This window comes from Mercenaria mercenaria, chromosome 3 (genome assembly GCF_021730395.1).
Source record: "Mercenaria mercenaria strain notata chromosome 3, MADL_Memer_1, whole genome shotgun sequence".
NCBI classification, from domain to species: domain Eukaryota; kingdom Metazoa; phylum Mollusca; class Bivalvia; order Venerida; family Veneridae; genus Mercenaria; species Mercenaria mercenaria.
The window spans coordinates 62,853,487-62,986,805 of NC_069363.1; the positions used below are offsets into that span (position 1 = coordinate 62,853,487).

The 133,319-nt window shown below is 36.8% G+C and overlaps 4 protein-coding genes across 5 annotated transcripts; 1 reads left to right on the forward strand and 3 right to left on the reverse strand.

Moving 5' to 3' along the window:
* Window positions 1–40,975: 40,975 nt before the first annotated feature.
* LOC128555920 (uncharacterized) lies at window positions 40,976–43,589 on the reverse strand. The gene is made up of 7 exons (XM_053539739.1): window positions 43,413–43,589; window positions 43,139–43,289; window positions 42,857–43,044; window positions 41,894–42,732; window positions 41,597–41,729; window positions 41,390–41,562; window positions 40,976–41,228 (listed from the first exon to the last, which is right to left on the reverse strand). Exons 1-7 carry the CDS (start codon window positions 43,587–43,589, stop codon window positions 40,976–40,978), a joined length of 1,914 nt encoding a protein of 637 aa, XP_053395714.1.
* Window positions 43,590–48,388: 4,799 nt separating this feature from the next.
* Window positions 48,389–65,709, reverse strand: LOC123524548 (kelch-like protein 21). The gene is made up of 2 exons (XM_045302827.2): window positions 65,612–65,709; window positions 48,389–60,224 (listed from the first exon to the last, which is right to left on the reverse strand). Exon 2 carries the CDS (start codon window positions 60,126–60,128, stop codon window positions 58,365–58,367), a length of 1,764 nt encoding a protein of 587 aa, XP_045158762.1. The 5' UTR covers window positions 60,129–60,224; window positions 65,612–65,709; the 3' UTR covers window positions 48,389–58,364.
* Window positions 65,710–76,208: 10,499 nt separating this feature from the next.
* LOC123524547 (geminin-like) lies at window positions 76,209–105,451 on the forward strand. Of its 2 annotated transcripts, none has more exons than XM_045302825.2 (7): window positions 76,209–76,300; window positions 86,927–87,013; window positions 94,747–94,990; window positions 95,552–95,634; window positions 99,914–100,003; window positions 102,241–102,394; window positions 104,162–105,451. In XM_045302825.2, exons 1-7 carry the CDS (start codon window positions 76,235–76,237, stop codon window positions 104,164–104,166), a joined length of 729 nt encoding a protein of 242 aa, XP_045158760.2. In that variant the 5' UTR covers window positions 76,209–76,234; the 3' UTR covers window positions 104,167–105,451. The 2 variants fall into 2 exon arrangements, with proteins under 2 accessions (XP_045158760.2, XP_045158761.2); XM_045302826.2 differs by having other exon boundaries at window positions 76,219–76,297.
* Window positions 105,452–112,538: 7,087 nt separating this feature from the next.
* On the reverse strand, window positions 112,539–115,309 carry LOC123524546 (receptor-interacting serine/threonine-protein kinase 1-like). Its single transcript, XM_045302824.2, has 3 exons — window positions 115,004–115,309; window positions 114,399–114,581; window positions 112,539–113,284 (listed from the first exon to the last, which is right to left on the reverse strand). The coding sequence occupies exons 1-3, from the start codon at window positions 115,113–115,115 to the stop codon at window positions 113,010–113,012; spliced, it is 570 nt and encodes a 189-aa protein (XP_045158759.2). The 5' UTR covers window positions 115,116–115,309; the 3' UTR covers window positions 112,539–113,009.
* Between the last annotated feature and the right edge of the window lie 18,010 nt (window positions 115,310–133,319).

A 133,319-nucleotide genomic window follows, 5' to 3' on the forward strand; every position in this document is an offset into this window, starting at 1 on the left:
ATTCCACTTCACATCTTTGCACAATAATTCAGTAAGTGGTTGTACAATTGTTGACATGTTCGGAATGAATTTGCGGTAGCAATTCACTAAACCGAGCATTGTTGAAGTTCTTTCCGATTTTGAGGCTCAGGAACCTGAAGAACTGCTTCAATTTTCCGTTCAGACGGTCTGATTCCCTCTTTTGTTACCCGGAATGCAAAATATTCAACTTCATCTTGCATGAAGTAACATTTGGCAGTGTTTAATTTTATGTTCATATCATTCAGTCTCTGTAATACGACTTCCAAATTACGCAAATGTTCATTGTCATCAACCCCGGTAATAATAATATCATCCAGAATGCAGCCTACATGCTCCAACCCATTCAAAATTTTGTCCATTGTCTCTTGGAACAATGCTGGAGCTGACGCAATGCCATATGGTAGACGGAGATACCGGAACAATCCCAGGTGAGTATTAATAGTAACGTACTTCCTTGATGATTTATCAAGCAACACCTGTTGATATGCATGAGATAAGTCCAATTTTGTGAATTTTTCACCCCCGTTTAATTTTTGGAAACATCTTCTGCGGTAGGTAAGGGATATTCTGGAACATCTAACACTGGGTTAATCGTGACTTTATAATCCCCACAGATCCTTACCGTTTTGTTAGGCTTTTGAATAGCTACTATTGGTGTAGCCCAGTCTGAATAGGATTTTTTTTCAATTATTCCTTCTTTAACAAGACGATCAATTTCAACAGCGACCTTATCACGAAGAGCATAAGGCACCGACCTAGGTTTATAAAATACAGGATTACTACCATCCTTCACTGACAACTTGACAGTGACTCCTTGCATAGTACCACATTTATTGTCAAATACACCAGGAAACTTTTTCAGTAGTTCATTGACTGCAGACAGTCCTCGATCAGTGAATGTAAATTTGACTTTTCCCCAATCTAAAGTGAGTTTTGACAGCCAGTTCCTTCCAAACAATGCTGGACCGGAACCTTTCACAACAACTAGAGGCAAGTTAGCTTTCTGACTACCATAGCACACATTAACATTAATTTCGCCCAAAATCTGAACTGTTTCATTGGTATAGGTTTTCAGAATAACCGAACTATCTTTAAGTGGTATGTTATTGAAATGTTGATTATAATCAGTCTCTGAAAGTATTGAAACTGAAGCACCAGTGTCAAGTTCCATTTTTGAAAATGGCCTTCAATGTCTACATTCACTACAATTTCTTTCTGTTTTGGAGATTTAATAGTAAATAACGGCCCATTTCGACTGTCACCGTCTACACTACTAGCATCGGATTCATATGCAACAGATTCAGCATTTTCAAAATATTGTACCTTGGATTTATTTTTCTTTGGTTTCCATGGAAATTTACCTGAACGCTGTGGCCTTGCTGTACTAGGTTTCGGATGTGCTGAATTCATACCAGTTTTTGACTGTTTTTGAGGACACCGTTTACCTAAATGACCATATTGTTTACATGTATGACACTGACTTTTTTATGAAAACACGAGTCTGAATCATGATTTGTTTTACCACAACGAATACACTCCTTTTGACCAGTCGTAAATTTATTTGCTATGTGTTTAATTTCAATTTCAGGACCAGTTTTAAGTTTTACAGTCTCTTTCGCAGCCATTTCCATAGACACGGCAATTTCGACAGCCTTTTTCAAAGTCAATTTATCTTCAGACAGTAGCTTCTTTTGAATTGATGGTGCAGCTAACCCACAAACAAATCTATCTCGAAGTGCCTCATCAAGAAACTCTTTAAATTCACAATTTTCACTCAGTTTTCTCAGTTCTGCTAAATACTGACTAACACCTTCTCCCTCTCCTTGTTTTCTCTGATGAAACGTAAATCGTTCAGCAATTATCAGAGGTTTTGGTTTCAGATGGTCTTTGATAAGTTTTTTCAGATCGTCGAAGGACTTATCACCCGGCTTTTCCGGCGAGGACAAATTCCTAATCAAACTGTAGGTCTTTGCACCTACCACCGACAACAGTATGGACCTTTTAATATCATTGTCGTCGATTTTATTGGCAATAAAATAATGCATTAATCTTTCCTCGTATTCGTCCCAGTTTTCGCCATAAAGGTTAAACTCGTCTATTTTCCCGAATACGGTCATAGTTGGTTACCCAGATTGTCAAACAGGCTGAATAATAAAATATCTGTTGTTCTCCGACTATCCTCGTCGCCACTATTATGTTGGGTTCTTTTATTTAAAAAGATTGAACAACACCAGCTGATGAAATCTGTAATACATTTATTTTTTTACGGAACTTCAGTACTGAAGAGCAACCATCAGAAGCCTAAAATAGATAGTACACTATTAATTTCAGTATGACTTCAATAGCCTAAATTAGATTCATACACCTAACAGACTCAGAACATTACACTGGCCGCAGGAAACCTTTCGACTTGTCTAGATATTGATTGTTGTACTTTGCTAAATCTTGTTATAAGAATATCCTAGACTCAGTATTTCTGAGAAACTACAGGGTTTACGCAGTTCTATAACTGTAAACGTGGACATGGCTGATCGCTTCATCATTGGCAATTATAAAGACAATCGACAATATTATAAATATTATAAAGGGAATCGAAAGCGTAGTAAACCTAAATAAATAGTTTATTTTTCGGTAAAACTGAGTTTAATTCTTGGCTGATAAATTTTTTATCTCAGTTTATCGAATGAAATGCAAGCCAGACGTGATCAAAATGCTTTGGCAACTTCCTGTTGCAAGTAAATAACTGGACAGTTTTAGATTTTGTATCACACCTGAATAGTATACTGCTTTGGAATAAATGATTTTATTCAAAGACAAATCACTGTTTCTTAAGTATTACAACGTTAAGATAACCTTTTTTCAAATAACTCGGTCAAGAAAAATATTTGTTACCTTACACTGTTTACGTGACTTATAACAAATGCCCTGAAAACATGCAAAGGTTATACGTTTGTCATTTTTTGTGTTAAATTAGCTTTGTTATTCAATAAGCAAGCTGTAACATTAAGGAAGACAAAGCCATTACCTGTATAAGTCGTCTTAAAACTCTGCTTGGCCTCTTGTTTGTTGTTGCAGACGACAGCATGAGAAATATCGGTCATTGACAGTGACGTCAATACAAGCGGAGCGTGTCAGGGACAATGTTGTTTACTCAGCAGTCTCGCCTATTATATCGATTTTACTAGAATCCCTGATAATCATGCTTCAATCAACAAAGTTTTCTCTCCAGAATCATTTCTTAAAAGGTTATGGAAAAGTTGGCAGTCATGCCTGTCAACAAAGATACGTAACACAACATAATGGCGTTTCTCTTCTTGACTTGTTTTATGCAAAGGTATTGAGTATACGCGTATTTCGTTCTGTAGGTTTATTCTTTTATTTTTACACGAATATATTCTTGTTTTACATATTGTGCCTTTAGTTACCAAAACATATGTGGGAATCAGCATTACCCAGCAAAGAGTGACTGTTTAGGCGCACAGGCGCGGCTGGCCGTTTCAAGGCATTATTCTGCTGTGTTTCTCAATTATTTTACTTTGTCCTTTTACCTTGTCTATGTTTGATATGTATATGTATATCGTTTACACATACACACATTGGAACGAGGCTTGTTCTTACTGGATCCTTAACAGAAACTGATGACATCATAAAAGTTGCACACATCCAGATTGTTGAAAAATGTTTGGAAATTAAGAAAATGCTTTCATTAGTTAGTTATTGCAATGGAGATGTTAGTATAAAGTGTTTCTGTGTATTCTAGGAAATTTTTATCTGTAACAACACTCTTTTAATTATTAAACAATCACTAAAACACATGGAATAAAATGATTTTAAAATTCATTCTAAAATATTCGAAATAGAATGAAAAAATGAAAATAAAATATTCGAAATAGAATGAAAAATGAAATACATCAATTTAAGAAAACGTATTTTTGAACAAACTAGTCCATAGACTTCTGAAAAATAACGTTTAAACAATATGTTGTACATGGAAAGGAACATATTATAGCTGAGTTTCGAGGTCAGTGATGTTTTTGAACTTTTCATATAGCCCAGTGTCGAAGTGGGCGATGTTTTTATACTTTAAATAATGGTTAGGTAATATTTATATATCATATGATTCAATATAATTTGTATGTGATAATGATTACTTTTAGCAAAACAAAAATATATCGCCTTAATAGCCATGAAAGTACTGGAAAATTTGAACGTTCTAATATTTGTATTTTGTGGGCGTGGGTTCGATATCTGATAAAGTCGCTGAATTATTTTGAGAAACTTATTCTGTATTTCTGTCTTTAACATAGCATTATGTGATTTCAGATATTCATATGAGAGATACAAATAAAATGATATGTTGCGTATTTGTTATACCTTCTTCCAAATAAGTATCAAATATTTTTTTCTACAATACGCAGTCAGTGTGCTGTAAACCTGTGTAAATAAAAACAAGTTATAATTGTATCTGCTGCTTGGCAAGTCTAGTTTTTGCTTATAATTGTAACTTTAGCTTATTTCTCCATGTACCCACTGACACCACAGGTGGCAGTAACGTACCTAGGATACAGTATGGATCCATTAGCCATATGCACTTAAATTTACTACAATTATAATGTTTTCTTAGGAAAAAAATGCCAAAAAGCCATTTTGAAAAAATTTTGCTCCTGTGACAATGAGCCATGAGAGAGGTGATCAAGAACAGTTTGACATGTTGCATTGCTTCCAGGTCCGTATTTTTTTTAAACAATATTTCCTTATCAATGGTTGGCCGCCTTTTCGGCAAAAGATTAATCTTTCAGAAAACCCTTACTTCAAAACCCAGTTCCAAACCGTTTACGCATCACGAGCGAGCAACGGCATACGAAACGATAGTGATTTCTCCACCCGAATAAATCCCACACATTTTTCGCACCGAAGTCTCCCCCGTAAAACAAATCAAGTACACCATGTCAGTTAAAAATAGCACTGCAAGCAGTCAGAATAGGCTAAATGTAAACTAACAAGACTAAAAATAAGGTTCAATTCTACTTAATTACTTACCAGTTGTTATTTATTTGAATTTGGTAAATAATCCTCGTGAGCCATCGCTGCTTGTTTATATTCGGGTACTCTTTGGATTTTATCGCTACGTTTGAAATACGTAAACTGTCTCCGCCAATGAAAACGTTCTTTACAACCACCGTCTTGTCAACGGTAATCATGGCAGGCGAAGGTAATTTCCGAAAGCGAAAATGTTAAATAGCGAATTTGTAAGTAACAAAGTAGGATTGAACCTAATTTTCGGTCTTGATAGTTTGTGTTTAGTCTGTTATGAACAGTTATAACGTTATTTTAAACTCGCACTGTGAGCTTGATGTGTTTTAGGGGGGAGACTTCGATGCGAAAAATGTGTGGGATTTATTCGGGTGGAGAAATCACTATCGTTTCGTATGCCGTTGCTCGCTCGTGATGCGTAAACGGTTTGGAACTGGGTTTTGAAGTAAGGTTTTAAGGGCATATGGCTCATGGACCCATACTGTATCCTAGGTACGTTACTGCCACCTGTGACTGACACAGCAGGCGAAACTATCGCGCTCGAAGCATTACTATTACATATTATCAATAACGGTATTTTGCATCAAATTAAATTTACTTGTACCAGACGATATTAATGAAAAATAAACGCAATTACAAAGTAACATTAAAATCATAAAAACAAAATCTAATTATACTTCGTAAGTTTTCAATGAAAAAAATGATTTCGTCTGAGTATTGAACCCCAGCCATCCATGTGGCAGACCACCAAGCAACCACTACACCACTATCTGTAGTGGTGGTTCAAACAGCAGATGATTCCCTGATCGAACTCTTGCGTAAAAAACAAACTACGTTGGGAAGGTATCTGAAGCTAAATTTAAACAAAAGTTATTTGTTATCCGCGCACCAAACCCCCACCCCGCCACCCCCCCAAAAAACGCATTTGAGGAAAATGTACGGGAAAGCATTGGATGTTCGAGGTAGGGTTGTAATACTGAAAAACGTGAAACTGCAGGATGTGTTTCATAAAAACAATTCTGTTTTGATGCAAATGTATACCCCATATATTATATTACTTCATACGTGGTACTTTATTCCGAAAGAAGATATAAATGCGTGTCTAGAAATTGTTTTTCGTATAATTGGAACACGACAAAAGTGTGTATAAAACAAAATCTCAAAACAGTAATTGGAGTTTCTGTCCAATTAGATGTTAAGAGAATGCATACGTAGAAAATGTTCTCGTATTTCTTATAATAAAGTACAATAATAAAAACGCTTGATAATAAAAAATCAGTTATTTTTGCCTCTGTCGTATTGTCAGTTACTTGCTAGATCCGAGATAATGATTGTGCTTTTGTTTTTTAGATTTTACTTTAAGTCCTATAACTGTATAATCTAAAGTGCTCGAATGATTATATCTACATGTTGTTTTCGTTCTCATTGCAACAGCACATTATAGTATCAGAAAATTCATCATTATCGTTCAGCAGATAAACTAGCATCGGTTTTCGATATGCCAGTCACAACAACACTGCGTGGGTAAATTCTTCTTGACGTCATACTAATGTTTCTTTTGTGAATGAAATTCCCCCGAAATGTTCGCCCTGGCCTGGAGAATTGCCAATTCACTTCAAGTAGATTAAACTTGAGTTTGGAGTTAAAAAGTGAATTTCTTGTTGAAAAGACGACTTTCAACTTATGATTAATAATTGTTGAGTTACAAAAAAAAAAAAAAATGCATTTAAATGAATTTCACACAAATTAGAGTATACCATAAACAAAATATCAGTCGTGTTTAAGTATAATACACGCAACTAAAATGCTATGAACAAGCATGTGTCAAAATCGCCAGGAAAAACTATCCAGGAAGGAAAAATAAAATAATAGCACATAGTGTTAAAACAATATTTTATATAAAAAGAAGTATACAATTCCATTAGAAAAAGCCACATTCAAGGAATACTGCCACCAATATACCACATCATTATACTCAGAAAACTCAATTATCAGAATAAAATACTATTAACAATTTAGGAGAAAACTAGAACATGTATACGTGACCGTATACAGCAAGCAACAAAGATGGTTGTACTGGTCATTACTGCATTCAATGCAATATGTGTCCCTTTTCCATTAACCTTTAGCCTGCTAAATTTCTGTAATGGACTGGTCCATCATTCAATATAAGCAATACCATAAATATAATTCGAAAGGGGTGTTCACTGATGATTTACTGACTGAATAGCGAGCAGTGTAGACCATGATCAGCCTGCACGGACGTGGACGTGCAGGCTGATCTTCGTCCGCACTGGTTGCAAAGGCAAAACCAGCAGGCTAAAGGTTAATTTTAACAAGCTGTTGATGCATGCTTTAAAAAATCAGTGATGGTAAACAAAGTGCAATTTTAAAACGATGATTTCAAGATGCAATTAGTATTTTTAAGATCTGTAATTAAAACGTCAATTTAATATGCAATACTGGACAAAAAAAAAACTTTATGTAGAATCTACATATCATTTTAGGTCCTGTGACATTTTAGATCCAGATCTAGATCTATATCTAGTTCTATTAGATGTAAGAGGGGCATCATTACTTCTGCAAATGTACAATATTTTCGAACGGATATTTAAATTATCAAAAGGTTGCATAGGATAGAAAGTAAAGCGGCCGCAACATTAGTATAAAGAGTCCACGTCTTAGTACATCTAGACTTAGACAATAGATCTATAACATATATTTTTTCCGGATTGTTTATTTTATCCTGTGTCTGACATTTTTCCAGAACAGTCATTAATAACATTATTCAGAATTCATCAGTAAATGCCAAGGTCGTTATCGAGAAATGTCAATCACGATTTACATCCTGGAAAAATAAATTGAACGCCTGCACACACCAATATCTATTGAAGACGTGCTTCAAAAGTTCACCATTGACGTCACAATGACGTCAGTGTTCGATATCAAAACCTTACTGAAAAGTCAAACTGATTAAGAAAAGTGTAAGGACATTGTCTTGATTTGTGCTTAAAAGGTCGCATCCTATGGGATATGCATCTCGTATCGTTTCAAGCAACATTGCTCCTAAAATTGCTAGAGACAGACCAGGGAATGTAATTACCTTCCGATAATTGCTTCGCCCAAAAATGTGAACAACGGGATAGCTATTGGAAATTTCTCTCCAATTATTTTCATGAATGAGTGTGCGTTGCATCGGAGCGCAAGCCTGATATTTCTCAATACGCTAGAGTAGCTTAGAGTTGTATTTATCAATGTCAAAACAAATCACTATTTCCGTTAATTAGTGATCTACGTGGACATTTACATGATCTTCAAGAGGGCATATTTTCATATGCTTTTTTACTTCAGTATCCACTGTCATTGGTTTTGAAGAACAACGTTTTTATCAAGTTAAATCTTGTCTAAGAGGAAGTTTTTCCAGACTGTGGTACAAAAAGCATGTTTCCTTAACTTGTTGATCTTGCCTATCGAGCCAGTACAGCCCCAGGGAAGATCAGAAAGGATAAGCCCCGTTCTAAGAATGCGCACCTGTACACGCCGGCATAATGAAACCTTGATCCGTGTATGTGTCGAAAAACAAATTAAAGAAGACCCCGAGGACAAAACAAAATGGAGGAACCCAGCGGGACACAGCCGCTTGCAAGAGCAGTGGCAAAAGGCCACTGATTAAATGTGTACAAAGCAATGTCAAAGGTATAATAGGGGTAGCTTCACTCAAAGTACGCAGTCCCCTTTAATACAAAACCTTCTAGCAGTGTATGTATGTATATGCACATAATGGTTATATCATATGGAAAAATTCTGGACAAATTAGAATATTTTCATACACTGGCGCAGAACATACTAATAGTGGAACTTGGTGGGAGATCGCCTTGGAACGGTCAGCTGTAAAACACCATTAGGGAATTTAAGCTGGTTAATTGTGCGCAAACCATTACAGATGGTCCCAAATATGTTTCAAAGTTACAGGACATTAAATCTATCCTCTCCAGATGAAAATAATCATCAAAGCACTTCATGGCTACAAAAGATACGGTATGATACCACAGAAATTATCATGACTGTAATAAACAAAACCGATAGAACCACATACGCATGTCTGAAGTGAGAGCAACAAGAAATACAAAAGCGCTGTTTCCTTATGTGCAGTTAAATATCTACTGTGAATGGGCTAAATATCAACCGTGTTGCGTGCGTGCTTGCGTGCCCGCGTGTGTGTGGTCAAAATTTTGATAAAACAATTTATTCCGAATACAAATGTGACTTTGTCATTACCCGAGTCTGTTAATATCGTTTCGTAAAAGTAATTGTATACTATATTTATATTACAGTTAAAGGCCAAACTGGATTATGTCAATAAAAGTTTATAGCATGTCTTTGCAGCTTGATAGCGGTCATCCTGCTGGCAAGAATTCGTATTACTACGTTCATTGAAGTCCTTGAGGTCGTCATGACCACCTGTTCTGGTACATTTATTGTAATAAGAAAATTGTATGTGCGCAATATTGGAGTGGTATATCCCCTTCTAATTGAGGGTACAATCTGACTAAAGTACTTGATCTTCTAAACGAAGATCTGAGAACGACCCATTCACATTCGTCTTCTGTATATTTTGGATTTCCATTATTGCTATTTTTATGTTATCCAATCAGGCGACTTGTTCGATTGTCAAAGAGTAAGAAAAATATGCAGTTATTCCAGGACTCGAACCCGGGACCCCTCGCTTACAAAGCAAGTGGCCTACCGACTGAGCTAACCGGCTTTCTGATACATTACGACATAAGAATTGTAAATATCAAAAGTCAATGCTAGAGGTAGATTTGCAAGATGTTGTAAGCTAGGCTCTGATTGGCTAGTGAAAGGGCCGTCAGAACGAGGCAATGAATAGGTCGTTTTCAGATCCTATGCGTAGCGTAATAGGAGATGTACTTTAGTCAGATTTATTGAGGGTATATCACAACACTAAAATAACAAAAGTGCCGCCTGCGGGTACCAACGCCTGTCTCTGTAAGTGTTTAACATAATGCAGTATGCAAGAAAAATTATGGTGGCTAACCTACTTATTCATATTATGTGGATGAACAAGTATAACGTTTTAAAGCTTTAGTATGGTAGCATATTTCTGCCAACCACATATCAACTTATTTATCTCGAAATTTTTCATAAAAATGTCACTTATTCAGTTATTATCTGGCCAGTGACAAAACCGCTTAAGTATCTTAACAGGACAAAACTGCCTGTTAGCGCCCACTACTGCCATCCACATTTTCACTTACATTAACTAGGTATCTTGATTTTTGTCAGTTAGTCAGTTATGATTGGCAATATATAATTCCAAATCCTATCTATAGGCACAGACCATTAGGGATGGTGGTAGGAGATAAGGTGGATGTACACTCATTCATTATGTTACAGGGTGAGAAAAATGTGAAGTCAGACCGAGACTCGAACCCGGGACCTCGGAATACCGTTCTGGTAATCTACCGACTGAGCTACCCGACCGCCTACACGTTTTCTCCCCGTTTCAATATTCAAATACTATACCGTGACATATTTCCCCACCATTTTGAAATTTGTCCTCGAATTTCAGCGGGTACTTTATATAAATCAAGCAATTACAGGCGCCGGAGACTAACCAGTATAATGCCGTCACGGTCCCACGATGGGCGTCAAATGTCACAGGATGAGAAGAATTTGCAGCCAGACCGGAACTCGAACCAGGGGCCTCGGAATACAGTTCCCATGCTTTACCGATTGAGTTACCCGGCCGTCTATACATCTTCTCCCCATTTCGATCTACTATACCGTGAATTTCGAATAGGGGACGAAAAGTCTAACCGTTAATCGCCAATTTGGGAAGGGATATTAACCGGATATCATGAAAATTTACACAATAACCATTTATGCGAATATGTGGATGGCAGAAGTGGGCACTAACAGGTAGTTTTGTCCTGTTAACAATTATCTGGATAACACGCAATTTTGCCACTTGCCAGATAATTACTGGATATGTGTTATTTTAGAGAAAACTGATTACATAAATAAGTGGATATGTGGTTGGCAGAAATATGCCACCATACTTAAGCTATTCAGGAAAAAAGCACATTAGAAAAAGAAAGCAAGAAATATCATTTTTTCTAAGTTGAAAATGGTCATATTTTTGACAAAATGTAAGAAAGGGTTTTCCTCGTGCGAATATTAACTGCCTGGAATGCTTGTTGTTGAACAAAAAGGACTTGGTTACAGGTCCACATGGTATAATTTAGTTTAAAAAGTTCTATTTAAAACAGGATAGACATGTGGGGCCTTTTCTGACAACAGTATTTTGAATTAGAGCGATTTTTATTAAAATTATGTGAGAAAATGTCATATAAAGTAAAAAAAAAATTCTTATGCCAGAATGCATATAAACCTTGATATTATTAACTTTACATTAACCTCGGATTTCGACAGAAATTTGAAACTAATGTAGTGGCTTTTGATGTGGAGTTTTATAGCAGCAAGACAAGAACATATGTGTAGGAGTGCATTAATTTAAATGTTGATGGATTCAATAAGGACGTATAAGGTATAAGGACGTTTGTACTGTTTATCATCTATACAAAAATTATTTCATAGACGTAATAGAAAGAGTTACGATCCAAGTCCTCAAATCCAACCCCCTTCGAGGGCACTTAGTCCCAAAATCTATTACCGAGTTAAAAGATAATATATTAAATTTGAACCCAGCATCACGATATTTGAAACATGTCTACAAGCATAAATTCTGCCTAAGTCTTATTGTCTATTCATATACAATATATAGATGTTATATGAATATACTTCTGACATTTTGTGTGAGAATATTCCTCACACTAGGTAAAGCACTTTCAAGTACACTGTTGCTTCTCTCAGCATTAATCAAAGTTCAAATAAGTATTACTTTCCACTATAGAAAAACCGTGCCATGTAAAGCAACTATTTTAGATTTGTCCGGACACATGTGATACAACCATTGTATGCCCACTTCCTTGCACGTAGCAATGATAAAGAGAATGGTGGTGAAATGTCAGCAATATAATTTTTGTTATGACGTGTGTTTCAATTTGTACAGTGAGAGCCGAATTACCTTTATTAGAAGTCTATTATCAAATATCTGTTTCACAAATAGAATAAAAGGATAGTATATTTGAGGGGGAAAACACTTATCTGTTAGTTGATATTAGAACAGCATTATGTTTCAGGACAATTTCACCATTTTAAGTCTCATCGTATCATGTCATAAACAGTCTGCTCTCAGAAAATAGATAAAGTGTAGACGTGACAAAGGTGAATTCGTGCGCCAGCTTTATAAATTCAATTACATCGAGACTTGATATGGACTTTAAGTTTCTTTAATATTATTTCTGTTATAAATGTTTGTCAGGAGGTTAGTAATTCCAGCAACTGTTTGAAATTCTTTCGTCAGGATTTAAAGTGATTTGGCTAAGAATTAACCACAAAACGTGGTGTAAAGGAAGACCGGTATTCTTTTTTTTCGGTAAAGGAAGTGAGAATGATTTACTTTTTTTTTGTATCAGACAGTATTTTGTAAATCTGAACATTAAAGTCCAAGGAATGCCTGACAAAAAGTAATATAATATGAAAGCCATTCTCAATTCGTTCATAATATTGAAGAATTTAAAATCGGTCCCCTGTTGAAAAAGATATGGCATATGGTTTGAAATTTAAGAAAATGGCTGATCGTGGAGGCAGCCATTTTAGTGTGTTTATGACGTTATGGTTATAACACACTAAATAGTTGTTGTTCTTTATTCTATATAAAATTGACCTATTTCCAATGACCGCAGCACACATCAGGACCCATTTTAAATTTCTGTAACTTACATTTTCTTGAAGAATATTGTCAGTGCTAACTAAAAATCAAAAGAAAAGTGGGGGTCATGTTTGATGCAAGAAAAATAATTTCAGTCAAACACACAAACTGCAAAATCAGCTAAAAATGAGACCCCAAATTATACTGGTGGTGTATGATTTAAGTTTCCATGAAAAATTTTGTCATGGTGTTATTTCATGATCAAAATGCTATCTTCATGTCAAGCATAGATCTGTCATGTGATTTTACCAAAAAAATTGCAAAGAAAATAAGGAAAATAGCTCTACACAGCGAAAAAACTGAGGACTATTTGTATCCGCCATTATGCGACTACCATTTGTTTTCGCGCCATTTTTCTATTTAGTGTCTGTATGCCTTATTTACACATTGAATTCTTTACTTAGCGAAAACCCTTTTCATGTTTCTTGAGTGTAAAGTGTAAAACATGGTAATTTCTTTGATTATAGCCGAAAAAAGTAGAGAAATTGTTTTACAGAAATAAGAAAATATAGTGCAGATATGTATTTAGAAATTTTATAAATTCGCCATTTTGTTTTTTGTTGCCATGGAAACAAAATGGCCATCATTTTGATCAAATGTGTAAGTACTCATAAAATTTTTAAGCTGATTTTGAAATTTAAATGATTTAAGAAATCCTAGCAGATGGAATAAACATAAGAACAACATTGCCTTTCTCTTTAAGTATTGTCTAAGAATGTTGTTACTCCACTCAAAAATAAGATTATAGGTAATGGTGGCGCATCTAAGACGACGGTTTGTTTGTTTGTTTGTTTGTTTGTTTTGGGTTTAACGCCGTTTTTCAACAGTATTTCAGTTATATAACGGCGGGCAGTTAACCTCACCAATGTCCCTGGATTGTGTACCAGTACAAACCTATTCTGCGCAAGTAACTGCGAACTTCCCCACATGAATCAGAGGTGGAGGAAGAATGATTTCAGACACAATGTTTTCTATCAAATCGTTACGGGGAACATACGACCCCTCGATCCCTAGATCTGCGCCCTCACTACTGAGGTAAGCGGGCGGGCTCTAAGATGAAGAAGCATGACAGTCAGAACAACAAAGACAAGTAGCACTCCTGGCTATTCAGACAATGAGTGATAGAACAGTAATCATCATTTTATCCAGTTAAAATGACTTTTTTTCGTGTTTTATGGAGGTCAGTTCCTGTTTTTATTTCATCGTGGATCTATACATGACATTTTAGAAGCATTTTATAGAAAATTACTACATGTTTAGAAAAAAGAACCAGCCTTATTTTATGTATTCATACTCATATTTCAACCTTCATATTTGAAGATGTTCCATGGTAAACAAACACATATCAGACAAACTATCTTACTAAAAGATACTTGACCCCTACTTTCTTTCTTTGTCATTTATAAACACAAGGCACACAAAGTTATTTTTTAGTTTGCCTTAGCACATTGTACTCAATGTGAGCTTTTCCCGGCGTCTGTTGTCACGTGTCCGTTGTCTAAACAACATATCCTTCTACTCTACCAAGTCAAGTTCAACCAAATTTTATAGAAATGTGCCTTTAATTGTCCTCTTTCTAACTTGTTCAATAGAATTTATTCTGTGGAGAACTCTAGTTGCTTTGGCAACGACTCTAGTTGCTCTGGCAACCAAAAGAAAACATAACAATTTTGTCAGAAAATAATTTCATGCAAGTGTTCCTCCTTGGGTGAAGCTCTCAAATTAGTCTGATTTATTCAGCATGGAAGCGTAGTCACTTTTTTCCTATAGTATACAGTTGTCATTTTAAAAATCATCTTGTCAGGAAGTGCTGGCACAGTCACACAAATGATCGTTAACCGATAAATCAAATTGTTCTGATTCGTCAAAAACATTGTACGCCAGAGGTCACGGTCACTATTCCTCATATGAACATACTGAAAACCTCCAAAAGTCTTCTTGTAAGAAACTATTGTCCTAATTTCTAAATAATTTCACACAAATACCTATGGTATTCTACAGTGTTCCTGAAGCAGATCTGAAAGATATGGACGAAACGAAAATAGGTATCCCGTGCTTGGTCTGGATTACCTGCCCGCTACTAGTACACGCTGGGAACCAGGCTAGATTTGAGGAAGTCGGCAGACCATAGCTTTCTTGCATTTGTCATTGTAGACAGATAGATCGTTCGCTAGACGTGAAAAACTGAAAACCACGTTTTGGTGAAATTTATATATAAAACATTGGAGAACTCATTTACTACATTTCTTTAAGTATCTCTTTCATAATAACAAACCAAGTCCAAGTCAAGATTTTCATTGGCAAATACTTACCAAATTTATACATAACTTATTTTCCAACCACACTGCAACGACCATCTTTTTAAGATGTTTCTTGTTTCAAATTATTCCGCTCCGTCAAAAATGTTAAAAAAATGCTTTGATAATATATTTTGATATTTTCAAATATTGCCCTACACAGAATAAACTTGTTAAATTTTGAAAATGAATTTTAAGAAAAAGGAAGTTGAGAAAGATGTTTCATAGGGTCCAGGGGTGCTCACCTGGCCTGTCCGAATTGCAAAGCGTCTCTACGACAACTCTCAGAAGTTTGTTTATTTTATAGCATGAATAGCAAATCTTCTTGTTTCATGAAGATTCTCGCAGTTATGATAGCTTTGTTTTGTTTGTTTTACGTTTAACGCCGTTTTTCAACAGTATTTCAGTTATGTAACGAAGGGCAGTTAACCTAACCAGTATTCCTGAATTCTGTACCAGTACAAACCTGTTCTCCGCAAGTAACTGCCAACTTCCCCACATGAATCAGACACAATGTCTTTTATCAAATCGTCACGGAGAACATACGCCCCGCACGGGGATCGAACTCACGACCCCGCGATCCGTAGATCTACACTCTCCCTATTGAGCTGAGCGGGCGGGTGTGGTGAAGGTATTGAACTTGTCAGGTTGCAACTCTTCAAGCTTGTTATCACTGAGTCTCGAAAATGGTTTAATTGTGGACTGTAACCCTACTGTCATCGTTGTTGGTCATAACAAACATGGAGACCAATCTCTTTTTCTTTGTGTACGTATATAATTTTGTGCTACGTGTGTTACGCCTTGTATTCTTTGTTCTCTTGCTTGTATCTGATGCGCTGAACAACTATGTTTGTTTCTTGTTTTTTGTTACAGAACGTAGGAACGTGAATCACGATGGGGAAACCACGTGATTAACTTGGGTAACGTGCACGCAAAAGTGCTAAAAATAGGCCCGCTTCAGGTATGTTTTTTCACTATAACTTTTTTGATCCGCAATTGTTTTAAACGAGATAACGTGCATAAACCCGCAATAAAAAGCTCTTTCGTCGGATATATGTAACTTGATGAAACTCCCTCCCGTTTTTACGTAATCCTTGCCCAACCGATTCGAAAGATACAAAATATGTTGGTAACGAACACGTCTGTTCACAAGTTACGCACCTAGCACATATTCTGCAGAGAATTTTCGCTGAAATTTAAGTTTAAAATAAAGCTTGTCATTGTCCAAAGTCCTGTTCCAAATATTTAAGATGGCTATTCAGGAATATTAAAGATATCGTAACACGAAGGGTGCGGTAACGTACACGTTGCGGTTTTTCAGGAGAAGACGTACACGTCATTTTTCCCCAGAGGGTAACGTACACGTCAAAGACTATTTATCATGCAATGTAGACCATCTTTGTCTGAATTGTAAACATTTTGACATTGTTAAAAAAGATGCAGATGCTGGGAATAGGCTGTTTTTCTTTCGGTAGGTTAGTATACATGTATACAGAAATGCTACAGTGAAAATGAGTAGCGTCGGTCCTCATCCTAGCTTGGAAATAATTACACGTTTACAGCTCTTGTATATCTATACATAAATAAGTAAAATGATAAAATTTTGGAATTATTTTGCTCTGAATCCATCATATGCGCAACTGACCATGTATCTTTGAGTGAAAAAGTTGACAGTTGCTTACGGGTGATGGAAGTCTAGTACTTGTTCTTTCCAGTAACGATAGTTAGTTTAGTTGTCCGCACCATATGATTCTCAGTGAAGAGACAAACAAAAAGAAGTATTAAATACGCATATAGGTATAATTGTTGCACCGAGAGTAACAGCAGTAAAACTATTATCTATTTATAGCACGGAGAATGAATATTTGCCAGGAGTGCGAAATGTCTTTTCGGAGAAAAAGTAATTTAAAGGCGCACGAGAAGAGACATAGTGTAGCGTGAACCTACCACTGTTGTGGGAAAAACTTTTTTGGACGACCCATTTTCTAAAAATAACAACAGAAAAAAACTTGTTACTTTTCTGTTTGACATGTTTATATTTTGTATATCATTGATTTTACTTGGATTCCATACAAGTTTCTTATACATACAGAGAGGTAATTAAAAATGGAGTCAGTAAGAGTTATGATTCCTTATCACTGCACTATCTTTCACTGACCTGTATTAATGTACAAAGTATCAAATCAACCCTTCATAGTTTTTGGCTTGGGCTTCAGTCAAGCTTCTTGCTTTTCCTTTTCATGCATAAAGGGAGGTGATTCAAAAATGGGGTCAGCTAAAGTAATGGTTCTTTGACACTGCACTTTGCTTCACTGACCTCTATCAATGTATTAAGTATCAAGGCAATCCTTTATATGGTTTTGACATTGGATCAAGACAAGTTTCATAGATAAAGGGAGGTTATTCAAAAATAAGATCAGTTAGAGTTATGGTTCTTTGACACTGTACTTCCTTTCATTGGACCTCTATTTATGTGCAAAGTTTCAAGTCAATCCTTTATATAATTTCGACTTGGGCTTCAGACAAGCTTTCCATATAACGATCAGGGGAGGTAGTTTAAAAATGTAACCATTACACTGCGCTTCCTCTGTCAATGTGTAAAGTATCTTCAAATTCTTCAAATAGTTTTTGCCTTGGGCTCTGGACAAGTCTTTTTTATAAGGATAAGGGGAGATAATTGAAAAATGGGACCACCTAGAGTTATGGTTCTTTGATACTGCACATCCTCTCACTGTGTTCGATCATTGTGTGAAGTAACAAATTAGCACCTTTATTACTTCTTGAGTTATGCTCCGGACAAGAAGCGTGACGGACGCCAGCCGGTCGCCAACGGACAGTCAGACGGACGACGGAAAAGTGATTCCTGTATGTCGCAGCTACTTTGTAGTAGGCGACACAAAATCTGTCTAAGTCAACTGTACTTGGTTAAAAAAAATTAATTTTTTTGTGACATTTTCTAACTTTTTTTGCGATCCAGTATAGCTTAGTTTAGTTTAATAGTTAATTGTAATCTCGTTAATGCTTATATAAGGTATTTGATTTTGTGAATGAACAGCCTAAACTTAACCGAGGCTGTTACTTCAAAGCTTTGGATGTAATTGACGACGCATTTATAGATCTATATTATCAGAATATGTCAGCATTTATAATTTAATCAACCATGGAATGACTATAGTCCTTAGATATGCAAAATTTAGGTCAATACTGATATGTTGTTTCAGTAAGAAGGTCTAAATGAATAACTAGCTGACCAACAAACTGTCACTAACCCACAGAAAGAATAACATTACTCCCGCACGGTCATTTAAACGACAACGTGTTTATATTATTGGCTGATTGTTATGGTCCCATGCATGATAGAACTCAAACAGTTTGTCAATGATTCAAATAAGGTGCATGCTGTGATATTAAACAAAATAGATTTTCTGTATTGTAACGTTTTAATAAAGAAAAATCATGGTTATCAAGCATGCTATCGTTCCAGTTATCGTTCAGAATTTATACTAATTCCAGCATCTTTTTAACAATATAAAAAATGTTTACAGTTCAACGGGTCATCAAGAAGATTTGAACATATGGATTTGATTAAACCCTGCTGACAGACAGAACTACATGGTTTATTCCCAGAAACCTAATTAACTTTTGATAGTTGGAGAAAAAAAAAGTTGACGTTTAAAATGGCAACTGCTAACAATGTCTACTTGTCAAAATAACATACACGATAAGACCATAAAATTCCAAATGCTATTCATTTTCACTGTAGTATTTCTGTATATACTAACCTACCGAAAGAAAAACAGCCTGTTCCCAGCATCTGCATCTTTTTTTTTAACAATATCAAAATGTTTACAATTCAGTCATTTAAAGACAAAGATGTTCTACATGCATGATAAATAGTTTTTGACGTGTACGTTACCCTCTGGGGAAAAATGACGTGTACGTCACCTCCTGAAAACCGCAACGTGTACGTTACCGCACCCTTTGTCTTACGATATCTTTAATATTCCTGAATAGTCATCTTAAATATTTGGTACAGGACTTTGGACAATGACAAGCTTTATTTTAAACCTACATTCCAGCGAAAATTCTCTGCAGAATCTGTGCTAGGTGCGTAACTTGTGAACAGACGTGTTCGTTACCAAAATATTTTACATCTTTCGAATCGGTTGGGCAAGGATTACGTAAAAACGGGAGGGAGTTTCATCAAATTACATATATCCGATGAAAGAGCTTTTTATTGCGGGGTTTATGCACGTTATCTCGTTTAAAACAATGGCGGATCAAAAAAGTTATAGTGAAAAAACATACCTGAAGCGGGCCTATTTTTAGCACTTTTGCGTGCACGTTATCCGATTTAGTCACGTGGTTTCCCCACCGTGTGAATTGGTTTACGGAACTGACATGCAAAACACTTGTTGCTGAAGTTTAAGCTTTGGGAAAATGAGTTCCTTAACCCTTAGCCTGCTAAATTTCTAAAATGGACTGGTCCATCATTCAATTTGGGCCATACCACTTATTATTCAAAGGGGTGTTCACTGAAAATTTACTGACTGAAAAGAGAACTGCGCGGACGTTCAGGCTGATCTTGGTCTGCACTGGTCGCAAAGGCAGAGTCACTTGCCGCCAGCAGGCTTTTAAAGGTACGCTTAAACTGGTGCTAGAGTGCATGAGAAATGTCACTGACATCTTCCAATACCTGTCGTTACCAGAGCCAGTCAAAACGAGTCTGCTATTGTTTTGCTTGGTTAAATTACATGCTTTTATTTTTATTTTTTTTTTCATCAAAAAGCAGTGTAGTCAAGACATTTGCAGCTTTTTGTACGTATCTTTGAACGCAGACGCACTGAATACTATATTGTGTAAGGTATACAACTCTTGATTTTGCTCATGCCGTGGAATTATAGCATTTATTTTCTCTTGAACTGATTGTCACGACTCACAGAATAAAACGCATCTCAAGACTGAACAAGAAATATCTTTAAAAAAGATATTCTGCGTTGGTGGGGATTTATTGTATTGAAAATGTTGGATTGCAGAATAGATAAAGCATTGTTTACACTAGAAATGCATTACTAGAACTACGCTTTACAAAAGAGTTTTACAATTTCTGTGCAATTTTAAATCAACACTGCATTTCTGGCACTTTTCGGGAGATATATCATCAAGTGGACGTCATTTTATAATTCAAAGTCATATTAAACCTCTGCATTTATCACTGCAGTGGAAATCAGTCCGTAAAAGTTCGTTACAGAGCTTAGGGAGATAGACCGTCAACTACAGTATGCATAATTAGTTACACAAATGCGGAGTTCCAAGACTCGTGTACTAAAAACAATGCAATCATCATTCAGGTAAAACTGCAAAATTGCGTGTATAAAGACCTCCTATCTACAGTATTTTTTTTGCACTTCTCTGATAAACTTCATTAGAGATCGTATCTACTGTATCTATGTAATTATCTGTTGTAATGTAACGAAACTTTTTGTAATACAGTCAATGAATTTCAGCCATGAAATTTTTCTGTCCAGACGAGCTGTTTCTATTGGTTGAAGAATTATAAATTTACAACAGTTTCTTTTATTGGTCAAGAAATATCGTTTAATCTCGTGGTAACTGTAACAGTGGCGTTATTACTCGCGATATCACAACTAAAAAGCAGAGCATACAGTGCCATAAATGGCATACAGACACTAAATAGAAAAATGGCGGACACAAATTGTCCTCAGTTTGTTTTGCTCTGTAGAGCTATTTTCCTTATTTTCTTTGCATTTTTTTTGCTAAAATCACATGACAGATCTATGATTGACATGTAGGTAGCATTTTCATAATGAAATAACAACATGACAAAATTTTTCATGGAAACTTAGATCATACACCACTAGTATAATTTGGGGTCTCATTTTTAGCTGATTTTGCAGTTTGTGTGTTTGACTGAAATTATTTTTCTTGCATCAAACATGACCCCCACTTTTCTTTTGATTTTTCTTTAGCACTAACAATATTCTTCAAGAAAATGTAGGTTACAGACATTTAAAATGGGTCCTGGTGTGTGCTGCGGCCATTGGAAATAGGTCGATTTTATATAGAATAAAGAACAAAAACTATTTAGTGTGTTATAACCAAATGGCAGTCATGTTCCTTAATATTCTCTTCTGATTGACTGGAAACCATTTCTGATTCCTTGACATTTATCATACTTACCAGGCGGATCCGAGATTTGGGGTAAGAGAAACATAACTTTTAAAGTTTATATATGAGTGATTTATAAGAAAACGTTAAACGTGACATCTGCCCTGTTCACTCTTTAGCTTTCATTTGCACCCTTAGAATAACGATTACGACACATGAGCAGTAGCTTTTTGTTTAATAATGTTTGGATTAATACCTAAGATGGCTGCAGCTTCATCATCTGGGTATGATTATAGAGCCAGTGTTATGCCTTTGAAAGCAGTATGTCACAATTATTTTGCATTTATAATGTACTATATTCAATATTCAAGGCATGTTGCATTATTTTTGATGAGGTAAAAAATTTTTGTATCTGGTATCGGCTCCCAAATGTTGACTGTACCTAGAGACACTCTGGTTCACACAATTTGCTAGCTTCATGATCTGGGTACGATAATAAAGCGAGTGTTATGCTTTTGACAGCTGTATGTCACATTTTGCATTTATACTGTTATATATTCAATATTTAATCCATTTATACTGTACTAGATTCATTATTTAATCCATGTTACGTTATTTTGGATGAGGTAAGAAACTTATGTATCTGGTTAAGGGTCCCAAATGTTGATAGAACCTCGTGTCAATCTGACTCATACATTTGCTAGCTTCATAATCTGGGTAGTATTATAAAACCCGTGTTACGCCTTTGAGAACAGTATTTCATATTTTTCATTTATAATGTACTTTATTCAATATTTAATGTATTTTAAATTATTTTTGATGAGGTAAGAAAATAATGTACCTTGCTTGGGCTTCCAAATGTTGATAGGACCTCGAGACACTCTGACTCACACATATGCCATCCTCATCATATGGGTATGCTTATAAAGCCAGCGTTACGCCTTTGACAGGAATATATCACATTTTGCATTTATACTGTGTTATATTTAATATACTAGTACTAAGTAAAATAAATGAATCCTCATGTCAATTTACTTAGCTCTTTGGAATCGGACGGGTCTAAAATATTACCCGAGGTATTTTTGAAGCTAGTTAAACCGGAAATTGTCATCTGTCTATAAATATTAAGCTGTTTTTTTTCTTTTTTCGTAAAAATAAACGTTGAAGTGACACTTTTCTTAAAATCATTATTTAGATTTAAATATCATTATTATTGTCACATATATTTATCATATCGGAGCATGTCTAGGAATTTTCAATCTCTTAAATTCTAGTCATATATTTCCTATATGCTTTATCAAAGGTGTCCTCCTTTCATGCTAACATTGTGTTAATAAATCTGGCCTGTCTGTCGCCTGTGGGTGGCCTGACTTTCACTTAGGCCTTATTATAAAATTTACAGAATTCCGAATTACATCTACTACAAGAAGATTGCAGTTATCAATTTACGGCCATGATTATGAGAGACGTATACTCATGAAACTGTCCTGTACTGTTCCTTTCCCTTAGCTCCAAATCAAAGTTGACTCAGTCTAGCTGTTCCTATGCCCTTTCTAACGAGACCTTTCAGATTAAAATGCACGTTTGCACTCGTCAGCATTGTCATATAAAATATAGCGTATTTTGGCCCAGGTACTTTTTCTGAATAAAAGAGATAGGTGTAATTTACAGGCATTTATATTCAACGCAATTTTTAAATATTTATAGATCTTAATTTTTACCTATAATAAAGTATTGCTGAGTAAAATAAATGAATGATTATGTCAATTACGTAGTTCTTTGGATCCAACGTATTAGGGCATTTCTAGGAATTTTCAAGTTTTTCATCTTTTGTCCGCCATAATTTTCAATCATAATATTTCCTATGTGTTTTATTAAAAGTTTCCTTCATACATTCTAACGTTTTTTTTTTAAAAAAAACCGGCCTGTATGTAGTTTGTCTTGGGCCTGCCTCTCATTTAGGACTTATTACATTTTGTTTTACAGCAGGCTGAATTCCATCATTTACAAAATGATTGCAGTTTTCAATATACGGCCATGATTATGAGCGACTTATTCTTATGAAACTGTACTGGACTGTTCCTTTCGCTTAGCGCAAAACCAAAGATGTCCCCGTCTAGCTGTTCCTACGCCCTCTTCAACGAGACCTTTCACATTAAAATTCACGTTTCGGTGCGTATTTTTAAAAGTAGACCAGTGCTTGGTCATCCAGGACCATCCTAGCATGAATAGCATGCAAAATGTCCGGGTCCCAAAATCACGCCAAAACTCAAATTTTCTACAGGTCCCTACTTGGAGAGAAATGCCGATTTTTAAGGGTCCAGTTTCGGACTGTTTCGGTGCATATCTTTGAAAGCAGCTCAGTGCTTGTCATGTAGGAACATCCTAGCATGAAATGCATGCAAAATATCCGGGTCCCAAAAATCACCCGAAAACTCGAATGTTTTACAGGTCCCGGCCTGGAGAAAAATGCCGATTTTTAAGGGTGCAGTTTCGAGCCGTTTCGGTGCGCATTTTTTAAAGCAGGTCAATGCTTGGTCATCTAGGACCATCCTAGCAGGAATTGCATGCAAAATATCCGGGTCTCAAATATCACCCCAAAACTCTTATTTTCCACAGGTCCCGACTAGGAGAGAAATACCGATTTTTAAGGGTCCAGTTTCGGGCCGTTTCAGTGCGTATTTTTGAAAGCAGGTCAGTGCTTGGTCATCTAGGACCATCCTAGCTTGAATTAATGCAAAATATTCGGGTCTGAAAAAACACCCCAAAACTCGACTTTTCAGTGCTGTTATATTTTCTGATCCTTTGTGATCATAGAGTCCATTCAACATATGTGTAATAGAATTCCGCTTATGCCGGTTATAGGGGGCGTGAGAGGTGTTGCACATTTCATAACCTCTCATGAACACACTCAGTCAAACCGATTCTGCTATTATTCGTGGTTGCATTCTTTTTTACAGAACTTATATTCCACAGGTCCCAATCTGTAGAGAAATGCCGATTATAAAGGGTCCAGTTTCGGGTCGTTTCGGTGCGTATTATTGAAAGCAGGTCAGTGCTTGGTCATCTAGGACCATCCTAGCTGAGTAGCAGGAATTGCATGCAAAATATCCGGGTCCCAAAAATCATCCCAAAACTCGAATTTCTCACAGGTCCCGACCTGGAGAGAAATGGCGATTTTTAAGGGTCCAGTTTCGGACCGTTTCGGTGCGTATTTTTGAAAGCAGTTCAGTGCTTGGTCATCTAGGACCATTCAAGCACGAATAGCATGCAAAATATCCGAGTCCCAAAAATCACCCCAGAACACGAATTTTCCACAGGTCCCGACCTGCAGAGAAATGCCGATTTCTAAGTGTCCAGTTTCGGGCCGTTTCAGTGCGTATTTTTGAACGCAGGTCAGTGATTGATCATCTAAGACCATCCCAGCATCAACTGCATGCAAAATATCTGGGTCCAAAAAAATGAAACAAAAAATCGAATTTTCCACAAGCCCCTGGAGAGAAAATGCCGATTTTTAAGGGTCCAGTTTCGGGCCATTTCGGTGCGAATTTTTGAATGCAAGTCAGTGCTTGGTCATCTAGGACCATTCTAGCATGAATAGCTTGCAAAATATCCGGGCTCCAAAAATCACCCCAAAACTCGAATTTTCCACAGGTCCCGACCTGGAGAGAAATGCCGATTTTAAGGGTCCAGTTTCGGGCCGTTTCGGTGCGTATTTTTGAAAGCAGGTCAGTGCTTGATCATATAGGACCATCCAATCATCAGTTGCTTGCAAAATAGCCCGGTCCCAAAAAATCACACAAAAACTCGAATTTTCCACAGGTCCTGACCTGGAGAGAAATACCGATTTTTAAGGGTCCAGTTTCGGGCCGTTTCGGTGCGTATTTTTGAATGCAGGCCTGTGCTTGGTAATCTAGGACCATTCTAGCATGAACTGCATGCAAAATATCCGGGTCGCAAAAATCACCCACACAATTTGCCATAGGTTCTGACCTGGAGAGGAATGTCAATTTTTAAGGGTCCAGTTTTGGGCCGTTTTGGTGCGTATTTTCCAAAGCATGTCAGAGCTTCGTCATCTAGAACCATCGAAGCATGAATTGCATGCGAATTATCGGGGTCCCAAAATCACCCCAAAACTCGAATTTTCCACAGGTCCCGACATGTGGGAGCACTTAACAAATGACAAAGTTCAAAAATGCACTATCTTCCGAAGGCAGAATTCTATCATTTACAAGAAGATTGCCGTTATTAATTTACGGCCATGATTATGAAATCAAAGATGTCTCCGTCTGGCTGTTCCTATGCCATTTCCAGCGAGATCTTTCACATGCACAAAACTGTCAAGCTGTAGGGCAAATAGTTATAGAATAGAAAATAAACAACAAGTATTGGGATAAAAGCCATAATCTAAACACAATGTGTTGCTGATACTAATCCTCAATGGTAACGTGATTCCCGCCGAAACGAGAGGACGAGTCCATTTTATGATAAGTGACAAGAGCTCCGCCAAGCGGGACAATATACGCCCGAAGGATTACATCATAAGATGGGAGCAAAATTTAAAGAACTTGACTGTTGTGACCAAAGGAGTGGCACAACAAAAGGAAAACTTCAAAAAACAAATCTAAGTCCACAAAAAAATATTCAAAGTCCACAAAAAAAAAAAATCCTTATCAGGTACAGGTATGTAAAAATACACCTAAAAATTAGAGGTACCATCCATGTTGTACCACAGAAAAGTGGTCTCGGTTTCTCCCTACGGCCAATAATAAAAAAGTTTTTTAAAAAGCTATTTATAGTAAAATAAAAGGGAAGTTATTAAAAAAAAAATATTGTAAGTGAACAAAAAAGAGATCTGCCAAATAAAAACAAGAGCACTGCAATGCAGAGCAATATACACAAAGCAAAGTCATATATGACCTTTGACCCCTGAAGTGTGACCTTGACCTTGAAGCAAGTCATCCGAAACATGCGCTCTGCACATCGTCTCAGTGTGATGAACATTTCTGCCAAGTTTCTTTGAAATCCTTCCGGCAGTTCAAGAGTTACAGAGCGGACACAAAACAGACTGAAATGACTTTTGACCCCTATGTGTGACCTTGACCTTGAAGCGAGTCGTCCGGAACATGTGCTCTGCACGTTGTCTTGGTGCGGTGAACATTTGTGTCAAGTTTCTTTGAAATCCTTCAAGGCGTTCAAGAGTTACAGAGCGGACACAAAACAAACTGATATGACATTTGACTCCTAAGTGTGACCTTGACCTTGAAGCAAGACATCCAGAACATGCCCTCTGCACGTCGTCTCGGTGTGGTGAACATTTGTGTCAAGTTTCCTTGAAATCCTTCAAGGGGTTCAAGAGTTACAGAGCGGAAACGAAACAAACTGATATGACCTTTGACTCCTAAGTGTGACATTGACCTTGAAGGAAGTCATCCAAAACATGCGCTCCTCACGACGTCTTGGTGTGGTGAACATTTGTGTCAAGTTTCCTTGAAATCCTTCAAGGGGTTCAAGAGTTACAGAGCGGACACGAAATTGCTAACGGACAGACGTACGGCCAGACAGACGGACACCAGCGTCATAATAAAATAACTATTTATAATGCTTGCACATTACTTGTCAAGTAAATATTAGTATTTCTTTTATTTTAACTAGCCAGTTAGTATACTGCAACATAGCTCAGTCGGGTAAAATACAGGTAACGATTGGTTATAAGCAAATTGTTTTGTGAGTTCGAATCTTCATGAGGAATTTTTTTTAGATTTTTTACATTTTTCCTATTCATTTTCATTTGTGTTCCCATATTTTCGTTTCTGTCTTTGCTGGTTTGTATGTCTTTATATAACATAATATTATGTTCGTTATTCACTTAAGAGGATGCATTGAATTAATACCATCTTTGATATGATGCTAAACTTTTCACGATATTCAATAAAATAAATGCACAAATTTACAACTGTCATTTTGAACAAGGCAATCTCTCCTCTAACCCCATCCCCCCACCACAGCAAATGTGTTTCGTATTATTTTACCTCGTCTGATTTTTGGAAAAAATTGTGAGGCAAAGTCGTCACTTGGTTGTCGGCGTCGGCGATGGTTTAAATTTTTGTTTAGATCCACCTTTTCTCAAAAACAGTAAGAGCTACAGCTTTGAAACATTTACACAAGTGGTCTTCGAGAATCTAGAGAATGGCCAGCAAACTGACAATCTAAGGAACGAGTTTCTAAATAAGTTGTTCATGGCTGTCCCTCATACATTCTACAAATGCTCACCGCAGTTCCTGAGGGTTCAGCGATAGGCCCCTGTTTCTTCCTGATTTACCTTAACCATTTTGCCGACTCCATTAAAAGTAACAGTAGATTGTTTGCATATTACACCACTGTGTGTCTTATGCGGCAATTCTAACTTGTTACACAAATTCTGCAAAATGATCTCCATTCCCTAGAAGCATAGGAGAAGGACTGGTCAATGGAGTTCAAATCGGATAAATATAGGGTACTAGAGACTACTTGAAAGAAAACAAAAACAAGTGTTTACAATTGTACAGTTATATGGCAACATTTCAGCTTTGGTGGTGGAGGAAGGCCACAGGTTCCCCTTCGAGCATTATTTCAACACGAACAGGCACCTGGGTAGAACCACCGATCCTACTTAAGCCAGCTGGATGGCTCCCTCACATAAGGAGGTCAAAGCACACAAATATCATAACTGCAAAAGTAAAATAACTCACCCAGATTCAGCAAGAGAAATGTCAAAACAACAATCATAAAAGTCACAGAAACAGCATATAACACCTTTATGTCCGACCAAAACTTGAATGCTGCACTGCATTGTTGTTTTTACATTTCTCTTGCTGATTCTGGGTGAGTTCTTTACTTTTGCAGTTATGATATTTGTGTGCTTTGACCATCTTAGATCTTTACTTAAAGCGACGCCGGTGTATTTTGTTCATTCTATCAATTTGATAATTATGCTATGAAATTACTATATAATTGTAAACACTTGTTTTTATTTTCTTCTAAGAAATGGAGATCATTTTGCAGAATTTGTATAACAAGTTAGGATTTCCGCATAAGACACATGGTGTTATATGCAAATAAGCCACGCCATGGGAAAACCAACATAGTGGGTATGCGACCAGCATGGATCCAGACCAGCCTGCGCATCCGCGCAGTCTGGTCAGGATCCATGCTGTTCGCTTTTAAAGCCTATTGGAATTGGAGAAACTATTTGGAGAAACAGATGCGCAGGCTGGTCTGGATCCATGCTGGTCGCATACCCACTATGTTGGTTTTCCCATGGCACGGCTCAAATAGTCTACTGTAACAATAAAAGCTACAGCTTTGAAACTTTGCACACTTATTAATCATCATTAGGTCACTATGTAGGCCAAGAACCATAACTCTAAGCTGCATTTTGTCAGAATTTTTGGCCCTTTTTGTACTTAGAAATTCTGGACTGTAATTCATTTCTTACATACTGTTCAGCACTTACAGACTACCGATGACACCCGTAGGCGGTGCTCTTTTTGAAATAAGTAATTGTATAAGCAGGTCCGGATCCAGAACCGATCTCAGGGGTCCTGTGCTCCACTGCCCCTCTTCCTCCCCCAACCGACTCAAATTGGTTGAGAAGTTACCTATACTCATCAAAGTTGCATCCAAATATTTTGGAAAAGGAATAATATTTTCTTATAATTCAGACCCAAAAATGCACAAGATGCCACCATTACATACCTATATTTCAAACCTTACAAGACGGACCCCTGAGCCCCATAAAATGAGTTGGGTACCCCTTCTGTACCTCAAATTTATACCAAAGAATGCACCAGAGGTCCCTATTTCATACTCGTATTTCAACAGTTACCCGCCAAAACACGAGCGGAGGGGCCCCTCCCGTACCTTGTCGATGACACCTTTGTTCCCTACTTGCTCGTGCCCAAACCCCTGCCCGTTCAAATATCTCTGGAATCGGGTCTGATAAGTTCGAGAGGAAACGAGTGTTATCAATATTTACTTTATTTAATATATATGCAAAGGTTACGGTTTATACAGATTGCAGTTCCTTAACTGTAATTTACCATGCCGGAAAAGTTTATTTAAATTCCTTTTGAAAATTCCAAGTAATTTACTAAAATGATAACTTTGCAGAAATTAAGGAAAGCAGATAAATTTCTCATGTACATTGCCTTCCTCTGAATAGCTAACGTTTCAGCAAGATCCATTCAATAATTTTGAGTTATGCTCTGGACACAGTGAAGATCCATTAGGCCTTTCGTGAGAAGAAGTTGTTGAAAGGTATTTCTATTTTAGCTCAGGTGGCACCATTTGAGCCAAATTGGGGGAGGACATATATAATGATGGTACTAATAATAATAATAAGTTTGATGTAGCTCCTTAAAAATTCATGAGAAAATGTTATTGAAAGGTATTTATCTTATAAGCTCTAACTGCCCTTAAAAAGGACCTAGTGCACGCTTTTGGACAAATTTGTGGATGGACTTACTATGATGCTACAGCCCAAACTTGATAAAGTTCCATCATGCAGTCCATGAGAAGAAGTATTTTAAAGGTACATGTATTTTAGCCTTAGTGGCCCCTTAAAGGGACGAAGCGCCACCATTTGAAAAATTAAAACTCGGCAGAGGCCCTTACAATGATACTTAAGACAAAGTTTGATAAGATAAATCAGGCGGTTCGTGAGAAGAAGTCGTTTAAAGGTGTTTCAATTCTTAGCTCCAGTGGCCCCTTTTTGGGGCCAAACGCCCATATTAGAATAAAACTATGAAAGAACCTTATAATAATATTACAGACAAAGTTGGAGGAAGATCAAACAAGCGGTTCATGAGAAGACATTGCTCTTTTCAACTATAGTGGCCCATACAGGGACCAAGTCAACGCATTCGAACAAATTTAAGAGAGGACGTTATAATGATGCTTTGTACAGATAATGTTTGATGAACATCAATTTAAACTTTCCTAAGAAGATGTTGTTTAAAGGTATTTCTATTTCTAGCTCTAGCAGCCCCTTAAAGGATCCAAGTACCAGCATTTTTTCAAAATTGGTGTTTAACCTTATAATGATGCTACAGACCAGTTTGGTGAAGATCAAAAAAGCAGATGATGAGATGAAGTCATTTAAATGTGTGTTTCTTTTCTTTTCTAGCTCTAGTAGCCCCAAAAAGGGGCTAAGTGCCCCAATTCGATCAAATATTGGTGAAGACCTTATATTGATGCTACAGACAAAGTTTGATGAAGATCCAAGTCGCTCATAAGAAGTCATTTAAATGTATCTCTATTTCTAATTCTAACGGTCTCTAAAAGAATCAAGCTAAACCATTTAAACAATCTTGATAGAGGGCCTTGGTGTAATTCTGGTCAGTAATTTCAGAAGAAAAGTGTGGCGGACGGACGGTGAGCGATAACAATAGCTCACACTCCGAGCACTTCGTGCTCAGGTGAGCTATATAACCAAAACAGGCATATGAATTATTGAACAGATGTCGTTCTGTTTGTATTATAATATGGAAGGCATGACTGAAGGGAAATGTGAAGTTTCCCACTTAAAGGTGTAGTTACTAAAGTACTAACTTATAGTTTGTTGAAAAACAAATACACAAAGGGACACCATTTCATAAAAATGATAAAAAGAAGTTCTGGAATTCATGTTATTGAGCTGGTATGATAATGGGGGGAGGCATGTATGACGTTTCATCCAGTTGCGATGAGTAATGGTCCAGATATTATCTTGTAAGGTATAGTAAACATAGCGTTGACAAACGCCGTCGACTACGACGTAAAGCAAAAGGTCCTCATACTTACGTTATATTGAGCTTATGTGTTTAACTAACACTTTTTAGTTGAGCTACAATACAGATGATAACTTTTATTTCCTTTACTTAAATTCCGACCTGTAGCCATTTGGACACTTAGCTCATCTTTAGTTTTTCATTAAAATCATCAAAGTGCTAGAATGCGAATTATTTCATAAAAATGACGACATTGATCATTCTCTTAGTAGTATCCTGGGGATGGTATGTGTTAAGTTTCATTCCATTTTGATGAGTAATGACCCAGATATGATGGTGCGGGCATTTTAAACATGCTTTTACAAACGCCTGTGACGTCGAGAGATGTTTAGCCATACCTCTCCGGAGTTACTTCACGGCTAGCTAAATTTCTATTTCAGGCAATTGAAAATTAGGTAAACTCCATTACACTGTTTACTCATTAATGCGTTACTTTTTTACGCTCCTCCATTTAGTCGTACAATTCTGAATTGTATATAATAATTGACTTACAGATGTATTACATAACACACCTGCAATTAAAGTATCATAGCTTTATCTTTCGTAGAAAATGCAAATCCGGCCTTCTCCCATAGTGTTAAACTGTTATTTTGAGATTACAGACTTTCACACACTTGGGACGTTCTGGAAATTGCCTCTTGGGAAAAAAATGATTATCTTGGAATGCTTAAGCCCTTATTATGTTTAAAAATATCGATTTGAAATATGTTTGAATTTAATTTAATCTAAAATTTAAAAAATGGTATTAAGTTTAACCGTCCGCTACTGTTGCTAACTGATAATCTGACGTTCGACTGTCTGACGGATAACCCATTTAAAACCACATTTATATGCAGTTTATACATTTATTCATAATTACATAATCATTTTACATTATATCTATACAGCACATTTAAAGACAAAATCATGTAAATTAAAATCGTTTAAGATGTATAATTAATGTATTTGTAGCCAGTATGCAAGAACAAACTAGTAAAATATTTCCTCAATTTTCGACATTTTTTGGTTTGCTGCTTTGGATAAATGTTAATTATAATAATGATTATAGAAGCATCTAACGTAATAACATGGACCATAAGTAAGCATTGTTGCAGTGCATGATTACATTTTCTTCAAATAGATGTATCTAAACATGACAAAAAAGACCTTTCTAACTGCATTTTGTTAAACAAAATTATATGCTCTTTAGTGCTTAAGCACTTGTCGATGTGTGTCTGCAATTGGCAACACTAAATGCTACAAAGGCAACATTTCAACAACAATTCTATGAGATAAATAAACTGAGCTATTTGTCTATGGATTGCCGAGCAAATATAGTCAATAATAAAAGAGAACCATTAGTTTGAAATAAAAGTCTTCTTGTATCTAACACAAGTTTTGTGGTTGTGTTACTACACGGCTAATAACGCACAAAAAGCAATGCTATCACATAGTTTCTGACTTGTCAGAGGATTACCTTTCCAAAAATAGCAATGAGCTTTATTCCCCTCGGATGGTACCGCTAGCCAAAATTACCGGGTCTGGCTCATCGACAAATATGCTTTATTAAAGGTGTTTTTTCATAATAACGGCCTGTATGTACTAGTAGTCTATCTTGGGCGTATCTTTCATTTACGCTTTATTAAATTGTTTTTTTTTTTACAGAAGGCAGAATTCCATCATTTACAAGTATATTGCAGGTATCAATTAACGGTCATGATTATGAGAAACTTATACTCATAAAACTGTATTCGACTGTTCCTTTCGCTTAGCGCAAAATCCAAGATGTCTCCATCTAGCTGTTAATATGCCCTTTCCAACGAGACCTTTCACATTAATGCACGTTTGCACTCGTCAACATTGTCATCTTAAATATAGCGTATTTTGGCCCAGTTACGTTTTCTAAATAAAAGAGGTAAGTGTCATTTGCAGGCATTTATATTCAATGCAATCTTTAAATATTTATATATCTTATCTTTTGTCTATAATAAAGTATTGCTGAGAAAATAAATGAATGCTTAGGTCAATAACATAGCTCTTTGGATCTACCATATCAGGGCATCTCTAGGAATTTTCAACTTTTTCATCATTTGTCTCCTCCATACATTCTAACGTTTTTTATAATAAAACCGGTCTGTATGTAGTCTTGGGCCTGTCTCTCATTAAGGTCTTATTATATTTTGTTTCACAGAAGGCCGAATTCCATCATTTACAAAATGATTGCAGTTTTCAAAATGCGGCCATGATTATGAAAGACTTATTCTTATGTAACTGTACTGGACTGTTCCTTTCGCTTAGCGCAAAACCAAAGATGCCTCCGTCTAGCTGTTCCTACGTCCTCTACAACGAGACCTTTCATATTAAAATGCACGTTTGCACTCGTAAGCCGTGTCATATTATACATAATGTATTTTTGCCAGGGTACGATTTCGGAAAAAAACAGATTGATGCTTTTTACAGGCATTTATATTCGATGGGTCTTTAAAATATTTATAGCTTTTAATAATTATATTTACTAATATAATACTAATATGTTACATTATTTTTTATTATGTAAAAAATTTATATATCTGGTTTGTGCTCCCAAATGTTGATGGGACATTTAGTCACCCTGACTCACACACATTTGCTAGCTCTATGATCTGGGTATGATTATAAAGCCAGCGTTACGCCTTCGTATGCCACATTTTGCGTTTATACTGTACTATCTACAATATTTAATGTAAGTCACATTTTCTGGTGAGGCAAGAAACTTATGCATCTGGTTTGTTACGTCTTGGATGCATGGAAGAACTATGATACATTTTGCGTTTATATGGCACTATATGCAGTGTTTAATGTATGATTTTTGATAAGGTAAGAAAATTAAGCATATCCCAAATATTGATAGGACCTCGTGTCATTCTGACTTGCACACATTTGCTAGCTTCATGATCAGGGTATGCTTATCAAGTCAGTGGTACGTTCTTGACAGCAGTATGTCACATTTTGCATTTATGCTGTATTATATTCAATATTTATTTATGTTACGTTATTTTTGATGAAGAAAAAAAAACATGTACTAGGTTTTGGCTCTCAAGTATTGATAAGACCATGTGTCATTTTGACTCACACACATTTGCTAGCTTCATGGTCTTGGTATGACAATAAAGCCAGTGTAACGCATTTGACAGCAGTATGTCATATTTTGCATTTATGATGTACTAAATTCAATATTTAATTATTTTAGATTATTTTTGATGAGGTAAGTCAATTATGTATCTGGTTTGGGCCACCAAATATTGATAGGACCTCGAGCCACACTGACTCGTGCAGATTTGTTAGATTCATAATCTAGATGTAATTGTAAAGCCAGTGTTACGCCTTTTACAGCAGTATGTCACATTTTGCATTTATACCGTACTTTATTCAATACTTAATGTATGTTACATTATTTTTCATCAGGTAAGAAAATTATGTATCTGGTTTCGCCCCTCAAATGGTGATAGGACCTCGAGTCACTCTGACTGAAACACATTTGCTAGCTTCATGATCTGGGTATCATTATACAGGTTGGCGAATCACGTGATCGTTGTACGTCATATCGCTATTCCGCAAAGAAGAAATTATCAACAAAAGTCGTCGATTCAAATCTTCAAATCAATGTAAGTTTTTTATTTCTCAGCCAATTTCTATGAAATATCTTGCATGCGAAGGAGAAAACAGTATTCTATCTCCAATGTTAATGGTTTCCTTCTAGACCTTCGCTAAATATACAAACACCCTGGAAAACCTGTTCTACTCGGCCCGATCGCATTGGCTTATCCACCAAGAAAATGTTATTTCTGACATGTATTTTATACAAATCCTGTTCCAGTGGTCATGTATTCGCACAGAAAACTTCCAAAGTTTTCTAATTACTCGAATGAAACATATCTAATACGAAATCAGAGTAGCAGTGAAAGGGAAAACGTGTATTTTGTGAATGTGCTAATCCACCAAGAAAACAATTTTACGCTAATCCACCAAGTCCTTTTTTCAGGAGCATAGCCGATCCAGAAACGGTTGATTTAGTTAACCTCTGTGGAACTTGTGGAAGAAGTTTTAAGTACAAAAGAAATCTATAAACCCATGAGAAAGAGCCTGCTAGTACTTTGCCGATCCATTGTCATTCGCTTCTCTTTGCCGATCCATTGTCATTCGCTTCTCGCCCAAGTCTACGACGACACAGGTAATAAACATACTAGTATTTACACTAGTACAATTTGCAGACATAATTAGTGATCAATCTGTATGGCAAATATTGGTATGCTTTGTTGCTACTGTCCTTCAGTTTGTAAACTACGAATCCGGGCTATATCTTATACATTTATAAATCGAATTTTATATAACTTTATAAAGCCTGAGAGCATACGATGTACAGCACCGCGCTGACTAAATCAAATGCCAAGTCTCACGAGGGATTCAAACCTATTATATAGAGTTAAATAACAATATTTCGTGTCTGATATATAGCTTACACATAAATGTATCAATTTTTCATAAATGTACATATCACACCATCCAACATGCAGGATGGGTCTCGGGCCTTGATAGGAATGAAATATACTTAGGAAATAAAACTATGTCTCTATATTTTATCAGGTGAATAATATATGGGCGGGACTTTGGATGCGTATTAATTGAATAACGAGTGCGTAGCACGAGTGATTTAATTACTCGCATCCAAACGACTGCCCATATATTAATCGTAGATAGAATATAGAAACATGTTTATTATTTCGACTCTAACACGACAAAATCTTTTAAAGTATCCGAACTATGTTTCACACATTGCATCAGTGCATTGTAATGTCAAAAAAAAAAAAAAAAAAAAAAAAACAAACAAACACGGACGGCAATTGGACGCGCTTGTTTATATAGGAAATGTTGCGGGACGTGTTAGAACTGTGCTTCTTTGCACGTAAAAGTATGGCTCTTGCGAAAACTGTCACGTAATAAGTATTGTAATCATGGGCTCCATAGACACAATAGTCATCCATCATCCATGTACGTAGGGGTTAAACTTTGAAAAATTTAGAGGCTTGTAACATTTTTTCAGTATCTCTCTTATAGAGCATAGGTACTCGATTGCCAAGGACAAATTATTTTATATATTATATAATAGTATATAGACAGACGGACGCCATGAATTACGGGAATGAAAATGGATGGCTGGTTTCTATCCCAATAACATTTGTTTTATGCGTAACCGAGTTCAAATGAATAAGTGGGCGCAGTTACACATACAACTGTCACATTGAGATATGAACCAGCTGCTTCCGTTCCTGAAAATGATCGCGCTCGTGTAGCCTTCTTGATGTATTTTAGAGAGAGTAGTACCAGGAAATAATTAATCCAGATAATTCAGCGTCTATGATTTTTTTACTGAGTGTCTCACATATTCTATTACAGGTGCAGCGTTCGCGGAGAAAACAAACAGTTTGCTTGTACCACATGCCACAAAGACTTTTCTACACAATCATGAGCACGAAAGAAATGAGAAAAAAAGACCAGAAATATTCAGTTGATATTCGTGGATTTAAGGCAAGCAAGTACTCTGGGCTAAAGTCTCATATGGCAACACATCCAGAAGAACAAGAGCTGTCGGAGGACAGCAACGCTCGACTTTTCAACAGCCTTTTTGCTTGAATGAATACGAGTCGAAAAGGGGCATAATATGAAAAGTAAAATAGGGTTATGCAACCTGCATAGTGCTTATCAGCTCATGACACTGGACAAGTGTATGAAGTTTCAATCCATTCCCATTAGTGGGTACTGAGATACCAGCTTACATATAAGAATTTAACCCAAAACTCCTAAGTTGAAAAAGGGGCATAATTTTGTAAAATGCAAAGTTGAGTTATTGACCCTTTGCACTGCATGTCATATCATGACAGTGAACTAATGTGTGAAGTTTCAATCCTTTCCCATTAGTGGATACTGAGATACCAGCTAACATACAAAAACTTAACCAAAAATTTCTATGTTGAAAAAGGGGCATAGTTTTGTAAAAAAGCAAAATAAAGTTATGGGACCTGCTTTGTGCATGTCAGATCATGACAGTGAACAAGTGTGTGAAGTTTCAATCCATTCCCATTAGTGAATACTGAGATACCAGCTTACATACAAAACTTTAACCAAAAAGTTCTAAGTCGAAAAAGGGGCATAATTTTGTAAAAAAGCAAAATAGAGTTATGAAACCCATGCAATGTAAGTCAGTTTATCACAGTGAATAAGTGTGTGAAGTTTCAATCCATTCCCACATGTGGTTGCTGAGATACCAGCTTACATACAAAAACTTAACCAAATCGGGACGCGGACGCGGACGCATGGGCGAGTACAATAGCTCTACTATTCTACGAATATTCGAGCTAAAAACGGAAAAGATGCTCTGTGTGTAGTGCTGCGTACAAACATTCAAGTTCCTTATCAATGTTTAACTATTACTAACTAATGTTTTATACGACGTATGTTTTAACCGAATATATATCAGTATATCCTTAAAATATCTATCCCTGCTTTTACATTTTGTATCTCTCCATTTCAAAACTCATATCTGTAAATAGCAAAACCGCTTTGCAAGTCAAACTGAACGATTATGGTAGCTGACTTGGTGGATTAGCGTAAAATTGTTTTCTTGGTGGATTAACATATTCGCAAAATACACGTTTTTTCCTTTCACAAATACTCTGATTACGTATTAAATATGTTTCATTCGAGTAATTAGAAAACTTTGGAAGTTTTCTGTGCGAATACATGACCACTAGAACAGAATTTGTATAAAATACATTTCAAAAATAACATTTTCTTGGTGGATAAGCCAATGCGATCGGGCCGAGTAGAACAGGTTTTCCAGGGTGTTTGTATATTTAGCGACGGTCTAGAAGGAAACCATTAATATTGGAGATATAATACTGTTTTCTCCTTCGCATGCAATATATTTCATAGAAATTGGTTGAGAAATAAAAAACTTACATTATATTGAAGATTTGAATCAACAACTTTTGTTGATAATTTCTTCTTTGCGGAATAGCGATATGACGTACAACGATCACGTGATTCGCCACCCTGTTATAAGGCCGCGGTTACGCCTTTGACGGAAGTGTGCCACATTTGGCATTTTCATTTTTATATTTGATATTTGATGCATGTTACGTTATTTAAGATCAGGATAGAAAACTAAGCATCTAGTTTGGGCTCCCAAATATTAATAGAACCTCGTGTCACTGACTCACAATTATTTGCTAGCTTCATGATCTGGGTATGATAATCAAGTCCGGTTTACGCTCTTGACAACAATATAGAACATTTCACACTCTTATTGTACCATATTCAATGTTTAATGTTTGTTACGTTATTTGTGATGAGGTAAGACAGTAGTGTGTCACATTGTATACATTTACTTTATCATATTCAATATTACATGTATGTTACATTATTTGAGATGTATCATATATAGGCTCCCAAATATTGATAGGACATCGAGTCATACTGGCTCACGCACATTTTCTTGCTTCATAATCTGGATATGCTTGCAAAGCCAGTGTTATGACAGTGCCTTTGACAGAAGTATGCCACATTTTGCATATATACCGTACTTTATTCAATACTTAATGTATGTTACATTTTTTCAACAGGTAAGAAAATTAAGTAACTGGTTTGAGCTCCAAAATGTTGATAAGACCTTGAGACACCCGAGTCGAACACAATTACTAGCTTCATGATCAGGGTATAATTATAACGCCACTTTTATGCCTTGGACAGTAATATGCCATATTTTGCATTTATGCTATATTCTATTCAATATTTAATGTACTTTGGAGGTATGAATTGACTAGCTCTTATAAATCATGAAAATATCGATTTTTAATCAGTAATAAGAATATTTGTCTTTTCCCTATTCCGAAAAAAATGTAATTTTATGAAAAATCACCTGTACAAGAATAGAACAATTATTTCTGCCTGTTATATTAAGATAGGTTATGTACAAATAGAAACACACAGATACATATGTAAATGTTTTAAGGAACATTTGTGATTGTTACTTTGAAAAATACACTAACTGTCCGGTTTTCAGAGTTCTTATGTATAATATTCCTTTGTGGCCATGAAAAATCGTCCGGTTTTCAGAATTCAGAGTTTCCGGTATTCAGAGTGCTTATAAGAGGAAAATTTGGGACATTGAAAATCGTCCAATTTTCAGAGGATTCTGGTTTTTGGAGGGTCCGATTTTCAGATTTTTACTGCATTAGATCTAGACAGTTATCACCTTTGTTTTACATAAAAGCTGTATTTGAGAACTTCATCATTTTTGCTTGAATTTTCTTTAGATAAGCCACACAGGTCCAGGGCATGTTCATGATAATGACAGGTATAATTATTAATTTTCCAAAAGTGGGGAGAGTATATCTCCAAATATACGTTGAAATTCACAAGAACTGTTCTGCAATTCATTTTTTTTCGTGGGAGAATGCACCCCGAACCCAGATGACACTGTGCCGGTGAAGCAAACTAAGGAAACCAAGTTGACTATCCCACATTACCCAACCCCATATGTAATTACAGACAAAAAGAGAAGCATGGTCACAGCCGAACATGCAGGCAAGAAAATAAAAAGAAAATCTTCCCGTTTCAGGGTTGTCCCAATCAAATAAGAAATTATTTCTGATGAGGAGGAAGGAGAAAGTGACACAGAAGAAATAGGTGTCAACCCTAATCCAGGTCCTGATCATGGTCCCACTTCTCTCCCTTCAGTGCCTCCTGACTCCGATCCAGGTCCCACTTTTCTTCCTTCAGTGTCTCCTTATTCTGATCCTAGTCCAGCTTCTCTCCCTTCAGTGTCTCCTGATTCTGATCCTTGTCAAACCTCTCCTTCAGTGCCACCTGATTTTGATTTTGGTCTTCTAGACTACATTCTGTTCTTGTTCCCACTTCTCTCCCTTCAGTGTCTCCTGATTCTGATACTGGTCACACTTTTCTTCCTTTAGTGTCTCCTTATTCTGATCCTAGTCCTACTTCTCTCCCTCCCGTGTCCCCTGATTCTGATCCTTGTCAAACCTCTCCTTCAGTGCCACCTGATTTTGATTTTGGTCCCACTTCTCTCCCTACAGTGCCTCCTGATTTTAATCATGTTCCAACTCCCTTCAGTGCTTTCTGATTCTGATCCTGGTCCTACTTCTCTCCCTTCAGTGTATCCTGATTCTGATCCTGGTCGCACTTCTCTCCCTTCAATGACTCCTGATTCTGATCCTGGTCGCACTTCTCTCATTTAAGTGCCTCCTGATTCAGATCCTGGTCTCACATCTCTCCCTTCAGTGTCTCCTGATTCTGATCCTGGTCCCACTTCCCTCCCTTCAGTGCCTCCTGATTCTGATCCTGGTCCTCTTCTCTCCCTTCAGTGTCTCCTGATCCTGTTCCCACTTTTCTCCTTTCTGAGCCTCTTAATCCTGATTCTGATCCCACTTCTCTCCCTTCAGTACCTCCTGATCTTTGTCCCACTTCTCTCCCTTCAGTGCCTCTTGATTCTGATCCTGGTCCTACTTCTCTCCCTTCAGTGTCTCCTGATTCTGATCGTGGTCAAACCCTTCCTTCAGTGTCTCCTGATTTTGATTTTGGTCCCACTTCTCTCCCTACAGTGCCTCTTGATTTTAATCATGTTCCAACTTCTCTCCCTTCAGTGCTTTCTGATTCTGATCCAGGTCCTACTTCTCTCCCTTCTGTGTCTCCTGATTCTGATCCTGGTCCCTCTTCTCTCCCTTCAATGACTCCTGATTCTGACCCTGGTCCCACTTCTCTCATTTAAGTGCCTCCTGATTCAGATCCAGGTCTCACATCTCTCCCTTCAGTGTCTCCTGATTCTGATCCTGGTCCCACTTCCCTCCCTTCAGTGCCTCCTGATTCTGATCCTGGTCCTCTTCTCTCCCTTCAGTGTCTCCTGATCCTGATCCTGTTCCCACTTTTCTCCTTTCTGAGCCTCTTAATCCTGATTCTGATCCCACTTCTCTCCCTTCAGTACCTCCTGATCTTTGTCCCGCTTCTCTCCCTTCAGTGCCTCTTGATTCTGATCCTGGTCCTACTTCTCTCCCTTCAGTGTCTCCTGATTCCGTTCGTGGTCAAACCCCTCCTTCAGTGTCTCCTGATTTTGATTTTGGTCCCACTTCTCTCCCTACAGTGCCTCCTGATTTTAATCATGTTCCCACTTCTCTCCCTTCAGTGCTTTCTGATTCTGATCCTGGTCCTACTTCTCTCCCTTCAGTGTCTCCTGATTCTGATCCTGGTCAAACTTCTCTACCTTTAGTGTCTCCTGATTCTGATCCTGGTCCTTCTTCTCTCCCTTCAGTGTCTCCTGATTCTGATCCTGGTCAAACCCCTCCTTCAGTGCCTCCTGATTTTGATTCTGGTCCCACTTCTCTCCCTACAATGCCTCCTGATTTTAATCATGTTCCTACTTCTCTCCCTTCAGTGCTTTCTGATTGTGATCCTGGTCCTACTTCTTTCCTTTCAATGTCTCCTGATTCTGATCCTGGTCCCACTTCTCTCCCTTCAGTGTCTCCTGATTCTGATCCTGGTTCCACTTCTCTCCTTCAATCCCTCCTAATTCTGATCCTGGTCCAACTTATCTCCCTTCAGTGCTTCCTGATTCTGATCGATCCTGGTCCCACTTCTTTCCATTCAGTGTCTCCTGATTCTGATCCTGGCCCCACTTCTTTCCCTTCAGTGTCTCCTGATTCTGATCCTGGTCCTACTTCTCTCCCTTCAGTGTCTCCTGGTTCCATTTCTTTCTCTTCAGTGTCTCCTGATACTGATCCTTGTCCCGCTTTTTTCCTTTCAGTGCCTCCTGATTCTGATCCTGGTCCCACTTCTCTCCCTTCAGTCCCTCCTGATTTTGATCCTGGTCCCACTTCTTTCCATTCAGTGTCTCTTGATTCTGATCCCACTTCTCTACTTTCAGTTCCCCTGATTCTGATCCTGACCCCACTTCTCTCCCTTCAGTGTCTGCTGATTCTGATCCTGGTCCTACTTCTCTCCCTTCAGTGTCTCCTGATTCTGATCCTGGACCCACTTCTCTTTCTTCACTGTCTCCTGTTTCTGATCCTGGTCCCACTTCTCTCTCTTCAGTGTCTTCTAGTCCCATTTCTTTCTCTTCAGTGTCTCCTGATTCTGATCCTTGTCCCACTTTCTTCCCTTCAGCGTTTCCTGATTCTGATCCTGGTCCCACTTCTCTCCCTTCAGTCCCTCCTGGTTCTGATCCTGGTCCCACTTCTTTCCATTCAATTTTTTGATTCTGATCCCACTTCTCTCTCTTCAATTCCTCCTGATTCTGATCCTGATCACACTTCTCTCCCTTCAGTGTCTCCTGATTCTGATCCTGGTCCCACTTCTCACCCTTCAGTGTCTCCCGATTCTGATCCTTGTCCCACTTCTTTCCCTTCAGTGTTCCCTGATTCTGATCCTGGTCCCACTTCTCTCCCTTCAGTGTCTCCCGATTCTGATCCTTGTCCCACTTCTTTCCCTTCAGTGTTCCCTGATTCTGATCCTGGTCCCACTTCTCTCCCTTCAGTCCCTCCTGATTCTGATCCTGGTCCTACTTCTTTCCATTCAATGTCTTTTGATTCTGATCCCACTTCTCTCTCTTCAGTTCCTGCTGATTCTGATCCTAATCACACTTCTCTCCCTTCAGTGTCCCCTGATTATGATCCTGGTCCCACTTCTCCCCCTTCAGTGTCTCCCGATTCTGATCCTTGTCCCACTTCTTTCCCTTCAGTGTTCCCTGATTCTGATCCTGGTCCCACTTCTCTCCCTTCAGTCCCTCCTGATTCTGATCCTGGTCCTACTTCTTTCCATTCAATGTCTTTTGATTCTGATCCCACTTCTCTCTCTTCAGTTCCTCCTGATTCTGATCCTGATCACACTTCTCTCCCTTCAGTGTCTCCTGATTCTGATCCTGGTCCCACTTTTCCCCCTTCAGTGTCTCCTGATTCTGATCCTGCCCCTCTTCTCGTCCCTCAGCGCCTTCTGATTCTGATCCTGGTCCCACTTCTCTCTCTTTAGTGACTCCTGATTCTGATCCTGGTCCAGCTTCTCTCCCTTTATTGACTCCTTATTCTGATCCTTGTCCCTCTTCTTTCCCGTTAGTAACTCCTGATAATGATCCTGATCCAACTTCTCTCCCTTTATTGACTTCTGATTCTGATCTTGGTCCCACTACTCTCCCTTTAGTAACTCCCGATTCTGATCCTGGTCCCACTTCTCTCCCTTCAGTGCCTCCTGATTCTGATCCTGGTCCCACTTCCCTCCCTTCAGTGCGTCCTGATTCTGATCCTGGTCCCACTGTACCTTCAGTGCCTCCAGATTGTGATCATGGTCCCACTTCAGTCCCTCCAGTGCCTCCTGATCCGGTACGTCTTGCCTGTCTCTCCAAGGAGAAAATCGATGCAGCATGACAGAGTACCAAAGGAATTTCAAGATTTTGTTTTGAATTGAAACTCATTTTGTTAAATTGTTTCGTAAAACAATGACAGTTTTCTTAAATTGTTGATTTGACATCTTTTTAGCAATTACTGTCATTTAATCTTCATGGTTTTTCAGTTGACATCAGACTACAGTTCAAATTGATCTAGTCAAAACCTTCCTAGTATAAATCTAGTTTAACCCATGCTAGTCGTTTATTTTGATTTGTTGGTTTCTTTTGTCGTTTTTGGACGGATTGTCGAAGACAATTCCATCCGGTGGAACTACAATAATACATAAATGTAATTTCGGCTTAATTGATTTTTTGATTACCACCATAGATTTCACAATCCGCTGAAAGAAAATAGTTCTCAAATGGCAGCAGATGGAACAACTGAAATTACCACGCTTCACTGCGCGCTTTAATTGAACGCAGAGGATTAATATAGTATAAACTCGAGCAGACGATGTGCCCGCTGACCAATAAACTAAGCACACTTTATATACGAGATCTTATCGCTGGATGACGGATTTTTTCATTGAAGATTTTACATCAATGGAATTCACGAATAAATTAGCTGTACTAAAAATTCAGAATTTGGGGGAAGTAAAAGCTCGGATATTTGTTATTTTTAATCACCACAAAAAAGTGAAATAGGATAATAGAACTTTGATCTATGCTTTTGATAATCAAAAGAAGTAAAAGTCTTTTCCAATGATTTATGATACTTGGAAATTTATTGAGAAATAAATCTATTACTAGTATATTGCCGAATACACTATTACTTAGCTCTCGGTAAATCTGTAAAAGTTATTACTATTCTAGAGCAAAATCAAAATATTTCATGCTCAAATGATTTGGCTATTACAGTCTATTTTAATTTGCAACACGGTAATCAATTATATGTGTATTCCTTAAGTCTGATCATCCCTGCTATAATTAGTGACCTTAAAAAAATGTGTTTCAGTTCTGTTTCCCTATGTTATTACAGTTTGATGTATATTTGCCCAGTAGTTATTACAAAATGTATGATTGTTTTGTAATTGTGTGCATGTGTCTACATGCACATCTGTGCAGTCTGATAATGATAGTCTGCATTGTTCATATTTAGTCATTAAATTCACAATGAACATAGCAATTTGGTAAGGAAATGGTTACACTGTTGTAAATAACAACCGAAAAAGACATTTACTAGTTTAACAGTCCCTACAGAAAAGGGACATTGCTGATCTAGGACCTGACAGAATCAATACATTTCAAGACAGTCCCTCCCTCTAGTATTTACAATGCTTTGATTTTAAATTTTTGATGAAACTGGGCTATATAAGTATTACTTCACAATGGATATTGTTAAAGCATTATTCAAATTGCAAGCAACTGGATATTCTTAATGTATTTTCCAAAGATCATATTTTGTAAAGTTATGTAGCCTACTTCATAGAAGGGATAATTGTCATATATGTTCTACTTTATTGCAAAATCTATTTTCAAGCACGTAAACGAGTAAAGAAACCTCCTGCAAAGTTTAAAAATATGAATAAGAATTTTGAACTTTGGAAAAATATGAAGTGTATGGACAATATATATATATGTACAATTATGTTATTATTCAATATACTGGACAATTTCTTAAAACAATTACAGATGTTTCATCAAGGGTTGGGAAGAGTGTAGTGACTATGATGGGTTCGCATAGCACCCTGTTTTATTACGTGGTTTATGCTTGTCATATTTAAGTTGTGTATTACCTTAAAAATTAGTATATCTCACGCCTGATTGATATAACTTTCGTGAAACTAAAATTTCTAACTTACTGAAAACTAAATACAATGTAGTAGTAAAGTGTGTTGAAAGATTCACCAGCTGTTTCTATTCATTCACAAAGATCAGCAACATGAAAGACTTGTCCCCTTGTTCACAAAACATTTCAGTCTTAGCTAAGTTTGATACTGGAACTTTGTCATTTACTGTGAAATCATTTAATTTCGTGGGCACGAAATTTCGTGGTTTTGGTCAAAACGGCAATTTCGTGGGGAGTTGAATTCGTGGATTTCAACTTTTGAACATAAAATGAATGGGAATTTTACTTGTTCTCTGAGATTAAATTTCGTGGATTGACTCAACCACAAAATCCACGAAAATTAGTCCCCCACGAATATTAATGATTTCACAGTATATCTGAATAGCATGTTTAAAACTAAATTTCAAGTTAAAATCTATTTTCAAATGGCTATTCAGTATTGATGGTCAGACTCGGACGTAATTTAACCATAAAGTTTAAGTAAAATTGATATCAAAATTTTCAAACTCAAACTCAGCTGAGATAGAAAAATGTTTTGTGAACACTGGGTCTGATCACAGGTACAATGAAGCTGGACGTATAGCCACCGTGTTGACTACCCTTGAACGGACCCTAATTACAATAATGCTACAATCAAGTTTAAAGAAGTTCTATCAAGCAGTTCATAAGAACAATTTATTTAAAGGTTCTTCTTTTATTTGCTCTAGTGGCCCCTAAACGGGGCCAGGCATACATTGACGCTACAAACCAAAATTGTCGAATATCCATCAAGCAGTTCATGGGGCGATGTCGTTGAAAGGTAGAAACTGGAGCATACATACTGTTTTTAACTCTAGTGGACCATAAAAGGGTTAGCTCTGGATGCAGTAATGAGGTTACTGGTGATAGTAAAGTAGGGTCTATTCTATATACTCGTGTTAAACCTAACCCTAACCTCTAGTCAATGTATTGTATGCTCCAGTTTCTACCTGTAGTCATATTCGATACTGCATTTATGAGTAGCGCCATAAAAGGGACAATTAATCCCAGTTGAACAAAACTGGAATTTGACCTTATAAATATTCTACAGATCAAGTTTGATGAAGATCCATCAAGCAGTTCTTGAAGAGAAATTGTTTAAAGGTATTTGTCTTTTTAGCTCTAGTGGCTCCTAAAAGGGGCCAAACACCCCAATTTGGACAAATTTGGAGATAAGTAATGAATACTGATGGCAGTATCCCTTTAATTGAAGTACAATGTAGTGGGCACACAATGACACTAGACAATTTCCACATCTTTACATATTCTTATTTGGCAATTTGGCATTCCTTGGATGTAAACGTAGCTCTACATGCACATGATTTCCATCCATTATTATTACTGGATAAAAGACAAGGTTAGTTTGGTATATACCTTTACATTTGTAGAAGTATATACCAATTATTATCACTTGAGGTAGCGGTGCCATTAAGACTCGTTGCAATATCCATGTAATTCATACTCGGGCGGGGCATATGTTCTCCATGACTATCTGATAAACGACATTGTGTCTGAAATCATTAGTCCTCCACCTCTGATTCATGTGGGGAAGTTGGCAATTGCTTGCTGAGAACAGGTTTGTATTAGTACAGAATCCAGGAACACTGGTTAAGTTAACTGCCCGCTGTTATATGACTGAAATACTGTTGAAAAACGGCATTAAACCCAAAACAAGGCAGTCTGAAAGACAGCTAAATCCCCAGCCACTGCTATGGATAGTGAAAGGGTAAAACCTTTGACCTTAAGCAGTGACCTTGACCTTGAACTGACATGGCTGACTCATGAATTCTGCACAACGTCTTGATGAGGTGATCATTTGACCCAAGTTTGATGAAAATCCTTCAAGGGGTTTAGGAGATACAGAGTGGACATAAAATGGAAGGCTCAAACCTTTGACCCTAAGTTGTAACCTTGACCTTGAGCCAGCATGGCTGACTCATAAGTTCTGCACATCGTTTTGATGAGGTGATCATTTGACCAAAGTTTTATAAAATTCCTTCAAAGGGTTTAGGAGAAATAGAGCGGACACAAAAAGGAAGGCTAAAACCTTTGACCTTGAGTTGTGACCTTGACCTTGAGCCGACAAGGCTGACTCATGAGTTCTGCACATTGTTGAGTTGTGACCTTCAGCCGGCATGGCTGACTCATGAGTTCTGCACATTTCTTTGACGAGGTGATCATTTGACCAAAGTTTCATATGAATCCTTCAAGGGAATTAGGAGATACAGAGCAGACACAAAATGGAATGCTCAAACCTTTGACCCTCAGCTGTGACCTTGACCTTGAGCCGGCATGGCCACTCAGAGGTTCTGCACATCGTCTTGATGAGGTGATCATTTGACTCAAGCTTTATAAAATTCCTTCAAGGGGTTTAGAAGATATAGAGCGGACACAAAATGGAAGGCTCAAACATTTGACCTTGAGTTGTGACCTTGACCTTGAGCAGACAAGGCTGACTCATGAGTTCTGCACATCGTCTTGATGAGGTGATCATTTGACCCAAGTTTCATGAAAATCCTATAAGGGGTTTAGGAGATATGGAGCGGACACAAAAGTGTTACGGAAGGAAAGACGGAGACCATTCCTATAACCCTCCACCAGTTGTGGCGGGGGATTAACAAACAAATATTCTTGTTTGGCAATTTGGCATTGGATGTAAACATAGCTCAACACACACCATTTTTCGCAAATTATTATTATTGAAGAACAGGCATGTTTTCCTTGGTATAAATTTACCTTCACATTTACGGAATAACTTTTACCAATAATAAAATGCTAACATTTCTCTGTCTACCCTTAAAGGGATATTCAGGTTACTTTCTAAGGAATGAATCCATGGAAGACTGTTGACACTGACAGTCAAACAAAATTTCTCTATCTACCCATAAAGTGATATTCAAGTTATTTTCTAAGGAATACTCCATGAAAGACTGTTTACACTGACAGTCAAACAAGAAAAAGAGGAACAAGTGGTTTATCAACTTTAATCTTGCTGCAATACCAACTATATATCTATCTATAAGTTGTGACAATTCATTTCATCAAGACTCTATTTATCTTACATTGTTCATGTACTAAGGAACATTAACAAAGGAAAGTGGAATATGATTTTACAGCCATTTTCAATTGTTAACCCAACCTGGAAAGTCTTTCGTCTAGTGAGAAATACTTATTTTACTATAGTCAAAAAAGGATTTTAAATTTTTCACTATTCCCCCTGTGTATCTCTAAACATTATACTATTGAAAGATACATATTAACCTTTAGCCTGCTGGTGGCAAGTTCTCCCTTTGCGACCATGTCCATTTTAGGAATTTTGCAGGGTAAAGGTTAGAGGATTTCTACAAGAAATCTGACAAAAAACTGATCCTGACTAAGCCTTCTTTAATGTAACAAAAACTTAGAAAGGCTGTTTTTCAGCTGTTTTTTTTTTTATACTGAATATTATCTATCTTGCACATCTTTATCAGTTCTTGAACAAAACACATTACATGATAAACAATACAACATATTATTCTTTGGTTATGGTTGGTCACAGCACAGCTTATTCTTTGTCAAAAACATATAGACAATGTTGAAATTTCAACAAATACATAGACAGCATTGTAACATTAACAACAAGAGGACCATGATGGTCCTGAATCGCTCACCTCTTCCAACATGACCCAGTTTTGAGTATGAAGTCGTTTTTTCTATTATTTGACATAGTGACCTAGTTTTTGAGCTCATGTGACCCAGTTTTGAACTTGACCTAGATATTATCAAGATAAAAATTCTGACCAATTTTCATGAAGATCCATTGAAAAATATGGTCTCTAGAGAGGTCACAAGGTTTTTCTATTATTTGACCTATTGACCTAGTTTTCGAAGGTACGTGACCCTGTTTTGAACTTTACCTAGATATCATCAAGGTGAACATTCTCACTAATTTTCATGAAGATCTCATGAAAAATATGGCCTCTAGAGAGGTCACAAGGTTTTTCTATTTTTATACCTACTGGCCTAGTTTTTGACCGCACATGACCCAGTTTCGAAACTGACCTAGATATCATCAAGGTGAACATTCAGATCAATTTTCATGAAGATCCATTGAAAAATACGGCCTCTAGAGAGGTCAAAAGATTTTAATAATTTTAGACCTACTGACCTAGTTTTTGACCGCAGTTGACCCAGTTTCAAATTTGACCTAGATATCATCAAGATGAATATTCAGACCAACTTTCATACAGATCCCATGAAAAGTGTGGCCTCTAGAGAGGTCACAAGGTTTTTTTATTATTTGACCTACTGACCTATTTTTTTATGGCACGTGACCCAGTTTCAAATTTTTCCTAGATATCATCAAGGTGAACCAATTTTTATGGAGATTCATTCACAAGTATGGCCTCTAGAGAGGTCACAAGGTTTTTCTATTTTTAGACCTACTGACCTAGTTTTTGACCACACATGACACTGTTTCGAACTTGACCTAGATATCATCAAGATGAACATTCAGATCAATTTTCATACAGATCTCATAAAAAATATGGCTTTTAGAGAGGTCACAAGGTTTTTCTATTATTTGACCTACTGACCTAGTTTTTGATGGCACGTGACCAACTTTCGAATTTGACCTAGATATCATCAAGATGAACATTCAGACAAACTTTCATACAGATCCCATGAAAAATATGGCCTCTAGAGTGGTGACCTCTAGAGTGGTCACAAGCAAAAGTTTACGGATGCACGGACGCACGCACGACGGACACCGCGCGATCACAAAAGCTCACCTTGTCACTTTGTGACAGGTGAGCTAAAAACAAAACTAGAATTGCTTCCTAGGACACTTTTGCCCCCACATGCTGCACAATTTCATATCAAGCTTCATCACCTATGCAACGTTGAACCGATTCCTTCAAAGAGTATGACAAGTTGAACACACAAAATTTCTTCACTATACCCTATATAGTGAAATTAACAAAGGGCCATAACACTGATCAAAATTGTCACAGCCCATCCTTTATTGTCATATTCAGATAAGGTTGTGCATCTGAGCAACTTCGAATCAATTCCTGCAAGAGGTGTTCGAGTTGAACACACCAAATTTCTTTACTATGGCCTATTTTGGGAAATTAAGAAAGGGCAATAATTCTAGAAAACAAGAGGGCCATGATGGCCTTATATCGTTCACCTGAGTAGAGTTGCTTGCTTGAACAAATTTCTTAATAAGCTTTAAGATCTAGGCCTTCTGGTTTATTTTTAGCAAATTTATGAAGATTTCCCTATGCACAATCAAGTAACCCTGGGGCTGGGTCAATTTGACCCTGGGGGGGTCAAGATTTGAACAAATTTTGTAGAGGTCCACTAGGCAATGCTACATGGCAAATATCTAAGCTCTAGGCCTTCTGGGGTTTTTTTTTTCAGAAAATTTTGAAGATTTTTCTATGTACAATCAAGTAACCCCATGGGGCGGAGCCAATTTGACCCCGGGAGTCATGATTTGAACAAATTTTGTAGAAGTCTACTAGGCAATGCTACATGTCAAATATCTAAGATCTAGGCCTTCTGGTTTATTTCCAGAAAATTTTTGAAGATTTTCATATGTAAAATCAAGTGACCCCTAGGGTAGGGTCAATTTTGACCCCGGGGTCATGATTTGAACAACTTTAGTAGAGGTCCACTAGGTAATGCTACATGTCAAATATCTAAGCTCTAGGGCTTCCGGTTTTTGAGAAGAAGATTTTTTTAAAGATTTTCCTATGTAAAATCAAGTGACCCCGGCGGCGGGGCCAATTTTGACCCCGAGGGTCATGATTTAAACAAATTTTGTAGAGGTCCTCTAGGCAATGCTACATGTCAAATATCTAAGCTCTATGCCTTCTGGTTTATTTTTAGAAATTTTTTGAATATTTTCATATGTAAAATCAAGTGACCCCTGGGGCGGGGGTCAAAATTGACTTCGGGGTCATGATTTGAACAACTTTAGTAGAGGTCCACTAGGCAATGCTACATGTCAAATATCTAAGCTCCAGGCTTATGCTTTTTGAGAAGAAGATTTTTTAAGATTTTCCTATGTACTATCAAGTAACCCCTGGGGTGGGGTCAATTTTGTCCCCGGGGTCATGATTTGAACAAATTTGGTAGAGGTCCACTAGGCAATACTTCACACCATATATCTAAGCTCTAGGGCTTCTGGTTTTTGAGAAGAAGATTTTTTAAGATTTTCGTATGTAAAATCAAGTGACCCCTGGGGCGGGGTCAATTTTGACCCCAGGGGTCATGATTTAAACAAATTTTATAGCGGTCCAATAGGCAATGCTACATGTCAAATATTTAAGCTCTAGGCCTTCTGGTTTATTTTTAGAAATTTTTTGAAGATTTTCATATGTAAAATCAAGTGACCCCTGGGGCGGGGTCAATTTTGACACGGAGGTCATGATTTGAACAACTTTAGTAGAGGTCCACTAGGCAATGCTACATGTCAAATATCTAAGCTCTAGGGCTTCTGTTTTTTGAGAAGATTTTTTAAGATTTTCCTTTCGGTTGCCATGGCAACAGGAGTTCTCCATGGAATTCAATTCTTTGAACAATTTTGAAAGGGGGCCACCCAAGGATCATTCCTGTGAAGTTTGGTGTAATTCTGCCCAGTGGTTTTCAAGAAGAAGATTTTTTTACAAATTGTTGACGGACGACGCACGATGGACATCAAGCGGTCACAATAGCTCACCTTGTGACAGGTGAGCTAAAAAATATAGCCACAGAAAAAAAATCCATTATTTATGGACATCTTCAAATCAAGGTCCTTCATCTGTGAAACTTTCAAGCATATCCTTTCAATAGTGTTTGAGGAGTTGGACACACAAGATTTTTCTCTATATTCTATATAGCAAAACTATCAAAGGCCGTAACTGTTGCAAAAATAGTTACAGCAAAAGTTCCACCCTTTTTGGTCATCAAGCTTGTTCATCTGTAAAGTTTGAAGCAAATCAAGCTATTAGGGTGGGAGGAGTTGGACACACAAGATTTCTGGGCATACATACAGACGGACGGACAGCAGTAACGCTATATGACCCCCACATAAATGTGGGAGCATTATAAAAATCAAATAAACAATAACACAAGTGAACACACAAAAACACAAAATATCTTTGAGACTAAAATAATGTTTTAGTCCTTCCTTAACAAGTGGACACATTAACAAGAAACAGGACAGTGATATGAATGATCAGGCAAGGAGACAGCACCCTAAACATATGACAAGAATCTTGCAAACTTTTATGCCATCATTTCACAGTTACATAAAATAGAGCTGATCATTAAAAATTCTCATTTCTCAACTACAGATCATTGACAAAAATCTACAGACTGCAGTTTTCAGTTACCAGTTTGGGTCTCAGGATAGAGCCTCTTTTTTCAGTTAGAACTGCAACTTTTGACTTTTACTCTACTTAATGAGCAGACAGGTTGTCAGTTGTTTCAATTTCAAATTAATGTATGTCCTGTTTCACAGGTTTATAAAAGTAACAATATATTTTTCACTGTTGCAATATTCCACTCACATGCAGAGAAAAATGACCAAGTAAATTCAATGAAATGATATCCCCAAGGTTTCATCATTAACAAGGGACCCATCTGGGCCTTAGCTGCTCACCTGAGGAGGACCTTGACCTTATAACCAAGTCCTCATTCACATGTAAATACTTAACAAGAGCACCGCCTACAGGTGCCATCACTCGTCTGCAAGTGCTGGTCAGTATGTAGGAAAAGTGTTATAGTTAAGAATTTCCAAGTACAAAAAGGGCCATAACTCTGATAAAATAATGGTTAGGGTTAGGGTTCTTGGCCTACATAGTAATCTAATGATGATAAACAAGTGTGCAAAGTTTCGGAGCTGTAGCTCCTATTGTGTTTGAGAAAAGATGGATCTAAACAAAAATTTTAACCAAGGAACTCAAATTTTTTTCTAAGTACAAAAAGGGCCAAGATTTTGAGAAAATGCTTATCAGAGATATGGTTCTTGGCCTACTAAGTCATCTAATGATGACAAACAAGTGTGCAAGGTTTCAAAACTGTAGCTCTTACGGTTTTTGACAAAAGGTGAACCTTAACAAACATTTTAACCAATGCCGACACCGACGATCAAGTGATGACAATACCTTGTAGATTTATTTTTTCAAAAATCAGACGAGCTAAAAAATCATTAAACATGAATCAAACTGTGATGAGTTGGAATTTATGGCAAATCAACACACAAAGGTCATATATATTGACAAATATCACAATGTCATAGATTTAGTAAAACTGGTAACCAAGTTAAACAGGAACAGGCAATCCTTATTCAATTCAATAACACAAAGCATCAGCTATTATGGGAATAAATTAATCATAATACTGACATGTGAAAAGGATTTCAAACCCTTTACATGATACAAACACATAATACAGAAAGGTTCAAAAGATATTATACCACTCTGTATTGGCTCATACTTTTGGCTTTAATGAAAATCAATATTTTGGTAACGAAAGTTCATTTGTGAGAAGGAAAAATTTGCTCACTTAAAGTCTTAATGAAATGATATTAATAAAGTAGTCTAATAAAAACATATACACAATATGTCAACACATTTTTTATCATAGTGTGTGATAGATTAAAATGTTAAATAAATAACTTTGTGGAGATAATAAGTTCAAATCAAAAACTTCTAAAAATCAAATGATAACATTTTTAGGTGATGCCAACCAAATATAAATGACTAGACGGTGCAATAATTGTCATATACAAAATGTATCAAATATATTAAATCTGTTAAAACAACAAGCTTCCAGGGACACATGTCTCTAAATCTTACAACGCAATAAAAACAATGATACAATTAAATTTCTGTACAGGTGTTTTACCCCATGATTTTTGAACATTACTCTTACCATAGCTTTGGGAATTTGAACAGTATTTTGGTCAAAACTGGAAAAAGATTTTATTCATACATTTATTATAAATATCAGCAGCCTAATGCTACCCAAGAGGTATATTTTTCTGTACAAAGATTTGCATTTTTGATGATCTTGTTCTTATACATCAAAAGATCTTTTTTACCATACTTTTTGTTGGGTACAATTAGAATTCTGGTCTCACATTAAGGAGAACAGATACTGATCCACTGAAGACTCTAAAATCAGTCAAAAACAAATAATCATTAATGAACACTAGTTTGACATTAGCTTTAAAGTAATACTCAAAGTACAATGTAGCTTCAAAATGTCTGTACTGCAATCTGCCATTTATCAACAGCTATTCAACTCGTTTCAAAATAAACTCAGTGGTTAAAATACTACCAAATATTACATCATATTTATATATTTCTTACAGCAGTGTGAGATGTAAATAAGTTCTTTAATTAAAATGATGCAAGTAAGTGCTTTTAATTCAAAAGAAAAACAAGAGCTGTCTGGTGACAGCGCGCTCGACTATTCGAAGAATTGATTGAAGAATGGGGTCAAAATATTTCCACAGATATTCAGACAAAAGAAAAAAATAGATTAGACAAACAATGTTCCTGTATTTCTTTGATTTCAATAAGTCTTGCGCTAAATGGCAATGTATGAACCAATTTCAAAGTTCAACAAGAGCTGTCTGATGACAGCGTGCTCGACTATTCGAAGAATTGATTGAAGAATGGGGTCAAAATATTTCCACAGATATTCAGACAAAAGAAATAAATAGATTAGACAAACAATGTTCCTGTATTTCTTTGATTTCGATAAGTCTTGCACTAAATGGCAATGTATGAACCAATTTCAAAGTCCAAAAAGGGCCATAATTCAGTCAAAATAGTTATGTACTCTTGCCTACAGATGGAAATCATAATGATAAACAAGTGTTCAAAGTTTAAAAGCCATATGTCAAATAGTTTTGACAAAACCTGGACTTGTATGAAAACAGAACCAATTTTGAAGTCCAGAAAGGGCCATAATTCAGCCAAAATAGATGACAGAGTTATGTACTCTTTCCTACAGATAGAGACTATTATACTTAACAAGTGATAAAAGTTTCAAAGCCATATGTCAAACACTTTACAAAAAATATGAACTGGTACGGAAAACTTAACCAAGATTTCTAAGTCAAAAGGGGCCATAATTCAGCCAAAATCCTTGATGGAGTTATGTACTCTTGCCTATAACTGGATATGGTGATGGTAAACAGGTGTTTAAAGTTTCAAAGCTTTATCTCAAAAGACTTTATCAAAATATGAACTGGTACGAAATATTAACCCAGATTTCTAAGTCAAAAAGGGCCATAATTCAGCCAAAATCCTTGATGGACTAATGTGCTCTTGCCTATAACTGGACATGGTGATGGTAAACAAGTGTTGAAAGTTTCAAAGCTTTATCTCAAAAGACTTTGTCAAAATATGAACTGGTACGAAAAACTTAACCAAGATTTCTAAGTCGAAAGGGGCCATAATTCAGCCAAAATCCTTGATGGAGTTATGTACTCTTGCCTATAACTGGCCATGGTGATGGTTAACAAGTGTTGAAAGTTTCAAAGCTTTATCTCAAAAGACTTTGTCAAAATGTGGACTGGTACGAAAAACTTAACCAAGGTGTGACGCCGACGCCGTGGTGAGTAGGATAGCTCTACTTATTCTTCAAATAGTCGAGCTAAAAAGGGCCATAATTCAGTCAAAATAGTTATGTACTCTTGCCTACAGATGGAAATCATAATGATAAACAAGTGTTCAAAGTTTAAAAGCCATATGTCAAATAGTTTTGACAAAACGTGGACCTGTATGAAAACAGAACTAATTTCAATGTACTCTTTCTGACAGATAGAGACTATTATACTAAACAAGTGATAAAAGTTTCAAAGCCATATGTCAAACACTTTACAAAAAAGAAAACTTAAACAAGATTTCTAAGTCAAAAGGGGCCATAATTCAGCCAAAATCCTTGATGGAGTTATGTGCTCTTGCCTATAACTGGACATGGTGATGGTAAATAAGTGTTGAAAGTTTCAAAGGTTTATCTCAAAAGACTTTGTCTAAATACAAACTGGTACGAAAAACTTAACCAAGATTTCTAAGTCGAAAGGGGCCATAATTCAGCCAAAATCCTTGATGGAGTTATGTAGTCTTGCCTATAACTGGCCATGGTGATGGTAAACAAGTGCTGAAAGTTTCAAACCTTTATCTCAAAAGACTTTGTCAAAATGTGAACTGGTACGAAAAACTTATCCATGATTTCTAAGTCAAAAGGGGCCATAATTCAGCCAAAATCCTTGATGGAGTTATGGGCTCTTGCCTATAACTGACCATGGTGATGGTAAACAAGTGTTGAAAGTTTCAAAGCTTTATCTCAAAAGACTTTGTCAAAATCTGGACTGGTACGAAAAACTTAACCAAGGTGTGACGCCGAAACCGTGGTGAGTAGGATAGCTCTACTTATTCTTCGAATAGTCAAGCTAAAAACTGAATACTGAAGGCATTAATAAAAGGCACACACACATTTCATGTTCAATATTTTGTCAATCCACTGTTCAAATGCATTACACACCTTTGTTTCAAGAAATAAGCTGAACTGTAAGAACTTGTCTTTTCTTGAAAAGGACTCTATGTCTAGCCTACATGTCAATTAACCTTTAATTACATATAACCATACCATTTCCCTTATTGTCCAGTGATAAAATTTTATGAAAAAAGCTTATTCTTTTCAAGTTGAAGAAACAGTCTATGAAATTTCAAATACAACAGTTTACTTATTCCTTGGGCACAACTGACAGACAAATAAAATTTACTAGGCCTACATGTACAAGCAAATTAAAATGTAATAGAAAAAAAAGCAACTAATCTGCATTAAAACTGACCACTTAAGGAATTAAGGAACTAAAACATCCTCTTCAAGCTAGACACCAGATATTATGGTCCCTTTTCTATATCCACATACATGTAAAGTATAATTGAGCCACACCATGAGAAAATCAACATAGTGCATTTGCAACCAGCATGGATCCAGACCAGCCTGTGCATCCGTGCAGTCTGGTCAGGATCCATGCTGTTCGCTAACGATTTCTTTATTGCAATAGGCTTTGAAAGCAAACAGTCTGGATCCATGCTGGTCGCAAATGCACTATGTTGGTTTTCTCTGGCGCGGCTCAATTTAATTTTAAGCCTAATGGTACTGGAGCATTGTTCAAACTTTTGTAGTGATACATGTACATATATATATAAATTAACTGCTACATCTTCATCATACATATCTTTCTATCTGATACAAGAAATGGCAATGCTGTTAACTTTCTTTTATTACCATGGCATAATATATATATATAAACTGATATAATATCTATTTTGTCTGATCTAGGTTTCAAGCCATTTCTTCAATTTTATACCAGTTACTGAAGAACTTTCAAAACTATCAATTTTCACAGAAACGTACATGTAACAGTTAGTAAGTATTCATTAAAATTAGCCGTTTCATTATTTCTGACCAATACTAGCTTGACATACTAAAGCATGTTCATGCATATATGTTGATACTGAAGTATCAAATAATAAAAGTCCAGTTTTATACTAGTTAACGCTAACAGCAAAAAGCAGGCAAGTTTTTTTTTGTTTGTTTGTTTGTTTTGAGTCTAACATTGTTTTTCAAAGTTCTGTATTTCAGTTATGTAACAGCAGAACCTTACCAGTGTTCCTGGATTCTATACCACTACAAACCTGTTCTCTGCAAGTAACTGCCAACTTCTCCACATGAACCAGAGGTGGAGGATGAATGATTTCAGACACAACGTCTTTTATCAAACTGTCATAGAGAACATGAACTTTGACGGGGGATAAAACTCACAACCCTGCAATCCATAGATCTGTGCTCTCCACATTGAGCTAAGCAGACGGGCAAGGCTAAATTTCAGCATGAAAGGCTTAGATGAAGATATAGCAATAAATCTATATATTCTCCAGAATGTCTTGCATCACATATGGACAGTAACACAAGCATGGAAGCCTCTTGCTTCCTGTAGAGGTTTCTCTATTGTCCAGGTCTTTGTTTCTGGATCAAAGCATTCAACTACCCTACTAGCATGAGAATCATGTGACCCCACTCTCAAATTGTCCGTCATACCCCCTATCACATAAATCTTGTCTCTGAGGACAGTAGCACCACTATTTTTATGGCAAAAGTTCATGTCAGGCAGTCTCTGGAATGTACGCTTCTCTGGATCTAGTGTGATCACCTTCTTCGTATCCTCCCAAAAAATGTAAAATACTCCATTAAGCACCACTATTTGAGCAAATTCAATTGCTTCTGGCAAGATAAAATGTTCACGTAAGGGTTTGATTGCTGTACTGTCAGGGGACCCTTCATAGCACTCCATTGTGTTGACTTTGGCTTCACCTTGCAGTCCCCCTACCTCCACCAACTGATTCCCGTAAGGAACAATCTTTGACAGAGTCCTTGGGAAAGAAGAATGGCCAACAACTGACCACACATTTGTGGACGGGTCAAAACATTCAATACAGCCCTGATCTACTACCTCAAAGTTAGCGGTATACGTCACTCCACCAAAAATAAACAACCTATCATGCAGCACAGCAGAAGCGTGTTTCGCTCTGGGCTGACTCATGCAGGTGATCTCGTGCCATTCTCGTCCACCTGTATCAAACTTCCACACATTTCCAATAATTCTTCCATCAAGAATACCGCCTGCGACTATAATACAGTTAACTACAGCAGACACACTGAACCAGGTCACAGGTTTAGGGAAGTCGGGCAATGAGGACCATGCATTCTTTTGAGGATCAAACATTTCAACTGTTCTCGTTACAAACCCGTTCAAACCACCTATTGCTACTATAACCTCTTTGGCAATGGTTGACGGTCTTGGGTGGAACATAGTATCTTGCATGCTTCGCCGCCTCCTACCATATTGGTCATGAATAGTTTCATGTTTAATCTCAGCTTGTCTGACTAGATCCATACATCTATCACAATTTTGTAAAAGAGGTTCATTTTCCATACTTCGTAAATTATTAATATTGATCACAGGCAATCTGACTTCTTGCAGTAACTGTAGAATATATTTTTTCCTGTCTTCAACATCGTACTTTATCCATCGTATAACAGCATTATACACAGTTTCTTCATTTCGTACTTCTATATGATCACTTGAAACAAACCACAGCAACTTCTCTAGTGGTATTTCAAGAAACTCATCGTACTGAACTAGAGCCGAGAAATTTTCTAGGGCATACTTTGTAGCACTGTCCTCTAGCTCCTTGCAGGAATGAATTTGTGAAAACAACTGAATGCCCAAACAGTTTGAGGGATGTAACTGTCGTTTCAAAAAATTGCAGCAAGCATCAACAATGGCAGGATATTGGAATTTGCAACCAGCAGTGAGCATTTCTTGAGCATTGTCTGTTGAGATCTCTAGACGGCCGGTGTAAACATAGTCTATGATACGCTTAAATGTCCAAGGAGAAATATCAGCAAAGGGTACACGTATATCTCTATTTTCTCTTAAATCATTGGTAAACATTGCATGAAAATATGGGCTACTAGCTGACAACAGGTTCTTATGGCAAGGAAACTCCTCCTGTCCTAGACACAATATTGTGTCTGTGAAAAGCCTCTTCAGCCTCATTTCATTGAGATTTTTAAGAATGCCCATTCCATAACCTACATCCATCAAAATGTACTTGTCATCCACAACGCTTCCTGCTCCAACTTCAGCCATTTTGACGTACACTACCCGAGATCCTCACTCTTCGCTGCGTGTCTCTCGATACTTCACCAAGCCAAAATGAAACTCTTCCTTGCCCACAATATTACACTGCAATTAGAAAAGACAATGTTTAGTCAAAGAATTCACGACGGCCCGAAGGCACTCACCAGACTTAAATATATATCAAGACACATTGCATCGTGAAAGGGAAGTTAAAAAACAATTGTGTTCAGTATGAAATATGACAAATATGACCCATACAAGAAACCAGGCATATAACGGGTTTTCAACTTTATACAACAGTAGCCAATATTCAGCCATTCACTACTGAAAAAAGAACATTACTTTTCTAGAGATGTCAAAGAGAGACTCCCCAAAAAAGCCAGGTAACGGTAGTATAAAATCTACAAGATCCTTTGGAATAACAAATGATAACTTACTGAGTTATTAACGTGCTGATGCAAACAGACTTTTATTGAAAAAGTACAAACAGGGGCATAATTTCATCAAACTGAAAGCAGGAGTTTCGAAACCAATGTCATCCAGATAGTTTTATCATGCAGAAGGCTGCTGTTGTACATTATCAAGTGTCATTCTGATGTGATGAGTAAACAGAGTGGTGAGTAATAACTAAGATATAATGTAGCTGAGAACTGTTAAACAAGATATCTATATATATGACGCTGCCAGTATCCTAACAGTTCTGGTGACTTTCCTCACAGCGAGCTTCAAGTAATAGCAGACTCAGTTTTATAAAGTCCGCTATGAGAAAAGTGCATTATTGCTTACGCTCCACAGCACTGGCTTACGTGGAACTCTTATTTAATATTAAACAAGAGCTGTCACTAATGGTAACAAATGCCCCTGCAGCGCCTTGACCTTTGACCTGGTGACCCCAAAGTCAAAAGGGGTCGTGTACTCAATAAGTACTATCAGCATGTGAAGTTTGAAGGTCCTGGGTGCAGTGGTTTGCGAGTAAAGTGCCTTCATGCAAAAAGTTAACATTGGCCCCTGTGACCTTCACCTTTGACCTGGTGACCCCAAATTCAGTAGGGGATGTGTACTCAATAAGTACTATCAGCATGTGAAGTTTGAAGGTCCTGGGTGCAGTGGTTCGCGAGTAAAGTGCCTTCATGCAAAAAGTTAACACTGGCCCCTGTGACCTTGACCTTTGACCTGGTGACCCCAAAGTCAGTAGGGGTCGTGTACTCAATAAGTACTATCAGCAAGTGAAGTTTGAAGGTCCTGGGTGCAGTGGTTCATGAGTAAAGTGCCTTCATGCAAAAAGTTAACGTTGTGACGAACAAACGAACCGACGGACGGACAGCAGAAAATAAAGAAGGGGGCATAAAAATATATTTAATATACGTGTATTCCATGATACTAAGTAACAATAATTTGTTAAAAGTCCCATGTTTTTTGCAATATTTTAGTTTACAGCTGCAAAACAGCAGCGGATCAATAGATTGCTTTTTGGATTATCAAATTTTATACAAGAGGACCAAGATCGCTCACCTGAGTAACACACCATAACAGTATAAATATGTTTTACCAAGTGATTTCATGGATACAAATATTCTGACCAATTTTCATCAAGACTGGACCAAAAATGTGGCCTCTTGGGTGTACACTTGTAAGCATTTTCTTTGATTTGACCTAGTGACCTAAATTTTAACCCTACATGACCAAGATTCGAACTTGTCCAAGATGTCATGAAAACAAACAATCTGACAAAGTTTCAGGAAGATTGGAGCAAGGAAGTGGCCTCTAGAGTGTATACAAGCTTTTCCTTTGATCTGACCTAGTGACCAAGCTTTTGACCCCACATCACCCATATTTGAAATCATCGAAGATAGAATAAACAAGAGCTGTCTCCATAGGATGACACATGCCCCCGATGGCACTTTGAATGAATAGTTATGGCCGATGTTAGAGTTTAGGACCTTTGACCTACAGAGCTGGGTCTTGCGCACGACACGTCGTCTTACTGTGTCACACATTCATGCATAGTTATTTTAAAATTCCATGCATGAATGACAAAGATATGGACAGGACATGCCCTTCAATGCACTATCATGAAAAATGACCTTTAACGTCTAAGTGTGACCTTGACCTTTGAGCTACAAACCTGGGTCTTGCGCGTGACACGTCGTCTTACTGTGGTACACATTCATGCCAAGTTATTTGAAAATCCATCCATGGATGACAAAGATATGGACCAGACACGCCAATCAATGCACTATCCTTAAAAGTCTAGGTGTGACCTTGACCTTTGAGTTACGGACCTGGGTCTTGCGTGCGACACGTCGTCTTACTGTGGTACACATTCATGCCAAGTTATTTGAAAATCCATCCATCGATGACAAAGATATGGACCGGACATGCCCATCAATGCACTATCCTTTAATGTCTAAGTGTGACCTTGACCTTTGAGCTACGAACCTGGGTCTTGCGCACGACACGTCGTCTTACTGTGGTTCACATTCATGCCAAGTTATTTGAAAATCCATCCATCGATGACAAAGATATGGACCGGACACGCCAATCAATGCACTATCCTTTAATTTCTAAGTGTGACCTTGACCTTTGAGCTACGGACCTGGGTCTTGCGCACGACACGTCGCCTTACTGTGGTTCACATTCACGCCAAGTTATTTGAAAATCCATCCATCGATGACAAAGATATGGACCGGACACGCCCATCAATGCACTATCCTTTAATGTCTAAGTGTGACCTTGACCTTTGAGCTACGGACCTGGGTCTTGCGCGCGACACGTTGTCTTACTGTGGTACACATTAATGCCAAGTTATTTGAAAATCCATCCATCGATGACAAAGATATGGACCGGACACGAAAATTGCGGACAGACTGACAGACCGACAGACGGTTCAAAAACTATATGCCTCCCTTCGGGGGCATAAAAATGTGCCCCCTAGAGTGTAAACAAGCTTATTCTTTGATTTCAGATCAAAGCATACATGTAAATGAAACCTCTATACAGCTTTGAAGGCCAATATAGAAATTTTTTCCCCTTTTAGGGGCAGTAATTCTAAACGCATCATGTAATCTAGCTGGTTTTTGAAAGGAACCGAGTTATTATTGTGACTTAAGTTGCAAGTGTAGTTAAAATCCAATGTAAAATGTCACTTCTATCGTGTTCACAAGGTAAAATTAACAAATTTTGGCTCTTTCTGGGGCCGTAACTCCAGAACCTATGATTGGATCTGCCCGATTCATCATGGAATCAAAGATCTATTGTTGTTAAAGATATTTTGCAAGTTTGTATCAAATCAAACCATAAATGAAGTCTCTATATGGCTGCAAAAGCCAAGTAGCAATTTTTGGCCCTTAACGGGGCCATAACTCTAGAGACTAGAACCCATGATGGGATCTGGCCAGTTTTCGAAAGGAATCGAGATATTACGCCAATACAAGTTGTGTGCAAGTTTAATTAAAATCAATTGCAAAATGTGGTCTCTATCGTGTTCACAAGTCAAAAATAGCAAATTTTGGCCTTTTAAGGGGCCATAACTCTGAAACCCATGATGAAATCTGGCCAGTTTTCTAAAGAAACCGAGATATTATGCCAATACAAGTTGTGTGCAAGTTTAATTAAAATCAATTGCAAAATGTGGTCTCTTTCGTGTTCACAAGCCAAAAATAGCAAATTTTGGCCCTTTAATGGGCCATAACTCTGGAACCCATGATGGGATCTGGCCAGTTTTCGAAAGGAAGCAAGATATTATGCCAAAACAAGTTGTGTGCAAGGTTTGTTAAAATTCATTGCAAAATGTGGTCTCTATTGTGTTCAAAAGATATTGTGGATGGACAGACGGACAAACTTCAACTGTCCTTTGTAGAAAATATTAAACTTCTTTTTCAAACACATTTTTCTCTAAATTCATTTTTGTTGTGTGTCTAACATACTTATCTAGGTACTCCGAGAAATGAAAACTACATTTGTAGTTACCGGTAACTTATATTATTTTTCAAACATGCAGTTTTTTTTTATTTTGACAGCTCTACTTTTACTTTCATTTTGCATTTTTTTAAATGTACATGGTTTGTAATACTTTCAACTCCCGGAATACCTGGAATAAGGTCAGTAATTCGGTCGAAAATGTGCTTCCGTGGTGTAGCTGAAAGAAGTCCATAATAAATAGATCCTATTCCCATTTTTTTGCGCAAATTCATGTAGACTGAGTGCTTTAGTCACACTTTTTCACTACTAGAATACATTCTGCATGAAATGAGATGGTTTTCATGTTCATACACCACACAAGGCAAATTTTGCAGATCAAAACCGGTACTAGGTGTTTACCTGAAGTTGTCGTTTTTATATGAAACAAAGAAGGATTTGAATTACTGACCTTCAACCTACAGGAGAAATATATTAGGCACATAATAATCATAAAATAAATGACAAAATACAAATGTACTTCTAAAAATGAAGCTTGATATCTTCTACAAAATAGAATGTGAACAGTCAAAGTACTTGCGATATAGAACAAAATGTGTTATCAAAAGAGAATAACCTGTCTTGAAAATTTCTTCTACTAATTTATATATATTTTGATATATTCTTTATGATAAAAAATGGCCTATGTGGCATAAAAAACTTTTAGAAAAATTCACCCAAGGGGAGGTTTCAAAAGGCTTTACAAGAACCTTAAAATTTTGAAGGTGTTTTATTTATCAGTGTCAGTCACTCTGAACAAACAACTGATTTTAGGCCTAGTTGAAGACCAGAGTCATCCTGCCAAACGTTATTTCTGCCATGAGCAGGTGCCTGTGTAAAACAAACAACCTTCCTTAAGCTTGCTGGTTGGCTTCCTTTCATGTAATAACTGAACAAACTGCATTCCACTTGGTTAGGTGAGGAGGTATTCCAAATAATTGTACTCAAGTGATGAATATAATTATAATTTTTGACTGGTCGATATCCCCCTTTAGGTAGACAAGGTGTGTGTGTGTAGGGGGGAGGTGGGGGGGGGGGGGGGGGGGGGGGGGGGGGGGTTTTGTTTGTAGTTATGAAGCAGTTCTCAAGCCAGGGGGGGTGTTTTGTTTGTAGTTATGAAGCAGTTCTCAAGCCAGGGAGGTGTGTATTTTACAGATAAATGGGAGGGGAGGGGGTGGGGTCATTTGGAGGGATACTGAGTCTGAGGAAGGGGATGGGGTACTTTGAGGTTACCGGGGTGTGGAAGTGGGGTCAAATGTCTCCGCAAGGAGTGGGGGCGCGGGGGGGGTATTTTCTTTTAAAAGAACTGCTTCCACATGGGGGTATATTTTCTGGAAAAGCCCATTGTGGCTTTGTGGCTTAGTGAAGTTAGTCTTACCACTGTCACTGGGCACTGTGAAGTCTTGTCACATGTCTGACAAAAACCTGATCAGTATATTTGCCCGAAAAATAAAGGATAGTAACGCTCAATTTAGGGAAAGTTTAAGCAATGAAATTTAATATTCAAGAACTACATTGCACCAAAAGGGGCTCACATTTAATTTACAGCGATGCAATCATTCCAATAACAGTTGTCACGGTATTTCCGTCGCCATTACTTGCCTACATGTACACATTCATGACGTCATTATAATGTTACCTCTTGATTGGTTTGTTTAATTGGTCAAATACATCTAAATCGTTAATGGTTTGAAGATACTAAATTTGTGCATTATATTAAAAGTAAAAAAATCAACACCAATTAAATGTTAAGGTGGCAGGGGAGTGCAGATTTGCGAATTCCACATTGACGTGTGGGTACCAGTGTTGAAATATCCATAGAAATCTCGTTTTTGCTTATTTTTCTTTGAAACTACTATGGACTATTGCAGATACTATAGACTACATAAAGACGACTCTCCGGTCCTATGCACCTGTCGCTTTCCATGCCAGATGTAGTGAAAATTGGCCAAATCACCCAAATTTTATAGACCAAAATTAGCCTAACCGGGCCTCACTTTGAACTCTGCCATTCATCCATTTTGTATTTTTAAATCCAATTTTGTAGCATATATGTATAGTGCGAACATAGATGCATACCCAGGTGGTGTGGAATGTGTCTCCCAACCACCACTTTATTTCCCTAATTTTCACTTGAAAAAAGTGGATGGATAACAGCCGAGCGTCTGGTCGACTTTTTGTTATGATGTTTATGTTTTAGCCTCAACCGGAAGTACGGAGCTAGGAATTTTAAAACACCCGCCATGTAGAATCATTAACCGTTCCTCATTCCCCAGATATATTAAAGAATTAATTAATGATAAATAACCAGTAAGATAGATATGCCTTTTATATCTAAACCCCGTCCTGTTTATACAGAAAATTGACCGGGGCCAAATTACGAAACCGCTCCCCTGCCACCTTAAGTTTTTAAGATGTTTTAGATAAAATAAAATGTAACCTGTCCTGAATCCTAAGACACTTATAGTGATATCAACTGAACAAAAAGTGTTGCCGTACCTTGCAAGATAGCCGGTGAATAAGCCAACAAAAGTGCCCACCCCCCCACGCAAAAATCAGCCAAAAATTTGCATTCTGAATCAAAGTAACCCCGAAAAACTATTTACTGCCTTTAAAGTTAATTTCACATGATATTTACATTTTAAAGCCTTTCAAATGTTAAAACCATGTACTTTTAACATAATTTTGGTATACAAATGCAGATTAACCGTACTTATCCTATCGGGACACCCTTTAAAGGCCACCCATCCATCCTTTGGGGCCACCCCGGCCATATATAGCTTAATGGCATTGCTAGATATAGAAACACATGTGTTGCTTTTAAACAAAATGGCATGAATAGTCATTATCTAGGCACTAATTCTTCTTTTGGCCGTTTTATGATTTCGAGTCCTACTGGCTGGGGGTCCTTAGCTTCATTATTATATGGCCACCTACTGCCATTTTGGGACTCGCTGGGCCGAATTTAGTACTCTGAAATGAATAAAAAACCACTATAGGTTACAGCTCATTCCCGTAATGGGTTTAAATACATGCAAAAAATCAATATTTGAGTGGTTTGAAAATTTGTCTATTTTCCTTAATTTAAGGTGGCAGGGGAGTGCAGATTTGCGAATTCCACATTGACGTGTGGGTACCAGTGTTGAAATATCCATAGAAATCTCGTTTTTGCTTATTTTCTTTGAAACTACTATGGACTATTGCAGATACTATAGACTACAAAAGACGACTCTCCGGTCCTATGCACCTGTCGCTTTCCATGCCAGATGTAGTGAAAATTGGCCAAATCAAACCCCAAATTTTATAGACCAAAATTAGCCTAACCGGGCCTCACTTTGAACTCTGCCATTCATCCATTTTGTATTTTTAAATCCAATTTTGTAGCATATATGTATAGTGCGAACATAGATGCATACCCAGGTGGTGTGGAATGTGTCTCCCAACCACCACTTTATTTCCCTAATTTTCACTTGAAAAAAAGTGGATGGATAACAGCCGAGCGTCTGGTCGACTTTTTGTTATGATGTTTATGTTTTAGCCTCAACCGGAAGTACGGAGCAAGGAATTTTAAAACACCCGCCATGTAGAATCATTAACCGTTCCTCATTCCCCAGATATATTAAAGAATTAATAATGATAAATAACCAGTAAGATAGATATGCCTTTATATCTACCCTGTCCTGTTTATACAGAAAATTGACCGGGGCCAAATTACGAAACCGCTCCCCTGCCACCTTTATGGTATATGGTGAACTAGGGGCTTTGCCTGTTAACGTTATTGTCAAAAGTAGAGTACTTAATTACTGATGCAAGGTTATTGAAAGTAAAACTGATAAAATCAGCCATATTCTGTATAAGTTAATGTACAAGCTTCATATTCATGTCAGATATATATTGTTGCCCTTTCATATGTCAAAGATACATTAGAACAGCTTGGATTTCAGAATATAGGATTAACCAGTCAGTTCCTTCGGCACTTTATTTTCGTAATATTATTAAGCTTATATTAAAGGATCAGTATATACAAACTTGGACTAGAATATATGGTTCAAAATCCAAGAAAATATGAGCGTTATAAAATATTTAAAACAGTCTTTAAATTGAAGACTATTTGAAATTATTACCATCAAATCTTGCATTATCCTTATGTCATTCCAGGTGCCGTAATAATAAGTTGCCTATTGAAAAGGGTATATTTTTGAATATTGTCCATGATGAGAGGACATGTCACTTGCATGTGTAATAATGCTGCCTTGGGTGATGAGGGTCTTGCCCATTTTTAATCTAGATAGACAGAAATACATTCCAATTCATTACCAGATTTTGAATAATAATAATTTTCAATGTTTGCTTCAAGGTTGTAATGAAACCCTTCTCCTGAAGTTGGCATTATTTACACAAAAATTTATGTATGTTACTCAGTGAAAATATATTCTATTAATCTGGTGCATGCTAGTCAGAAATTCTTGATTTACGTCAGATATGCATATACCTACAGTAAGATACTGTATCTTATTGTATCTGCTATGTATTTTTACACGTATACGTTTTGTTTTATGTACATGTATTTGCATGTAAATGTCGCCTTTACAAGGCTATTGCCCATATGGGCCTAGTTCATTAAAAAAATCTGAAAAACTGACATTAACACAGTCTTACCTCCTCTTATCGGTAGATGAGTAGATTGTTTGGCAATATTCCTGCGCGGCGGTTGCAATATTGATAATCTTACCAATACAGAGCTTTGATCAATTTAAAAGCCTGATTTCACACTGGAATGGCTAAGACTGCAAGTGTTCAATGTGCAAACATACCTATCAGTTTGTTCTGCAGGACCGGACGGCATCTCTCTTAACACCCTACCAGTTTACTACTATGCTTATACTTTTATTTTGGCCTTTTTTTACTTTTTTATTTGATTGGTAGTTTTTGCTTTAATTAATTGCTTTTGATTTATGCCTTGTTCTTCATATTTAGCTGCTTTAGTTGTATACCTTGCTTTCCTTGTTTAGCTGACTTAGATGTATGCCTTGTTCTCCATGTTTAGCTGCTTTAGTTGTATACCTTGCTTTCTTTGTTTAGTTGCTTTAGTTGCATACCTTGCTTTCTATTTATTTATTATGTAGTCACTTGCTTGCATAATATGCTTTGAATGTGCTATTGTCATTACTACATCTTATTATTACGCTATGTTTTATGTGATACTGTGAAGGAGCTGCTGCTCAGTTCACTTCAGATCTGATCTGAGGTGATATCCTCATTTAGCAAGTTTTTATTCAGCTTATTGCGTCTGTTTTGCCTATCAGTTATTCCTCATTATCTCAAGCGGTTCTTAGGCCTTTGGTCAAGAGCAGCAGATCTTTTACAGGTTTAACTTCATTATTTGTGCTGCTACATGCTATGTGCTATAACCTTGTCTCTTATATTACAGCTTTCTTACTATATGTTTTAACTGTTTATTCTTGTTATATATAGTCGGTTAAAAAGCGCTTGCCGCTTATGTTGTACTGTTTTTCTGTCTTGCCGACTTAAAAAAAAATCTTATCTTATCTTATCTTGAGATTTAATATTTAATAAAATTTACCAATTCATTGACTTTATCATGACATCAGGGGTTCTAACTGACCAATCAGAGACCTGCATTTTCAAGTACCTGCCAGTTTCCACTTAGGTAAAACAAAGTATTTTTACACTGAACATATACTTTAGAAATAAATATCACACTATTTCAGAAATGAAATTAGATTTTTGACTGCACATGCCCCAGACGATGCTTCAAACAACAAAAGTTCGAAGTTTTATTGAAATATTAATTGGATTTAATACTTTGAGTTTAGTTTAACACAAGGAGTCAATGATAAAGTTCGAGTAAAATTTAATCATTACCCAAGTGAAATTAGTATCATTCCGCAATATTTCGGACATGTTAAAATTATGAATTAGGCCTACAAGCGTACAGATTTCTGTACCAATACCATGATCCACCGCGCAAATGCTAATCTAAAAATAGCCAGGCTTTCCCTAAGAGAAATATAGCACAATATAAACCTTGGTATTAAATGCTCATGGAAAATTGTTTTAATCCTCAAAGGCAAAGAACTACATCTACATCTACGGTGTACTGCCAAACAATCAAATAGAGAAAAGTGGAAACTTCACAGGTCGCTCAACACGACAAAAACGAAAATGTTGCAGGCCCGGTTTGATTGAGCCTGTTCATGGACGGTAGTAGAAATGCATGCTACCGTCCACGCCCTCTAGCCCCGGGTTGAGCAGAACTCAACATTTACACATGCTAAAAGTACAAAAAGCAATTTAGAGACATCCGCAGATGTATTCAAACGGCGGTGAACATGGAACCTTCAATGATACACGTGCTGAGGCGTGCAATTCCATGAAGAGCGGCGTTTGGTCCCCAGATAAAGTAAAGGGTTTGCCCAAAACGAGAAAACAATGGGCAGAACTAAACAAACTTGAATTTTGGAAGGGGATCTGAGGTTATGGTGACTGCGTATCACAGGAACTGCCAAAAGACAAAATTAAAAAGCAGGCACCATATCCAAGGGGTGATTATACAATACCCAAGGCTATAAAAGCGGGAGTATTGGAATCACCCAGGCCGAAATGGTCATGTTGAGAAACTAAACAGTACCAATAACACGACATAAAAGTCGTGCTGAACGATTTGAGAAGATCGAAATATAACAGCCCTGATTAAATTTCTTATTATAACTGGGAGGCGCTTGTCTGGGTCAAACTGTTAAAAGATGAGCAAGCTCATTAGGTGCAAAGTTAAAAAGAACTACAATTACTAAGATTTAAAACATAGATATAGATTAGGAGGTTGCAATTGTGAGCCTCTCAATGAATAGAATCTAACTGGGGCTGGACTGTATGTGTAGGGGAAGGCCATTCCAGGATTGCATTGTTCTTGGAAAATGGAGTTAGAATGGTTACTCGTATGAAATTGTGGGATCAAGTAATTTAGGTTCCTTGTAGTGTGTGAGTAGGTTATGGTCAACTGCAATAAGACTGTACTTTATTTTAAAGAATATAATTAGGGATTTTTTGATGTGGCGTTGTTCAAGGGATTGCCAGTTGAGATCTCAAGCATTTGGGTGACACTGCTTGCTTGACCATAATTGTTACAATCGTATCGAGCTGCAGATCGTTGTACTCGTTCAATTTTTTATGTGAGGGATTTTTGCCAAGGGGTGCCATATTTGCTTTCGATGTGATGTTATCAATATGTTTTGACTAACTGTGATCTTTATTTAGTGTGACGCGCAGGTATTTAGCAGCTTCTGTAGTTTTTAGTGTTATATTATGGAGTGTATAATTGTAGATTTCGAGTAATCCTCAATGCCTCACACTTATACGGATTGAACTCCATTGTCCAGTCCTTTTCCAAGGCTTCTTGGGAATGGAAATCATTGTGTAGGGATTGGGAATCAAGGGAGGATTTAACCGTCAGATAGACAAAAGTGTCATCTGCAAAAAGTCGTGACTTACTTGCGTATCGTCAATTAACAACATAACATGTTAAGCATACAATTATGATGGTTTAAACAATACACAACTGATAAGCTCTGATAATTCCTGTCATCTATTGTTCATATCGGATTCTCGTCGGTGTAAAATTAGTATAGATCTACTGGTAACTTACTATAAATCTATCTACGCAGGTATATAGTATTGATAATAGCATGGTCATTAAGTATAACTACTTGGTGTTCTAAAGATAGTCAAGTTGTTTGTGTATTTAAAAAGACAATAAACATCAGATTCTTCATCCACAATTCATAGTGTCACATTTCCCTATTCTGACAGCACGCAGTTGAATAATTTGTTGATATAATATACATAATATAAATTTTGACTTTAGGATATTTTATAAAAGCGGATTCTAAAACTCAAGTCAAGATTACCTCGGTAGCCTAGTGGTAGATTGTTTGGCAATATTCCTGCGCGGCGGTTGCAATATTGATAATCTTATCAATACAGAGTCAGTAACAAACCACCCTTGGGAAGACATAGAGTGGTAGGCGCGGTGGGTGGGGGGTCTATAGAACTGGGTATGGTAAAAACAGTTTTAGATATGCCGCTCCGATTCTGTGGAACTCGCTTCCAGAAAACTTCAGGAAAACATCAAGCTTTGATCAATTTAAAAGCCTGATTTCACACTTCGCTTCGAGTGCGGGAGGTCGTGGGTTCGACGTAAAAAAATGGAACAAGTAGCTTCCTCGCTTGGCGCTCAGCATTAAGAGGATAGTGCTAGGACTGGTCAGCCCGGTGTCAGTATAATGTGACTGGGTGGGGTATCATGCCACGTGTCTACGGCGTGATATTCCAGTGAGGCAGCACTATAAAGTTGGGCATTGTGCTCACTGCTACAAGTAGACACCGTCGTTTATATGACTGAAAAATTGTTGAAAAGACGTTAAACCCGAACACACACACACACACACACACAAACACAAGATTACCTATACAAACCAGCGTTAAATATTGGAAAAATATGGAGGTATTAAAGTTCAAATGGGAAAGTATGTACAGATTATGTGCGGAAGTTAGAAACATTGGATTCTAAATTGAATTCATTTTACCAAATTTTCCAAGAGAAATCAAATGCACCAAAAGAATGGCACCGTTGCCATCGACAAAACATATACATATTTGGTTTTTACAGAAAACTCTAATGTTTTTTTTTAGGGGGGGGGGGTCGGAGGGGGGTGTAAATTAAATCGCATAATGAAATAAGTCTTGGGTGGTTCCAATACTCCCGCTTTAAAAGCTTTGGGCAATGTTTAATCACCCCTTGGACGTGGTGCCTACTTTCTAATTTTGTCTTTTGGCAGACTCTGTTATATCCAGGCTCCATAACCACAAATCCCGACTCTAAATTCCAGTTTGTTTAGTTCTGCCCTCTGTTTTCTCGTTTAGGGCAAAAAAAACAAAGATAAATATCAAACAGGGAATGCCACGTACCAAAAAAGCCTCCCCAAAACGAAGCCCACAGCACGCAGACGTGCACACCACAAACACACACACACACACACACACGCACACACGCACACACACACACACACATACTCGCACACAAAGCCAACACACGAGGACAAAACGAACAAACAAAGGAACACAGTGGGGCACCTTTTCATGGAATTGCACACTGTCATTAAAGGTTCCATGTGCACCGCCATATGAATGCATCTGCGGATGTCTCTAAATAAAATTCTAGTACTTATAACATGAGTAAATGTTGAGTTCTGCTCAACCCATGGCTAGAGGGCGTGGACGGTAACTTGCATTTTCACTACCGTCCACGAACAGGCTCAATAAAACCGAGCCTGCTACATTTTCATTTATGTATTGTTGGGCGACCTTTGGTTTTCCACTTTCTTATTTTGATTTATCTACTATAGCAGCCGACAAAAAAGATCTAAAAATAAAAGGAAGCTACGCGTGACGTTTACATCAATATATATACACTCAACCAATCAGCGACTGCTATCTTTCACTAATTCTATACCTGGCGCATCATAGTATTTGGGTTCTAACAATCGTTGATATATGTAGTATAAATGCGTGGAAGAGTCTACAATATTGGTTGAATCGATTGATATTGAAATTATTTAATTATAAAAGACATGTTTTTACTAAAATAAAAATAAAAATGAATTCAGCAAATAAATATTAACTTATTACCCTCCAAAATTGCCATAAAGAGCTAGAAAAAGGGAGTTGGTGTGGGATATGGAATTGGGTGTCAAGTTATCAACATCATACAAAGGAAATCTCCTAACATGTCACAATACACTACTATAGTTTGTTACCTCTGCAAAGTACCTTGGCGCGGATATTTCGAGTAATGGTCAAAAAATTCAAATGTAGATAATGTATGTAAGGTTTTTATTCAATGATAGTGAGTTGTAAAACTTTAGTTATAACACAATGGTTAACTAGAACTGTCACAGGAGTGACTTATACCCCCACCATACGGTCCTGTCACAGATGAATGGTAACCATCAACCATAAGAAATTTTAGAAATACTTATAATAATATAAAATGTAAAAAAAAGACTTAATACTTCAAAAAAGTTTTACTCGTCTTTGGAGTACTTCATCCTGGGCTTCCTCAGCACATTTAAGTAATACTAGTATATATGCCCAGTATGAGGGATGAGGTAAATATAAAAATCTCTAATATAAGAGATACACTAAAAATGAATACAAAAAATGTCTTACCGACACATGTTACCACAGAAAAAAATGTCTTTACTTTTTACATAGGACTAATACTAAAAAAAGTTAGAAAAATACCTAAAATATTGAAAATCTAAAAATAGAATTTCTAAAAATAGACTAATTCTTCGAATTTGAGGGGAAGTAACTCAGTACAAAAGTTTAAAAAAAAGTTACTTCTCTTTGGCTCTAAGCCAATCAGAATGATATATAGTGAAAATGCATCAAAATTAACCTTAAATTCTAAGTAAAAGGGGGCATAATTCATGAAAAATTGGTGTCAGAGTTATGCATCTTGTGTCACATGATGTGGGTGATGAGGTGGAACATCTATTTTAAGTTTGAATCAATTTCATTTCGTAATAACTGAGATGTAGTGAAAATGCATCAAAATTTACCTTAATGTCTAAGTAAAAGCGGGCATAATTCATGGAAAGTTGGTGTCAGAGTTATGCACCTTGTGTCATAAGATGGGGGTGATAATGTGGAACATTTATTTTAAGTTTGAATCAAATCCGTTTAGTAATAACTGAGATATAGTGAAAATGCATCAACGCGACATGATGGGACAAAACTGACTCCCATATAGCACCCCCCCCCCCCACCACCACCAACATGTTTGGTGGGGGTATAATTATCCCACCTTCAGCAGTTGAGCAGAGTACTTTTTGATAGTACTCTCACAACTAAAAAATTAATACTTCAAGCAGTTAATGGAGTGACACCTAGTTTAATTAATAAGGTGACTTTCTTTAAGTTTCTTTTTAAAATCCTCAGTCAGTTATGCTATACATTCATTATTGAATATATTATGGTTCTGTAACATCATTTATATTCATTATTCAAAAATCGGTAACACAAGTCTGTTTGAAATGTTTTATAATTATGTTTTATAATTCGAGGGTTGAACGCAATACTGTCGTAAGTCCTTCTTTATTTAATAGGAGTTACGAAAGTATTACGTTCAAGGCTCGATATGTTCTTCTAATTTTGTTTAGTGCATATACATTCTTTCCCTTTAAAGTGCATTTTTAAATAATTATTTGTATGTAAATGATCAATATTTATATGGGAACATTTTGATTTCTGATATAAAACATGGATACATTTTGACTTCTTGTGGGTACACTTTGACTTTTTATTTTAGGATACATTTTGGTTTGGGTACGTTTTGACCTGCACCCGATATTTCAACTATCATCATGGGACATCCACATAAATACGTTAACTAGAAAAGCCAGTCAACCTACTCTACCACACTCAGAGACCTGGAGAATTAAAAATTCTAATATGCTTTTCTCTGTTAAAACACTCTTACGCTAGAATTACGTCACGTTAACGTGCAGTGACGTCAATGTTTTTGTTGTGACCAAGAAAGAGCGCTACTATATTTTATCTACTGTTTTAGATTAAGGGCATATTAGAATCGGAATAATTTATACCAAAACCGTGTTTTATCACTATTTATGCACTCTGCGCCCTCGTGATATTATTACGCCCGATGTATAACCACTCATCGTGCGTAAATAGTGCCCGAGTGTATAAATAGTGTTAAAATACTGTTTTGCTATAAATTATTTCGATTCTAATATGTCCTTAATCTAAAACAGTAGATAAAATATAGTAGCGCTCTTAATTTCTTTGTCGCACCAAAAACACTAACGTCCCGCAAGTTAACCTTAGTCATTCTAGCGTAAGAGTGTTTTAACAGAGAAAAGCATATTAGAATGATAAAAAAACATATCTGGATCATACAGAATAAAAACGCGATTCACACAAAAAGAAACAACACCTAAATTACAGATTGGGCGAGTTCTCATTTCGTAAATTTAATTTATCTCCATTTCGCGATTTGAATTATTCCGCAAAATATACGATTTCCAATATTCGCGCGAAACTTGACGCCACGAAAAATGTCAACCGCAGTCTCTGAAAACAAAACCAACAAAGAAAATTCACCAGTTTACAACAAAACTGTGGTAAAGTTTATGATATAAATGTGCAATGAATTATATTACTTCTGTTAGTTGGTTTAAATTTAAAAGTCCTATTTAATATGTAATTCAAATAAATTTCTTAATGCACGGCAATTTTTCGTCCTAATTATTTTCGTACCATAATCTAGGGCATACTAATCAGGTCTAAGATTTCGTTGTTTTTGTACAAGACATTCTGTAAATAAACGGACAATCCATATTGAAATTTAAAGATTTTTCAGTCTGTAAATTTACAGACTGGTTGTATGAAAATCTGTTGAAATTTTAGCTTTACTCGAAAATTTTTGGTTTATCGGGATTGATCAGGTTGGATATCTGTGCACTTCAGCGTACCGCGTTGCGTAGCAACAAGCGGAGGTGACAGCAAACGCTAAATTGTAATTGAAAAGCGTTTAATGTTTCACTAGTGCTGGTTGTTTTTCTTTGCTTAAAGTACAATTTTGGGCAATAATTATAAGTCGGTGAATTTATAATGTAGCATGATGTTCCATAAATCACTCCCGAGAAAGAAATCTTTCTTTTTTAGGTTTCAGACGTGATATTCATCATTGATCCGTGTAGCTGCAGTGTCTCATATTTGTGACGGACTGGATGAAAATTATAATTTAAAAAATCGTAGTTTTTTTAAAAATAAATAAAACAGAAAATCCAGCTCATCTAATTGGGTTTCTCCACTCGTTTCACTTTTCTTGTTCTATTTTGTAGCCTGCCATTAAAATAGTTCTGAAAGCCAGATAGCTTATACTGTAGTGTCAAAAGTGATTCAGTCACGCCAAATTTAATTAAATCAACACCTCTTACCTAAATCTGATTCGTATGAGATTTAATGAGAGATGTCATAATTTAAAGCTTAATAGTACATTATGCGTAAATAGCACACTCCCGTGTTCTATAAATAGAATATACAGTAGTTATACCATAATGCAATGCGCGCATTGCGGACAAGGAAGCGTTTTCTATATATAACGAATCAATAACTGTCTCAGTAAACTTGGAAGGGAATTAAAAAAGTAACATGCCACCTGTATAAAATTGTCGCACGTGTTAACAGAATGAATAAAGAGATGAAAAAATAACTAATTTTAAAGAAATATATTGGAAATGTAAAGAATATACCAAATATACAGACATATAATTTTAACAAGGCGATTCAAAACGGGCCAAGCAAAAAAAAAAAAAAAAGAAAGAAAAAAGAACACTGTTTAAAAGCATGCTGCATGCACATTACCCCTTATTCTGCAATAATACTATTAAAATTTTGCATCAGAAGAACGGTCTACAGTCTTAATATAAAAAATACAGTATTTTCGAATGCGACACACCGAAGAGCACTAGTGGTTAAAACTTTTAATGCTAAATCATTTTGATTCATGACGTTCAGAGAATGTATCAGTACAATTAAAATCATAACTACAATAACTACATGTATTTCATTTTTAAACAACTGATTCACACAACACAAGACACAAACTTGATGGTGATCCCCGATGTCAGCAGTGGTCAGTGTCCGTCAAACATTTCCTTATTAAAATAGATATATGCATGGTTTGGTAGAAAATAATGGGGTTGCATTAGATTAGCAACATGTTTTATTATATAACAGCTAAATATTACTACCAAAAGTCAGATATCTACTTGTCACACTAAGTGGTCATTAGTAATAAAACACAACATATGTATATCACAGAGGTGTTAATTGTTTCAACGAATAACTAGATATGTGGCAGAAAATAACAATGTGTATGACAGTTTACTTTAGAATATACATGTTGTTCATCCAATAAATTTAAATTATGCGATCATAAGATTTCCTTTTACATTCACAAGTGGTTCTTTTAAATTTATGAACACTTACGGAAGATTTCTTTTTTGCAAAAATATACTTTTAATGTATGACGGTAAGGCCAGAGTTTTTTATCTTTCGTTTTACGGGAGATTTTTGAAAAATGAGCAGGGGGAGGAGGGAATAAAAATAAAAATAAAAAGCTTGAAAGTGAGCATCTCGGAAAAAAATAAAAATAAAATATAATTTTTTTAAGATTTTTTTTATTTTGATGAACTTTCGTTTCAAGTTTTGTTTACTTGCATTTGTGTCCAATATTTAATATTGTGATGTATTGTTATGTTTTAAGACTATAAAAGCCATTTATACAGGATGAACATTGAATAAAATTTTCATGCATGCTTGTGAATAAACTGCTTCAGGCACTGTAACTCACACTGGCAAGTCTTTAAAATTCAGAAAGCTTGTTTTACTTAATTTAAGAAGAAGACAAAAATTATTTTATCTGTTACAACAGCCACAGTAAATTTCAGTGACAGCAAGTAGAGACTAAACACTCTGGTATAAAGTGGCTTAATTAGTAGTGTAGTAGTTTTGGTGGTTTGGTTTGCTTGTATCTTCTGCTGTGTAACCTCTGCTTTTTATACATAATATTTACTTATTGTATCTTTCACCAATATTATCTTTAATGAGCTAACTTTACAGTTTATGCCAGCTCATAATATACTGGATTTTATCAGCAAAATAAAGTATTTAATAACTTTGAATAACAGTCACAGTGCAGAGGGCAAGATTTTTTTTCAGTGATGAAAAACGAAAGATAATCTAGCAATAAGTAATCTGAAAATTTACCTCATTTAACTCTGTGATTTGCACCTTTTTGTAATACACTTAGTGCAAGTACTGAAGTTGCTTCTGTAATTTGCACCTTTTTATACTACACTAAGTTCAAGTACTGAAGTTGCATCACTTTTTGTCAAAATATTGTCTCCAATAAAAAGTATTCTTTAATATTCTTTATACACTTATGAATTCTATCGAAGTTACAAAAGAAATGGACCATCTGTCTGAGATTTTGCCAACACTACCAGCTGCTTTATGCCAGCCAGTCCCAAGCCTGTGTAAAGTGTGAGGGGTCACCATTGAAATAAAAATGTAAAAACAATCTGCTGTTACAAACATTTATTTGTTCTGCAAACAACTAATGTTTTGAATAAAATTTAATGTCAAAGCACCTTTGATATTGTATTACCTTTCTATGGCAAACTTGTAAGTTGAATCTATTGAAAACAAAATGTGAGTAAGACAATCTTTAGACAATTTGATACTTTTAATACTGTCACTTTTATGAAAGGAGTATTATGTACAATAGTATTATTTCCCGAAAAATATATATTTTGAAAAGTATCTAAAAAATTTGGACACAATCATCATCCATCCACCCGTGTAGAAAGAGAGAAAAAAAACGTTAAAGATTATCGGTAATTATTCAGTGATAAACTAAGTAATGTTGACCTTGTTTTCATGATCAATTTACACCCCCTCTAAGAGCTAAAAGAAGTGTGTTAGTATCTTGACATCTGAAGCGGAGATCAAAGCGGTATTTTTGCTCGAGATTGTCACGGCATTACGTCATGTTTTCGCGCCATGTGACACATCACTGTCTGATCGTACCGCATCGGTTCTTAAAATTGCTTAGAAATAGAAATCAATAAAGAATTTCTTCTTTAATTTGTTATTAAAAGCGAATGTGCTATATCCCGTATAAAAGGTAAATGTCTCAAACGATAGTTATTATAGTGGATATCCTACCTCTGTGACCTATTTGCCCTCAAGGAATTTACATTATTGTTTGACAAGAAAAACTTTTAAATTGTTGGTCAAAAAATACATGTACAAAGATTCATTTAAAACTTATTAAAAACCGCAGTGACATCACATTGCTTTATTTTAAAATCGCATTTCTACTTACGTTCACGAGGTCACGTAACCTATTCTGCCGCACAAACAGAAATCTGTTTGCCAAAAATCGTCTTACTCCATGTATTGTAATCGCAGCCGCTTTTTCATTATTTAAGATTTTTTTATTCTGTTTTTTTTGTATTTTCTGGTCAAAAGTCTGAATTTTAAGCCCATAGTATTCATCATTTATTTACTTTTAGAAAGAAATAAGTAACTAAGATCGCGCTGTTTGAATTTTTATAAATGATTATATGAAAATTCGACCGTTTTTATAGAATTTTGCCTACATTTCTGTCGATATCTTATTAAAATCATTATAGAATTCAAAAAGTATTATTTCTCAAGGGGTGTTGAAAACTTGAAGCGAAAATATTAAAAATGAATGCACTACGCACGGTTTTTGTGTACGTGTCGATGTAAATTAGATGTTACGATAGGTCACACGTGCTTGTGGAATGGAAAATTACCGGCATGACGTTTTGATATCTTTATCTGTTTCCAGTCAATCCAGGTAGCGACTGAACCATCTCAAAGTTTGTTGACGTTTTGTAGATGTAATTTCTGAATTTTGGTAAAGTAAGGACGTAATAAAAAACCACTCGCCCGATCGGTCGAGTACACAGTGAGGTCCACTCGTCCTACTCAGACTTAACTCGCCAATGCGAGCAGGCGAGTGGAATTTTACACCCTGTTAATGCCGATAAATGTACGGCAAAACACGATATTTTGCATGCGTTAAACTCCCTTCCTGTGAAATTACGTCCAGGTGAAAATACACTAATTTTATTTTCTTTGGGGCTGTAAACAACCGACCGGCGGAAAAAATAAAATAAAACTCGGGAAAATGAATTTTAATTTTATTCCACTTTTGCAATATTTAGGACCGGCGCTCCCGTAAAACGAAAAATAAAAAAACTCTGGCCTAACCAAGAAGAACAACTTTGATTTTTTCTGTTCTGTAAATACATTTTTGTTTTAAATATTAACGCTTTTCATTTGGCATTAATACATTTTTTCTCGAGTTGTTTTATTTTTTCTAAATATTCTTTTTTAAAACTGAAAGTGTCACAAAATAAACAGAATGACATAATAACATCATCCATTCATTAACATCGTCCTTTCATACATTGAAGAAAAAGCGGTATGTTAAGTTTCTAACATGGATATAAAAAAAAAGTTTCTCGGCTAGTTTATTGAAATTAAAAGTGAAAAAAAAAACATTTGTTTGCGATGTGAAGGCTAGAAACCTGATAAAAAATAACTAATAAAATGCAAAATCTATGGTTTACTTATGCTATTGTACAATGAATGCACTGATTGTTTGTCCGCAAATTGAGTCCTGTGCTATTTTTAGATAGCAGACCTTATCGGTGACGTCACAGATCCTTACATACGGGAGTGTGCTATACTGGAGAAGAGATTTTTTCTCCCACGAAGCGTATCAGGATCACAATAGAAGATCTTTAACTGCATTTATAACACAAAGGTTTTTTTATATGTTACAATTGTTTTAAATGTAATATGACATCTAGAGTTACTGTGTTACACGCGGAGATAAAATGATATATATAATAACTGCATGCTAGTTTCTTTTCTACGAAAAGCCAGGACGTATCAATAAATTGATGAATTCCCTTTACAAAAATACTGATCTCTGTTTTGTATTAAATTGTCAATTTTTTAAAACTGTGAACGATAATTTGCACGCTTTGTCTAGAATTTTAGTCATATCTTGTAGTTTTCAATATCCATATTTTTTGTTAATTGTTAGACTGTCACAATTGACTGCATCCACATACCACAAAATTAAAACATTCATTCCAGTCATAAGTCATAAATCACTATGGAAACCAATCAGTATGTGGTATAACCGTATATTAATGAAAATCAGTTTTGATCAGTTCCTTATAGCTATCACTAATTAATAGATTGATTTCCTGTTTGTTTTATCCCTCTGATGTACCCCTTCGGGGCCTTATGGTAATTACCTGTCTTATCCGTTTGATGTATGCCTTCAGGGTCTTACGATATTTGGAAGATGCACATTATTGTTATTTGCTTGTCAACTGACAAAGGGATTAATAGAGCTACTACATAAAAAACCTTAATCAATACACATGCCCGAGCATATAGTTCATTTGAAATTTTAAAATCAATTCACCAAACTAATTTTTGGCTGGAAGGACATTTCTTCAAAAAAAAAAATAATAAAGAAAATAAAAACAACAAAAAATGACTGCAATAAGATTACATATAGAGTAAAGAATAACTTTTCAACTTTATTTAAATGACTTTCATACTTAATTATAGCATTTTACATAAACTAAATAAAATATATTGCACAAAGTACATTTCAGAAAATGGCAACAATAAAATTATTTCAGAGCATTAAAACATTTAGAAAATAAGCTTATTTCAAAAAGACATAAAAAAATCAGAACATTAATTTACTTATTTATTTGATCTGTTCTTTCTTGAGAAAACAAACAAACAAAAATTCTTTTTCAAGACACTTGAAAGATTCTCTGAAAGATGAAAGAAACAACTGCTACAGTTTTAAGTAAAGAAGTTGAATAAAAAAGTGTTATGTTCTCAGATATTTAGTTTAATTTAATATGTATATATGCAAACTGAGAAAATGTTGAATAAGCTTGGGAACTTGTGTTAATTATAACTGATCCGTAGCGCCGAAGAGCTGACAATCAGGGGTCACACTGGGAATTTTTTTCTCTGAGCCACTGCTTTTTCCGAAGATAAAATTATAAGGCCAACAACGGCGAAGCGCATAGCATTGACGTTCTTGTAGGACTACATTATATGTACCAAAGTACTCATACTACTCAAGAAATTAATATAGTTATTACATATTTCTTAGTAACCCTTTAAAAAGCTATTTAGAAAATCAATTTGTGTTAATTTCTAAAATTATCATTTTTATAAACATCTGCACTTTAATAAAAAAAATTCTAAAAATCACATTTAAAATAAAGATGTATAAAAAGAAAAAAAAATGTTTAAAAAAAAACCTGTCTTATTTTGCACATTGCCTATAAGTGGGTGGGGTTCGATGCTTTCGCATGTTATATTCTCGAAAATTACTTCAAAATAAGAGCTCCTTTTGCAACATTTGTCATATTTTTCTTAAATGTAGACTTTTTATTGGCTTTTATTAAGATTGCACTAAAAAATCTCGTCAGAAATGACAGAAATATCCGAAAATCACGGTCGCGAAAACGGGTGACAAATTCGGAAAACGTAAGTTAGAATTAAATATTTGATAAAATACCTATGTTTTATTGCTTTTCTATCATCATAGCTATTCAATACTTACAATTTCTGCTTGTCTAAAGCATTTTTATTTGTTTTTGCTCAAACTAACCCTCGGCAATCATAGAAAATTTGTCTAACGGCCGACTGCTCATAAAATCTTATCAAGTGCACAAAATGAAGATTATAATTATCCAGTTTGTTATTCAATAATCTAATTATCGCCAATTAACTGCCTGATCAAATAAAAAAAATTGCAAATTGGCTCCCTTCCTTTCAATAACGGATGTTGTGTCTACACAGATTATCGATTTTTCGCACCTTTTGGTTCGTAAAACTGGCAATATTTGTAGTTTTGCAGACAGACATAGCTTTGGGCCATTTTCGCCAATTAGAAAATTTCGGAGCCACATTTAATTTTTTGTCGCAAATGGCTCAAGTGGCGATCGACAGCGTGACCCCTGACAATACATAATTTGTCACTTTTTCCAGACTGTTTTAAAATGCCACAAAATTAGTTATCACAGAACCCCTACATTTTTTAAAAACATATAGATTGTACCTTAGCATAAGGACTGCATGTAATAAAAAAGATGACTCTTGATTTGTTTTATTTGAAAATAAAGACATTACAACCCACACCGCTAGTTAATTTGCTACGAATTGCGAGGTCCTGCTTTCACCTCCAAGGTTATTTGCATAATCGACTGCTCCGGATGTGACGTCATGCCGACCTGATCAATGACTTATTTTATGATCAGATTATTATTTCGTTGTCATCCCTCTAAGCCTGCATTTTACTGTTTGGAAAACGAAGACATTTAAAAAATCAAAAAATAAGATAAAATGCTGGTAAGACTTTCTTGCTCCAATAAATTAAACATTAATCAGGTCTAGATCAAGTGTTTGAAAACTGCTAAAATTATATTTAGACTCAAAGACGCAGTTTTAAATTAATTGATTTACTTATGATATCAATGTTGGCAAAAAGCCGGTCAATATGAGTATTGACCGGGCCGGCGGTCAATACTGGTTAAAACCGGTCAATACTGGTCAATACCGGTCAATACTGGTCGATTCAATACTATGGTCACTCTTGGGTGGTCAATACTGGTTTATTCAACACTTTTACATAATGTACATTCACAGATTAGCACAGACTGTAAAAGTAATGTAAAAATAATAAAGAAATTTGAATAATTTAAAATTTTGTTCATTAAAAAGTATAGTGGTCAATACTGGTCAATTCACTTTTGGTCCTTGGCAATGTGTCCTAAATTTTCAGGTCAGGTTCAATTGTGGACAATATACTTAGAATGGTCAGTGGTCAATACTAGTTTATTCAGTGCTTCTATCTTCTTACAGTAGCCTTTGATTTAATTAAAGATTTTATTGCTGTAAATTACACTCATTAAAATGGACAGTACTGGTCAATTCAAATCTTGGTTCTACGCAATATCCCTGATCAATACATATAAAAGTGGTCAATACTGGTCAGTTGAATACTTTGATTGCATAATTTTATTTTTTAAATAAAGTTACCATAATCAAGCATCTCAATAATACAGTGGGATTATTGATTATGACAGCTAATTGGTGACTAGATAGCCAGGCCTACAACATTATAATCTCTTGTGTATTGTATGACATGGTGTCAATTTGGCAATGTGACAGTTGCTACCAAAACACAATTAAACCACTTCCATGAAAGGGTTCAGGTGTTAACAGCAACTTTTCATTAAATTATTTATACCAGTAAAAATGATTAGATGTATCACTTGTGAATCAAACATTTACTGCTGCAGTTTATGAAATACTTTCTACAAAATTTAATTAAGTTTAGTCAAATTAGCAGTTTTTCCACTTATTGTGACATTTTTGTAGAAAAATAATATATCTTTGTAATCTAATCTAATAGAAAATGTTTAATGACCAGTATCAACCAGTATTGACCAATCGACCACTTCTGACCAATTTGGGAGTACTGATTTGGTTGCTTTAGCTAAACAGTCATTATTTAACTGTTCATAAACTCTGTAAAATATCTTAACAATCAGTATTGACTAATTGACCAGTATTGACCAATCGACCAGTATTGACCGGTATTGACCACTTCAGGGAGTATTGACCGGGGCGGTTTTAACCGGTTAAAACCGCTGGTTAAAACCGGGGGCGGTTTTAACCGCCCAACATTGTATGATATGCATAAATAAAGGTCATTTGTAACTTTCAGTCATTTCTGTTGACTTTGATGTTATGAAAATGCCAAAAACTCGAAGTCAACAATTAATTTTAAGCTGCTGTTTTGAGAATAAATGTAATTTCATCAGTTTTCATACATACAATCTCTAAGTTACCGATTGAAAAATCTGTACATTTATAGATTATCTGTAAATTTACAGATAATCTGTAAATATACCACTTTCCTAGACCTGTTAATATTGATGTAGAAACTTCAAATGGGTTGAATATAACTCATTTTATAAAATAAATTTAAATCTTCAGAAATGTGATGTAAAATGTGATGTGATCTGATATTTTATAGTTGTTATCCTTCTAAGCCTCACCCGTATCTGCATTTTACTCTTAGTAAAACGGTGTCCGCCCGCTTAGCTCAGTAGGTGGAGCGTTGGTTACGGATCACGGGGTCGCGAGTTCAATTTTCGGGCAGGGCGTATGTTCTCCTTGACTGTCTGGTTAGGCTAACTGCCAGCCGTTACATGACTGAAATACTGTCAAAAAATGGCGTTAAACCCAAAACAAACAAACTATCGAAAACGAAGACATTAAAAAATCCAAAAAAGTCATAATATACTGTTCAGACTTACTTGCTTTAATAAATTAATCATTAATATTCATGTAGAAACTTCAAATGGGTTGAATTTAATTCATAATTTTACATAAGAGACTAAATCTTTGAAAATATGATGTGACAGGTGCAAAGAGATATCTACTTTAACACCGGTTTCAGTAAACAGCAGACTGCCAGTTTCTCCAAATTGCAGAAACAAAATACAAAATACACATTCATAAAATGTCAGCGAGGCAAGTTTATGCTTTAATGTCAACATAAATTCATTTTCAGAGATGTAATCATTACAATTGTACATGTACCAGAAAACATTCCCAACGGATTTCATCGGGGGATTTCCGAACATAAATATGCAGAATAAGTTTGGACTTGACGTGACGGCGACAGTCAAAAAAGTTATCACGCTGTACGGAAACGTCCTATAATTTGGACAATTGAAATTGCAGTTTAACTAGAAACCACAGCTTGAAATGAACTGTTTCATTTATTGAATGCAAATACAGATGAAATTAACAGGAGAATTTTAGACAGTTTTGATAACTTTTAAATTTTTTCACATTTTCGAAAAAATTCAGTCATCCATATTGGCTGAAAATCACTTTCATTTGTTCATGCAATCTGTAAAAAAGAAATGTCTGCCCTTGAAGCATGGTCAAAATATTTGTTTTAGTGAAAACTTGCATACTAGGTGACTGAGGTCATCTAGGGTAAGTACTAGGTCAGGTGAGTGATTCAGGACCTAAATAGTAAATTTATAGATGACCCTTTGTGTCATAATTTTCAGGTAAAATCGTCAGCAATGGATGGTGGAGAGAGAAGAACATTAAAGACCTTGCAGCTGTCATCGTGTGGTACCTTGATTGGTTCAGAGGTAATTGTGTTTATATTAACCCTTAGCCTGCTAAATTTCTATAATGGACTGGCCCATCATTCAATTTGGGCAATACCATTTATTACTGGAAGGGGTGTTTACTGAAAATTTACTGACTGAATAGCGAACAGTGCAGACCATGATCAGACTGCACGGATGTGCAGGCTGATCTTGGTCTGCACTGGTCGCAAAGGCAGAATTACTGCCGCCAGCAGGCAAAGGGTATCAGTTGTGAAAAAAGAAGTATAGTGCAATGAACTACCTCTAGATAAGGTGTCTTGAAAATTCAGAAATACTTTTAAATTTAATGCTTAACAATGGAAACAACTGTATATAATTTATAATGTCATGCACTTCATTCAGTCCTTTATTCAACCTTCAGTCCAGAGAAATGGCCAGAATGGCTGCTTTCTGACCATTTAAATTATATACACACAGAATTTCATGTAAAAGTTATGGTTCCTGAAAAGATAATCTTGTATAATTTGATTTGAACAGAACTGAACAAAAAACAGTAAAATGATATAGGAAAGCTGTCTAGAACAGGAAAAACTGTTCGTTTTAGCTGCCAAACACTATTGACAGCTTGAAGAGACTGTCATGGAGTATCCATACAGCACACAGACTTGACTAGATACTTATGATTAATTAATGCCTTCCAAACACTTCTTTGCACTCCTAATATGCTCAAAGCATCACAATCTTTTTAAACTAAATTTTCATGTATATAAACAACATAATATTTGCTATCTTGGATTTGATTGTGGAAGTATATTTGTATCTGTACACTGGTCAAATTTAGCAATATTGTCGACTAGCTAAAATGAGCTTGTGTCGTATTTGTGCGCTAGCCGAAAGGAAAAGCTAGTAGCTGAAATTAATATTTTCCATGTTTTATAAACCATCTGTATGATCACCCAGAACATCTCAACATATAGTTCCATTTTGCTATTTTTGTTCAGTTTTGAAACCCGCTGTAACAGCCCAGTTTTTCCTTAGTCAGATTTTTCCTTGGGGAAAAAACTGACTAGTCAGTTCTTTCCCCCTAGTCAAGTTTTCCCTTCAAGTACTGGTTTCTTTCGATATTGTTATTAGGGATACAAGTGTCTATTCATTTTCCATTTAAATTTCAGATGAAATAGGTATTGTTTTTCATTTGAATAAACCTATATGTTTCTTTTTTTGTAACTTTTAATCAAATTTTTTTTTTTTGGCAAATCAAATTTTTTAACTTCTCTTTGATTGCCATAACTATTCAATATCTGTCAGGTGCGGGAAAGAAATTGACCGGTCTGTTCTTTTCCCCCTAGCATATACTTTTTTCTGACCTGTTAAGTGGGAGAAGAAATTGACTGGTCAGGTCTTTCCCCCCTAGCCAGTACTTTACCTATCAGGAGGGGGAAGAAATTGACTGTTTAGTTCTTTCCCCCCTAGCCTGTACTTGACCTGTCAGTTCTTTTCCCCCCAGCCTGTTCTTGACCTGTCAGGTGGGGGAAGAAATTGACCAGTCAGTTTTTTTCCTCCCAGCCAGTACTTGAATTGTCAGGTGGGGGAAGAAATTGACCGGTCAGTTCTTTCCCCCCAAGCCAGTACTTGACCTGTCAGGTGGGGGAAGAAATTGACCGGTCAGTTCTTTCCCCTCTAGCCATATTTTGACCTGTCAGGTGGGGGAAGAAATTGACCGGTCAGTTCTTTCCCCCTAGCCAGTACTTGACCTGTCAGGCAGGGAAAGAAATTGACCGGTCAGTTCTTTCCCCCTAGCCTGTACTTGACCTGTCAGGTGGGGGAAGAAATTGACCGGTCAGTTCTTTCCCCCCTAGCCAGTACTGGCTCTGTTAGGTGGGGGAAGAAACTGACTAGTCAGTCCTTTCCCTCCTAGCCAGTAATTTACCTATCAGGAGGGGGAAGAAATTGACCGGTCAGTTCTTTCCCTCCTTGCATATATTTGACCTATCAGGTGGGGGAAGAGTGTGTGTGTGTGTGTTCGGGTTTAACGTCTTTTTCAACAATTTTTCAGTCTTATAAACGACGGTAGGTGGGGGAAGAAATTGATTGGTCCGTTCTTTCCCCCCCAAGCATATACTTGACCTGTCAGGTGGGGGAAGAAATTGACTAGTCAGTTCTTTCCCCCCTAGCCAGAACTTGACCTGTCGGGTCGGGAAATGAAATTGACAGGTCAGTTCTTTTTCCCCTAGCCAGTACTTAACCTGTCAAGTGGCGAAATGAAATTGACCAGTCAGTTTCTCCCCCCCCCCCCCCCCCCCCCCCCCCCCCAGCCATTACTTGCTCTGTTAGGTGGGGGAAGAAATTGACCGGTCAGTTCTTTCCCCCACCTCACAGAGCAAGTACTGGCTTAGGAGGGGAAAGAACTGACCAGTCAATTTCTGCCCCCACCTCACAGGTCAAGTACTGGCTAGGGGGGAAAAAACTGACTAGTCAATTTCTTCCCCCACCTCACAGGTCAAGAACTGGATAGGGGGGAAAGAACTGACTGGTCAATTTCTTCCCCCACCTGACAAAGCAAGTACTGGCTGGGGGGAAAGAACTGACTAGTCAATTTCTTCTCCCCACCCGACAGGTCAAGAACTGGCTAGGGAGGAAAGAACTGACCGGTCAATTTCTTCCCCCACCTGACAAAGCAAGTACTGGCTAGGGGGGAAAGAACTGACTGGTCAATATCTTCTCCCACCTGACAGGTCAAGTACTGGCTAGGGAGGAAATAACTGACCGGTCAATTTCTTTCCCCCACCTGACAGGTCAAGTACTGGCCAGTAAATTTCTTCCCCCATCTGACAGGTCAAGTATATGATAGTGGGGAAAGAACTGACTGGTCAATTTCTTCTTCCCACCTGAAAGGTCAAGTTCTGGCTAGGGGGGAAACAACTGACCAGTCAATTTCTTCCCCCACCTGACAGGTCAAGTACTGGCTAGGGGGGAAAGAACTGACTAGTCAATTTCTTCCCCCCACCTGACAGGTCAAGCACTGGCTACGGGGGAAAGAACTGACTGGTCAATTTCTTCTCCCCACCCGGAAGATCAAGAACTGGCTAGGGGGAAGAACTGACCGGTAAATTTCTTCCCCCACCTGACGGGTCAAGTACTGGCTAGGGGGAAAATAACTAACTTGTCTATTTTTTCTCCCTCCTGATAGGTCAAATACTGGCTAGGGGGGAAAAAACTGACTAGTTAATTTCTTCCCCCACCCCCATGACAGGTCAAGTACTTGCTGGGGGGAAAGAACTGACCAGTCAATTTCTTCTCCCACCTAACAGAGCAAGTACTGGCTAGGGGGGAAAGAACTGACCAGACATTTTCTTCGCCCACCTAACAGAGCAAGTATTGGCTAGAGGGGGAAGAAACAGTCAGTTCTTTCTAGCAAGTACTGGCTAGAGGGGAAAGTACTGACCAGTAAATTTCTTCCCCCACCTGACAGGTCAAGTATATGATAGGGGGGAAAAAAACTGACCAGTCATTTCTTCCCACTTAACAGAGCAAGTACTGGCTGGGGGGAAACAACTGACCGGTCAGTTTCTTCCCCCACCTGACAAAGCAAGTACTGGCTGGGGGGTGGGGGGGGGGGGGGGAAACAACTGACTGGTCAATTTCATTTCCCCACTCGACAGGTCAAGTACTGGCTAGGGGGGAAAGAACTGACCAGTCAATTTCTTCCCCCACCTAACAGAGCAAGTACAGGTTAGGGGGGAAAGAACTGACTGGTCAGTTTACTTCCCCCACCTTACTGGTCAAGTACTGGCTATGTGGGAAAAGAACTGACCAGCAGTAATTTCCTTACCTTAGAAAAAACTGAAACAGGAAAAAGGCAAATAAAATAATACAACAGAAATTAAAATAAGTTCATTTAAAAACATTTCTTTAATTTACACAAAATATAAAACATATTTTTTATTTTATATGCAATTTAAATGAAAACCGACTATCGGAAATGAAAAACAGGCTAGTTAAGAATAACCAAGAATAACCAGTTCCAATTCACTAACAGGGGAAATAACTGACTAGCCAGGAAAATTGATGAGGGGGGAAAGAAATGATTAGTTAATTTTTCCCCCCATAAGAATGATCAAGAGTAACCAGTTGCGATAGGGGGGAAAAAATTGACTAGGGGGGGAAAGAACTGACCAGTCAGTTTCTTCCCCAGGGAAAAAACTGACTAGTCAATTCTTTCCCCCGGGGAAGAAACTAACTAGTCAGTTTTTTCCCCGGGGAAAAAACTGACCGTTACACCGCATTTATTGGCTTTTCCTTAGACTCATTTTGTTATCACATTAGTTGTTTTTTTTTTCAGCCCCTAGCCACTTGTAAGTAATTACAAGACAAGAGTCCTCTGGACCAAAATATTGTCATTTACAATTCCACAAATCTGTCACAGAATTCTGAAATTATTTACTCTGGAAATGCTACGCCATACACCTATTTTAAATTGTCCTTTACAAGTACAATTGTTATTGTCTCAGATTCGGATGAAACTAAATTTTCAACTTTGTTTATTTACAGTCAAGATTTTGCTTAAGAAGAATGACATATGCCTGGTATGTTACTGATTGGCTAAAATATGCAAGTGCTTTCTAGCTCGACTATACGAAGTATGGAGAGCTGTCCTACTTGACCCGGCGTCTGCGTCCTTCCACGTCCCCACCTTGGTTAAAGTTTTGATGCACTTTCTCTTTATCTCTGTAATTACTTGATGGATTTGTTTCAAACTTCAAATAGTTATTCCTCGTCAACACCCACATCATATGGCACAAGGGCCATAACTCTTACACCAATATTTCATGAATTATCCACCCCTTTTACTTAAAATTCAGGTTAAAGTTTTGATGCACTTTTCACTCTATCTCAGTTATTGTCAAGTCCGCTTGCGGAAGCGAAGACATAGTTGTCCAAATGGCTGTTCGGTGTATGTGCATGTGTCTGTCCGGATTTGTTTGTCCTGACCATAACTTTGACATGCATGGAGCAATCTTGTTTATATTTGGCATGAATGTTAACCTCAGTGAGACGGAGTGTCATGCGCAAACCCCAGGTTCCGATCTCAAAGGTCAAGGTCACACTTACAGGTCAAAGTTCAAATTCAAAAATGACTTTGTCCGGAGCATTTCTTCTTCATGCATGGAGGGATTTTGATATAACTTGGCACAATTGTTCACCATCATGAGACAAAATGTCATGCGTAAGAACCAGGTCCCTAGGTCTAAGGTCAAGGTCACGATCACACTTAAGAGGTCAAAAGTCAGATACAAGAATGACTTTGTCTGGAGCATTTCTTTTTGATGCATAGAGGGATTTTGATGTAACTTGGCACAATTGTTCATCATCATGAGACAGAATGTCATGCGCAAGATCCTAGAATTACTTCCCTTTCTTGTTACTATAAATAGCTTATGTTCTTATAACTTTTTTATTACTGGTCGTAGGGAAAAATCAAGGCCACTTCTGTAAGACAACATGCATACATGTTACATCCAATTTTCAGGTGTATTTTGACCCATCTCTACTGGTGAGGATTTTTGTGTGGACTTAAAAAATTTTATATTTTTTTTAAGATTTACATTCTTCAGTTGTTACTTTAAAATAACTTATATTGTAACTTTTTGCAATCTCTTTTTTTATTTGGCATAAATGTTTGCCTCAATGAGACAAGGAGTGTCATGTGCAAGGTCCATAACTCTAGCAGCAATTTTTCGTGCCCCCCCCCCCCCCCCCCACTTAGAATTTAGGGTTAGTTTTGATGCAGTTTCACTATATCTCTGTTAAAACAAAGAGGATTTGATTAAGACTTAAAATAGTTGTTCCACATCATCACTCGCATCATGTGACACAAGGGACATAACTGTTGCATCCATATTTTATGAATTATCCCCCCTTTTTACTTAGAATTTTAGGTTGAAGTTTTGGTGCAGTTTCATTCTATCTCATTTATTACTAAATGGATTTGATTCAAACTTAAAGTAGTTGTTCCACATCATCACCCACATTATGTGACACAAGATGCATCATTCTTGCGCCAATATTTCATGAATTATGCCCACTTTTTGCTTAGAATTATACTTATTTAATGTTTTGATACACTTCATCTTTTTATCCCCCGCCGATGAAATCGGGAGGGGGGTATTGAAATGGCGTTGTCCGTCCGTCCGTCCGTCCGTCCGTCCGCAGCCATTTCTCAGTAACTACTTGGTAGAATTTCATGAAACTTGAAATAAACATGAACCAACATACTGCGATGATGCCCGTCAAGTTTTTTTTTTGATTGGTCAATTTCCCTCAGAGTTATTGCCCTTGATTTAATAAAAAATGTCCATCTGCAGCCATTTCTCAGTAACTAACAGGTAGAATTTCATCAAATCTGAAATAGACATGAACCAAGATACTGCGCTGATGCCCGTCAAGTTTTTTTTTTGATAGGTCAATTTCCCTCAGAGTTATTGCCCTTGATTTAATGAAAAATGTCCGTCTGCAGCCATTTCTCAGTAACTAGCAGGTAGAATTTCATCAAACTTGAAATAGACATGAACCAAGATACTGCGACGATGCCCTTCAAGTTTTTTTTCGATTGGTCAATTTTCCATATAGTTATTGCCCTTTAACTGTTTAAAAATCCACAGATCTGTACATAACAAACCAACCAATTGGAAGAATTTCATTAAACTTCTTTCATTCTTTTCCATGAACATTTATTATAAACATGTGATGTTGTGTACCTACACCTGGTCACCACCTTACCTTGGTCACCCCCGTCCCCCCCCCCCCCCCCCCCCCCCCCCCCCCCCCAAATTTTTTTTTTTTTTTTTTTTTTTTTTCATTTTTCGTTTTTTATCAATATTTATAATCAACATGTAAACTGTTGTATCCTCACCCCACCCCCACCCAAACAAACCATTCATTTTCTTTTAATTTGATTTTGACTAATGAAATTATTTGCTTCTTGGTAACATTCTTAACTTTTTGCTGGATATATTTTTTTGCCGTTCCTCAACTCTGACCCTTTCGGCGGGGGATTCCAATTCATCGAATTTGCTTGTTCTCTTTTATTACGTAATACTTTTGACACACACTCAAGCTATTGTCCAATATCTTCATCCACATTGGAGTAATTAAACACTCCAGTGACAACTCCAGCTTCCTCAGATGTGCCCAGTTTCACTATCAAGCATCGAAATAGTCGAGCGTGTTGTCTCCTGTGACAGCTCTTGTTTCAAGGCCGCTTGCTGTTCTAAATTTCTGCTGAGTTTTGGCGGATATGCATGTCTAAATTTGAACCCGTGTGAAAATTGTTTCATTTTTTTTTGAAATTCTAAAGCAAGGCTAATAATGTTAGCAGTGTTTAACTAATGATCTCTGTGTAACTTTAAATTTCCCAGGTGGGAAGTTAAGTTTCCAATCTGGGAAATATTGAAATTTAGATTTGTTAATCAAAAAAAATTGTGAAACATTTGATAAGATTTGAAAGGTAGAAATTTGGAAAAATCGTTCAGGTTGACAATGATATTATTTATATATAATGGTACTATGTATATTATTCTTATGCAATGGACCTTTTGAATGAAACAAGTGAAAAATGGTTATTTTACTTCCCAAATTACATGTTACAAAATTTTGTATCAATTTTTACTTTTGAGAAGTAGTGGAAACACATAGCTTGTTTCGAACATGAAATTTCCCCTTTCTGACATGTACCACTAGGTTTAAAAGAAGAACTTGATTTCTGATTACAGAAACATCCTGGAAAAAATAGGATTATAGCAAGTAAGAAGCCTTTGAAGATATTTCAAGACAAGAAAAGTCCAGGCCTTAGTAAATTAACACGTGAAGTCGAAACTCAGACCATAGTGAATTGCAAAGAAACGGAAGCCCAGACAGATGTGACTGGAGCTACAGGGGTTCAAACAGTTACTGATTCACACAATGACAGTGGAGCTGCTGACCTCGACCAAGAGGCGTATGATCTGATGGCCAGAGGTAACATGCATGCATATAAGCTGTGAAATAAATTTATGTATTGACTTCAAATCAATTGCCTCTCATCAATGTGGGTTCGAGCCTCACTCGGGGCGTTGAATTCTTCATGTGAGGAAGCCATCCAGCTGGCTTACGGAAAGTCGGTGGTTCTACCAAGGTGCCCGATCGTGGTGAAATAATGCACGGAGGGGCACCTGGGGTCTTCCTCCACCATTAAAACTGGAAAGTCGCCATATGACCTATCATGTCAGTGCGACGTTAAATCCAACAAAAATAATATATGTATTATTAACGAGAACAGCATGAATAAGTAATACAAAGAAAGTGATTCTTGTTGAACTTTTAGCAGCCTGTTTAATTCATGCCCTCGCCCCACCCTTAGAATTAGACTTACCTTTGTCTATCAGTGCAAATTTGTGTTGTGCATGTATCAGAAAGTATTAGACATAGTCATGAAAAGGATTGTTATTCAGCATGTAAAGATATGCATCTTGCGTTTTATTTGAAATTTCTCAACCCCTCCAACCATCCTGACACTGTTGTAATTGTTTTATTTTCCAGATCCAATTCCGGAGAGTTACTGGCGTGAGTTGGCTGAGGAAAGACGGTTGTCACTCGCTGAAGCTTTGACAGAAAATGAACAAGTAAGCAGTTTAGTAGCCTAAACATACCAAAAGACTCACTACTTTGAATTTATTTAGTATCATATATTAGCTCATCTGATTTTTTGAAAAATCAAAGCCCTGAGAGGACTGTAGGGAAGCGTAGCTGAACTGGTATGCATTTTAACTGAGAAGCCAGGCAAGAAAAGATTCCATCATTTTGCAATATTTCACTCAATGCTTCCAGTTTTTTGAACTCATTAAACCCAAAAAGTAACCCATGTTCAGACCAAAGTCAGTCTATATAAAAGTTAACACCTGCTTTTCTTTTTATGCCCCCGAAGGGAGGCATATTAGTTTTCAACTGTCCGTCCGTTAGTTAGTTCGTTAGTCACAACGTTAACTTTTTGCATGAAGGCACTTTACTTGCGAACCACTGCACCCAGGACCTTCAAACTTCACATGCTGATAGTACTTATTGAGTACACCACCCCTACTGACTTTGGGGTCAAAAGTTAAGGTCACAGGGGCCAAGGTTAACTTTTTTCATGAAGGTACTTTACTCGCGAACCACTGCACCCAGGACCTTCAACTTCACATGCTGATAGTACTTATTGAGTACACCACTCCTACTGACTTTTGGGTCACCAGGTCAAAGGTCAAGGTCACGGGCCAACGTTAATTTTTTTCATGAAGGCATTTTTCTTGTGAACCACTTCACCCAGGACCTTCAAACTTTACTTGCTGATAGTACTTTATGAGTACACCAACCCTACTGACTTCGGGGTCACCAGGTCAAAGGTCAAGGTCACAGGGGCCAACGTGAACTTTTTGCATGAAGGCACTTTACATGCAAACCACTTCATTCAGGACCTTAAAACATCACATGCTGATAGTATTTATTGAGTACACCACCCCTACTGACTTTGGGGTCACCAGGTCAAAGATCAAGGTCACAGGGGCCAATATTAACTTTTTGCATGAAGGCACATTACTAGCGAACCACTGCACCCAGGACCTTCAAACTTCATGTGCTGATAGTACTTATTGAGTACATCACCCCTATTGACTTTGAGGTCACCAGGTCAAAAGACAAGGTCGCAGGGGCCAACGTGAACTTTTTGCATGAAGGCACTTTACTCGCGAACCACTGCACCCAGGACCTTCAAACTTCACATGCTGATAGTACTTATTGAGTACACAACCCCTACTGATTTTGGGGTCACCAGGTCAAAAGTCAAGGTCACAGGGGCCAACGTTTACTTTTTGCATGAAGGCACTTTACTCGCGAACCACTGCATCAAGGACCTTCCAACTTCACATGCTGATAGTACTTATTGAGTACACCACTCCTACTAACTTTGGGGTCACCAGGTCAAAGGTCAAGGTCACAGGGGCCAACGTTAATTTTTGCATGAAGGCACTTTTCTCGCGAACCACTTCACCCAGGACCTTAAAACTTTACATGCTGATAGTACTTTATGAGTACACCAACCCTACTGACTTTGGGGTCACCAGGTCAAAGGTCAAGGTCACAGGGGCCAACTTAACTTTCTGCATGAAGGCACTTTACATGCAAACCACTTCATTCAGGACCTTCAAACTTCACATGCTGATAGTACTTACTGAGTACACCACCCCTACTGACATTGGGGTCACCAGGTCAAAGGTCAAGGTGCTGCGGGGGCATTTGTCACCATTAGTGACAGCTCTTGTTGTTTTTCTAAAATAGCGATATAGTTCTTTATGGGAATATAAGTATCTGAAAATTTGATATGCTAGAAAATGTCGAAAAGCCCTTATAAAAAAAGTGGATTTTGTATGAAATAAAGAACAGCCGGATTTAGTGGTGTCCAGCCTGTAAAAGGTGGTGCTGAACCGAAACCACGTGTTCTTGGTCTTGGTCTCATGATAAATAATTGCGTCGTTAAGTAGTACTAAGCATAGACAAAGTTCTTTACAAGAACTTATAATCCCTGCCATATTTTTATGCCCTCGAAGGGTGGCATATAGTTTTGAACTGTCTGTCGGTCTGTCTGCAATTTTCGTGTCCTGTCCATATCTTTGTCATCGATGGATGGATTTTCAAATAACTTGGCATGAATGTGTACCACAGTAAGACGACGTGTCGCGCTCAAGACCCAGGTCCGTAACTTAAAGGTCAAGGTCACACTTAGACGTTAAAGGTCATTTTTCATGATGTGCATTTGTGTCCGGTCCATATCTTTGTCATCGATGGATGGATTTTCAAATAACTTGGCATGAATGACATGTGTACCACAGTAAGATGAGGTGTCGCGTGCAAGACCCAGGTCCTTAGCTCAAAGGTCAAGGTCACACTTAGACGTTAAAGGTCATTTTTCATGATAGTGCATTGGTGTCCGGTCCATATCTTTGTCATCCATGGATGGATTTTCAAATAACTTGGCATGAATGTGTACCACAGTAAGACGACGTGTCACACGCAAGACCCAGGTCCGTAGCTCAAAGGTCAAGGTCACACTTAGACGTTAAAGGTCATATTTCATGATAGTGCATTGATGGGCGTGTCCGGTCCATATCTTTGTCATTCATGCATGGATTTTAAAATTATTGGGCATGAATGTGTACCACAGTAAGACGACGTGTTGCGCGCAAGACTCAGGTCCGTAGGTCAAAGGTCCTAAACTCGAACATCGGCCATAACTATTCATTCAAAGTGCCATCGGGGGCATGTGTCATCCTATGGAGACAGCTCTTGTTCATTTACAAATCATAAGTCTTCGCATTTATTGCATATGCTAAAGAAATGGTATCGATCTGTTTACCTTAGACCCTTGGATTTCATAGAAGTACTGAACTACTTTTATAGTGTATGTATGGAGAAAGGTAGTAACTGTATTTGTAACTACAATGTCACCAATGTCTGTATACGTAGTTTGGCGACTTTGGGAAGGCTACGCTTCCCAAAAATGATGACTAATTGTCATCACTTGATCGGCGTCGGCGTTACCTGGTTAAGTTTTATGTTTAGGTCAGCTTTTCTCCTAAACTATCAAAGCTCGGTTAAGTTTTATGTTTAGGTCAACTTTTCTCCTAAACTATCAAAGCTATTGCTTTAAAACTTGCAACACTTGTCACCATCAAAAGCTGACTCAGGTGAGTCAGTACAGCAATAAACATAACTCCATCCTGCTTTTTGCAAGAATTATGGCCCCTTTTGGACTTAGAAAATCAGATTTCTTAGGTAAGTTTGTGTTTAGGTCAGCTTTTCTCCTAAACTCTTAAAACTATTGCTTAAAAACTTGCAAAACTTGTTCACCATCAAAAGTTGACTCTGTACAGCAATAAACATAACTCCATCCTGCTTTTTGCAAGAATTATGGCCCCTTTTTGGACTTAGAAAATATCAGGTTTCTTAATTTTTGCATTTAGGTCAACTTTTCTCCTTAACGGTCAAAGCTATTGCTTTAAAACTTGGAGCAGTTATTCACCATTAAAAGCTGACTGCACAGCAAGTACCATAATTCTACATTGCTTTTTTTTTTTTTGCAAGAATTATGACCCCTTTTGGACTTAGAAATTCATGGTATGACAATATTTCTATTATACAGAGACAAAAATATCAGATGAGTGTCTGCACCCACAAGGCGGCGTTCTTGTTCAAGTTCTTGTGGGGTGAGGCATGTCTATGGCCAAGTGATAAGGTTGCTGACTTCAAATCTCTTGTCCCGATGTGGGTTCGAGCCTCACTCAGGATGTTTGAATTATTCATGTGAAGAAGCCATCCAGCTGGCTTATGGAAGGTCAATGGTTCTACCCAGGTGCCCACTCATGATGAAATAATTCATGGAGGGGCACCTTGGGTCTTCCACCTTCAGAGCTGGAGAGTTGCCATATTACTTATGATTGCGAAGGTTCAACTTAAAAAGAGATCAGTGCAAGCTGCACTTGCATTTTTGTGGAAAACGTGACAAAGTACTTGTCGTGAATGAAACCTTTTATTCAGGGCTGAACAGGTAACTTTAACCATTGTCAGACTGAATTAAATTGCTTTCAGATATATTACACCATTTTACAAAGTTGGCAATTCAGAAATGTCTATTGTTGCCAGACCTTGACATTCTACAAATAATTGCTGCTAGACATAAAAAAGATGTAGCTGGACATAAAAAGGATGTATTTGATTGCAATTTCATCTTCAGGTTTAAGAAAATCTTAATACTCAAAAGAGTTTGTTTAAAGAAAGGTTATTATTTAAAAATTGCCTCTTTTCTGTAGGCAGCCAGTGGTTTTATGTATGAACTGTTAATAGAGAAAGTAATATTGTATATGTTTGCAGTTACACCAGTCAATGGAAGAATTGAAGGAGGAGAATCAGAATCTTTCACTGCTTGCCAGTCAAGCTGAACATCTTGCCTCTGTTCTAAATGTAAGTTAGTCTCATTTACTGCTTGGCAGTCAAGTTACCGCCATGTGTCAGATCTGAATATATGTTTACTTATTTACTGCTTGCTGGTCAAGCTGAACATCTTGCCTCGGTTCTGAATGTTTTTCTTGGTCATTTACGGCTGGGCGCTCAAGTGATCGCCGTGTGTCAGATCTGAATATATGTTTACTTATTTACTGCTTGCTGGTCAAGCTGAAGATCTTGCCTCGGTTCTGAATGTTTTTCTTGGTCATTTACGGCTGGGCGGTCAAGTGATCGCCGTGTGTCAGATCTGAATATATGTTTACTTATTTACTGCCTGCTGGTCAAGCTGAAGATCTTGCCTCGGTTCTGAATGTTTTTCTTGGTCATTTACTGCTTGGCAGTCAAGTGATCGCCGTGTGTCAGATCTGAATATATGTTTACTTATTTACTGCTTGCCAGTCAAGCTGAACATCTTGCCTCGGTTCTAAATGTAAGTCTGTCTAATTTACTGCTTGGCAGTCAAGTAATCGCCGTGAGTCAGATCTGAATATATGTTTGCTTATTTACTGCTTGCCGGTCAAGCTGAAGATCTTGCCTCGGTTCTGAATGTTTTTCTTGGTCATTTACTGCTTTGCAGTCAAGTGATCGCCGTGTGTCAGATCTGAATATATGTGTACTTATTTACTGCTTGCTGGTCAAGCTGAAGATCTTGCCTCGGTTCTGAATGTTTTTCTTGGTCATTTACTGCTTGGCAGTCAAGTGATAGCCGTGTGTCAGATCTGAATATATGTTTACTTATTTACTGCTTGCCAGTCAAGCTGAAGATCTTGCCTCGGTTTTGCCTCAATTCTAAATGTAAGTCTTGTTAGACTACATGAGTTTGTGTATGCTTGCATTTGTGTGAGCATGTTTTTGTGCACATCAGATCTTCAAATAAGCTGCGTATTTACGCAATTAAATTTGCATAAAACTCAATTGAATTCATTCAGTATACGTACAGAAATGCAGTTAAAATTCCTAATACCCAATTCATTAAAAATAGCTCGCGTATCGCATTTTCTGTATTAAAGAACGGGTACGAAACTTTCAATGCTAGATGGTAGACTGGTTATACATTACGACAGAACAGATTGCTATTTATCAGAAAAATCACAGGACCATTCAGTCTGATTGGGTGTTATTTTGACGCTTTGTAAACAATAATTTACGCCGATCTAGTACTAAAGAGGTCGCAGAAAAAACTTGTTTCAGCACAAACAAACAAAATTGAAAGAAATTTTGTTGTTCAACAAAGACAGTTATCTGTTTATGATGATATAGTGTCATCAAACTGGCCGACATCTTACGGGAAAGCACATATTGCGGTGAACACATCGTTCGGGATATTGTGGATGTATTGATCTCGGACTGCTTTAAAAGTGCAAAAAACACAATGGAACAAAAGTATCCCAGAAAACATTAAATGTTAACCCAATTGGTTTTAGCAAATACCCAATTACTTCTGAAAAGGCTGGGTAATAATATTATTTTTACCCAATTCAGACAAAAAGTATGGGTAAATACCCAATTGCACCAAAAGCTTATATGGAGCTCTGGAACATCCGTGTTTGTACAGTTGTGGTTTTGAGAGCTTGTGTTTTTGGATCATGACTTCCTCTATTGAGTATTCATCCTTTGTTTATTTCCTCCTAACCCCACCTTCCACTCCCTTTTTCACCCTATCCCCATTTTGATATTTTTTCATGTAATATAAATGTATTTGTTGATGGATATTTGGAGCAACCTGTCTGCTATATCTTTCCTTCACAATTTCAGTTTGGCAGGCCTGCTTGGTGATGTGTTGCTCTGGCTATGTTTGCTGTGCTCTATGCTTCCAGGAAATCTTCCCTTAACTTTAAATTTTTGCCAGTGAATCTGGACATCTTGCCATAAAATCTAATTGTAAATCTTGCTCATTTAGTGAACTTAAAATGAGAATTTATCATAAAGGTCATCATAAATTGTTAGGATTGTGACACATCACCTTATACATTTACTTGATATTGAAAAGATTTTTTTTACAGGAATGAGGTTAGTGAAATGATTAAGCTTAGTAACATTGTCCACAGTATTCAGTTAAAGTTCATAAAGCGGACCAATACTGAAAACTTGCTTAGTTTGAGAGACAAATGCGGGTCTTTTTTTCAAATTGTCCAGTTAGCCCTTTAGGTGTTATTCAAGCTAAGGCAAAAATTTTGGTTTTGTCTGTATTTTAGGATGTTTTAGGCGGTGATGGTGACGAAACAACAGATGAAAAGGAAACAACAGAATCAGTTGAGGAAGTCTCAGAAGCTGACAAAGCCGAAGAGGGAAGTGAATCTGATGAGCACGAAGCAACAGGAGAATCTGAGAAACAGGAAGAAGATACAAGTAGAAAATTTTACAATTAAAAAAATGAAATATTGCACAACCAAGTTTTGATATATTTAAGAATGATGAAGACACTTGTAGAATAATTTCGCAAAGGTTTTATTTCCAGTCCTCTGTGAATTTCTTTATACGGGGGCACTTATTATCTTTAAGGGGCACTACAACTAAAATTAGAACTATCTTTCAGCTGCTTTTTCCCTAGAACTGCTTGGTATATCTTCGTTAGGCTATCTCAGTAGCATCCTCGTAAGGTTTGGGGCATTTGGTCTGTTTTTAGCTCATCTGATTTTTGGGGTAAAAATTTTTATTGTCATCACTTGATCAGTGTTGGCATTGCCAGGTTAAGTTTTTTGTTTAGGTCAGCTTTTCTCCAAAACTATCAAAGCTATTGCTTTAGAACTTGCAACACTAGTTCAACATCAATAGCTGACTCTGCACAGCAAGAAACGTAACTCCATCCTGCTTTTTGCAAGAATTATGGCCCATTTTGGACTTAGAAAATACCAGATTTCTTGGTTAAGTTTTATGTTTAGGTTGGTGCGCCGTAAAACCAAAATAAATAAATAAATTTTGTTTAGGTCAGCCTTTCTCCTAAACCATCAAAGTTATTGCTTTAAAACTTGCAACACTTGTTCACCATCAATAGCTGACTCTGTACAGCAACAAACATAACTCCATCATGCTTTTTGCATGATTTATGGCCCCTTTTGGACTTGGAAAATATCAGATTTCTTGGTTCAGGTCAACTTTTCTCCTTAATGGTCAAAGCTATTGCTTTAAAACTTGAAGCAGGTATTCGCCATTAAAAGCTGACTGCATAGCAAGTACCGTAACTCTATATTACTTTTTGCAAGAATTATGGCCCCTTTTTGACTTAGAAAGTCAGATTTCTTGGTTAAGTTTTGTGTTTAGGTCAGCTTTTCTCCTAAACTATCAAAGCCTTTGCTTTAAAACTTCCAAATTTGTTCACCTTCAAAAGCTGACTCTGTACAGCAAGAAACATAACTCCATCCTGCTTTATGCAAGAATTATGGCCCCTTGACTTAAAAAATATCATAAAAACACACGGGTAGGACAATATTTCTATTATACAGAGACAAAAAAATCGGATGAGCATCTGCACCCACAAGGCGGTGCTCTTGTTTTACAACTTGTTAAGTTGTTACTTATCATGATTCAGAGTGTCATACATATATTGAAGGTCAAATAGTCATGGTCAGATGAGTGACACAATTAGTGCCACTATAGCCTGTCTTTGACATAAAATAGTAGATCAGATATAGGAGCATTCTTTCTGGGTGCCTGCATGATACCAGATAATACATAGATGTTATGTCATTGTTTTAATGAAATACACATAATGTTATATGCCCATGATAATGATAAATAGTATATGATCACTTGTGATGGAGTTGGGCAGCATCCTCAAGTTGTCTGCTTTTTAACTTAAGCAGTTCTTATCCAGTGTTAGAATGTTGACTATCTTGGCCAAGTTTGATAACCAGGTGGATAGTCTTTATTGCTATTGAGTTTTGGCCCATGAATGAGTTGAAATTGAGCAGTAAGCAGAGTGTTTTAAATGTCTTGCGTTATTTGCTTTGACAGTTTGCCACTTTTGTTAGCACAATCTGTTGTCTCTAGGAGATAGCAAGAAATTAAAAGAAATTGTATTGAATGAAAAACTCTGCTGAAATATATATTCTCTTTAAACAGAAACCTCGAGTGTGTTATCTATACTTACAACACTTCCTGCACTTATGTTTTCAGGTTGACGGATGTTGATGTCTCATGGAAGGTTTTGATGCAACCAGGGAGAGTGCTTGAGTGGCCGAGTGGTGCTGTATCTTTCATGATAATTTATGAAGACAATTATCTGTTAATCATAAATATGTCAACAAGGTCTTTGTAAAAAAAAATCACCACTGACGGTTGCATAGTTTTAAAAGCTTGTTTTAGTATTTTAATTTATAACAGTAAATGGGCACCTGAATGAATTTCTTCAATGAAAAGTTAAAATGTAATATGAAAGATATAAAATGATATAGAGACCAAGCTTTTGAAGATGTTACTGCTGGACTATCTGAATACAATGACAATAACTGCCTTATTGGTAGTATATAAATAAAGTTTTTGCAGGTTGATGTGACTGTGTTTTCATCATGATCTCAATTTAAAAATGTGATATCATTTAGTTCTCCTTGTACTATACTATTTTTGTGAACTTTAGTTTCATAATGCATGTTGTTTGAATGTTTAGCTGTATATATCTGAAGGACCATATTAGAACTTTCATTGGGCATTTTTAACCATGACAATTTGTACAAAACACTATACTCATAAAAAGAAATCCTGGACGGAAGACATTTCGATTGTAATAGCCCGAAAGAATTTCAAGGACTTGTGTTATCTATTTGTGGAAGGACAACATTGACATTCAAGAAATCGGATTGCAGTGCAACAAAGTGACACTCGAGAAGTTGCTTGGTCATGCTAATCTGTTGTGTCACATCAGAAAATCTCTGTACATGTTGACGGGTGTCAAGACAAACTTGAAAAATAAAAACAGGACGGACTGTGTATAAAAGCAAGTTTGCTTTGTGAAAAACTCCTCATCAAAGAATAATTTTGTTTAAAGAAGAATAATCACGGTATGTTAAAGTGGAAGTATCACCCATTTACTTCGTATGTTTTATCAGTTGCTTGTTTTAAATTTCCATCTTGGGACAGTGTAATTTCTTATGTTTCTGTGTAATTTGTATAAAATGAAATAATGATTTTCTCTTTCATTAAAGGCCAGTATTGCCCTTAAATTTATATTAGTTTAAAAGATTTATCCTAGTTTAATTGGAGTTCAGTGAAAGTCCTACCTTAGTGTAGAAGAATTCGAAACGGGTACTGTCATTAAAGTAATCTACAAAAAATTCAAAATATCTCCACTTTGTTTAATGCTTTGAACATGTACATAATGAACTCCTGGACTGTATGTATTCTTTATTGTTGTTTGTCAGTTTTATTAAAAAATATGCTCTTATTGTAAATAAACTTACATGCCATGTGTATTTTGTTGTTGCTTTTGTTTCAGATAACATCTTGAAGATGTCATAATAGATTGTTGTAATTTCAGTCTACCATATGTTACCTGGAAAAGTGCTGTAAATGGACGCATGTTCAGGACATTGTTTCCCTCCAACAAAAGACAAGTGGTTGTGGGGTGATAACGAAATGGTTTCTGTTGTGACCGCTCAATGTCCGTTGTGCGTCCATCAACAATTTATAAAAAAATCTTGAAAACCACTGAGCAGAATTACACCAAACTTAACAGGAATGATCCTTGGGTGGCCCCTTTCAAAATTGTTCAAAGAATTGAATTCCATGCAGAACTTTGGTTGCCATGGCAACCGAAAGGAAAACTTTAAAAATATTGTCCAAAACAGCAAGGCGTAGAGCCTTGATATTTGGCATGTGACATCATCTTACGGTCCTCTATCAAAATTATTCAAATTATGCCCCTTGGGTGAAAAGAGGCCCCTCCCCGGGGATCACAAGTTTTACATGGACTTGTATAGGAAAAAACTTTAAAAATCTTCTTGTCTAAAACCACAAGACCTATGTCTTTGATATTTGGTATGTTGCATTACCTTGTGGTCCTCTACCAAAATTTTTCAAATTATGCCCCTGGGGTGAAAATAGGCCCAGCCCTGGGGGTCCCAAATTTAACATAGACATTATAGGTAAAAAAATCTTCTTGTCCGAAAGTTCAAGGCCTAGGCTTTGATATTTGGTATGTAGCATTGCCTAGTGGATCTCTAACAAGATTGTTCAAATTATGCCCCTGAGGTGAAAAGAGGCCCCGCCCTGGGGGTCAATTGTTATATGAGTTATAGAGGAATAAATACTTAAAAAATTATCAGATATTTCTTGGACTGTTTAATTATAATTACCTGATGACCCCAAGTGATTAGGGGTCACGTGACCTTGTCCGACTGACCTACTTTCTTGTTTTTAGCTCACCTGAGCTCAAAGGTGAGCTTTAGTGATCGCCCTGTGTCCGTTGTCAACAATTTGACTGTTAACACTCTAGAGGTCACATTTTTGGCCCAATCTTAATGAAACTTGATCAGAATGTTACTCTCAATAAAATCTTGGACGAGTTCGATATTGGGTCATCTGGGGTCAGAAACTAGGTCACAAGGTCAAATCAAAGGAAAAGCTTGTTAACACTAGAGGTCACAATTTTGGCCCAATCTTAATGAAACTTGATAAGTGTTATCCTCAATAAAGTCTTGGACGAGTTCGATATTGGGTCATCTGGGGTCAAAAACTAGGTCACCAGGTCAAATCAAAGGAAAAGCTTGTTAACACTGTAGAGGCCACATTTATGACTGTATCTTCATGAAACTTGGTCAGAATGTTAATATTGATGATCTTTAGGTCAGGTTCGAATCTGGTTCATGTGGGTTCAAAAACTAGGACACCAGGTCAAATCAAAGTAAAAGCTTGTTAACACTCTAGACGCCACATTTTTGACTGCATCTTCATGAAACTTAATCAGAATGTTAATCTTGATGATCTTTAGGTCAAGTTCGAATCTGGGTTAAGTGGGGTCAAAAACTAGGTCACCAGGTAAAATCAAAGGAAAAGCTAGTTAACACTCTAGAGGCCACATTTATGACCATATTTTAATGAAACTTGATCAAAATGTTAATCTTGATGATTTTTAGGTCAAGTTTTAATCTGGGTCAGTTGGGGTCAAAAACTAGGTCACCAGGTCAAATCAAAGGAAAAGCTACTTAACACTCTAGAGGCCACATTTATGACCATATCTTAATGAAACTTGGTCAGAATGCTAGTCTTGAAGATCTTTAGGTTAACTTTCAATCTTGGTCAGGTAGGGTCAAAAACTAGGTGACCAGGTCAAATCAAAAGTAAAGCTTGTTAACAATCTAGAAGTCAAATTTATGACTGTGTCTTCATGAAACTTGGGCAGCATATTAAACTTGATGAGCTTTAGGCCAAATTTGAATCTGGGTCGTGTGGGGTCAAAAACTAGGTCACTAGGTCAAATTAAAGGAAAAAGTAGTTAACACTGGAGGCCACATTTATGACCGTTTCTTAATGAAACTTGGTCAGAATGTTAATCTTGATGATCTTTAGGTCACTAGGTCAGGTGAGCGATACAGGGCCTTCATGGCCCTCTTATTATACAATATCGGCGTCACTTTTCATGGCCTGTGCACGGTCTATTACTCATAGACCCTGTCTGATCATGTCTCCTAACCCATTTCATGACTGTCCAGTGAGAACAGCACATACGACGTGCATTTTCACGACATGAACGTTCAGCGTCAACCATGCCAATGACCTGATGGCGTTGATCGTGCCTTAAACGTGGCATTCTTAGCAAAGATATTCTGGTTTTTCAAAGAGACCTAATTTTAAGTTTGAAACTCATGTAAATTGATCAGAATGTTTGTCTTGATGACTAGGTCAGGTTCGAATCTGGGTCAAGTTTGGTCAAAAACTAGGTCGCCAGATCAGATCAAAAGTAAAGCTTGTTAACAATCTAGTAGTCAAATTTATGACTGTGTCTTCATAAAACTTGGTCAGAATGTTAATCTTGATGATCTTTAGGCCAAATTTGACTCTGGGTCGTGTGGGGTCAAAAACTAGGTCAAATTAAAGGAAAAAGTAGTTAACACTCTGGAGGCCACATTTATGACCATATCTTAATGAAACTTGGTCAGAATGTTAATCTTGATGATCTTTAGGTCAGGTGAGCGATACAGGGCCTTCATGGCCCTCTTGTTATACAATATCGACGTCATTTTTCATGGCCTGTGTACGGTCTGTTACTCATAGACCCTGTCTGATCGTGTCTCCTAACCCATTTCATGACTGTCCAGTGAGAACAGCACATACGACGTGCAATTTCACGGCATGAAAGTTTGGCGTCAACCATGCTGATGGCGTTGATCGTGCCTTAAACGTGGCATTCTTAGCAAAGATATTCTGGTTTTTTAACGTATTCCTTTTAGTCTGTCGACTAACTTTCAAGTGCGATGAATGATTTGCGATAGAATATTCGTACATGTCGACATTGCTCGAAAAAGTAATTTTGCACGTGCAGCCCGTGCCTAAAATGGAGTTAATCGAATTTGACAAATCTTTACACCAGTGACGTCTGAGCTGCGTCAAAAACGTAGTCGAGTGGTGCTTTTAACACGGTCCAATGCGATTTTTAAAATATAAGGGCCTTTAGGGTGGTAACTTTTTAGTGACGCTGTGTATATTTTGGTAGAACTGCTGTATGTATTTGGCTCATATTTAACATAACATTATAAACAATAATGGTAAAAGATGTTTAGAGGAAGTGCATTGCTTAATTGCCCAATTTTAGCAGTGCTCAAGGTGATGTATTGTGTAATGTCAACTAATTTGTGAAATCCATGTCCAACGTCAACAAGTTTACTGTGATCACTACATGTCTGTTTGTTAGCCCAGTCTTAATAAAACTTCAGAATGTTCGTCTTATATCATCTCAGAACAGTTTGATTTATGGTAAAAAGTAGGTCAGATCATATGGAAAAGTCCTTGTTAACTTTTTCTTCACGTTCTATATGAAACTTTACCAGAAAGTTTTATTTATGAGGTCTAGTCGTAGTTTGAAACATTGTTATCTAGGATCAAAGGCCAGTTGGTCACATGTTAGAGGTCAAATTTTCTACCCGATGGTCAGAATGTCTGACATCTGGATCATAAACTAATCACAGAAAAATCCTTGTTAACACTCGAGAGGCCTTGTTTTCTGCATGGTTTGAAAAGTGCTGTAAATTGACACGCGTGTTCAGGAAATTCTGTTTCCCTCCAACAAAAGACAAGTGGTTGTGGGATGATGTGGAAATGGTTTCTGTTTTTATCTAAATCTTAGTGGGGTACAACTGCAAAACTATTGACAATACTTTCCGCCAATTAAAAGCCTTCCTCAATTTCATGAAAGAGCAAGTTCTATCTAATGGGGTCATTTGAGTGCCATGGAACTGCCTTTGGCCACTTTATTTACAGCATTTATTAATGATATGCCGGGAGCAACAGCAATTTCCTTAGGAAGAGAGATTAAGACTGGTAAATGAAACGTATACCAGGATACTGGAAGACTGGGAAATAATTTCTTTTCTGAAAAAAATACAAGGTCCTCCATGTACGAACAAACACGATGTTCCATAAATGTAATCACACAATCGGCATTTAAAGTACTGATGGCGTAGTCTATTCAAGACACCCGACTTTCAGTCGCACGAAGAATTGACCAAGGAATGTATCTTTATATATGTCACAGGGTGAGACTGTGAACTGTATTTTCAGGGCAAGAAATGTATATAACAGAACGGTAGGCCGCTTTACCAAATTTTACAACTTTCCAAACCTTTAACATACGTGCACACCCGAAATAAGGTGAACAATCATACGTACTATTATTTCTTCTTACGTTAAGTTTTTATGGTATATATATGTTCCTAGAATTTGGAGCATTGCAAACAATTGTCAAATATATGGTGTCCGTACCCCTGATGTCCCTCAAGTGGCATCTCTATCTATTCTGAATGTTTGTCCAATGTTAAAAATTTGTCCAAAACTGCTTCTAAATCCGAGGTATAATCTTTGATAAATTGCAATTCTTTTGAGAAAACGAAGGTTATCCATGATGTTTTAAATACATTTATCTTTAAGGTTCATTGAACATAAGAATCGCCATAATGTCAACTGATAATGTTTCAATTAACTAAGCATAAAATCTCACTGTCTATTTAAATGTAGCCAGACATCGATATTTTATGTTTTTATCTTTATTAATTTCCTTTGTGTCGCTTTTACTATCTCAGCCAAGTTTTGTCTTATGCGATTTTCCATCCCATGCACTTGCAATCAAACGTTTGTTGTCGATTTTATTACTTTTTTAACTCCGGTAATCTTGATGTCACATATACCAAAGAATTGACCGCATAACGCTGAAGTAACAATGAGCCAATCTTTGCGAGTTTGTGCAATTAAGGCATTCAAGACAAACTGTCAGTGATTCTGACACTGGTCTACATGATGTTAATGCCCGCCCGCTTAGCTCAGTGGGGAGAGCGTTGGTCTAAGGATCACAGGGTCGCGAGTTCGATCCCCGGGCGGTGCGTATGTTCCCCGTGACGATTTGATAAAAGACATTGTTTCTGAAATCATTCGTCCTCCACCTCTGATAAATGTGGGGAAGTTGGCAGTTACTTGCGAAGAACAGGTTAGTACTGGTACAGAATCCAGAAACACTGTTTAGGTTAACTGCCCGCCGTTACATGACTGAAATACTGCTGAAAAAATGGCAAAAATGACCAAAAAAAAATCTCATCTTGTTTCAGATTTGGAAAATTAAGCATAATTCTTATTTTAGAATGATTCGAACGGATACAATTCGAAAATCTTAAAGCACAGTACATGTTTGGTGACTGCCCCCTCTACAATTAGTCGCTACGCTTTCTTAGTCGCCACGCTTTCTTACTTGATGGTTTGTGTCTCTGTATATTGTTGGCTTTTCTTTCCCCCGTCCCATCGGCCTTTGTATTAACGCCCTCTCTCTTACGAGGGTAGGCGCCCTCCATATTTTTGGCTAACGACCGTCCCTGGACGTTGCCCAACTGTGTTGGTTTTTCCTGCTTGTGTGTATGTGTGTGTGTTCATCCTGGGAGGTGCCCTGCTGTGTTGTTTTCCGGCTTGTGTGTGTGCGTGCGTGCGTGCGCTGCTGTGGTATGCGGTATCGGGAGACTGCGTTTTTGGAGCGCGACATTCCCTGTTGAATTTTCATCTCTGCATCCTGCCCCCTATTTTCTGGTCCTTTGAGAATATGGAGCTTATTCAATATCTGTATAATGAAGGGTGTTGCACACTTTATGTCCTTTCATGAGCAGACTCAATCTAACCGAATTGGCAACTATTTTGCATGGTTGCTGTCATATTAACATAACTTTATGCGAATGTGGACAATTTATAATCTTTACATTAAAGTAAAATCTGTGTCAAGCAAAAGACACTTTTTAACCTAACTTAACAAGTCGCAGGTGAATTTGGATTCTTAAAACATTGACAATTGATGTCTTAATATACTAGGTAAATCTATGGTTATCTTTTCATTTAATAAGGAAGGAAACTCCGAGAAAGATGCGTTTCTTATCAGACTAATTAACTGTGTACAGATAACTATAAATATTAGTGACCAGTTAAATTACATAGAATGCCTGTTACATCTTTTCATTATAGTAAAACTTGTATGCAAGTTTCTGCTTAAAGGAAAACATTTTTCTGATGTTAATCTTTCCCATTTTTCATCTTTGTCCTAGCCCCGATTTCACGAAAATACATAAGTTTGTTAACTGACTTAAGGCTTAAGTTTTTACTTTTCTTAAGCTTATGTCAATTAACAAACTTAAGTATTTTCGTGAAATTGGGGCCAGGTCTAGATCTCGGGTTTATTTTTAAATGGCAATGCAGCTCCTGAACTGCTTTTAAACTTACTTTTCTGTATGACGTGTCACACGTTCTGTTTATTGTCTTTGTACGTGTAATTGCTTCAGCAATACTCATAATACGTCGACATTTAGATGTGACAGAAAATTGTGTTTAGAACAGATCGGGGAATAGACTAGTGACGACATAACCACGAAAGCGACACTTTCGATGGTTAAATACTAGAAACATTTTCATCCTTATGTAAATATCACTTTACTTCTTTAAAAATCTTCCGTTTCACATTAAAAGATTGCAACTATGTCTGGAGCTTAAAACATATTGTCAGCTTTGGTTTTTCACTCGAAATTTTGTTAAATTCTAAAGAGCTCAAATCATTAAAGAAGTTAAAGTGCATTTTACTGACGCCAAAAGTTTGAGGAAAAACTTCCTTATTTTCTTTACTGCACATTTTAAATGGATTGTTCCCTAGGTTTATCATTCATTCCTGCAAAAAGCATTCTCATACAACAGTGGTTCGTCAAAATTCCGAGATGAACAACTAGGAAACCGTGGTAAACCTCTGGTATGCGAGAATGGCTTAAGGAATTTCAGACCTTTAATTGATCTTTAATTGATCTAAATTAATGTGGACAAATGGAAGTAGTAATGAATATTCATATAGTGACTGTCTCCGCTTATTCTATTCATATGTACGACAGTAGGGTAAATTCTGAGATTGCATGTAATAATTTTCAGTTCCGCGATAAACTGAGGTTCTGATATATTTAAGAATAAAGTGATTATATTCTATGAAAATCATCAAATGGGGTTACGTCATAAAATGGAAATATTAGCAGAAGCTGTGGCGCACTACTATGTGGAATACAACACTAACTTTTTCTGATCATGTGACTGCAGTGTGTGTATGTTTTGAGTTATGCAAATGATGTAAGTTTTGCACCAAGTGGTATTCTCCGTATAAAAAAATCAGAACTTATGGCAATTTTGCAACTTTGCCAGAATGCTTTACATGGCATGTCACACACATGCACATGCTTTCTTACATACATCACAGATAAATTCATTATCCCACCAACTGAATATCATATAAACATAGACCATATATAATTGTCTAACTGACAGGAAGTTCACGTGCCAGTTCTGACATTCCGATCGAATCAAGAGCATGCGCAAGATCCCGAATCGTCACTTGATCACCATTTTGTCTTTTCCATTTCAACAACGTCTGATAGGCCATTTCATAATTTCCCTCAATATGATAATCAACCTCAATTGATTCGATCTGACCTCTAGTAAGGCCAAAATGTCTTGCAAGTGCCTTCCAGTGTTTTCCAATGTTATTACACACATGGTTTAGATCTGGCCTTGACGGCTTGGATGTTGACTCTGCAAGATAAATAATCATGTATACAAAAATAAATTTATCTACCATTTAGTTAACAACCTACATTAGATAAATATAGCTTTGACATTTTTAATGAACTTTAATGGATATTCTAATTTGAGTTTTCTAAAATAAAACATAGGGGTCTCCATGACCGAATGGTTAAGGTCGCTGGCTTCAAATCACTTGCCCCTCATCGATGTGGGTTCGAGCCTCACTCGAGGCGTAGAATTCTTCATGTGGGAAAGCCAACCAATTGGCTCACAGAAGGTCGTGGGTCTACCCAGGGGCCCATCCTCAATGGAATAATGCCCGGAAGGGCAACCTAGGGTCTTCCTCCTCCATCAAAAAATAAAACAACTGTACAGACAAAAGATATTGGGTAACACGATGCTCATAATAAAAATGTATACAATACTCTACAAAAAAAATAAAAGTGGGGAAAAAGAAAAGACAAAAACAAGCTTTTAGCAAAGGTGCAAGGACCTTAAGGTATTGGAAAACTTTGAACTTCTGAACAACAGGATCGAATTGTGGCACACGACATCGTTTTGTGAGTAAATATGATAACGAAGACCACATTTAAGTAATCATTAACATAAGCAGTGAAAACGGTTCTTCAGTTCTTCAACGAAAATGAAATTTAAAAAAAGTGAAACTACCGAATAATAAGCTAATAATATGCCATTTTAACTACCAGTCATTACACTTATATGTCATAACAAATGCAACCTTTCAATTGCCCCCTCATCGATGTGGGTTCGAGCCTCACTCGGGGTGTTGAATTCTTCATGTGAGGAAGCCATCCAGCTGGCTTAGGGAAGGTCGGTGGTTCTACCCAGGTGCCCGCTCGTGATGAAATAATGCTAAGATGGGCAACTGGGGTCACCATATGATCTATAATTGTCGTCGAGGCGACGTTAAACCCAACAAAATTTAAAAATAACGCTTAAAAGGAAAGAGTTTTAAGTGTGAAATAACATTTAATTATTAATATGGTAAGCATATTTATCAAAACATCAGACAGAAATGAAAAAAAAAACATTATCCATATTACATTTTGTGAGTGAGTGAGTTGGGTACAGTTTACAGACATCAAAATGACAGTACGATTACCTGTCAGTTTCGAGGAGTGGTGCTTGTGGCTAGGTCCTGACGAATCTCTTTCTTGGTTTCTTTTAGGCGATCGCCTCCTGCGAGGCGAACGGTGTGTCCGGCTATTTATTACATTTACCTGTCCGCTTCCGATCTGCAAGTTACGCATACCTGGGATATTTACTACTGTAGTTCCATCTTGAGCTGCGAAGTAGATTATTTTCATATAATATTCTTATCATTTTCAAGCACCTCAGAACTTCGTGCAAATTTTGCCAAACCTTTTGTCAAAATCTGTTAAACCATATTGTTAAGAGTCAAGTGAATTACTTAAATTGGTACAGTTTCTAGTAGTATCGGTCTCACATCACACCTGGCGTGGGTTCGACAGGAAATATATTGTTCCACCCGTTCGAGGTTGGAACTTTTACCGACTAACCAATCTAAATCATTTATTTACTCTGAAGATTGTATGATCATTAATGATGACAACAACTCCCCAAACACACTCTCAAACATACGTGCGCCCGTACATACACAAAAAAACATGATCATCAATGAAACCTCTCTGACCAAAATCAAGGTAAAATCATTTCATTCTTAATACAAAAATGTCATTTACAAACCCGGTATAAAGCGTCTTTGACCGTTAACTGTAACCACCGTGTAATCTGGTCCTGTGTAGGAGTCATCACTATCTGAATCACTCAGTTCCGCATCATATGCCACTCCGTACATATTTTATCGTTTTAGCACAACAGTTTTTGACTTCTGACTCTAGCACTACCGTTTATCAAAATAAAACAATTTTTGCAATTAAAAATGGTAGTTTTACAAGTTTCACTTCACCCTTGTGTATTTCCTTGTCTTGATCAATGAATATTGAAAGCGAAAGTAGGAATTACCGCTGGGTGTACTTGTTTATCTGGGTGTACTCGTTTATCTGCAATATAACTGAATTTAACAATTATTAATATATGTAATTTGGATGAATATCAAATCTTAACATATCTATGATTGTTTATAACAAAAATAAACAATGCATCTTATAAAATGAATGATACAGTGTACAAAACATTAAGACTAAAATATACTGTTCTGGTTCCCAGCGTACAATACATCCATAAAGCTAATGAATCAAGTGCACCTCCACGTATACTCTAAATTCCGGTATTCTGAGAACGGATGAGGTGGAAATGCCACTGACACATAAAACCGCAAAGGAATGCAATATATATATATATATATATATATGTTATTATGAAGGTTAATATTTTGCAAGTATGATATAAGTTACAACATATTTAATTCTTTCCCCATTATATTTCTATTAAGGATGTAGGATCAAAAATTTTCTACAATTTAGAATCTTTTCATATTCTGTGAGCTTAAAGAACTTTAGTTTCTAAGACAAATAAGGGCAGAAAAAGCACAGGTCACCGCACTGGTTTTTATCTTATAGGGTATTTTATTCACCTACTGTTTATCCCCCTTAATGTTATAGGGACTTCAGGTCTTTTAGGTTACTATGAATACAATGTGATATCAGTATTATATGCATAAATGTCACTAACAAATCTAGCATAATTACACCACCCACTTGTTTTCAATGAAAAAGAAAGACGTGTTTAAATCTACAAAAAAAAATCTGCTGTTAAGATTTCAAAAATGTTTTGCAGCTTTAATATCGCACAAAAATGTTTCAAACTGGAAAGGGTTACCGTGCATCTACTGAGATATATATTTAGAGAAAAAGAACTTTAAAAACTGGGGAATTTTGATATTTTTATTTCTTTTTGTTTTAATTATACTTCTTAAACAATATAAAGTGCTGTGTTTAAAACTTTTATTTCAGTTGTAACTTGTCGTTATATATATCAGCCAAAAAATATCAGAAACCATACCTGATCTACTTTAATAGATATTTGAAATGACCGACCCCAACCCATTGCACATCTTACATTAATTTTCGGCAAAAGCCAGCCAAAAATAAAGCTAAAAAATGTTTTTCGCAACAAGTAGAATCTGTTTGGTTAAATGGAACACAATTTGAAATATTTTGATTATTTAGCATTAATTTTGGCATATATTTTGTTAGAAAGAAATTTTCGAAGAAACATTTTTCAAAATGACGGAGTTACCTGCCACATCTGATCATTCCCACACATATTGGAAATCAACAGAGGTTAGAACCAGAAGGTCCTAAGTACGTATTGATAAAGTAGACACTTAGTACCTTCTGGCAACAACCAATCAATGAATGAAAATTACAAAATTGGTTTCAAACAAATACATGAAACCGAGTAAGATAGTTCTACCTTGTTTGTTTGTTCGTTTGTTTTGGGTTTAATGCCACAGTATTTCAGTTATGTAACGGCGGGCAGATAACCTAACCAGTGCTACTGGATACTGTACCAGTACAAACCTGTTCTCCGCAAGTAACTGCCAACTTCCCCACATGAATCAGAGGTGGAGGACGTATGATTTCAGACACAATGTCTTTTATCAAATCCTCACGGAGAATATACGGCCCGCCCGAGGATCGAACTCACGACCCTGCGATCCACAGATCGGCGCTCTCCCTATTGAGCTAAGCGGACGGGTAATTCTAATCTTGGAATAAATTCTAACCTTGGAATGATGTTTTAACGTTCGACAAAATCAACATATGACATATTTGGTAAAGTTGATGTACTTTTCATCCAACTGTTGGTGTAAATCGTTGTATAAATGATGCAGTTGTCAGAAAATAGTTATATAATATGTAAATGCAACACGTTTGAATGATTTGATGAATGTTTTGCATATAACAACATCCTTTCAAAGGCAACTGAGACCCGGAACAAACGACTACAGCAAATATACAATGACAAAAATAGTGACAGTTCAAAAGCCTTCACTTAAACAATTACTTAGCTTTAATCAATAAATTTTACTAGATTTTTATAGTTATGCAGAACAATGTGTGGTTGAGAAGCTTTGTCAGTTAAACAAATATTGCTGCGCAGCGTATCGTAAACAAATAAAAGGAATAAAAACAAAAAACAGGGTTTACATTCATGGCTTATACTATGACATGCATATTCTATGCGGGAATGGGTTATTTGATTGAAAACAATGTTGAATGCTCCTAAAACCAAACGTATCAGAAGCTAGATTCAGTCATCTAGCCTTTAATCGTTGGCGACCTGATACTGTTAACGCCTTTTATTTCATTCTACTCCGTCATCTTTTTACAACTAGTTATCTTTCGTTTTGTTTAATAAGTCCTTGGAAAGTTTCATAGCTGTAATCTGTTCATTCTAATTCGATTTTTTAAGTGGAAAAATCAACGTTTGGGTCGGGGCAAAATTTTAGGGTCGGTCGGGTAACCGTAAACACAGATTTTTTCTTTCTGGTCCCCAATGTGCTGCCCGCCTTTGTACCGCTTCTACTTGGACTATCTAAGTTTGTGTGTATAGGAACCAGACTTTAAAGTTATATTCCAGCTGTGGTGTGACTAGACCCTAAGGGTCCACTAAAGTGTCTTAATCCTAAGCCATGTGCTTTCTAAAGAGGGTTTGAGGTGATCTTAATGTTACTGCAAAGGAAACTTGTAGTTTGATAAAATAGAAAATGTGGAAACTCCACAGGTCGCTCAACACAACAAAAACGAAAATGTTGCAGGCTCGGTAGTCTTTTCAGTTGTCCTGTTAATGTGGGCGTCTTGATATATCCTTTCCAAGGTGTTTGCCGAGGTAACAGATTCTAGTAGTGTATTTTGTAGGTCAACATTAGCTGCATTACTCTGCCGGGTACACGGTTTATTTCAAATCCTAAAATTTTCAAACGGACAATTCTAGGGAGTCGCAAATATAAGTATTTTTTTTTTAAATTTACCCAAGTTTAATGCACTAGTTAAGCCAAATAACTAATAAAGACATTATTATTAGTTATTTATTAGCTATTTAATGATAGCTATGTAACTACTATTTTATGCGTATCTGCGCGTGACGGGATTTATTTCATACATCTGACGTACAGATTCCGGTACTGTATGTACGGGATTTGTGCCTTACATTCCCGCCAAACTGTCAAAACCCACGGGAAAATCCCAGAACCCACTGCGGCATTACCTGTAAAAACAAGGTAACGCTATTTTTATTTTATGATGGTTTCACTTAAGTTATGGTAGCCAGAACTAACATATATATCCAGAGTTAATATTTTTTAAGATTTTTATCGAAATTTTTCGAAAATCAAAATGAAATCAGGCAGGTCTAATACGAATTATACTTGAATAGTGTTTTGATCACAGGAGTCTGAAATTCTATCAATAAGACCATAAAAGTCTATCTTTACAAAGAATACCCCCTATATATTTAAAATAAACATTTATATATATAGGGGGTATTCTTTGTAAAGATAGACTTTTATGGTCTTATTGATAGAATTTCAGACTCCTGTGTTTTGATACACTTCATCTTTACCTCTCTTATTACTTAATATTTTTGACACAGACTCAAGCTATTGTGCAATATCTTCATCCACCATTGGAGTCATTAAACACTCCAGTGACAGCTCCAGTTTCCTCGGATGTGCCCATTTTCTCTATCCAGCATCGAAATAGTTGAGCGCACTGTCTCCTGTGACAGCTCTTGTTCAGTGGAGTGCTAGCCATTGATTTGCCGTATTTTACCTTGTCTTAGGTAACAACTGTTTGACAACTGCTGCGATAAAACCAGAAGGAATTTCTCCAAATTTCATGAAAGTGATCAATTCCAAGGTAAGTTGTGCATGTCATAGGTATATTCCTGTTCAGAGGTTTTTGGCAGAGTTATGGCCCTTTATTTATCAAATTTTATGATGTTTTGGCTACTTCTCTTACACTGTTGGGCATATTTCCATCAAATTTTGCAGGAGTTGTCAGTGCCAAGCTTAGTTATGCATATTATTGACATGACTTATGGCCCTTGATTCTTCATTTTTCACTATGTTTACATTACTTGCCATATATCATTTGACTGAATTTCACTAAACCTCGCCAGTGATTATTGTGAAGCGTAGTTTTCAGCAGAGTTACGGCTCTTGATTTGTCAAATTCTGTGATATCTGACTGCTACTTCTCCTATATGACTGGTTGGAATTCTACCAAACATCAGTGCCAAGCTTTGTTGTGTATATCATTGCAATGCTATGGTTCATTGATTTTCTTTGGAATTACAGCCTTTAATTTGTGGCATTTTACGATGTCTGCATTTTAACCCTTACCATGCTGGACATGATTGATTCTGTCTTTGCGACCAGCGTAGATCATGATTAGTTGCAAATCCATGCAGTCTGATCAAGATCTGCACTGTTTGCTATTCAGTCCATATCTTTTGATCAGCACCCCTTTTAACAGTTAATGGTACTGTCCAAATTGAAAAATGGACAAGTTCATTATAGAAATTTAGCAAGGTAAGGGTTAAGTGGTGAGAGACATATGTTTTTCCTGAAAAACAATCTGTAGTTGAAGTTAGAAAAGTATACACTGATGAGATATGAAAACGCAATGTTCACATATATGCCTGAATATATTTGTACTACAAAAAGGGCTGCCATCACCTTGAAATGTTCAACACATACACATCTCATTACTCTATACCCATTGTCTTAATTTTACGGTCTGTTGTGGTGATTAAATTTGAACACGGTTTCCTCTGGGTCAGTTTCACTTTGCGCCAACAAAAGTTTGCTCCAGTGGCTCTAAAGTTGGAGCCAATGGTCTGTGATGGGCAACATACCATTTTTAGCTCGACTATACGAAGTATAAGGAGAGCTATCCTACTCGACCTGGCGTCGGCGTCTTTCCGAGTCCCCACCTTGGTTAAAGTTTTTTTACACTTTCACTTTTTTTTTAACTTATCTCTGTAATTACTTGATGGATTTGATTCAAACTTGAAATGCTTATTCCTCATCATCATCCACATCATCTGACATAAGGGCCATAACTCTGGCACCAATATTTCATGAATTATCCCCCCTTTTCACTTAGATTTTCAGGTTAAAGTTTTGATGCACTTTCACTCTATCTCTGTTATTACTGAATGGATTTGATTCAAACTTAAAATAGTTGTTCAACATCATCACCCACATCATATGACACAAGGTGCATAACTCTGGCACCATTTTTCATGAATTATTCCCCCTTTTTACTTAGAATTTCAGGTTAAAGTTTTGGTGCACTTTCACTCTACCTCTGTTATTACTGAATGGATTTGATTCAAACTTAAAATAGTTGTTCAGCATCATCACCCACATCATATGACACAAGATGCATAACTCTGGCACAATTTTTCATGAATTATTCCCCTTTTTACTTAGAATTTCAGGTTAAAATGTTATGCACTTTCACTCTATCTCTGTTATTACTGAATGGATCTGATTCAAACTTAAACAATTGTTCAGTATCATTACCCTTATCATATGACACAAGGTGCATAACTCTGGGACCAGTTTTTCATGAATTATTTCCCCTTTTTACTTAGAATTTTAGGTTAAAGTTTTGATGCATTTCACGCTGTCTCTGTTATTACTGGATGGATTTGATTCAAACTTAAAATAGTTGTTCAACATCATCACCCACACCATATGACACAAGGTGCATAACTCTGGCACCAATATTTAATGAATTATGCCCCTTTTTGCTTAGGATATACTTATATAGTGTTTTGATACATTTTATCTTTACCTCTCTTATTACTTTAAGTTGATATTTTTGACATAGACTCAGGCTATTGTGCAATATCTTCATCCACAATTGGAGTCATTAAACACTCCAGTGACAGCTTTAGTTTCCTCAGATGTGCCCAGTTTCATCATCCAGCATCAAAATAGTCGAGCGTGCTGTCTCCTGTGACAGCTCTTTTTTTTTTCCAATCTCTTTTTCATTTGATACTTTAACCATGCAATTTGCTCTTGAACCAGTCTATCCTAATATTACATTGAATAAAAAATAGTTTTTAATCTTCTCAACCATTTTCAAGAACATTTTCAAAACAAAAGTAATTGCCCAGTCTATAAAATTATCCCTTTATATAGTTTGCCATTTTTGAATTATCTCCCTTTAATGGTAATTTTTCACTACTTTTTAAAATTTTAAAATATGAATATCTAGCTCTTTATTTTTTAACTTTTTATTTCAAATTTATATAAGGTCATTTATCCAAAACAGGGTTGTTTTATTTTATTTTATGACTTTTCAAAAGCTTTTTAAAAAGGCTTAAAGTTTCGTTATTTATATCTAAGTTTCTATTTTGTTCCATACATATCAGTGTATAGCGAAAATACCAGGTAAGGTACGAGTAAGTCTTTATTTTGAAGCTCTTGTGTGGGGCTTTTAAAAATTCATCCTGTGTATCAATGCTTTACGTTGGGCACATAAAAGAACCAACATAACTGCTTTAGTTCATTTGTATCTCAAAGATTTTTCGACTGAAATTTACGAACGCATAGATTTAATACTGATATTTTATATAATCGCGCGAATTTATCTAATACCAATAGTTTTATGATCGCGCTTTGACTTGTCATTATTTCCAGCATTTTTTTTATTACTTCTGCGAATCGGCTTGATATTAAAAATAACTTGTAAATTTATCTCGCGTTTTTAACATCAAGAAAATAGGTGGAGCTTTAGACGAAGTGCACAGCTAATATTTTGTTTCATTTGCTTTTGGAATAGTAGGTGGGGATTAATTTGGTGAATCAGATTGACTGATAATCGTTCTTGCGTGGAGGAACACTCGTGACTCGACGAAGTTTTAAATTATGCCCCGAGGTGTAATTCGATATTGACTTGTTGGCATATTGTCTTGCTAAATATCGGCTTATCCGTTACTACGTCCGCGAGAAAGATCAGATCAATGATTATCTTGTTGGCGCCAATGAAATTCACCAATTGTAAATTTTTAGCGCCAGAATTGACATTTTTGTCGCATTTGGCGCCATTGGCGACCAACAGCGGGAACCCTGGTAAACAGTATTGAGATGTGTATGTGTTGAACATTTCAATGTGATGCTTTTTGTAGTAAAAAATGTATTCAGGCATATGTTTGTTGCGTTTTCATATCTTGTCAGTATAGTAGGACTTCTAACTCAAGACCCCTAGTTTCGCAATCCAGCATGTTACTATTGCGTCCATGCGATACAGCAGTAATATAGTGATACTGCTTTGAAACAAAGGCCATAACCTGTGCATGATTTTGACATGCATGTTTTTTTTTAATTCCATTAACAAGTTCATAATAAGAAAGACTATAATCTCCAAATAAATATTAAAATGCTATAGAGCTGTTTCTGAGAGATGCCAAACCCACCTAATTGTTGTTTGAAGGGGGATGGTTCTGTCTGCCCTTCCTGAATTTCTAACATTCCCAGTCAGATTTGCATAAAAGTACAAGAATATTACATTTAAAAGATCAATTGTACTTTAACTGTGTATATAGTAGTCGCAACTTGACTGCGATGGTTGACCTTAGGCTAATTATTCATATTGATTATTTCATTACAGAAATCAAGGGTGCTTAGGGTAGCCGTGTATAAATATATGGAATTAGTTTGTATGCAGTGCAGTATTATAAGAATCTTTCACTGGTCGCGGGTAAAGATGGGAATATCCGGCACGAGGGTAACTGTTTAGGCGGTAACGAGGCTTCCAGCCGAGTTACCGCCTAAACAGTTACCCGAGTGCCGGATATTCCCATCTTTACCCGCGACCAGTGATTGATTCTTTTTCTTGCATACCGATTTCAAGAAATAATAATAAAAATAAAATCAGTCGAACGGCTTTCCTTTTAGAACTATTTCTTATAGCAGTGTATTTAAACAAAGCGCGGGAAACCAACGTCCGTAAACAGGAAAGACGTCATGACGTTTCAAAACAAATAACAATGTTTAATTCCGGTTTTGTTTTATCAGCTGCAGCGTAACGTTATGTATTTTTGATAAAATAACGTGATTTGAATCGAGAAATATACTATCAGGAACTAATAGTAACAGTCAAGGTATTGAATTTTTATTCCGTTTTTTAAATAAAATATAAATTACTACATAAATCTTCTACATATATTAGTTCGTAATACGTCATTTACAGCACGAGAGTCATCTTACACCCCGGGGTGTAAGATGGAGTTTTCCAGCACCGGTAAAAATACCGGAAATCCCCGTCTGGTATGCAAGAATAAAGTATATATACTTACATTTGATCAGTTAAGACCTTCCAGTACAATAATCTATATTTACACAAATTTATATTTCCTTTGTTCTCGTGCAGCTCGTGTTTAAGTACACTCCTTTTCAATAATAGGTTGTGCCTCATTATATATTATAATGCAAAGGTCAACCATTGGGGTCAAGTTGCGTCCACTATATCAAAGGGCAATAACTTGGCTTTACTTTTTAATGTGGCAGATAATCTAAATCTATTATTGGATAGAAATGGCTTCCAGTTACAATTTTATTGAACTGATCAATTATTCATTGACTCAATTAAACTTTTATTTGCTTTCTTTGATTTATGTTCCATTTACAATGAAAGGGTTGACTTGATTGCAGATATAATATTGATTTACACTTTGTCATAAGTCAGGTAATGATTGAAGTACATGAATGATGAGCTTTAACAGCTAAATAGCAAAGTATTGGAGTCTTTTTTTCTCTCCGTTGCATAATTTTGCAAACTAAATTCACCATTTGTTTTGGACTCAGTGCAGTTTTTTTTACAGTATATCAGTTATATTACTGCGGAGAGTTGACCTATTCAATGTTCCTGTATTCTGTACCTGTACAAACCTGGCCTCCACAGGTAGGTGCCAACTTCCTCCACATGAAACGAAGGTGGAGGATGAATGATTTCAGATACAGAGCCTTTTATTAAGTGGTCATGGAGAACATATGCCATGTAAGGGGACTGACCGTATGATCTGTGGACCTGCACTCTAGAAGCTGTTTTGTTTCATGATATTGAGGATGAGCAGGAAGTATATTGTTTTTAGCTCACCTGAGCACAAAGTGCTCAAAGGTGAGCTTTTGTGATCACCCTGTGTCAGTCATTCGTCAGTCGTCCGTCGTCAACAATTTGACTGTTAACACTCGAGAAGTCACAATTTTGGCCCAATCTTAATGAAACTTGGTCAGAATGTTACCCTTAATAAAATCTTGGGCGAGTTGGTTATTTGGTCATCTGGGGTCAAAAACTAGGTCACCAGGTCAAATCAAAGGAAAAGCTTGTTAACACTCTAGAGGTCACAATTTTGGCCCAATCTTAATGAAACTCGGTCAGAATTTTACCCTCAGTAAAATCTTGAACAACTTCGATTTTGGGTAATCTGGGGTCAAAAACTAGGTCACCAGGTTAAATCAAAGGAAAAGCTTGTTAACACTATAGAGGTCACAATTTGGGCCCAATCTTAATGAAGCTGGGTCAGAATGTTATCCTCAATATTACGAGTTTGATATTGGGTCATCTGGGGTCAAAAACTAGGTCACTAGGTCAAATCAAAGGAAAAGCTTGTTAACACTGTAGAGGCCACATTTATGATGTATCTCCATGAAACTTGGTCAGAATGTTAATCTTGATGGTCTCAAGGTCCAGAATGAATCTGGGTCATGTAGGATCAAAAACTAGGTCACTAGGTCAAATCGAAGGAAAAGCTTGTTAACACTCTAGAGGCCACATTTATGGCCATATCTTTATGAAACTTCATCAGAATGTTAATCTTGATGATCTTTAGGTCAATAGGTCAGGTGAGTGATACAGGGCCTTCATGGCCCTCTTGTTTATCAGTTGATGAGCTTTTTATTCAGGTTAGATCTTGATCAACAAGTGCTGGGGACTGGTTAAACCATTTTTCTTTTCACCTAGTTACTTGGTGGGTTATCTAGGGGTATGTTGCAGGCACATGTATGTTTCCTCTTCCAGTTTGTATGTTAAATTTGGATAATAGTAATAATAAAGTATTTGGATATAAAACATGATGATTTTTTAGCTCACTTTAGTATGAAGTGCTTAGAGTGAGCTATTATGATTATGATTACTCACTGTCTGTCTTTGTTGTCCATATGTACACACTTTTCTTCATCAACATCAGCATTCTTCTCTGGAAACTTTTTGTGTTGTGGAACTTTATTAAACTTGCCCTGGATGCTCCTTTTATAGTCCTTTACCAGTATGTTCAATTTTATTTTATACTCTGGTTGACATAGTAATGGAACAGAAAAATTCTAAAAATCTTCCTCTCTAAAATCGCAAGGCCCATAATGGAGATATTTGGTATGTAGCATTGCTTAAAATTTCTCTACCAAGTTTGCTGAAATTTCACTTGTTTAACATAGAGTCTAGACTTTATAAATCTTATCTAAAACAGTAATGCCCTGAGCTTAGAAAGTATTTGGCATGTAGCATAATATTGTGTAGTGGTCCTGTACCAAGTTTGTTCAAATCATGAATTTGGGGTCAATATTGGCTCCGCCCTAGGGTTCACTTTTAACGTTTAACATAGACTTCTGTAGGGAAAACTTTAAAAATCTTCTTATCTAAAACAGTAATGCTTTCAGCTTAGAAGGTATTTAGCCTGTAGCATTGTGTTCTGGTCCTCAAACAAGTTCGTTCAAATCATATATCTGGGGACAGAATTGGCCACGCTCGGGATTCCCTTGTTTATATAAGAAAAACTTTCAAAAATCTTTTTTCTGAAACCTCAAGTCCTGGAGCTTAGATATTTGACTTATGTATCAGTCTGCAGTGGTCATCTACCAAGCTTGTTTAAATTCTGCCTCTTAGATCAACATTGGCCTTGCCCTTGTTTAACAGACTTATTTTTTGTCAAAGGTCATAATGCCCTGAGCTTAGATATTTGGCATGTAGCATTTTGTAGTGGTCCTTTACCAAATTGTTCAAATTATGCCCCTGGGGTCAAAACTGGCCCTGCAGTGGGGTTCACCTATTTTCTATAGACTTGAGTGCTAGTAGCTATCACTTTAAAAAGCCTCATACCCTGAGTTTAGATATTTGGCATGTAGCTTTTTGCAGTGGTTTTCTTCAAAATTTGTTAAAATCATGCCATGTGATTAAAATTGTCCCCGTCCGTGGGTCAATGTTATATTATTATAAAAGAAAAACTTAAAAACTCTTGTTTGAAGCTGCAAGACCCAGAGCTTAAATTTTTGGTGCGTAGCTTTAGTTTTACATTCTTTACTTCGTATCAGAATCTTTAACATCTGTCTCTGGTTTCGGACTGGCCCCCATTTTTAGCTCACCTGAGCAGTTATTGTGATCGCTTGTTGTCCGTTGTCTGTCTGTCGTTTATCAACATTTGGCTAGTGTATTCGATAGAGGCTGTATTTTTCAACTGATTTTCATGAAATTTGGTCAGACTAATAACCTAGATGAAATCTAGGCCAAGTTCGAAAATGTGTGGGTCATGTGCGGTCAAAAACTAGGTCACAAGGTCAAATCAAAGCAAAACCTTGTGTATGTGATAGAGGCTGTATTTTTCAATCTTGTCAAATTTTGTCAGAATGATTGCCTTGATGAAACCTAGGCCAAGTTCAAAAATTGGTTATCTGGAGTCAAAAACTAGGTCACTAAGTCAAATCAAAGAAAAACCTTGTGTATGCGATAGAGGCTGTATTTTTCAATGGATTTTCATGAAATTTGTCAGAACGATTGCCTTGATGAAATCTAGGTCGAGTTTGAAAATGGGTGGTCATCTGGGGTCAAATACTAGGTCACTAGGTCAAATCAAAGAAAAACCATGTGTATGTGATAGACAGTATTTTTCTATTGGTCTTTGAAATTTGGTCAGAATGATTGCATTGATAAAATCTAGGTCAACTTTGAATATGGGTCATCTGGGGTCAAAAAGTAGGTCACAAGGTCAAATCAAAGAAAAACCTTGTGTATGTGATAAAGGCTGTATTTTTCAATTGATCTTCATGAAATTTGGTCAGAATGATTGCCTTTGTAAAATCGAGGTCAAGTTTGAATATGGGTCATCTGGGGTCAAAAACTAGGTCACTAGATCATATCTAAAAAAATAATTGTTTAAACTCAAGAGACGACATTTTTGGTCAAACCTTAATGAAAATTGGCCAGAATATTTTGTTTCCATGAAATCACTAGGTCAAACATATTTACACTGTTATGGTGTGTTTCTCAGGTGAGCGACCTAGGACCATCTTGGCCTTCTTGTTTTTTTTTACATAGGTCTATATCGGAAAGGCTATAAAAGTCTTCCTGTGAAAAACTTCAAGGCCTGTAGTTTAGATATTTGATATGTAGCATTGTGCAGTAACTGTTGTTCTCTACCAACTTTGTTGAAGTCTTTTACCATTTTACCATCAGATGAGTCATACAAGGCCATCATGTCCCTCTTGTTTAATGAAAAAAGCATTATGGATACAGCTATAGGATGTTAAATAGCCCTTTGGGACGTGTTACCATAGTGAATATATAGATGATGTCTGTTTGTCTGCCAGTTTTCATGTTATAATTAATTAATACATTTCCAGTACCTACAGAATAATATAATGGAAAATGTTTCTTTTTAGCTCACCTGAGCCAAAGGCTCATTGTGAGCTTTTGTGACCGCTCAGTGGGCGTCCGTTGTCAGTCGTCTGTCGTCCGTCGTACTTGGTGGGTCTTGCATCCCACAACAATTCCAAAAAAATCTTCTTCTTAAAAACCACTGGGCAGAATTACACCAACCTTCACAAGAATGATCCTTGATGGCTCCCTTTCAAAATTTTTCAAAGTATTGAATTTCACACAGAACTCTGGTTGCCATGGCAACCAAAAGGAAAACTTAAAACAAATTCTTGTCCAAAACCACAGGGCATACAGCCTAGATATTTGGCATGTGACATCTTCCTGTGTTCAAATTATGCCCCTTGGGTGAAAAGAGGCCCTCCGAAGTTTTACATAGACTTAATTATATAGGAAAAAACGTTAAAAATCTTCTTGTCTGAAATCACAAAACCTAGGCCTTTGATATTTTGGTATGTAGCATTGCCTTGTGGTCCTCTACCAAATCGTTCAAATTATTACCCTTGGGTGTAAAGAGCCCCAGGGATTCAAAGTTTTACATAGACTTATACAAAGGATCTTTTTACAGATTTTACTGTTATATAGGAAAAAAGCTTTAAAAATCTTCTGGTCTGAAACTGCATGGCCTAGGCTTTTGATATTTGATATGTTGCATTGCCTAGTGGTCCTCTACAAAGATTATTCAAATTATGTTCCTGAGGTGAAAAGAGTACCCGACCAGGTGATCCCAAGTATTACAAAGACTTATATAGGAAAACATTCAAAAATGTTCTTGCCTGAAACTGCAAGGCCTAGGCTTTTTATATTTGATATGTTGCATTGCCTGGTGACCCCCTACCAAAACATTACAAATTTTGACCCGAGGTGAAGAGGCCCTGCCATGGGGGTCCCAAGTTTTACATAGACTTATATTGGAAAAAACTTCTAAAATCTTCTTATCTGAAAGTTCAAAGCCTAGGCCTTTGATATTTGATATGTAGCATTGCCTAGTGGTTCTCTTGGGGGTGAAAAAAGGCCCCGCCCGGGGTTCATTTTTACATGAGTTATATAGGAAAATATACTTCAAAAATTATCTGATCATAATTATTTCCTAGACTGTTTAATTATAATTACCTGATGACCCCAAGTAATTAGGGGTCACTTAACTGTGGCCTTGACCTACAGACCTACTTTCTTGTTATCCCCCGACGAAAGTTGGAGGGATATAGTTTTGGCGTTGTCCGTCCTTCCGTCCGTCCGTCCGTCCGTCGTCCGGAGCCATATCTAGGAAATGGTTGGGAATATTTATTTAAAACTTCATATACATGTTCACCACTATGAGTTCTTGTGGCCCGTCAAGTTTCAGTCAGATTGCCCAAGTAACACCAGAGTTATGGCCCTTAGAAGTTTCTAGTGTTAACTATATAGGGTACTATAAATATGGCAATTTCTGCATCATAACTTTTGATATATTTGACCTTGAACTATGAAACTTTAACAGAATTTAGAGCACTATAATGTGGTTGTGCACACACAATTTCGTATGGATTTCTTTTGTAACTGCAGAGTTATTGCCCTTTAATTGTCTAAAAATCCACATATTTGTACATAACAAACTTGCCATTTGGCAGAATTTCATTACATTTCTTTCATTCTTTTCTGTGAACATTTATTATAAACATGTGAAGTTGCGCACCCACACCTGGACGCCCACTTGCCTTGGTCACACAGGGTGACCCTGGGGTCAAATTGACCCCTCCCCAGGGGTCACTTGATTTTACATAGGAAAATCTTTAAAAATCTTCTTCTCAAAAACCAGAATCCCTAGAGCTTAGATATTTGACTTGTAGCATTGGCTAGTGGACCTCTACTAAAGTCAAATCATGACCCCAGGGTCAAAATTGACCCCGCCCCATGGGTCACTTGATTTTACATAGAAAAATCTTCAAAAAATTTCTAAAAATAGACCAGAAGGCCTAGAGCTTAGATATTTCACATGTAGCATTGCCTAATGGACCATTACAAAATTTGTTCAAATAATGACCCCCGGGGTCAAAATTGACCCCGCTTCAGGGGTCACTTGATTTTACATAGGAAAATCTTCAAAACTTTTCTTAAAATAAACCAGAAGGCCTAGATCTTAGGTATTTGACATGTAGCATTGCCTAATAGACTTCTACAAAATTTGTTCAAATCATGACCCCTGGGGTCAAATTGGCCCCGCCCCATGGGGTTACTTCATTGTACATAAAAAAATCTTCAAAATTTTCTAAAAATAAACCAAAAGGCCTAGAGCTTAGATATTTCACATGTAGCATTGCCTAATGGACCTCTACAAAATTGGTTCAAATCATGACCCCTGGGGTCACTTGACTTTACTTAAGAAAATCATTGAAAATTTTCTTAAAATAAACCAGAAAGCCTAGTGCTTAGATATTTCACATGTAGCATTGCCTAGTGGACCTCTACAAAATTTGTTCAAATCATGACCCCTGGGTCAAAATTGACCCCGCTCCAGGGGTCACTTGATTTTACATAGGAAAATGTTCAAAAAATTTCTAAAAATAAACTAGAAGGCCTAGATCTTAGATATTTGACATGTAGCATTGCCTAGTAGACTTCTACAAAATTTGTTCAAATCATGACCCCTGGGGTGAAATTGGCCCCGCCCCATGGGGTTACTTGATTGTACATAGAAAAATCTTCAAAATTTTCTAAAAAAAACTAGAAGGCCTAGAGCTTAGATATTTGACATGTAGCATTGCCTAGTGGACCTCTATAAAATTCGTTCGAATCTTGACCCCCAAGGGTCAAATTGACCCAGCCCCAGGGTTACTTGATTGTAAATCTTTATAAATTTGCTAAAAATAAATCAGAAGGCCTAGATCTTAGATATTTGATATGTAACATTTCCTAGTAGACTTCTATAAACTTTGTTCAAATCATGACCCCCGGGGTAAAATTGGCCCCGCCCCAGGGGTTACTTGATTGTACATCGGAAAATCTTCAAAATTTTCTAAAAATAAACCAGAAGGCCTAGAGCTTAGATATTTGACATGTAGAATTGCCTAGTAGACCTCTACAAAATTGTTTCAATCTTGACCCCCCAGGGTCAAATTGACCCAGCCCCAGGGGTTACTTGATTGTACATAGGGAAATCTTCATAAATTTGCTAAAAATAAACCAGAAGGCCTAGATCTTAGATATTTGATATGTAACATTTCCTAGTAGACTTCTACAAACTTTGTTCAAATCATGACCCCCGGGGTAAAATTGGCCCCACCCCAGGGGTTACTTGATTGTACATCAGAAAATCTTCCAAAAAATTTCTAAAAATCATCAGTTTGACATTAGAAACATGTAGCTCATATTACTCTGGTGAGCGATCCAGGGTCATCATGACCCTCTTGTTTTTCATTTTTAATTTTCCATTAATATTTATAATCAACATGTGAAATTTTGTTTCCTCTCCCGTTCCCCCACACCCCCACACCCTTAAAAAATAAATATATATACATATATATATTTCCATTCCTTTTTTTTTTTTCTTTTTTTTTAAATGTTCAAACCTTGCCCTCAGTCATATTCAAGATATCTTACCAGTGTTCTCATAAGGACATCTGTTTTTTTAAGTTCAAATGTACATGTTAAACAACAACACCTGGTCCCAAACCACTCAAAGACAATATTTCGTTCCAGTTAAATTTCAAGCTCATATTTCAATTAACTGCATTTAATTTTAAAAGCTAAGCTTATTACAGTAGGCATATCCCGTTCAAAATAAATTCTTTAGTCAGGATCAAAGTATCTACATTTATTATGTACTCTTTAATTAAACATTTGTTTTCTGTGAAATTGATTTTGACTAATGAAATTATTTGCTTCTTATTAACATCCTTAACTTTTTGCCGGATATATTTTTTTGCCATTCCTCACCACAAACTCTTCCGGTGGGGGATACCAATTCATCGAATTTGCTTGTTTTTTAAGATACAGTCTTGAAATTTGGATGACGTATACAGTTTTGCACACCAATCTTAACACTGACTTTCAGTGACTATGAATGTGACCTACTGACCTACTTTGATCATTGAAACATGTAGCTCATATTACTCAGGTGAGTGATCCAGGGTCATTATGACCCGTCTTGTTTTGCAGTTAAACGAAATCTTCAATGTTTATCGATATTGAAATGGAACTTTTTATGCACGCTATGTATAGAACTGTGTCAGGTAATGCATATTACTGAAAGTAGTCCAGTTGCATACAATACAAAAGGTACAACACAGAATATTTTATAGGTATATAATAAAATGGAAAATTTTGGTGTTTTTTTGGCCGTTTTTTTTTTTTTTCTTAGAAAAATCCAGCTTGTAGATTTGGTCTGTCCGGGTGGATGGATGGGTTGAAAAAGTTTCCGCAAAATATCTGGACAAGTATTTCACCTATTTCACCTGGGGCCTCCGTGGCTGAGTGGTTAAGGTCGCTGACTTCAAATCACTTGCCCCTTATCGATGTGGGTTCGAGCCTCACTCGGGGCGTTGCATTCTTCATGTGTGGAATCCATCCGGCTGGCTTACGGAAGGTCGGTGGTTCTACCCAGGTGCCTACTCATGAAGAAATAATGCACAGAGGGGCACCTGGGGTCTTCCTCCACCATTAAAGCTAGAATATCGCCATATGACCTATCATCTGTCGGTGCGCCGTTAAATTAAAAAAAAAAAAAGTATTTCACCTAGGACCTTGAAACATCATAGGTATGTTGGTCTTGATATGTATATGACCCAGTCTAATTTTGAGGTCACTGGGCCAAAGGTCAAGGTCATAGGGACCTGAAAATGTTAACCTTTTTGTTCACTCAATATCTGGACAAGTGTTTCACCTAGGACCTTGAAATTCCATAGGTATGTTGGTCTTGATGTGTACATGACCCCTATTGATTTCTGGGTCACTGGGTCAAAGGTCAAGGCCACAGAGCTGACATTGAAAATGGTTTCCGCTTAATATCTGGACTAGTATTTTACCTATGACCTTGAAACTTCATATGTATGTTGGTCTTGATGTGTATATGAGCCCTATAGATTTCAGGCTCACTGGGTCAAAGGTCAAGGTCACAGGAACCTGAACATTGAAAATGGTTTCTGCTCAACATCTGGACAACTATTTCTTCTAGGACCTTAAAACTGCATAAGTATGTTGCTTTTAGTTTGAACATGACCCCTATAGATTTTGGGGTCACTGGGTCAAAGGTCAAGGGTCACAGAAAACATTGAAAATTGTTTCTGCTCAATATCTGGAGAAGTATTTCACCTAGGATCTTGAAACTTCATAGGTATCATGTCTTGATGTGTACCTTCAGGGTCAGAGGTCAAGGTCACAGGGCTATAAAATTACAT

Excerpts from the sequence above, each read along its gene's own strand:
- LOC128555920 (XM_053539739.1), bottom strand. The coding sequence starts at position 43,589 with ATGCTGCATCGATTTTCTCCTTGGAGAGACAGGCAAGACGTACCGGAT. Across the intron at positions 43,045-43,138 it reads GCTGAGGGACGAGAAGAGGG|AATCAGGAGGAACTGAAGAG; the intron begins GCAGGATCAGAA and ends GATCAGGATCAG. Across the intron at positions 41,563-41,596 it reads AAAGCACTGAAGGGAGAGAA|GGAGAGAAGTGGGACCAGAA; the intron begins GTAGGAACATGA and ends GAGGCATTGTAG.
- LOC123524548 (XM_045302827.2), bottom strand. The coding sequence starts at position 60,128 with ATGGCTGAAGTTGGAGCAGGAAGCGTTGTGGATGACAAGTACATTTTG.
- LOC123524547 (XM_045302825.2), top strand. The coding sequence starts at position 76,235 with ATGTCAACCGCAGTCTCTGAAAACAAAACCAACAAAGAAAATTCACCA. Across the intron at positions 94,991-95,551 it reads GTATGATCTGATGGCCAGAG|ATCCAATTCCGGAGAGTTAC; the intron begins GTAACATGCATG and ends TTTATTTTCCAG. Across the intron at positions 95,635-99,913 it reads CTTTGACAGAAAATGAACAA|TTACACCAGTCAATGGAAGA; the intron begins GTAAGCAGTTTA and ends ATATGTTTGCAG.
- LOC123524546 (XM_045302824.2), bottom strand. The coding sequence starts at position 115,115 with ATGTACGGAGTGGCATATGATGCGGAACTGAGTGATTCAGATAGTGAT. Across the intron at positions 114,582-115,003 it reads TCAAAGACGCTTTATACCGG|CTCAAGATGGAACTACAGTA; the intron begins GTTTGTAAATGA and ends TCTACTTCGCAG. Across the intron at positions 113,285-114,398 it reads CCACTCCTCGAAACTGACAG|AGTCAACATCCAAGCCGTCA; the intron begins GTAATCGTACTG and ends TTTATCTTGCAG.